Consider the following 144,179-nt stretch of genomic DNA (forward strand, 5'->3'; position numbering starts at 1 on the left):
TACGGACTTGTACCATCACGTTTTACCTCACCATTTCTAAGGAAAACTGACGTTTCCCTTGTGCCGTACTTGTGCCGAAACGTGTAATCAATATCAGCCTTGTCAGCACAGCCAGGAAGAACGCGCCTTGACGGGAACGTGGGTCAGCGTGGAATTGTTTAAAGCTCTGGACCTGTGATACCAACTGTAAGAAATGTACGAAATGTACCACTTTCCCAAGACACAAAAATACCACAAGGGCGACGAGATTCAGAAAGGCAATTTTGCAGACTACGTGGATGCCATTTTGAAACTGAAACAATGCACCAGTGGCTATCCTTCGTGGTGTCACACTCCAGAAGACTAATTGAAATTCAAAGAGAAATACTGGGAGCATGAAGGCATCACTTTAGACCATATCGAGAAAATCAAAGGAAGGCGATCGTTTGCCAATGCGATGTTAAATTGCTTGTGGGGTAAATGGCACAACAACCATGTTTCCCCAAGACAGAGTATTAGAATCTTCCCGGTACTTCCAGATGATTCACTACAAAACCAAATACATGAAACACGTGGACCTCGTTGGTGAGAACTTGATCTTAGTCAATTACGAAGAAGACCTGGACTTTGTACAAGCTGACGCATTTGGAAATGTCATCATTGCGGCTTACTTGACAGCCCATGCTCGCTTAAAATTGTACGAAGCTTTAGATCTGTTAGCTGATCGCGTCCTGTACTTTGACACGGACTGTTGCATCTACATCGATCGCCCGGGTCAAGGTCACCCTGACATCGAAGGAGACCGTTTAGGAGCCTGGTAAGACGAACACACAGACGAGAAGATTTTAAGTTTTGCTAGTGGCGGTCCTAAAAATTACGGCTACGAATATCGGGACCCACAAGGAGAAATGCACACGGAGTGTAAAATGAAGGGATTGATTCTCAATTATCGCAACAGTCGAGTGGTGAACTTTAGCGTATTGAAAGAAGCCTTGCAGTCTGAACAGGATGGATATATTAGAGTGACTACCTACGAACCACATAAGATTGTACGTTTACCCATTCACCAAATTGTCAGTCGACCTTTGGAAAAACTGTATCAAATCGCGTACCAGAAGCGAGTGCGGCTTCCCAACCACTTCAATTTACCGTACGGTCACGTCGATATTGGTCAGAATATAAAAAAGGAACAACGTCCAAGACCAGTAGTTCATTGTAACTATCAAAACCAAACGAGAAAGATGAATCCTTTTAAACAGACATCATTCAAGTTCTGTGATTCTCAAGTGGATTGCGATGCTGTGCCTTGCGATGAGAATGATGCCGTACGCTGTGACGTCAGCGATGCAGTCACGCATCATGAGAACTTTGCTATAACTACTACTACTACCACTACACCTACAATGGAATGTGATGCTGTGCGTGTCAAACCTGACGGATGCGAAAGCGATGACACTCGTTATCGTTGACTCTGTCATCCAAAACTGAGCAATCTCTTGTCGATTTCACCCTGCTCTCATTGAAATGAACATGTGAAAGATGAATATTCGTTCCCTGTACGTTTGCCTGAATACTGCGACTTTGAAATTCGTTTTCAAATGTTCCAAGGAAAATGGCCTAAATATCTGGAAGGACCTACCCCCAAAGAATTATCCAGAGCCGGATTTTTCTACTTGGGCGAAGGGGATAAAGCCAAGTGCTTCAGTTGCGGTGTGTCACTTCACTAGTGGGTGCAGAAAGATTCGGCTTACAAATCGTCGAACATGCCCTGACGGGCGAAATCGACGTAAATTTAACTCAGTCAGTCAGTCAGTCTGACCATCCACTGTTGACTCATCCTCCTATGAAGATGTGCTCAAGACTAGCCATGCTGAATGAAGCTTACTTCAATTTACATCGTATAAGGCAAAGTCTGATACCGAAGCCTGCAGAGATAAGGAATGTCAGAATGTTGAAAGTGACTGAAGACCTGATAGAAGATCTCTTCAGAGAGTAAATCAAAAATTAAATGGAAGAATTGACGGAGAATTACAGACTTCAGAAGCAGAGAGAGCGGACAGAACAGCAGCAACAGCAGCAGCAGGAACCAGACAGAGGTTTAGTCGACTGCCATGTAGACACGAATAAGTTCTCCTTCACTTTCCGAAGAAGCAGACCATATCCTGTGGGAAAGCCTGTCATCAGACAGGGACGCGATCTTAGACGATTAAAGATTGCCATAACTCCTCGTCCACAAAACACAGCCCTTTTCAGGGCTACCCAATACTCTAGAAAAAATGTACTAATTAAATTGCCAATGTTATGTTAGTAAGTTAAAAAAAATAGAAGTGTGCCTATAAGCACTTCGTTTCTTTAACTTTGTTAGAAGTGTGTCTATAAGCACTTCGTTCCCGTAGCTTGTCAAAATAGTCGGTAGGTTTGTGATTGTATTAGTGTTTGTAAGTGAAAAAGGGAGCGAGCGTTTTTTTTTTAGGTCCGCGCCTTCCATGTTTTGGGGAAATGATATGGACCTTGTAGGTTTTGGTGTCGAGGGTGTTTTCCTTCACGTCCGCGTTTGACAAATATAAATGGAGCACTCGTCAGTCTGGCTACCTCTTGTTGATTAGTGAACTAAGAAGAATGAGCAGCAGACTAACAAAGCTTCTGGAACTTCAGATGCATCTGGAGTACGCGCGGAGCCTGCTGGATGAGCTGGCCATGGAGGCCATAGAAGAAAGTGTCAGAGTTGAAAAAGAAGAGGAGGAGAAGAAAAAGAAAGAAGCGGAGGAAAAGAAAAGACTGATCTTACCTCACCTCATCATGACACAGACCAGCGAAATCAAGCCTATGGTGAGGACACCGCTCCTGCGACAAGCACCACAGCCACTACCACCACCAAGACCCGTGGTTCCCCAGATAGAAAACTGTGATGTGGAATTGGAGAGGTAAATATAAAAGTTGGAGCCTCAACGACCACAACATCCACGGATGTATAATAGACGAAGGAGACAAGAACAAGTTTTCAATATCTCTCAAACGGATGACTGGGATAGTGAAGCCACGTGTTTGTATGAGCTCGCTTACGTTTGTGTAGTTAAGTGTGTGCTTTATAAGTGTGCATAGGTTTTTGTGGGTAGTATATTCTGGGGTTTGTAAGAGTTCGCGTACGTTTGTGTGGATAGTAGATATTGTGGTTTTGATAGTATATTTTGGGTTTGTTGTTTCTCCTTCCCGTGTGTGGATAGTTTTTTGATGGAAATTATAAGTAAAACCATTTCATATGTTGCAAATAATGTTTTAGAACTATTAGAGTTAAAAAGAATGAATTGGAAAAAATAAGACACGAAAATGAATGCAGAAGGGGGGAAACCAACAAGACACTTGTCACTTAGAAAATAGAAATTATGTGACAAAAACTATGACAAAAGTAATTAAGAATGAAAATGAAATTATCACTTATGAATTTGATATTCTTAACGAAGTGGAGAACTTTTATGAAAAATAATGAGGACATTGAAATAAAGAACAGAAATTTAAATGATCTTTTTCAAAAATAATAACTTTCCTAATTTAGATCAAGATTAGTCTTCAAAATTAGAGGGGAAACTTACCCCAAAAGAAGCGTTAGATTATTTAAGAAATATGAACAGTAACAAAAGTCCTGGATCGGATGCTTTCACGGCATAATATTACAAAAGTTCTGCATTGATATTGGAGAATTTGCAGTCAAAGCAATTAACGAAACAGAAGACACTGAATCTTTTTCAACAGTTTTGCTACAGAGAATTATAACCTGTATAAATAAGGACGATAAATCAAAACAATATCTACAAAACTGACTCCCCATATCATTACTAAATGTGGTCTACAAATTAGCATCATGATGTATTGCCAACAGAATAGGTCAGTACTATACGTATCTGAGGACCAAACTGGTTTTATAAAAGGAAGATATATTGGTGAAAATACAAGGATGTAATGCGTATCACTGAAGAATTGCATCTGTTTGGTATCATACTACTAACTGATTATGAAAAAATCTTTTGATTCCATTCACGGAAATTCATCCATAATGTCCTAACCTATTGTAATTTTGGACCGATAATAGGACAGTGGGTAGAAACTTGTTTTTGTACTATCTCTTCGTGAGTGAGTCAGAATGGTTTCATATAAAAAATTCAATATTTTCAGAAGATGTAAACAGGGCGACCCACTAACTCCATATTTTTTTTAATATGTGCAGACATTTTATCGATACTATTAATAGATAATAAGAATATTAAAGGTATTAAACGGTTTAGGGATGAAAGATATTAAAACATTCATATTAGCTCTAAAAATAACCAGTAATCTAAGACTTCTTACAACAAAAAGGAAATTTGTTCACTTGTTTGACTATGAAACATGCGACATAAAAAACATTGCCATATTAGGAGATGAATATGCAAAAATTTTTTTTATCAAAACAGACAAAAAATATGTTTTGGCGTCATGTTTTATGGGCTTCTAAACTATTAATACAAAGATATATACCTCAAATAGATGAATGTCTTATGACCACGAACTTGTGGATGAACACATTGATAAGAGTAAACAAAGTACCCATTATGTACAAGAAATGGATTAAATATAATGTTATTGATAGATTCAGCAACTGAACAAACTCTGAGTCTATGTCTTCCATGCTTAGATTCTGTATGTTACTGGGCCACTCGAGTAATTAATCCGACAGGTCCATCTGTTGTCATGATGGGTCATTACAGCAATTACAATATTCCAACTTGCATTATCTTACATCTCAGTTCTCACTTTCGCTGACATGCATTGTTACTTTTACAGTGTTATGTATCTTTACCTTTATGGTGACCAATATGTTATCAAATAAAACTGCCACAACGAGGAGACTTAAAATTGAAATAATGCAACGTAGAATGTTGAGGTATCTAATATTGAAAATATGAACACGGAATATGAAGATATGAAATGGCAGTATTCTAATATCATGCATGTCAAATTTAGAAAGAACTATTGGCAAATATAAAAATGCCATGTTGAATGTTCATCTTACATAATTAGAAAAAGGAAATATAGAATAATGCAGAAAAAATATACATCATTTACTAATAGAAAATACACACACATAAATATGGCGATAAGTCCCCTCCATGCTGGAACCGTCCGTGTCAGTACAAACTGTGTCGTCTGCATCCAATATTTGCAATGTCTAATTGCAGTATTTCCAAACAAACAAAAACTTGCACAAATACAAAGCAGGAACTTTTGTAAACACGTGTTCAAAGAGATGTAACTCCAAAATTTATGCAATTCCTGAGATTATCAAGACCGTGAACTCATTAATATCTGTTGCTTGAAAACAAAGACTCATTTGATTCGAAACACCAAACAAGATACGGTGTATGAGATCCAATGGCGACAATCAGACTAGAAATCATAAAATGTTGAATGAAATGACCAAGTTTTGTCCATTTGTTTTAAATCCTTGATGTCTTTTATTTTTAAAATCGGTAAAGGGGTACAAATACACAGGAGGGCGTGCGAATACTGTCGGGAGTATCTGATTGACATTTGTTCTGCTTATATTGCTAAATATAGTTATCTGAAAAGGAATAAGAGATAGGATGTTTCTGGACATAAGTGTTCAAGTACGTCGGAACCAATGAAACCAGATTATTATGTGACAAATAAAGCTCGTTAGCACGAAATGCAAAGTTGTCATACAAAATGCTGCCCATTTTAAAGCAATTGTCCAATATGAGCATTCTGTGTATTACATTAATGTTTATTTTTCATAGTTCATATTTGCAGAATGTGCAATCAAAATTAAGTTTTCTTGAAAATGTGCGCTCGACCGTGCGCTTAAAACATCTTTTCGAGTAATAAAGACCACCATATCGCATTCGTTCTCTTGTCTGTGCACTCACATTTCAGCAAGAGAAAACGAAGTGAAGACAAGTCTGTCCTCCAGTGGATTTGCTCGTACCGGGATATGCGGGGATCGTCCTTAAAACACGACCCATGACATTGTCCGTGGTAGGAGCCACGACTTGAGAAGATCTAGGGTACCAGGCAGGTACCTGTCCAACTTATGTAGGGTACTAAAAACAGGCCGGGAACCAGGCTACGTCCTGACGAGGCCGTGGTACGAAAGATGGTCTGGTTCCCGGCCCCTAAACCTCCATCGCATGTAATGTTGCAATATATAGCAGTAAAATAGGGGACCAGTCTAGAACAAAAAAGAAACACACCTGACACAAACACACCGCACAGTCACACAAAACAAAACAAAAACACAAGCATGTCTAGTTGTTAAGAGTGGTCAGTATATGATGATATTAATTTGCAGATGAACTGTAGCACCTGGTTTATAAAAAAACAAGCATAATGACAGAAGGTATCTATTCTCTCTGTTGCTGCTCAGCTGTTGCGAATGTAAACAAACATCCTCTTCAATGCATGCATTAGTCAAAAATATGTATTTTGTCATTTGTGTTAAACAGCATTACAAGAAAACAGTGTTGTTGAAGTGTGAAGGATGCTGATTACCTGTTGTTGACAAATCTGATGCTGATTACACGTACTTTCTATACTGTATGTCAATGTGGTCATGTAGGAAGGAGCATTCATTCATATGAAATATTAACTGTTCCTCTTAACTTTCCACACATTATCGCGAATGATACCAGCATCTGTTTCTCATTTAATTTCCATGCTAGTGTCTCGAAATGTAGCTAAAAATACCGAATTCGGTTCCTGCACGAATTAATTAATTGAAATACAGTGCAACACCATTTGATACATGCTGAAAAATACCGTTCTGTCTGTAATCCGCCATGTTCGACCTCAGTTCTGGAAGAGTTCACATCTGATACTGCAGGACCCAGAACACAATTAATTTTACTTTATATTCTCCCCATTTGTTTCTCAATACTGAACTTGCCACTGTATGACAGTCAATACAAATTATATGTTAATCTAAAATACCTTCAATGATGACTTTGCAGTGAAGTTCTTATCATAGGTTCACTGGCATTTCTCTGAGAGGCTGGACTGCAAACAAACCAACGTTCATTGGAACACAGATTTCACTCCAGGAACATCACCAAGACCTTATTAGTCACTGTACTCTGTTGCCAAGACAAAGTCAACCACACCATGTGCAATGGAACACAGATTTTACATCTGGATCATCACCAAGGCCTGGCCGGAACAAACACAGACACCACACCATAAGCTCATATTCTGAAGAATAAGCAATTATCTTTATATCTATACCAAGAATGCCGAAATCTAACTCTTATATCACAACCAAAAGTTGACAGGAAAAAATGCTCTAAAATAGACTGGGACTGCATTCGTGGGTACTGAATTGGAACTATTAATTGTGATTTGATTCCTGCAAAGAAATGAAAAGGAGACAACTACATTTTGCCCAAATATAGGCAAATAGGAAAGTTGATTACTCCTTAATAAACAAATTGACTCTTCCACAGGTCATGGCAGCATAAAAAAAATTTGATGTAAATATACCACCCTGTTTTAGCATGGATTTCATGAGATGTGTTACACTCTGTTTTGATTTGAACAGTGTTGAAATACTTCATGCATGAAATGAATTAGTTACCTTTATCTACATTTAAAGGTGCTAACTTGAAAGTTCACTGAGCTGCAGATGCTTATATCATTTTTGATGCCGTGTGGAATGAACTATATTATAGTTTAACCAAGTCTATTCAGTCCTGATTATTGAAATCTCTGCACCTTAATTGTTATGAAGAGACTTCCAGATGAAACTTTGCTATGGACTTTTGCAGTCTTGGCCTTGTACTAAACTGGGACAAGAAAAGAGCATGTTGGGTCTAATCATCAACAGGCCTTTTGAAATTCATTGACTGTGTAAGAAAATTGTAGAAAATGTGTGGGGGGATCCAATATATACATATATATTGTTATGTATATCTATATATTTTATAACTCTTGGTACATGATTGTGTCTATATTATGTGTAGTTTTTATTCATGACTATGAATTGCAATGACTGTTTGTATACAGTATTCTTGATATTATTAGGTGATTTTTTAATATTGGATGTAAAGTTCACTTTTAAGATATAAGTTTAGATTGCACAGGAATATTAGATTGAGTTGTAAGATCTGTCATGTCGGGTATATTGCGACATACACGGTACTCATAATAGACTCATGAAGGTGTATATAAGTAGAGAACTAAGCAATTAATTCATTCCTATTTGGGATTCTTTTTTCACATGTTAAAATCAGTCTACAGATGTGTGTAATGTTGTGTTTAGATAATTTTGAGAGGATACTTTTCTTAGGATTATTCATTGGAGTTACAAAGTGATTATTGGACAAGAACATTATTCTGACACTATTGTGTATTATTCAGAGGAGTTCTAGACAATGCCATTGTGATATGTACATTTACTGTTCTGAAATTCATTCAGAACATTTGATTCTTTTGGACTTGAATAGAGCCTTGTAGGATTAATTTGGACTCACTTCATAATACTGTAAGTTCCTCTTACATTTTCATTTTACAACTTTGATAATTACATTATTTGTTAAGTTTTATAAAACTTGTTGGTTTTGCTATTTGCATCACTAAGTTTACAACTATAGAGTTGTAACAATATATATATATATATATATATATATATATATATATATATATATATATATATATATATATATATGCAAGGTTAGCAATGCTGTCTCTTTGTGGGTAGTGGTGCAGTATAAAAATTCATTAATTTTGTTAATGTCATTCAAAATATTTGTGCAAAGAATACCTTGCCTATAAGAATGAATGCTAATCATCCGTTTGCCATCACAGCATGACTGTAAGGTCAGTAGTTCCAAAGTTCTCCAATAAATCCAACATTTGACACAGTTTAAGTTGATTCCATTTCCAAATTAAAGATCAAGTTTCCTAACTCTGCTGCATTTTATTTGCAGCAGTAAATATCTGTGATATGATACTTGCAAACTGAATTATCTGGCTTTGCTATTTACTTGTGACCAAGTTTAAATCAATACATCAAAATAAGCAAAAAAGTTTTTATTTTATTTTCAACAATTAAATTTATAGATCAGTAAATACATATAGACTGCACTGTTTATCATTTAGAATTGATATATTAAGGGACAATCCAAATATGAATACAAATATTAAGGGAATTTCAAGACAGGATTCAGGAACACATTAAAGAAACATTGTAATTAACTTACCTTTCAATCCTTTTAGTATTAGACTGGATATTTAAATTGAAATACTGTGTATTATTCCATTTAAATTGCCATTATAAGTCTAAAGGTTAAAGGTCAAGGTTACTGCACATTAATTTGAAATCTCCAGCACCTACAGTTGCCAAACTTTGTGGAAGGTTTGTACTTGGGGGAAACAAGACTACTGTGAATTTCAATGATCAATAGATGAAAGATCAAGATCATTGTGACTAAATGAAGAAAAATGGTTTCACTTTCTCTTGGGGTAAAGGTAAAATCTAATTAGTTTTGGGGTCAAATGGTCAAAATTGTGACTGAAAAAAAATGGTTTCTGAACACATATTTCAGTGATATGCATAGAGGACTATTAAACATGGGATGGGTATGTAATGTACCATTGATGGTATTTTTGTGTCATGCTGGATTGAATTTCATTGATATTTGTTGCTTACAAAAAAGGTATTAAATCCTCCATGAATATGTTTTGTTATTTCCAGGCAAATTCAATCAAAGTGTTATTAGAATATTCCAGAAGAAGATGAAAGTGGTCCAGAAATATTAAAATAGTAGCATAATAATAATGTTACAAGCAAGGGGTCTTTACTTGGCTGAGCGGTTGTCAAACCTGCCGCGATTCCTGCTAGAAATTATAATTTACCCCAAATTTGCAAAGACTTCTATACAACTTCAGTTGTAAATTAGAAAGCCCAACGGGTCCATTTTATGCATAAATTTTACTCTGATTAATGCAAGACCACAGATAAAACAACCTGCCAAATATCTATCAACCGCACATATGCATGGTTTCTCTTCATCAGGTTTCTGTACCGCCAGTCGCTCACACCGAAGAAACCATACGTGTATCCCCTAACACTGGGAACTATTTTAACTCTGCCACCTTAGGCCAGTCAATGTATGCTTTCCAGGTACATTTCGCCAATATAACTGCACGACATTGGCCACCATGGCGACAAAATTGGTATATGCCGAGTCCCTTCTTATTTATTCCTTTGTGTAATTTACCAGTTTCCTACTGTAAATACTGCCACTGCAGTCACCACCAATGTACACCACTAGATCTTAATATGGACTATCTTACTCCAGGGACATTCATTCATTATTGGCCTGAATTCACTGCTAGTGAACCATTGCATCATGGAAACTCACTAACACTTCACTCTGTGATGTTTGCTCCAAGTAATTGGCTAATTATTTCGGGCTAAGGATATTTCCATTGCACCAAATTCCAGTAATCACACAAGTAATCACACAAATCTAAGAATTCCTTAAAATGGGGTGCTATAACCAAATGTGCATTCTCCAACTTTATTACAATAATAATAATAATAATAATAATAATAATAGAGTTTTTAAAAAATATATTTTCAGTCATCAAAGTAAATGAAATTGGTGCCATTATGACTTCCAACTTGTCATGGAAGCCAAATTGAATATATTGTTAATGCTACTTAACCTTAGTTGTCAGTGTATGCTTGCTTTGCCATTGTATTCATTTCCCTTTATTCCTCTGCTGATAATCCATCAAAAATAGATTACCATTAATTAATAGTACTCTACTGAGATTGTGGCAGTATCATCAATCAAAAACTGTTAGAAAACTAACTGGACTGCAACCGGGACTAACTTCACCCAAATGGAAAGACCAAATAAAAATTGTGCTTATTTTATATCTTACATCGCTGCCTTGATGCGCCCCTCGAAAATCGTGTTATTGCTTTTTGTCTGATCAGATGATCATATTCACATGGAAATTTTACTAATAGATTTCTTCAGAACAAATTTTCATCTAATATTGCATGCTAATATTTTTTTTTGCGGTCAAAGGTTTTTAGCTGTACTGGTTTTGAAACAAGTTCAGCGGTCTCTCGTATCCATGAAACCAGGTTTAAGGTCAAATGCCAAGATAAAGAGTTTTTTCACTGCACTTACAGCTACTTTGTGAATGTGTTAGCTGAAACATATAAAAAATACTTTTGCTAAAAAAATTGTATCGCGGTGTTTTTCAAGAATATATGAGATGGTTTCAGTATTCAGCAGGTCAAAAAAATAAGAAGGACAAAATAAATGCACTTATGGATTTCAATAAATTTCTTTTGAGCCTGTTAAATGTCAGTCCCTGCAAAGCACCAGAATTCTTTTTAAAGAAATAGAATATTAATTGAAGAAGAAAAGGTTTTAACAAAAACAATTTGAGAAAGGCTCCTTCCTCTCCATCACTCAGATATCATGCTTATCTGGCACTGCAAGTGAAATGTATAATTTTCAAACTTGATTCTAACTATTAATTGTATTCAAAGATAGTTAAAAACACTTCAACCACAACGAGAGTGTGTGTACTGAAAAATCATGATTGTGAAAATATCCTCTGCATAAGAAACTCAAATTTCTTTCTTTTTCTTTTTTCAGATCAATCTGTTGTTAGTAGAGTACTTCTAAAAAGCAAGAGTGGAGAGTTCGATCTGGAGAGCATTCACTCGATCAAGTTATCAGGCCTAGGTTAGAAAAGGGCTGATACTCAAACAAATAATGTTATTTATGGGATTGTTGTTTTTCTTGTGATTTAGAACTTTACATACCGTATTTCATGTATTTTTTGTATCCTTTAATTCTTTTTACACAGTCCAGTTATCAAACTAATAACAATTTAAATGTATCATAATTTTTCATGTATGTCACTTTGTATTTTTCGAAAAACTCCATTAAATTATTGGACCTAAAATTTCTACTAAGAAGATTTATGTTTTTTAAAAAATATAGAAAATACTGTATTGTAATTTTGTTTTTACAAAAATTAATAATTATTGTTGGTGAGAAAATACAATGATTGATGCATACCAGTTAGCATGGGCACTCACAGCATAGGTCAAGGGAGGGTCACATGACCCTCCTTCCAAAATCATACTATATATATATTCCAACAAGTTTAATCATGCAAATAAAGCTGAAAATCTCTCACAGGATTCAGTTCAAAATGCTTTGTAAATATCAGCTTTAGTTTCAGACTGCTTACTATACTAACTCTCCTGGCTGTGACTGACTGCCCCCCCCCCCCCTTTGCAAAAAATCCTGCAGGTGACTATGTGCATAGGCTCTCTGATTGTCATTACAGTATCTACTAGTGTTTATTAACAAATGAACAAAGGACTTCACAGACCATACCTTTAAGTATTATCATTAATTAGTTCTCCTTATTAAGTTCGTCACCATAACAAAACACCACATACATTTTAAAACGAGTTTGGAAGCCCTTTGATGTTTTTTTATCCAACAAAAATTACATCTCAGTACATGCTTAAGTGAAGACCACAGACCATTGGTTAACTAGTCTTATTGTTCATTATAGTCATATAAATATAAAACATAAAATCCATGTCATTTTCCATCGTAAATTTGAAAGACACGGACTCCGTTAAATGGATTCGTATATATACATATACTATCTTTTAAGTGCTTGTTCTGTTTTGACTTGGATATAATTAACATTTTATTGCAGACACATTCTACAATATACCCTACTATTATCTTTATTGGCGAGTTCGAATAACAAGTAATGCATATGAATGCTTGTCCTTATAACATCTGCTGTATAGACAGCGGTTTCAATAGCACATTGACAGATTTTCATTTCCCTAAAGAGAGCCTCATTTCCCTATTGGCAGCCTTGCTGATTTGACCTCTTCTGTCCATTCTTGCCCTCAATCTGGTTTCAACTGGATAACCAAAGCGCTAAGCATGTTTAATTACCATGTAAATAACACTGCATAGCCATGTGGTTGTTGTGACAATGTACATCATAATTAATACAAGAATGATTGTTGATTTAGCGATGTTTATAGATAATGGAATATAGTAGGGTCGTAATGCATGAGGATTATCACAATTGTCAGGTAACTGAAAATAATCTTTTTTTCTCTTTGCAAAAGCTATAAATAAAAATCACCCTGAGTGAATACGGTCTTGTCCGCTGACAAAATTTTGTTTCATCTCTTTCTCTCTCTCTTTCACACACACACACATGCATGCACAATTGCTCACGCGCATTTACTAAAACATGATTTCAGGTTCTTTATTTTTTAATGCAATTTGATAATGAGATTTCTGTTGCTGTAAAAATACAAGTTGCACTTAATTTCTTGGCAATGTGGACTCGTATCATTGTGTACAATTTAACAGTAAATTATACGCATAACTAATACATGTTCAAACCATCTTTTTGCCAACATTTCATGCATGAAAAATTACATGCAGTACGGTACACACCTATAAGCTGAGTCCAGCTGTAAACAAGAAAGATCCTGATCTGCTCTAACATAAATATAATGCAACTGCAGACCAGGCTCTATGTTGTTTGTTCTACTGATTACCCACAACAAACTGCACAGATCCAGATCTACCAGCGTATTATGCTGTGGTAGATCTGGGTCTGTGTGGTTTGCAGTTGGACTCATAAGCAAATATACATGTATATGGAAGATAGCTAGTCATTGTGTTATTGTCAACATCATCAACACTGTAAAGAGTCTGTGTAAAAAGAAAAATAATATACATATGGCATTGTTCAGAGCTAAGGCAAATTGTTCCTATTGTTGGATCCAGTGGATCAGTGGTTAACATGCAGAATTCCTGACTGAAAGGGTATGGGTTCAGACTCTACTGTCACATTAGTCCAGACTGGCTACTGTGGTTTGTTGTTAGATGGGGCACTTTCCTTAAGTTGTCTAGGCACTAAATAACCTGCTTGTTTTGCTGTGCTGCAGAACACCAAACCAAACCACTTTTTGGAATATGTGGATAATAATGTTGTAGGTCAAATGTATGTGATGATGGTTTCTAAAACTCTATTTTCTTTTCATTGAATGCATGCATGCATACACTGTCCTCTCCTATGTATGATTTGAAAATGATATGCAGCATGGCTTTTTATAAAATGAAAACTTTGCACTATTAAAATCCATTTGAGTTATCTCTCTGCTTTAATCTGGTAGGATCAGTGCAGTCATATTGATAAATTAATTGGTTTAGGATCATGCCTGTTTTTACATTCATTTATCTATATTGTAGGCTTCTTCTGAAAACAAAATACATTAATTCTCTTATGTAATTATTTTCAGCCGGTCATCTAAAGACTTATGATGACTAGTTGGTCCTTAATGAAAGTACCAGTCTGACATCCAATATGGCCACTACGTTATAGTCTGACTATACATCCCCGTTTGTTTGCACACCCCCACCGATCAATAACAAAAAGGTTTAATTTGATAAAAAGTGCACAGAACTAAGTCAATTGAATCATTGATTTATAATTTCTAACCTGACTGTTACAAGAATGGCCTAATACTGGCATCCCCTGCACCTTTCATGCTTGATGGACTTTCCATACTAACACGACACCATGTTGCGTACACTATGGGTTAGTTTATTTCCATCAGACAACATAATGACATAGTTCATCATATTTGGTAAATGCCAGATAATTCTGTAAATTGCCATAATGTTGAAAGTTTGGAATTACCCCGGTATATCCCTTTGCACACATGAACATAGAAATTAAACCGCTTATTAAATCCATGTGAAAGGCAAATTTGTTGTTGTCATTATTTTCCTTTGCTTGATTTGACATTGTAAATATCGGAAGCAGATGACATATGTATGTACATCTGTAGCCATGCACACAACCCTTTGCTGAAAGTGGACTTGTCCAAGAACTGGAAATGGATCTCGAGCACATCTATTATATTTAAAACTTCTGTTAAGCATGAAACACACAGATGATGATGGTGTTAGGGCCACTCTACTCACAGTCAAGTTAGATATTATAAATCATTGAATAAACTAAGTTGCTTGCACTTTTTATCACATTAAAGGTTTCCATTATTGAAATCGTTAGGGGGTACAAACAAACAGGTTGGTATAGTCAGACTATAGTTACCTTGAAAATCTTTTTATTGTTCTCCACCTAAGTGGAAAGTCACATCAGCATAGGTTTTTCAGAGGAAGATTTTTTTTTCAGACAAGTGTCATTAATAGTACTGACAACCTATACATTACACAGCATTTCAACAAGCCATCCTAGGATATTTGTTTTAAAATACATTGAGACTAAAATTGGTGCTGTTAGTAGAAGTATCTAAAATTCACACGATGGACAAGTTATTCTTAAACATTAGAAACAATTTCATCTGAATCAGATTTTAGAACAGGTGAAAAAAGGGGTGAGTATATTTTATGTGGGTCTTTTTCTGCTGGGTGTATTTGTTGCTATAGGGCACAGACAATTAATTCAATTCCTATTGACCATAATGTTAATTTTAGTTTTATTATACATTCTTTGTAAGTCTGACAAACAATGCTTACATCCTTTGTATGATCTGCATCAGAGTAAGCTTTAAATTGATGAAAACCATAATACGTTTTAGAAAAAAATTCTCAGGTGCCCAGTTTCACAGTCTGTCCCATGTGAAATCTCTCCGTTTCTGTACTGTATTACCTGTGTGGCAACATGAAAATGAAATTAATTGTACATACAAATCGACTACTGCATACAGTTTACCCATACTTAGGCTTCTTCTGGATTCATTATGTTAATTTTATTTGGTATTTCTTTTCAGCTAGTCACCGACCTTCAGTCCTTTAAATATGGTATCTAACATTGCACCATACATCTGCTGGTTCTGTAGGTCATAAAATAAATTGTTGTCTTTGAGTATTTACTTGTCATGAAAAGATAAATTTATACATGAAGCTGACATGACCATCCTTACTCCCTAAGGAGCTTCACCCCTGCATCATGGCTTGAAAATGATGGAGATCCCCACCCCATAACCATGTACATACTTGCTTGACATGAAGAAACAAATGCATTATTACTGGGGCAATTTTTACCCTTGGGGACTTACCCAATAGGTTCAAACTTCTGGGTGGAGGTAAAAACATAAAAGCATGGGGATACATGTCATACAAACATAGACTTCTAGTTACAAAATGACTGCATGAGGATATGCATGATATATATTTTCTATTGTTTCCAAAATATGGGAGAAATAAAAAATGCAAAATATAATGTTCAAAAAATATATTATTGTTCATGGTAATTAAAGTGAAACCAGAGCAAATTGGACTGAATAAAATTTGGTTAAGAAAACAGCTCTAAGGTCTAAGAAAATCTGAACTGATCTCAGTAAATGAAGAAATGAACAGGTAAGCTTTATTCTCATTTCAGTTTAATACAGTGCAGAGAAAAATAACTAAGCCCCAAGTCACAGGCAAGGTCAGGCAGGGATCCTATTTTTTTTTCCACTAGAAAATAACATCTAACTTGGCTCCTGTTTTTTGAACATAAATAAAATCATGATAAAATTGGTAAATAAAACCTTCATACTGTGTATTGCTAATTTTATTGTCGAAAACAGTGGTTCATACTTGGAAATTTGAATCAACATAATAAAATTCTCAACTTTTAATAAGACGTACATTTTGTTAAACATTCTCAGGACACTGTAAATAACAATATTCAACAAAATTTTCATAAATGAAAATTTCACTGATGCCTATTAGTGGTAACACTTTTGGTAACACTTTAATAAATAAATACCAATCAAAAGGTTTTGTCAAGTGAAATTCATTTTTTAGTTAAATCATTTAATTCTGTTTCAGTGTAATCATCATAAATGCAATATGCCATCTTGTATAAAAATGTGAAAAATGTCAATCTGCTATCACAGCTACATCTGCGAGTGTTTCTGTTGTTGTTGATTTGAATTTAATGCCATTTCTCAGCACAGTGTAGGCTATACATGGTTGTCAGTATAATTGTTGGAGGAAGAACTCCGGTAAACCCTGATGAGCACCACCGTTCCATGGGAAGTTACTTGCAGCTGTTTCACATATCCACATTAGACTCAGCCCGAGACTTGAACCCACATGGACAGAGGTGAAATTGCAGTACTGGTAAAGGCGAGTGCGTTTGATCACTTGGTCACCCAGGGCCCTGTAAGTGTTTCTATGAGAACCTGATTCAGTACTGATCATATTTTGATCTTTGACTTGGGGAAGTATATGTTGTGTTATCATATAAAATGAAAATCAGATCAAATTTGTTTTATCATGCTAAAAAAAGTGTTTTGTATAAAATCAAATAAAGGGAGAGGAATAAAAAGGTTAAAAGGCATCAAAATCGTACCTGCATAAGAGCCAACAGTCACGATCATGTATCAGCAACACTCATTTCATTTGATAAGTCTAACGCTGTTATAAATATTATTGAATTAAGAAAGTTACATGTTTAAACTACCTTAAATTAGCCTACTCATTCACAGATATGATCAAAGATGGCAAGGCAACAAAGTGTGATGAGTAGTTGGTGATAAAAAAGCTTTGTTCACATAACATATATGGTTCGTAGAAGAAGTAAGTTCCAGAATTTACAGTGAACTTAAAATTCCTGAATTGGCACTCAGAAATTCCCTCAAAAATGATAAGTTTCAATATGACTTTCAAAAGGCATAACAGCATCAGTAATTTAATACTAGAACAAGTGATATATTTTTAAAAAACAATTTTCAGTGTTTACATATGTTTCATGAAATAAATGTCCGAAGTTTAAAAAAAAAGTAATCTTGATTTGTTGTGAATCAACAGTAACAAAGAGCACTGGTTTTCATGTACATGTGATATTTGCTAAAATGCCTTGGAGTAATGTTGCTAATGATCTTACAGTGGTTGGGTATACTGGAAATAAAGGTAATGTTTAAAACAATTGAACAACTTCATTAGGAAAGAAAGGTCTTTATTGACAATTATTCCCTGTGCAATGAACATTCATCTGTTAAACAGCCTCATTATTACCACCTCATGGGGGAGCCTTGAGTGGCCAAGTCGTCTAAAGCACTCTCCATCACAGATCACTGCCATCTCACCTCTGTCTGCGTGGGTTCGAGTCTCGGACTCTGCAAATGTGGATATGTGAGAAAGCTTGCCGGTAGCTTCTCGTGGGTTGGTGGTTCTTTCCGGAGTTTTCCTGGGTTCTTCCTCCACCATTAATACTGGCCACCATGTATAGCCCATCTTGTGCTGAAAAATGGCGTTAAACCCTATAACAACAACAACAACAACCACCACCTCATGGGGTTTTCTCAATGTCCAGCATCTCAACAAGTGATATATTTTTAAAAAAACAATTTTCAATGTTTACATATGTTTCATGTAATAAATGTCCGAAGTTTAAAAAAAAAGTAATCTTGGTTTGTTGTGAATCAACAATAACAAAGAGCACTGATGTTAATACACATGGTTTTCATGTACATGTGATATTTGTTAAAATGTCTTGGAGTAATATTGCTAATGATCTTGCAGTGGTTTGGTATACTGGAAATAAAGGTAATGTTTAAAAAAAAATTAACAACTTCATTAGAAAAATTCTTTATTGACAATTATTCTCTAAACAATTATAAAATGAACATTCATCTGTTAAACAGCTCCATTATCACCACCTCGTGGGGTTTTCTTGATGTCCAGCATCGCCTTCCTATTTCATTTTAAAGGTTTCTCTGTAACTCATACCCTCACTTACAGTATGGTCCATGTTCTTGGACCTTGATGTGCATGAGTTAATGAGGGACAGGTATAAATTAACTATAACTAATCCCAAAATTAAAAAGAATGTAGATTATTGTGATTCTCAGTTAATACATTATTTGCAAAGTTAAACTGATATGAAGCTTGAAAAGTAATTGATTTTCTTTTTTCTTACAGAAATTGTAGATCTTGGTGCCCTTGGAGAGTGTACAGGGCTGGAGAGGCTGGATTTATCCAAAAATCAAATCTCCAAGCTGTATAAGCTGGCTGGTCTCTTAAACCTGACCTATCTCAACCTGTCAGCCAACCTGCTTACTTCCCTTGGTTTGTATTTAATTATTTGTATAAATTCCATGGCTACCAATATTTATGGCACCCAGTTCATCACATGTATGTTATTAACATTTTTAGCTCTACCTACATAGACCATAAGAATTTATGGGATGGTCTGTCATCTATTATCTGTTGTTCAACCACTCATTAGCATAAGTTTGTTACCGCTATTCCTCTTGAACTATTTGGAGGATTGTCCCATTCAGGCACGTAAATGTTTGCATAAAATGGAGCAAACTTCTTATCCATAGCTGTACCTTTCTTTAGAAAGAAAGAAAAAAAGAAAGAAAGAAAATAGGCAGTCAGATAGAGTTTTATAGAGTGGAATAGATGGAGTGACACAAGATGGGTAAGAAATATCATTGTTATTGCAATTAACCATGGATACAGCAAAAACTTGGAGTACTTGATATACATTTTGCCTTTTAATTTTACAAAAACAATTAGAAATGAACAATAAAATTAATTTTTCATGCTTTCATCCTCTTACATGCAATCAGAATCATGTATTCAAGATTCTTTAGATTGGGTACTTTTTCTTCCAAATTGTCCAGATGAGCAATTTTTTTAAATCTAATTGCCGATGTTACATTAGCTTTCATTAGGATGGAACATTTTTAAGACATTTGCCATTGTCATCATTAACAAATTCGTTTTTTTCCAAAATTTCATCACTGTAACATTATATGGACACTGGTTATTAATCACTGGCTGCTTTATGTTGTACATGATGATTCACAGGACTGGAATGTAGCAATCACTGGTATAATAATATTATCATACTTTCATGATATATTTATCATTTATCATATAAACCTTTTTTAGGATTGTAATGCATATTTAAGTACTTGGAAATGCTGCATGCATGAGGAGTATAAACATAACATAACATGTGCTGATTTTTAGAATTGTACAGCATACATAAATATTTGGAAATGCTGCATGTATCAGCAATATGAACATGAAAACATGTACTGATTTTTAGAATTGTACAGCATACATAAATATTTGGAAATGCGCATGTATCAGCAATATGAACATGAAAACATGTACTGATTTTTAGAATTGTACAGCATACATAAATATTTGGAAATGCTGCATGTATCAGCAATATGAACATGAAAACATGTACTGATTTTTAGAATTGTACAGCATACATAAATATTTTGGAAATGCATGTATCAGCAATATGAACACGAAAACATGTACTGATTTTTAGAATTGTACAGCATACATAAATATTTGGAAATGCTGCAGGTATCAGCAGTATGAGCATGAAAACGTGTACTGATTTTTAGGATTGTGCAGAATACATAACTATTTGGAAATGCTGCATGTATCGTCTGTGTAAACATGATAACATGTAATTTGTTTCTGTTTCAGTTGAATAAATACGATGGTTTATTTTTTCATTTCAGAGGGGCTTCAAGCTCTAGATAGCCTTCAGTACCTCAATGTGGCAGGCAATTTGCTTGGAAGGTATACAAATAAGTGTTACTATTAGCCTTCAGTACCTCAATGTGGCAGGCAGTTTGCTTGGAAGGTATACAAATAAGTGTTACTATTAGCCTTCAGTACCTCAATGTGGCAGGCAGTTTGCTTGGAAGGTATACAAATAAGTATTACTATTAGCCTTCAATACCTCAATGTGGCAGGCAATTTGCTTGGAAGGTATACAAATAAGTGTTACTATTAGCCTTCAGTACCTCAATGTGGCAGGCAGTTTGCTTGGAAGGTATACAAATAAGTATTACTATTAGCCTTCAATACCTCAATGTGGCAGGCAATTTGCTTGGAAGGTATACAAATAAGTGTTACTATTAGCCTTCAGTACCTCAATGTGGCAGGCAGTTTGCTTGGAAGGTATACAAATAAGTATTACTATTAGCCTTCAATACCTCAATGTGGCAGGCAATTTACTTGGAAGGTATACAAATAAGTATTACTATTAGCCTTCAGTACCTCAATGTGGCAGGCAATTTGCGTGGAAGGTATTAAAATAATTGTTACTATTAGCCTTCAGTATCTCAATGTGGCAGGCAATTTGCTTGGAAGGTATACAAATAAGTGTTACTTTTAGCTTTCAGTACCTCAATGTGGCAGGCAGTATGCTTGGAAGGTATACAGATAATTGTTACTATTAGCCTTCAATACCTCAATGTGGCAGGCAGTATGCTTGGAAGGTATATAAATAAGTGTTACTATTAGTCTTCAGTACCTCAATGTGGCAGGCAATTTGCTTGGAAGGTATACAAAATAAGTGTTACTATTAGCCTTCAGTATCTCAATGTGGCAGGCAATTTGCTTGGAAGGTATACAAATAAGTGTTACTATTAGCCTTCAGTACCTCAATGTGGCAGGCAGTATGCTTGGAAGGTATACAAATAAGTGTTACTATTAGTCTTCAGTACCTCAATGTGGCAGGCAATTTGCTTGGAAGGTATACAAATAAGTATTACTATTAGCCTTCAGTACCTCATTGTGGCAGGCAATTTGCTTGGAAGGTATACAGATAATTGTTACTATTAGCCTTCAATACCTCAATGTGGCAGGCAGTATGCTTGGAAGGTATACAAATAAGTGTTATTATTAGCCTTCAGTACCTCAATGTGGCAGGCAGTATGCTTGGAAGGTATACAAATAAGTTACTATTAGCCTTCAGTACCTCAATGTGGCAGGCAGTATGCTTGGAAGGTATACAAATAATTGTTACTATTAGTCTTCAGTACCTCAATGTGGCAGGCAATTTGCTTGGAAGGTATACAAAATAAGTGTTACTATTAGCCTTCAGTACCTCAATGTGGCAGGCAATTTGCTTGGAAGGTATACAGATAATTGTTACTATTCAAGATGCATATCGGGATGGTTATGCATGACGTATCTCTGTTTTTGCCTTCTGTAAAACTGTGTGTGTGTATGTGTGACTGGACTTTTAATATAGCTTTAGCAATTTTCCAGTCATATTACTATGATGTCTACAGTGTGGCAGTTTATAATGATATCTAGTACAGGGGCATCATGCTGCAGACATGTAGCATCATGTCCCATCCAGTCAACATTATCCTGACACCAGGCTGACCAGTCCTAACACTAACCTCTTAATGCTATGCACCAAGCGAGACAGCTGTTAGTACCATTTTTATAAGTCTTGGTATGACTTGGCCAGGGTTCGAACCTGCAACCTCCCTCATCCGAGGCAGATGCTTAACCACATAGTCCACTGGAGAAGTCCATAACAATTAGTTATACGAATCTAGAATAATTATCAAATAACGTTATGCGGCTGTTTTTCACTAAACTGTGTTACTAGTTATTGCTACTCCTGAATTGATGGTCATATAAACATGCATTTTCACTAAAAGACTTCTTATTATGTCTAGTTAATCCAATACGAAAATGCCAATCTGACGTCCAGAATCTGATATCTTGAAATCACTCAAGAATATCAGAGATAGTTTCATGGTTTAACATTCAGCTGTTAAAAAGTAGAAATGGTCTTATGACTGGTTTCTTGCAAATTCTATGAGACCAGTAGAGCATCAGTCCCTTTGAGGCACTCATGTTTGACTTTTTTAGTTCAATCCTTGTTAGTATGTTTATGCAAGAAACATTTAATATAAACAAGATAAATTTGATTGGCATGTGTTTAATCTTAAGTTGTTGTTGTTTTTGTAGGGTTTAACGCCATTTTTCAGCACATGATAGGCTATACATGGTGGCCAGTATTAATGGTGGAGGAAGAACCCGGGAAAACCCCGGAAAGAACCACCGACCCACGAGAAGCTACTGGCAAGCTTTCTCACATACCCACATTGGTTGAATCCAAGACTCGAACCCACGCAGACAGGCGAGATGGCAGTGATCCGTAATGGAGAGCGCTTTAGACCACTCGGCCACTCGGGGCCCGTTTAATCTTAAGTAGATCTTTTTCTGAATAATTATTTTTTCAAGTGTATATTGCTTTGATAATGTCCATTGCATGTCTGTTACCAATTTTGTTTATGCATCACAACTTAAGTTTTCCACCATCTACAGTTACCTAACTTTGTGCAAGCCTTGCACTTTGGGTATTGGAAAAATTATTGACTTTGGGGTTAAAAGGTCAAAGGTCTAGATCATTGTGACTGAAGGAATCTGTTTCTGCACAATACATCAAGTTCTCCACCATTAGGTGGAGTAAGGAAGAAGCTTATTGAGTTTGAGGTCATAAGATCAAAGGTCATGGTCACTCACTGGGAGTGCAAAAGAGAAATGGCTTCTGCACAATAACTTGAGTTTTCCACCATCTACAGTTACTAGACCTTTTGGATGGCTTGTTCTTTGGGGAAGGAAGATCACTGTTCATTTCTAATATAAAATTGCTCCTTTATTTTGCCTTTTATTATTGTCTTTTTGCCATGAAGAATGTTCCTTGGTTCTGATGAGACACAGGAAACAAATGATTGAAGTCTGAGTTGTTTATTAGTCTATCGTAAGAATCATATTTTAAATATGCTTTGTACTTTGAAAATTTGAACATGAACACTTGGAATTTGACGAAAGTATGTAGACTAAATCATAATTCTGTCCTAATTTTCAAAATATTAATTAATCTTAATTAATCATTTGAGTATTACATCACCCTCAACTGAGTTCACTCAAATTTGAGGAGACAATGTTCATGGATCATAAATCGAGTGGACACTCCAATGAGGGACAGACTTGGATAATTTCAGTTTAGTAGTTTTGTGAACATGGACTTTGATGTTTTACTTTGACCATCTAAAGTTATTTAGTTATTTATCTTGTATGCTATACACTAGTATTGCTTTTCTATGCATACATTTTTTGACTAAATGTATTATTTATTTGGAACTAAGTTTATTTTCTAACTTTTATTTTTAATCTTTGTTTCAGTGTGGACTGTTTGCATTGCCTGACTGGGCTAGAGAAACTTAAATTTCTGCAGATTCAAGACAAAAGCCTGGGTTTATCTAATCCAATGTGTATGAACAGGAGTTACCTGAAAGATGTTAGGACCATGTTTCCAAAACTCACTTCTCTTGATGGTAAGATAAATAAGAACAGATAGTCAATTAAATTTCTTCTTTATGTCTACCCTGGCATTGTAAGTGCTAGCATGGTCCTTTTTGTCTATCCTAGCAGTGCAGGTGCTGACATAGTTCTATTTGTCTATCATGACAGTACAGGTGCTAGTATATGCCTTTTTGTCTATCCTGGCAGTGCAGGTGCTAGCATAGGCCTTTTTGTCTATCATGGCAGTGCAGGTGCTAGCATAGGTCTTCTTGTCTATCACGACAGTGCAGGTGCTAGTACAAGTCCTTTTGTCTGTCATGACAGGGGCTTGAATAGGCCTTTTTGTCTATCATGGCAGTGCAGGTGCTGGCATAGGCCTTTCTGTCTATCATGGCAGTGCAGGTGCTAGAAATGGCCTTAGCAGTGCAGGTGCTAGTATAGGTCCTTTTGTCTATCATGACCAGTGCTAGCATAGGTCCTTTTATCTGTCATGACAGTGCAGATGCTAGAATAGGCCTTTTTGCCTATCATGGCAGTGCAGGTGCTTGTATAGGTCTTTTTTTGTCTCTCATGGCATTGCAGGTGCTAGCTTATGTCTTTTTGTCTATCATGGCAGTGCAGGTGCTAGTATAGGCCTTTTCAAATTTTCACCTTTAGAAAAAAATGGTTGGTTGTTGTTGTTGTTGTGGGGTTTAACGCCACTTTTCAGCACATGATAGGCTATGCATGGCGGCCAGTATTAATGGTGGAGGAAGAACCCGTGAAAACCCCGGGAAGAACCACTGACCCACAAGGTGTTGACTGTAGGGGATGGGGAAGACAGTGAGTGGAAAAAGATGTAGAGGGAATTGCTGCTTTGCTGTAGATTTTAAGTTTTTTTGGTTTAAAAAAAAAACAACAGAATTACATTACCCAGATATGGAAATAGAAAGTGGCTCCATTAACATTAACCCAGTATGTAAATTGAGTAAAAGAAAACTAATAGTAACAGTATATACAGAACTCAGTCTATGATAAATGCAATAAAAGCTAAAGGCTTTTGTGATTACATCTAGTTTGAAATGTCCCACTTAAGTAAAAAGTAGTAAACTAATTCCCACCCTGACCATGACCATGCTATGATCAAGCTCGTTTATTTTATTTTATATAAACTCAAAAAAGTAAGGAAAATGGTTCACCAACTCGGCAGCATATATATAAACCAGCTGTTTTCTTTGTTTGGAACATTTCCAGTTATTATTGTGTTAAGTTCCAATTGCATAATGAAAATTAGATGAAAAACATTTTGAAAATTTAAAATTCCTTATGTAAGTATTTCATCCTAACTGTCCTATCAGTTTTGGGGTAAGCTATTTCCCTGCCACCAGGCTATACACAGTGGCCAGTAAAACTGGTAGAGGAAGAACCTAGGAAAACCCCCAGGAAGAACCATCGACCCATGGAAGCTACTGGCAAACATTCTCACATTGGCCGAGTACAGGACTCAAACCCACATGGTCAGAGGTGAGATGGTAGTGATTGGTGAAGGCAAGTGCCTTGGACCACTCAGCCACCCAGGGCCACACCTTAGACCACTCAGCCACCCACTGCTGCAATTTTAAGCAAGATATTTCTTACTTAACTTAAAATCAGTGCTATAATGACTGTAATCTTCTCTTTAATATTTTACAGGTGAGAGAATGGCTGGAAGAGGCAGTGAAGTTTACAATATGTTTAGAGAAATTGATTGTGCTGTAGAAGGTGAGTATCATAGGGTCTTTGTTATTTCTAAGAGTTTAGAGTTAAATGACATACTGATTACCAGTTATTACCTCCAATGCTTGATTCTTCTGTTAATAATGATTACGTTTGGATAGTTCACTCTGAGCAAGGAATCTAATTCCACTTAGCATATTAATAGCTGTAGCTGAAGTAGATTTAGATGAGGAGGGGATGGGGAGGAGGATTTCAGAGATAGTGTATACCCCAACCTCCACCAACCCTTCCACTGAATTATCACTTTGTAAAGAATCCAGATGCAACAGTTGTCACATAATTTAAACAGTACTTGTCTTCAGAATTACTCATTATTTAGTGCCAGTAAACTGATTACTGGTATAATATAGAAATGGCATACAAATGACTATTGCTGTAATTATCAACATAACATACATTTGACTACTGGTATAATACAGACATAGCACAAACTTGACTACTGGTATAATAAAGACATACAATTGACTACTTGTAATAATACATATATAGCATTTACTTGACTACTGGATTAATATAGACACACAATTGACTACTGGTTTAATATGGACACAGCATACAATTGATTACTGATATAATACAGAAATGGCACACAACTAACTATTGGTATAATATAGACATAACATACATTTGACTACCAGTATAATATAGCCATATAATTGACTACTGGTATAATATAGACATACAGTTGACTACTGTTATACTATAGCCATGGCATACATTTGACTACCAGTATAATATAGACATAAAACTGACTACTGGTATAATATAGACATAGCATACAATTGATTACTGTTCATAATACTGACATGGCATTAAAAAAAATAGAACCTTTGAAATCTCTGAAGTGTCCTTCATTGTGGATAAAATAATCAACTAATTTAAGCTAAGGAATTAAAGCCAAACATCACCAGTATTAAAGGAGAAATTTGGGGTTTACTAATGTTCAGTTAAATGAAAGATTATACCTTGATATATGATTTTCCTGATTATTTCACAATCAGCTGTCAGATACAGAAGGTATTTTTATCTTAAAAATGTGAAGCTAGTGGTCAGCAAGGCATGTTGCATTAAGTTTCATGAGAAGTGACATTATCACTGTACTTATTGCTCTCATCTGCAACAGTCAGCTATAGATACATCGATAAAAAATAAGAGAGTTACAGCACCTGTCTTTTCATGGCTTGTGTATACTATATATATATATCAAGGTAGAAACTGTATATTCATGATATGGCATATTTGGAGGGAGAGAATGTGTATAAATTTGCACTCAAAACATACCATAGGCTTTTATTCCTAGTTAATGATTATTGTTAGGAATGCATGTATATTCGCTTGGCATTGTAATAATGTCAGCATTATCTGTGACAATGCTAAAAGAATCAAGCTAGAACTTTAAAATTAAATGTGAATAGGAAAAGACTTTATTAACAATCTCTGATCCAATAACATTTTCAGAATAAGTAGATAATAAATCCATAATTGAAGGATTGAGAACTTGTAGTTCAAATAATTTTTATTCCTGCAGTACTGGGCCACTCCTAGACAATTTGTTCATTTAAATCTCTCAATCTCAGTTTTTCCTCTATATATTTGGGCTCATACTTGTAGACCTTTTCTTTAGTGATCATGGAAAACTAATAACAAAATCATATTTGGAACTTAACATTAAACAAAGGTCTTATGTGCTTCATTATCCACAGCAGTGGATTACACATGTACCTGTTCAATGTTATGCATTGCAGCACCAGTCTGCTCCAGTGCTTACTAGCTACTGCATTTACAGGCAAGATGGTTTTGCACTGTAGTCATTTTTGAAAACTGATTTCTCTTTATTTGATGTAGCAAAACTTGTCAGTTTTAAAAATTGCAATAAGTAGGATTGCCAATTGAAACTTTAATATCAAGTCCCATTTTTCCCCATTAAGTCATTATTTTACATATTCTAATTAAATCTGGCATTTTCTTTAGCTGTTGCCTTTGGCAACCATTTCCATATACCTTTAGTCCTTGCTATATTGAAATATTTGGGTCTTCATGAGTCATTCATTTAAAGGAAGTGTTCATTTGTAATAATATATATGTATGAATATGCACACACATGTATGTATGTGTGTGTTTATTATAGGTTTAAGGTGCAAGTTTATTAAAGTTTACAAATTTTGAAAACAGAATTCATACTGAAGTCAATTATGGTGAGAGACCCAATCACTGCATTGTTATTATTCACCTTTCTTAACTTGGACCATGCTGTTTTTATGACATAATAACATAAATGCTGATCCATGCATCTAATTGTTGTCCTGCTTTTTTTTCTTTTCTCCAGCATCTTCAGACTACAGTGGATCTGAAACACAGCAACCCAAACAGTGGGTGCCAGAAAACTTTTGGGAAAAAAACAATAATTTTGAAAAATCTAGTCTGGGAGATGCATATCAACAGTTAAAGGGTAAGGATTGCTTACATGTATTATTTCTTTCTGAAGGTTAAGGCACAAAGTTTTATTTTAATGCTTTTTTATCTTCCAGAGTTGAATCATGCTTGATGTTGACATGACTAGAGCATGGTGCAGGATTGTTGAAAATGTTGTCGCATCTTTCAATAAACCAGTGTCTTTTTGGTCAGACTATCCAAATACAGTTAAACCAGTTATAATGACCATCAGAAATGGAGTGAAGTGCCATATGTACTTGTGTACAAGTTGGGTTCAACTGCAACAACATAAACCTGATCTGCCATCATATCATATGCTACCAGATCAAGGTCAGTGTTTGATTATTGTTAGACTGATTATTCTTAACAAACTGCAGACCCAGATATGCTAGCCTATCATGTGCTGAAAAATGGCATTAAACCCAACAAAGATACATCAAGTATATCAAGGTGTAGGGGATGATTGTATATGTTTGTATATAAAGCATCTTATATTTACTCTCCAAGTACTGTACATACTCACATATAAGTTAGGCCCAACTACAAACAACATAGACCCTGATCTGTCATTGCACAATGCCTGGTAGATCAAGGTTTATATTGTGTGTTTAACTGATTACATCTAACAAACTGCATGGACCCATATTTTCCAGCACATTATGTCTATCTGGGTCTATTATTTGCAGCTGTATCTGATTTATGAATGAGTATAGATGGTAGTTTACCAAGATGCAGTGATAGAACAATGTTATTCTGATCACATTTGTCCTTATATTCAGTATACTGAGGTGTATTATTGTAAGGACTACTGTAAATGTTTGTACTTAAAGAATCTTTTGTTTATTTTCAGATCTATTATCTTCCTGTAGTACATTAGTTGAAACAGCTGACAAAAAGCTGGAAGAATTAAGGTCAGGTTCTAAGGATGGTTCGTGACAGTCTGCTTGGATAGATAATGAGTCTAAATCTAGTACATAGGAATTTTGTGCAACTTGCAGTAGTATGGCAGTGTCATCATCGAACAAGGAATGTTGAACATCTTATTTGCAGTTGATTTTTAATAGACCATACAATCATAATTACTTTTGTAAAAGGAAAGATATTATTAAAATTGTTTGGTATAAACAGCATTAAGAATATTTATCGTCTGAAGGATTTTCCATCCATTTATATTCCTTATATTAATATTATGAATCATATATTTTTTATACATATTGACATAACATATATATTTGCTTATAAGACGATTCTAACTGCAAAATGACAAAGATCCTGATCTGCCATAGCATGATGTGCCTGCAGATAATAGTCCATGTTGTATGTTCTACTGATTACTCCTAACAAACTGCACAGACCCAGATCTACTGGCATATTATGAAATGGCATATCTGGGTCTCTGCAGTTTGCAGTTGGACTCATAAGCGAGTTCATACAGTATATCATTTACTTTTGATACTCATGGTAACCAGTTGCTTCATTCGTAGAGCATCAGACCTGTAATCCAAGTCATGAGGTTTATAATCCCCCCCCCCCCCGGCCATCCTGGGTCAGTTGCCTCAGTGTGTCTTTGGGAAAAACACTTAGCTCCTATTTTTTCTGCATGATAGTGCCAATAATGTGTTAAAAGTACTACTGAAGACCGACAACAACAAAAAATCAAACAAGATGACTGATTTATCGTGAATGAAATATAAAAAACATACTGTTAAAGTAAAACTTCATCAACATTTTATCCTTAATAATGTTTAATACATGCTTTGCGTCTCTTATTTCTTTGTACTTTACACAATGGCTCATGTATTATGTAATTTTATAAGTGATACAGTTATGCAGTATACAGAGAAACCTGCCTTAAAGGACACTAAAAGTTTATATCTTATGGACAGATTTCCTTTATATATAGGTGAAATAAACAAGTACTGGGTTATCAAGGAAAATACGTTTTTTTAGAATTTTACTTTCACAAAGTTTGGAGAAGTGATTTGGTTTGGCTAATGAGGTGAACAAAGTTTGGAGAAGTGATTTGGTTGGTTGATGAGGTGACACAAAGTTTGGAGAAGTGGTTTGGTTGGCTGATGAGGTGACACAAAGTTTGGAGAAGTGATTTGGTTGGCTGATGAGGTGACACAAAGTTTAGAGAAATGATTTGGTTGGCTGATGAGGTGACACAAAGTTTGGAGAAGTGATTTGATTGGTTGATGAGGTGACACAAAGTTTGGAGAAGTGATTTGGTTGGCTGATGAGGTGACAAAGTTTGGAGAAGTGATTTGGTTGGCTGATGAGGTGACACAAAGTTTGGAGAAGTGATTTGGTTGTTTGATGAGGTGACACAAAGTTTGGAGAAGTGATTTGGTTGGTTGATGAGGTGACACAATATGTTATGGTGAGGAAGAGATGAAGTTATGTTTTGTGTCAGCTTTGACAGTTTCACAGGCTGATTGCAGTACTCCTCATTCACCAATGTCTGTTCAAAAATGATGTTTAACGATAACCTTTTATGCTTGCACTACAGATATCAGTAAGCACTTTACTAGACTTGCGGCAGAGATATCACAGAGTCTGATGAGAGTTAACAAGACTTGTGAATTATGTTCATAAATTTAAGAAAAGGGATTCATTTACATCTTTTTGAACATATTGGTGTTCATTATGTAAGTGCATCCACTTTCTGTGTTTTATTTATATCAGTTATCAAACAAAGCAACCAAGATAAAGGGTAGCATGACCTTTAATAGCTCTATTAATACCCCTCACCATTTACCTACTTGCTTTTGATCAGAATGGTCAACTTTTTTATATTATAACTTTACCATTTTTGTCAAGCCCTTATTAGTGGGCAGCAAGACATAGCAGTTAGTTTTCTGGCATTGGCAGTATCAACAGTTTCTTAAGGTTTTGATTATCTTCCATAAACAATTTGATAGATTCTTATCATACATGAAAATTTACACAAATTCATCCCATGGTCTAGTTGGTCCTAAATAAAAATGGTCTTGAGCACATCCATTATGGCCACTCCTACAACCATCTTGAAAATATTGTTATTGCTACTCCTCCCGATTGGATGGTCATATCAACATAGGGTTTCACTAAAAGTCTTTTTATGATGTCTACAGCAGAGATCTTGAAAATCAAGTTATTACTACTCCTGAATGGAAAGCCATATTTTGAAACACACACACACACTTGGCAGGAGAAGGATGAGGCAACCAGGTATAATTTGCCCTTCTTGTTACTAAATTTTTATTATTTATAACTCGAGTTGTGCTGATGTACTGTCATACAAACATACATACATGCCATCTTTGTTAACCATGGTTTTAATATGTTAACCCTATCTATACCTGTCAAATCAGGCAGGTACTTTAATGCTTTGTCCTAGAGACATCTATTGGATTTCATGAGTTACCTCCATTAGTATGTAATGCCAACTATCCAGTAGCTTGTAACAGTGGTACATTGTATGTCATCCAAAACAGGTGGAGGCATCAAAGGATACTTTTTAAGTTTCACATCAAAAGTATGACTCCATACCAGAGAGAAGCCATTACAGGTGTATTTGAGTGAAAGGTATTTGTACAAACATGGGCGGGCAATGGAACATTGCTTATTGATGAGACTATTTTCAAGTTGTGTGCTCCCCTTGTCTTGATCATATAGGAAGAGTGTTCAGATTTGAACAAATTAATTTCACAACTGAAATTCACCGACCAGAAGCACAGAAATATCTGCTTGATCTGCCATGTGGTAAATAGGGTTAACGTACTGGAACCTTGGCTAGTGAACTTGGTATACATAAACAGTTGGCAGGAGAATGGGGAGATAACTAAGGATAATCTACCCTCATTGACATCAGATTGGATGAGAGGAATATATCCTGATATACTGATGCCCTAAGTCAAAAAATTTCACAAACTTGAAATTTCACAAATTAAGTGCTAAAGTGAATTTGCAAAAAAATATTAATTACTGTCAGGACTATGGTGCAACATGGTGTATGCTTTGTCAATCATTTGAAAATTTTATCTTCAACATAATATATGTGGTCAGATTTTTAATAAAATTATAGATGCAAACAAATTATGATTGTCATAAATCTCAATAATGGTTGCCTGTGTGAAAATAAGTTATATGTGCCTTGAGATTTTGGAATGAATGTGTATAAAATTTCAGGGCAATCTTTCCAAGGTTTAAGAATATCAATAACAAATTTGTGCTAACAGATGGCTGACAGACAAAAATGTTGTTGCAAAAGCTCTTCTTGTCTTGACCAGTAGAACTAGAAGACATCAATTTTGTTGCCATCTTTGTCCAACAATAATGTTTTCTTCAAATCAGCTTTAGATGATGTTATCATTGCCCCTGTTGATGTAAGATCAACATACTTCTATTCTCCTTGTGCCTTGCTCCAGATCACTACAATATTTTCTGAGATCTGTGTTGTTTTCTATTTATTCTGCTTTATTTTTCTATCAATTTAATGTTGGATAAATTTATGAAAGTATTTTTGTCTGTTTCTACTTCTAAAATGATTAAACAATATATTTCATTATTGACATACAGTTTTGTGTGTGCAAGAAAATGTCATTTGTTAAACCAATATGCCCTTTTCTTCTAACAAAAGTACTCCTCTTCCTCCCTTATGAAGGAATTCCTAGAGCTAGAACACTGCTATTACAATATGCAATGCATACCAAGTCATCAGTATGGAATAAAGCATTTATTCCTACTTCCAACTGTATTGGTCATGAAGATGTAAATAAAGCATGGAAAAACCTATGTAGTCATGAGCTAAACTGAGATACTTAAACAGTGTTAGTAAGGCATAAATGTAGGTTACAGTGGCCTTCTTTGGTTGTAAAGATGCAGTATGGAGTTGGAACCAATTATCAAGTTTAATGTTTTGAACACTAAGCAGCACCTAGTTAATGACCTATAAACAAACATTTGAAAGTTAAGTTTGAAAAATAGATCAGAGATTTCTTTATGCATAGTACTTATCAAGATGCATAATTCCACCAAGTTTCATGATTCTGGGAAGCATAATATTCTAATATAGCCTACCAACAACTTGCCATCATGAGCTAATGTAAAATATAACCAACAACAATACACGATAAAATATAGGTCACAATAAGCTTCTTTTCTTTCAAGGGTGTGCTACTAGCATAGATGCATATCATCATCAATTTCTTTATTCTAGGATGAACAGTGTCTGAGAAATGACATCAGATACAACTGTTAAACCAGGTCAGTGAAGTGGAAAATATGGGCTATAATGACTTTACTTCAGTGAGGAATTAGTGCTTCTTAAGTTGTGTCCCATCAATTTTCATGATTCAAGTTAGGAAGGATAGTATGCACATAACATGCAACAGTTAAAAAGCAATATGCAACCCAAGTCAGTGAGTTGCTGAAATATGGGTGTCATTAACCTACTTTTGTGATAAAGATGTAGACCTTATCAAGATGCATCTCACTAAGCCTCATGGTTCCAGCTATAACAGTATATACAGGATGCAAAGTAAACGATGTGGTCATAATTAAATGTAAATTTTATTTCTCCAGGAATACTTACCCAATCATATAAGCATTATGAAAATAAACTTTTCTACCTCAAAAATACAACCCACTTAAAAAGACTTGGCTTCATCTTTCCTATCTTGGTCTAAGTATGTGTATATATAATGTAGATAAACAAAAAGCTCTCAAGACTTCCTCCCCTGCTACCACTAGGTGGCAGTTCTAATACTGAATGTTCTCCAGTTTATTTTTGAGCAAAACAACAGGGATGCTCCAATTTGCTGCGATGGGTTGGTGGATTTAAATAGTAATGTGATGGGTAAAGATTCTTGGAGAAACATAATTTTCTATAAAAGTTTCCTTTTCCAGTCAAAAATACTACCTACCAAATTAACATTAGAACAGAGAAGAGATGAGAAAATGCAAGAGTATACAATCTCAACTATACTCGCCCTTCACAGGGCAGCAAGATTACATTTTAAACAAGAGAAAGTCAAATGTTCATGCCAGCCAACTGCCTCCATATTATCTCCGATTGAAAAATTGTTTGAAAGTGAGGTGCGAGACAAATTTATTATTGAGGATCTTCAAGAGGAATACCTGATTATGAGACGAGAATAATCTGGACCCATATCAATCATGAGGTCAGTAACTGAGAGGTTATGGGTCATGCAGCCTTCAGCAGTCCTGACACCAGTCTACCAGATGTGCCACTTTCCATCATATGCTTTCATGGCAGAGGATCTTCTAGCTGTCAAGATTCTCTCCATGATTGAATGTCTAAACTTTTTTCTGTGAAAGACTCCCGACAAGAGACAGGTATGAAGGAGCATATCCAGACACAGATGGAATACTTATGACCTCAAATGCTTGAGCAACATGGGGGAGAGTCACAGTTATCATGCTAGGAATGCCTGTTTTATGGGGTTGGATAGATTGTTGACCCAGGATTTGTCCCACTCGAGAAGGCTCATCAGACCTATTCTGCAGCTGTAACTTTTTGTCAACTACCTTTGGGCACAAGCCCAAATCCCCCCACCCCATCACCAGTTGATCAAATGGGAAGAGGAAAGTTGCAAACAGTCTATCATTAGGTGGTACCACATAGCTCAAAACCCAGTGAAAGACAGGTCAAGAGACCACACAGTGTAGCAGTTGGCCTCTCTTCGACAATAGGACAGGGCATTAAGCATGTGTGTGAACCAGTGGAATGACTCCAGTACCATAATGCACAGTTCGGACATTATCAAGATCACCCTTATGTGGACCAAATTTTTCCAAGTATCTCAATTAGCTGTTGAAATGAGAAGGCCAAGGAGATGAGAAAACTCTCACTGATATTAGTGGCATCCTAAGAAGTCGGTTGGGGAAAACCCCATGTTGAGAGAAGTCAAAAAGTTTCAGGATGGTCACTGTGGTGACCATATTGGACATCAGATTGGTACCATTTTATTTAGGACCAAGCAGACTTCATAAGAATTGTGGTGAAAACCCCATCTTGATAAAACCATCCATGTAGAAGTAGCGATAACATGATTTTCAAGATGGTCACTGTGGCAATCATTCTGGATGTCAGATCAGCATCATTTTAATTCAGGACTAACTAGACATCATAAAGTCTTTCAGTGAAAAACTCTTGTTAATATGACCATCCATTCAGGTGTAGTGACAAGATTTTCAAGATGGTGGCCATAATGGATGTCACAGTGGCACCATTTTCAATTTGGACCAAGAGACATCATACAGTCTTTTAGTGGAAAAAAAACCCCCATATTGATGGGATGATCCATTCTGGAGGAGTAGCAACAAGATTTTGAAGATTGCCACTGTGGTGGCCATATTGGATGCATGAGCAACAACATTTTAGGGACCAAGTAGACCATGGGATGAATGTGTATGTAAAGTTTCAAGACAATCCTCCAAGATGTTTACGAGTAGTAGAAACAAACCTATGCGAATGGATGGACAGATGATGGACCACAGACCATCTAGTAATCTCTGACCAGTAGAACTGAAAAAGCTTGAACATTGGAGATCAGCAACAGATCAAAGGAAGATCAATGAAGCAATCTTATTGATTTTCAGGAATCATGTGATCAAAAATAGTTGAAAATAATTTTACAGGGCACTAAAAGGATTTGTAAGGACTTTAAAGTGTCATGGGCATTGAATTTACAAAGCCAAAATTTCAAATTTTCAAGGAAGCATACCTATCCTGAACAGTTGTTTACAGTATGGAGTAAACATCATAAGAGTTTACTTCATTTGTTTATATGATATATTAAAAGAAAAGACGTTTTTCATCATTCTGGGAGGCTGGATTCAGAAGTTTGTGGTGTCTATTTTCCTAATGTTAATGTTGTAATAATGTGTTTTATGCAGAGTGTGAAATGTATTACTCTCTTTTGCTGTAAGGGTGTAGTGTCAAGATGCAATCATTCATTTTGGTTAATGATCCTGACATGAACAGGTATTGGGAAATAAAACACATTATGAACCCCAAGTCAGCGAAGAATGAAATATTGACTAATGTGACATACTTTTGTGATGAGTGTGTAGTTTTCGTCAAGATGCATCCCTTAACCAAGTTTCATAATTCTAAATAACACAATACACAGAGTGTAAAAACATTTGGTCATGACCTTAACACAGAAACTCAAGTTTGCAAGATATGACCTTTTGTTCCAAGGGTGTATGCATACAATCATCTAGTTGGATGATTTAAGCATGAACATTGCTCCAGGAAAAAACATTAAACACATTTAACCAATGTCAGTGAACCATGAAAAACAAGTCATCAGCTTTTGTAATGAGAATGCCGTATTAGTCAAGATGCATCCCCGTATGATTCTAGTTTTAACAGTATGTAAAGAGGGAAAAAAAAAAGGAGCTAAAATGCAAAATCTTAACCAACAGTAAAACTAATCTACATCTGAAATTTACACCCTCTTCCCATTAGGCAGGTGCTATGAAACTCATTCTAAACTAACGAGGAAGAAAACATCAAGTCTATATATGTATTACCTTCAAAGGTGTTTATCCATACACTGACAACAGCACAAAAACTCTTATTTTATAGAGGTGATGTAAAAATGATGCTTGCAAGAGTGTAAAAAATAAGAAAAATATATGACCTTCTGAGTTTTATTTCATATACTGCTGATGTCAATAAATCAAGCAATTCAAACAAGAACCTATTATTAATATTATGTACAAGTTGTTTCATCAATATAACAATCTTCATCCTTTTCTCAGCTGTGATAACTCATCTACTATCGAACACAGTGGATGGAACACTATATTCTCTGATTGTTTCTTACAATGCACATTTTGTATGGTACATATATTTTAGTGTACAATAGTTCTGGTTCACTAAATAGTAATCTTGCTTGAAAACACACCTCAACTCTTCCTAATTAGTTTTGAAGACACAAAAAAAACATCTGCCCTAAGTGACTTATTAAAAACTTTTACAACGCAATTAATTTATCAGGTGTCTTCACACTGAACATAAAGGCATTAGTTGCAATAGTTGCAAATATACATGGATAAAGACTTGTTTGTTTTCTAAAACTTTTTATAAAAAAAAGAATACAATATATATATATATATATATATATATATATATATATATATATATATATATATACACACACACACTTGCTTTGAAGTCATGTGACTGCATATCAGGTATCAGGGTCTATGACACTTGTTGTACTGATTTCTTCTAAGCAACTGCATAGACCTAGACTACCTGTGCAATATGCAGCAGATTTGGGTTTATGCAGCTTGTGCTGGGACTAAACAGCTTCATGGTATTTTCTTATTTAGCTAAACACTAATACTGATAAATATGCAAGCCATTTATATTCCTAATTACTTTTAATATGACCAGGTACTAAACATCTATGTTAAAACATAATGCAGATACATTAACAAAGTACAAAATGCATCAAATGAACCTAGGAGACCAGACAGTTTTATACATATTTTGGAAACACCGAACATAAAGTCCAATTCAAAATTCAGAACATCTGATATAGCATCAGGATCAGATGTCTGAAATTAGGTTTGGAAGAAAAGCTGCCAAAGTTTCAAAATCCTTAACAAACTGTCAATATTCCCCCAACTCTATTTTATATAAAAAGCTTCATGTCCATCCATCTGGCATACAATCTTGTTAATATAACTGCAATTTTTTTTAATGGATTGCCATGTAAGTTTCTAAAAGTTAGTTACTGCATACTGTCAAAATCACTATGCTTCCAAATTTTTTTAAAGTTTTTGCCCTCTCAAACTTGCAGCTGACTTGTTTACATCAAGTCCTTAGTGCATGTAGATTGAAGATTCTAACATGTGCTGAATGAAGTACATATCTTAGTTTTGAACCATTTGTATCACTGCACTAAACTTTCATGTCACAAAAATACAATAGTCATCAAAGAAATATTGCTTTGAAAATGACTGCAATAATAATGTAGTGGTAGTTTGCTTTGATGACCATTAAATAAGTACATGTTTACTCACCTAAGGTCATCTTGCTAACATTAAGTAGCAAAGTACCTTAAAAGGAATAATGTTTTAAAACCAATGGGTACCAGCACTGCCTTCAGAGAAAACTCCCCTTTATCCAAGCTAGTTTCAGGTTTAAATAATTAACTGACCTATTAAGATTATTAAGATATTGAGTTGATTCACAAAGGACAATAACTCTGTCAAAAATAGTTTTAACCACCAAAAACCATAAAAAAATACATCAATATATGGCAAACTATATTCACATAAGAATATATTGAAAAGTTTCAGTTAAAAATGGTGTAGAGGAGACAAAACACTTAAAAGGTACATTTTGATCTATGCGACAATGCTCTTACCAAATTTAATCAGAATATATTGAATGGTTCTTGAGCTATGCTGACTGAGGTAACATTCCTCATTTCCACATGGACTAGAATTTGCTCCATAAACGGCACAACTCAAAATGGAATATACGAGACTATAATCCAAAATTGCATACGGGTCTTTGAGATAATGTACAAACCGAATATATCAGAATATGCTGAATGGTTATTGAGCCGTGCTAGTTACAAGAAGCATTCCATGTGATGATGTGAAGTGAATTATCAGCTCTAACCAAAGTGGAGTTGACAAGACAAAACACATGAAAGGCACTGCAAATTTGGGAGAAAATGTACACACCAAATCCATGCTGGATAAAATCATCTGTTGTAGTGAAAATATTTAACTGATGGCTGATGGAAGAAGTCACCAACTCATCAAAATTGGACCTGAAATGATTCAAGTTTTAAAAGGCACATCTTGTAATGGGCTACTAGCTTAACCATATGGCACACAATATGTGTGTGGGTTGTAGAGATTTAGTGGCCAGATTGTATATGGGTGGATGAATGGACAAGATCCTTAGGTAATTGTCCCGTCATGAAATAGATTAAAAATCTGAATGCAGGTCAAACTAGAAATGTGTTCCTGCAACAGCTACTTCATAACTATTTGAAAAACGACCTGAACACAAAACTTCAACAAGGTATGACAGACATACACTCAAACATACACTATATGCCCTACCTCTGTTGTGGTGGGGGAATAAAAGTATAATTTGCTAAACAAAAGTTAACTCAAAAGAGTTTTAAATCAAGACTTTCATTATTATTTTTTTCATTCTTATTACTATTGAAAATGTTTAATTCTCAAATTCAGAATCAAACTTCACAAGATGTGCTAGAAAAGTATTGCAATAATAAACTATTGATTAGAAGACGATATTCAACGGATCCTGCAAGGGGAGTAGGAAGTGTTAGTACACAATAATTGGTTAACATGAACTTGAACTAAATGAACAGGAAGTGAAGAGACATAAAAGAACAACCAAGCCACAAGTATAATTAAACTCGATCTTGTATTTTGTGTGTATACAATCAATTGTGTGGTAAAATGTACATTGCAAGACAAAATACCAACTGTACATATAGATCATCTGAATAATTTCTTCAAGGTTTTACATCCAAAGCTGTCTTGTTGATTTGACAGAAACCTTTCCTAATAATGGCTATTCTACTTAAATCAACCCGATATAGGGGGAATGCATTTTTATAATTCTTTTCGGTCCCCTAAAAAATAAATGAGTGTTCAATCATTACAGTTAGATTTTAATAGAATAACCATTAGAATATCAGATGAATGCAGTTAATTGATTCAGTTTTAATTTCAACTAACTTTTAAATAAAGCATTTATATAAATGATATTGTAGAAAAGCAACCAGTGATTAACACAAGTCTGATTTACAAAACACTATGTTTGCCCAAACTCACAAGTTAGTGTAACAGAAAGGGTACTTACGTATCTTGTTATTTCCACAGGTCTATATAATCATTAGAGCTAAACAGTTTGCCTTAAATTCTGCAACTGCATTTTGAATCGAAAATACCAATTTTTATGTGACAAAGTTCTCTCACTTTTGCATAAAAAAAAACAAATGCATAACTACACATGATCTTCCTAATTAATATCATTTTAATTTGGACCAAGATATCTGAGTGCTTTGAACTGCAGATTTGACTCAATTCAATTGTGATGAATGTATGATTTGGCTGCAACAGAACTGTGCATTAATTTCAGCTAGTGGAGTCCGTTGCCAACTTGCTAGTGGTGATTGATGCTTTCCGTGGTGGTAAGACTTCTGGCGTAGGAATGGCATCTCCAATGGACTCCTGTAACAGCATTTTTTCTGATGGTGCAAGAGGCTTTTTGGGGTTGTTTAACTTGGCTTTAGCCATGTTGTAGTCACCAGAATCAAAGTATTTTTGCTGAAATTGAAAAATGACTGATAATTAATGTTTTAGATGTCAATAATAAATGTTTTCTACAAAATGCAATGTTGCAATGTGGCATGGTAGAAATTATTCTTCGAATGGTTCACTTTAAAAATCAATGACAATTATTTCCCAAATGTTTATTTTTGGGGTGTGTGTTTTATATCAAAGCAAAACTCTGAAGGTTATATCACACTATGGAAAGTAAAGTGTCTTGCTCAATGACACACCAAGATTACTAATCCTGGCTGATATCATGGTGGCAGTCAAACCTGCATGCTTTAACCAGAGCCACCATGACTCCCATTATCCAACTGATAAAAGGGCCAAAAATGGCAACAAAATGAATTGGTTAGAGAATTTTAATCAAGTTTCCTGTCCTCTGCTGTGTCTTGTTTTACCAGAACATTAATTATTTACATGATTTAGATGAAATTAAATAATGTCACTATTTTATTTTATAATTGCTAGTCACAGTTTGAGTTATTTGCAATGGAGTCACCACAAAAGCTCTGCTTAGGAAAGTCTGATCTGTGGGGCTGAATACATCATTACTGTAGTGTAACAATGAAAATGAATGTACTGGACAATCAGGGACAAAAATCAACCCAAAATGCTAACAACCAAACGAATCCAAGATTGTGATGAAACAAGGCTGCGTACCGAATCGGGCTTCAGCTGGATAATGCTTGGTTGAGTTATGCTGTGGAAACCGAAGTCACCAAGAATGGACTGGAGTATACAGCTACATGGAAAATTTGGTTGAAATTGATAATGTACTGAAATCAGCAAAAACCTAGGTGTAAATGGACAACATTCAAATTCAAGGAAGTTTTGAACCACACCTACCATCAAAGTCCATGATCATGATATTGGACTACAAACTTTAACACTGCTGTAAAATATGTGGGCAGACATCAGAAGTAACAAAGTTTCAATGCCCCATCTCAAAGAGTATTACATAAAAGTGCAAAAAAGTGGTAGAAATTAGAGCAATGACCTTTACCTCAGAGATCAAACTGACCGATACACAAAATACCACCATGTTGAAAAGCACAAGTGTACCATGATTCATCCCTGTACCTCACCTGGCTTGGATAATTTAAAGATGAGATGAAAGAAACCTTAACATATTCAGCCATGACCTTCACCTTGCAGATAAGACTTGAAACATGCAATATAACAACTTTAGCAACAATATAGGGGTATACCATGCTTCATCCCTTAATCTCAAAAGGTTTCAAAGCTAGTGAGCAGAAGGGAAAGAGTGACTGAAATATAAAATATTGAATACTGAGCAGTGATTCTGACCTTGAAAAATCTTTCCAATGTGGTATGTGACACACCTTCTAGTGATGACATGTAAGTTCATCAGATTTCATGCCCCAATCTCAAAATTACAGAGCAGAAGCAAAAGTATGTTGAAAATGTAAAATATTGAGATGTGACCTTGACCCTGAAAATGGGACCCCCACTGTGGTATATAAGGTACCTTTTCTAGTGATGATGGATATTTATTCAAAGGTTTATTCTGTAATCTCAAACAGCTTTAACCTTAAGGAATGGAAGAGAAAAGAGTGATGTCCTTTGCTCTTCTTCAAAACTACAGGGGTCAATAAGGGGTTATAAATATAACAAACCATGAAGAGTTGCCAATTAAACTTCTACAAGAGCAATGTACAAACATGTACATGGATGCCAAAGTGATTGCAATGTAGAACTTTTGCCAATGCATACTACAGAAAAATAGTAAGGCGGCCTCATAATAAACATTATGGCCTAAACTAAAATTCTGTGTCATGACTTTAAGAAACTTCACAGTTTAGGATCACCGCAGTAAGGAATGGATCAAATGTAATGACATAGATTAAAACCAAGCCAAAATCATGTCAGTCGAATCAACACACACAATTTCAAACCAAAAACTTAACAATGGCAACAAGGATAATCTAAAATTCGCTGATATTCTAAAGTACAGATATGTATACAGCATAATGGTTTTGAAGGTAAATGCCCTTTATTAGTGAATTTGAATCAGGCAATATGTAAAGAGATGGTTTAGAGTCTGCCAAATAATGAATTTAGTGACTGGTCCAAGGATTAGTGCCAAGTTTTGTCCAACAGGTCTAGATATACTATTAAAAACAACCTTGTGCTTTTTCATTAATTACTCTTTAATTTGCCTTCACTAAAACTTTCATTTTTTGTCACTTTCTACTATTAATTCCCTACTCAAATGACTTTTGCTCTTGATGTCTATGGTGCCCCAATTATCTGGGGTTGATGACCAACAATTTGAAATGACCAAAATTTCCAAGTAGGTACATTCTATGGTGTCCCAGCACACCTTTCCCTTTATAACTTGTGCACATTGGGAAGCAAAAGCATGGACTGCACTATAAGTGAAGGCATGAGTTACAAACTTGCTAGACATCAATAAAACCGGAGTGGGGGAGGTGGGGGGGAGGGGGTGGTGGAGGCAGCGGCGGCTGGGCTGGGCTGTTTAATGGCCGAATTCTCGTTTTATAATTGAGTAGAGAAAAATTATAAATAAAGCGTTTTTTTCTGATGATATCGTATGTTATTCTCCCTTAAATTACATTTATTTTCAATATGTCCAACATCTGAAAAATATGTAACTAACATGATAATAGAAAAGAAAGCCCGTTTTTAATTAGTGCAACAATACAACAAATGCTTCCGCTAGCTGATATAAAAACAAGGTGGGCACTTAATTAGGTTCTCAGAGAAATGCTAGCAGACATAGCTGTTACAGTAAATTGACATATTTTATGTTTAATTATAAGAAGACAGAATGCACAATTACACTTCAAAGGAACTAAAAGATAGAACTAGAACACAAATATCAACTGATAATTTTTTAAAATTTAATTGGTATTTATTTAAGTACTGCCTCCACTAGGCATAAGTGATATTTTCATTGATCAAAATGTCCTTGAATATTGTTAATTGCAGTATATGAAGAATGTTGTTTGAAAAGAAAATGTAACAAATTATACGACTTCTTATTAAAAGGTGACATAAAAGTTTCCGTTGCCAATTTTGATCACGATTTTCTTCAAGTTCAACAAATAAGGATAATTTTTTTTGTATTATCTGGTTTGAAAAATGGAATCCATGCCTGACCCTACATTATAAGCGGGTTCACGAGTTATCAGTGCACAAGTTATCAAGGACGTGGTGTACATGGACCACTGTGAAAACGCGTCTCTTAAGCACTGGTGTGCCTTTCTTTGGACATGCTATACTTAGGCAATTCAAAAGAATGCTGGCATTATTCTGGCACTCTTCTACTATATATGGCTTGTAACGGCATATGGCTAAATTGCAATCATTATGTTGGACACTAATTGGGGTCTACCTGACCAAGTCGTAGACTACCATGTGCATTTATTCACTCATTTTGCAAAAGGCACATCTCAACCAGTCTTACAACCCCCCGGCATGGCATGGTTCAATAAATTTTGTACCCTAAGCCCATACATGCCAACTCCTGGCGAGGAAAAAGTGTAATCCAAGTGGACAAAAAGAATAATCCGTGCAGAAAAAGAGTAATCCATGTATAACACGATAAAAATTCAATGAGCATATTTACAAAAATGATTTATTTATCCCTCTGAACTTTTAACATCAATTACTGCTTCAAGTTTTCGTATACAACACTTTGAGCTCTAAAAAGCAACAGACTCTCATCTTGCATTTCAAAACACTTTGTACCAGCTGAGACCATAAATGTTTTGCACACCAGCAGAGCACTAAGTGCTGGGTTATCACAGAGCCTGGATCTAAATTCAGTTTTACTTTTGTTAACAATGCCGAACAATCTTTCACAGTCAGCATTAGAATCATAAAGAACTAAAATTCATTTCATAACCTGACAAAGAAGAGAAAATTTATATCTTACAGTTATTGGGTCTTTTAGCTGGCAAATAAAATGAAAAAATCAACTCTGTCCCCATTAAGTACATTGTCAGGTAGACTGCCAACTTGATACTTCAGGAATTCTCCTTCTAATTTATCAGCAGCCTTTCCTGCAGCATGGTGCATCATATGACAGAGACAACCTGATATGTACAATGATGGAGGCATTTTTCAAAATACAGAATGCAACTCCTTTATGAATTCCAGTCATCACTGATGTAGCATCAACTGAAAACCCCATACAGTTCTGCCAACTTATATTTATTCAAAGCATTATCAAGCAAATAAAAAATTGTTTTCTCCAGTGGAATCTACTGTTGATTCTGGTAATGAAAGAGGAGCACTCCGACTTTGCTCTTTTTGTTGTCAAAGTCTTTTACACAGACTGGGTACAACTTTTTGTTATCATAATCACTACTCCTGTCTGTTGCAATACTAAATGGCCCAATTTTCATGGCTTCTGCAATTTTAAGTGAAGTATCTTCTGCTAAACACCTAACAATATTAGATGATTTTGTTATTGTATATTCATATTTTCTGCAACTTTGGAATCAGGAAACATCCGTTTGAACAAAGGACCAATGTAGTCTTCTACTGCTAGGGGTAGTCCATGTTCTTTTAAGAACTCGGTACATAATGCCTCTGCATTTATAAAATTAGTGTCCGCAATTTAGTTCTGCTGTAAAAGAAGTTACTTTAGTACTGGAGTTAGTAAAACGAGCTAATTCAAGGTTTCTTTATTTTACCACCAAGACCAATATTAAAATCCTTTCCACACAGCCTGCAATGGGCATTAAGCTGCCCTAGAATGGAACGCTGTAATATGTAGTTAATGTATTATCTCTGAATCGATTTTGCATCTTTTCTAACCCATCTGTGAAATTATTTGAAAAACATTTTGCTCTAACACATGCATCAATTAGAATAAATCTGACTTGACTTTTAGTGCCAAATACCTACAGACTTGTTCTGTACCAGTTATCAATTTGACCAAAGAATCTGCGAGCAAAGATTACAATTTAGAAAACCAGTCTTTTCTCTTCTAACTAAGCCATACAGCTGCTATAAATAGAAACAGAGATCACAAGTCTGAAAGTAGAACCAGCCTACTTCTTGAAAATAGGGCATCTACTATAAATAGAACATAATGCTGTTAGGAAAGTGCATGTAAGTCTAAGGACAAGCATACTCTTATGTCGTAGTTGCATAGAAACCGTCTTTTCTAGAATACGGTCTGTGGGATTAATGGGATGTTAATAAAAATGAGAAAACAAATTATTCATTTATTTGGAAGGAGATATATCAAAAACGCGCAATCTGAATATATTTACGTATAAGGCATAATTTAGTGGAAAAAAGCGTACCGATTATGCCAAGGGCTATCACAGAATAAATTTTAGTCATCCCATCGAATATTACACGGAAGTATGATTTGGTTTTTCACATTTCCTTATAAAATATTATTAAAACATGTTTTCTAGTGGAGAATAATTATTAGAGACTCTTAACAAATGATAATGTAATTCATAAAAGCAAACAGCGACTTGTATGTGTTACTGAAATTAACCTGGTCCACCCGATTCTTTTTTCCTAGTCTGTGGGAAACCATCTAATGTTTAAACTTGTCAGACCCTGCACAGTGTTGCATGACCCAACTATATGTGTGGTCAGTGCTAAGAGGTTTATTTAGTGCCAGAACTGCTGGTCCAGTGGTAGGATGGAACCTGCAGCCTTTCAGGTATGAGTCTAGTGTGCCAACCACTGTACCACCATAGCTCCCGTCTCCCTTAGTCATCATTTACAACATACAGTAAAGTGCACTGGGTCAATTTTCATCCCCGAGTCCAAAGAAGGTGAAAAATGGTCAAAACACAATATGTAACATATAATATTAGATGGTGATGATTGATATCATATAGAAAAACGCATGGCAAAAAACACATACTCCTTTCTGTAACCGCTTGTTTAACAATGCAGATCCACCACCCATCTTTTTCAAATTAGGATATTTTGCTTTCAGTTTTTCCTCTTCTTGCTTTTCAACATCCTGCAAAGAAAAATATCAAAATTTAAATTCACACACAAGAAATTTTTTTTTATCTAAGTAAAAGAAGATTGTTAAAGTCAACTGTTTCTAATGAAACAATGCAGGAGAAAGCGGAATCAGCAAATTAGTACGAGGACCAAGTGATCACATATGCCTGCCCACTTTCAATAGAATTCTATCTATGCCCTAGTATGGCTAGGTTGACTGGAGATTAATGACCAATTCCAATGATATGGACCTTTGGTAAAGCTATGTGGTCTTGAATTTAATTTACTCTGCAGAAAGTATTATTTTCCTATAAGACCTACCGTGACATGACCTCTGACCTTTAAACTTCAGATTCAGGGTCTTAAACAACGTTAAGTGAAAAAGCTGGAAAAAATGTAAGACTCTTTTAGCAGAACTTTTTTCAGGAATAAAATGACTGCCCCCTGAACAATCATGAATATAAATTCCAAGTTTGATAAAAATTATATTAGAAATATCCAGTGTGGTACAAGCTAAGCCGATCAAATGCAAGATTGCCTCATTAGTGTATGTGAAATTTGTCTAAGATTTTGATCATATATTCCAAATTTGATCAAATGGTCTCCAGTTTTGGGAACAAGTTCACAGAGCACTCTATTATGTACTTTTGAGAGAGTGATGTGTAAGGTGAATCTATCTGCATTTGTAACATGCACAATTGAGAGAATGTTAGCATACATCTGTTACTTTCATGTACTGTGGCTGAAAATTCTTCGTTCATTTTACTTACTGAAATTGTACATAATCTCAACACACAGCTAACCAACATGAACACCCCCAAGCATTTAAAAAATAAATCAGCTTGAATAAATCACACTATCTTTAGCAGTTATTAAAATGGAAAACAAATTTTTGCCATACTAGAAAATACCAGTTTCTGAAAGTGCAATGAATGAACTACAAACTCTATAAAATAAAAGAAAGTTAATGGCTCTTTTTTTAACAATTTATCTTTAGTCAAAGAAGTGCAAAGGACCAAGTGGAAGAAGCAGTTTTTGACAGGTGCATATATGATGGAAGGCCAAGCTGCATACTCTATAATCAAAATTATAATCATACACCAAAATAACAGGAATTCAAAGTTCCTTTAACAATACCTATGATATACAAGGTCTTTTTAAAAAATCTAGGATAAAACCTTTGAGGACAACCTTGGAAATTATTTAGCTTTAAAAATTTAGCCAAATGCAAAATACAAAACTGTAGAGTGCCACCTCAATCACATGCAGATGACCTCATTACTATGCATTGATCCTGATGTATTGGAACTCATCTGAGATAATTAAGATATAAAGAGGATATTTTCATATACATTAATACTGGTTATAATTCATCCTGTGGTACAAACAGATGTGACATTTTAATGAGAGGGGAAGCCATCAATTTAAATGCATCTAATTTGTTTTACAAGATGAAATGTGTGTGTGTGTGTGTGATTGGATTTTTAACATAGCTTTAAAAACTTTTCAGTCATATTGCTATGATACAAGATGAAATATGTCCAATATCTACGCAGGAAAAGAAAATTGCCTTAAGGTATACCAAAATTAAGCCTGAATCAAAGAGCTTAGAATATTAAACTCACTCTTTAGCACACTACTCCAACCCCCTTGTTGTAACTTCACCCAGCTTTTAACTACTAATAATATATATAAGTGATTTAAGAGAGAGGTAGACTTGGAATGACCTATATTGAAAGTCATACAGGCCATGTAGGCATTCAATACTGTTTTAGTAATGCATGTCATTTTGGAGAATTTGACGACATACCTTTATGAAGATCCTAACAATACTTAGGAATGTCATTATTTACATGCCCCCAAATAGTACATACAGCTACATCAATGTTAAGGTATGTGGACATTATTGAATGAGATCAGATAAAGGTGTGATCAAGCACAATTCAGACTGAATGTCACAATGAAAGCTACGCATATTGATAAACAGATTTGTACTACCCTATATTGTAATAATCAGACTGAACATGCTCTTTTCTTGACCCAGTTTAGTAGCTTGTCATCACTGTACAAGTTCATACTGCTCAACAATTTTCATCTGGAAGTTTTTTGGCAGTTATGGTGCAAAAATAAGAATCCAAGTCTTTAGTTAAACAGAATTAGTTTTAAATTGGAAAACAACCGTTTGTTTCATCTAAGATGAGTAAATAAATGACCTGAATGACTTTTACTCTAGTCTACTGCACAAAATTCTATTTGTAACTATTTATGAACAGTTTTACATTTGATCGCAAAGCAAGTCCGAATCTGCAAACGCATTGCACCAGTTTCGCTTTGGTTAAAAACCCTCCAAACAATACAATTATATATATATATATATATATATATATATATATATATATATATATATAAACCCACACGATTTCCCCAATTTCACTCAAGCATTCGACTGATGTTGACCGTTTGAGACGACTTTGAAACAAGGATAATCTGCGACGCAGTGTACGCATTGTTTTATTTGTTTAGTCGTCAAACCACTAAATATATTTTCAATGCTTTTTATCAAATTTAAAGATTTGGCTGTCATAATGTAATTGTATTAAAGGACATAATATCAAATTAATTTATTTGACAATTAATAACACTCAAGGCCATTTTGTTTACAATCTGAAGCAGACATGTTGCAATTCAACATCATCACCTTAGGAGGAGGTGGTGGACCCATCTTCGCGCTTTCAGTTTCTACTTCATCTGGTGCAGAAGATATTTGTCGTGTATCTTCTTCTCTTGACATCTTGTAAAACAAAGTAATGGAACAATATACGATTGTGTTAATCTTTCAATCCCCGATTTTCAAGCCATCCGCTGAAAATGGCTCCAAATCCATATGTTGTTAATTTTAAGCCAATGAAATACTTTCTACTAATTTTGTGCATTGAGCAGACTGCTTCTTAAGTTCATTTATGCAAAACTTACATTTAAGACCTTAAGGTAACCCGACTACCAGCTGACGGGTAATAAAGCTGTATTATTCCATTGCGAAAATTGATAGTATTGACGAAAAACCTTCAGAGAAAGAAGAAAATGGCTGGCCGTGTAGTGCGGCGTCTGCTTCAAAGCATTTCATCGGAGGTTATTTGCTTTTTTGAAGTTTATACTGCAAGAAATTACTCTAATTTCAAAGAGAAATAATATTTAGTTCTACTGCATGAATTAAATTTAGTTTTGTTTGGTTTTAGTTCGTGATAACAACCTTCACCCTCAGTTATAACAACTTATAACAAGGTCACACGTGCCCGATCTCCGACTATACTAACTTACCCTCCCGTTTGTTTGTACCGCCCTACCGATTTTAAGAACGAAAAATACCGAGGATATAGAAAATAAACAAAACGTAGTTTTTTAATTCATTAGTTCAGAATTTCATACTTGATTGTCGCCAGCTGGCCCCTAACATTGCTATCTTGTTCGCGTTTCAAACCAAATGGAAGCTGTCGATGTAAACAACCAGTCTGAGACAAGACTGCTTACTGTCCTTGTCCAGTTCTAGAACAGTCTAGTTTTAATATTTATTAAAAAATATGAACAAACTGTAAAGATGTAACTCTTGTATGTATATGTTCAAAGGAATGTAAGACCAAAGTTAGGAAAGTGTTAAGAACTTCAGCGTCTCTGGCATAATCATCTTTGTGCTTGCTGTCCATAACAAATTTAAATAGTGCCTATATTTAAATGTCGAAATATCAGAAATGAAGTGGGAAGGGTCAGAGGCAGGTCTGACGAGTAAAGCAAATGTCATTGTCACTTACAATCAATTTGGGGTGTGGGGTTGGAGCCAATTGCCTATTGAAAAGTTTGAACATTTTGCTGCCACCATAGAGTGGCACCATAGAGTAGCTGCTTACTTGTGGGTCTAGCAAGCTTGAATGACCTTACAGTGAACCATACCAGCATGAAATTGAATGGAAGATTATTTATTTAATTAGAAATTACAAGTACAATATTCACTATGCGTTTAATCCACTGACAGATGAGATGAAACTCATTGTTTCCTTTACCCTCATTTATGCATATTTTTAAAAAAAATTGGCCCCCAGTTCTGACACTGGAAGTATTTTTGACATGCAGTCTTGCAACCCTTAAAGGAAACATTGAAAGTACAGTGTTGATGAAATTTGACTTCATTCTCGCAATTTGTGTTGCTAGTCACATGACAACCTAAATTTTACAACCTACATGTCCGTAGCTAGAGGTTCAATACTTGTGTGATATCAACAATAATCCCATTTCCAATGTTGTGTAGAAAACATTTTAAATATTAAATGAAAGTAATGTAATGTTGGTAGAAAAATGAAATGATATATAATTCTTAACATTCTTACTCTGAGAACAAGACCAGAAACCTGTTGCTGCTGTAGCACCCTGTAGAAAGCTAGATTCATCAAGCAGAGAGTGCATGTCAATGTGATAGTTATGTGATATGAACAAAAATGTTATTAACATACTCTGAGAAACAACTTGCCAATGATGAATTGTCTGACTCACAGACTCCAAAGAAATGCAAAGTTTATGTCAGCTCTGAGAAGGAGAGTAAATCTCCAAATGTTGCTTGAAAATTGTATGCCAGGTGGAAAAGTCAGTTTTTCTGTGGGTCGAAAATGCTTTAAAATTTTGAAATGGAGTGATGATGTGTGAATGACACAAGAATGCTGGAAAATCAAACCTGTTTGCAACTGAGATCCATTCCAATCATCAAAAAAGTGCTTTAAACTTTGAGGCAGAAAGGGTTGTTGCCATGTTTGTTGTGCAAGAACTTTTGCAAAGAAGTTCAAAATCATGCATTTGAAAATATACTATGTGCAGTGTGTAATTTTTATTGAATCATTCAGCTTTACAGTGATTGTCGTTACATAAGTCCTTTTACTTGAGTCATCGTAGCTCTTGTTGTGACATCCGTCTTTTTTCTGGTAGGCATCTGTTTAAACATCTGGGTTCTTCAGCTTGACATCAGTCATTGTTCAACAGAATATGATTAACACATTGGGCCTTGGAATAGCATTATTTTTGTAATTTGAACCTTGCATCAAAGAAGTTTTACAGATATGTGTTTAAAACAAAGGCTACATAGAAATCTCCAAATGGCTGATGATAGAGATGATGACATAGATTTTTAAAGTTATGAAGCATATCCAAAATAATTATATGGGAAAGTGTTAATGGAGATAATAGTGAGTGATTTTGATCCTGAAAATGGTGTAAAATATGAGTGTGATATAGAATCTGGAAGGACATAAATAGATGGCATGGCAGTCACACACACCCTCCTTTAGAAGTATTTTGCATTTAAAGATAGAAAATGCAGAATACCAAACCTAATCAAATACAGGTTATTTAAAAGTAGACTGTAATTTTCATTTCTTTGCTCAAACAATTTAGCAATGTGGGATCTTGTGCTAACAAGCTATATTGTCCTAATAGGGTTAAGATAAACTGAATAAATAAGGATAAAAAAATGAAATTAAGAAGTGAATATATCTATATGCAAAATACATCTGTCTGAACAAGCAGACTCTGGCATTTATGGACTTGAAATGCTAATACAGCATTTTGGAACAGATAAGAAATCTGCATTGTAGTCAAGAACTGATTCAAGAAAGTGAAACTTTTGTACAGCTTATATTAGTGAAACATTTTATTTTGGAGCAGAAGTATCCCTTTCAGACAGCAGACTGTGAAGTGGAGGGCAGGCAGGATTTCAGCACTGAGCATTATTTACACACAGATAAGGAACTGATTAAGTTTATAAGCAATCAACAGATAAATGCTTATACAACTAATGCAACATCTTTTGATTTCATTAGTGCATCAACAGAGGATAGCAGAAAGAAAGACAGATATGGAAGTGTTAGTTAAATATTAAACTTTGGACATTTTCTTCTCCCCCTCCTGTTTTGGCTACTCCCCATTTATTTTGTTGACAAGGGTGGAGCTCCTCTGTTTAGATAAAATCCTGGCAGCATCTTTGCAGTCATACATAATAGGAAAGAAAAAGGCTTGTGAAAAAATCAGTAATAACCATGTCAGTTTTATTGTCGTCTTGTTTGTCTTGTTGTTGTATAGTTTAATGCCATTTTTCAGCACAAGATAGGCTTTATATGGCAGCCAATATAAATGGTGGAGGATGAACCCAGGAAAACCCTGTAAAGAACCACCGACCCATGAGAAGCTACTGGCAAGCTTTCTCACATATCCAAATTTGCTGAACGAGAGACTTGAACCCAGACAGGTGAAATGGCAATGATCCATAACGGTGAGCGCTTTATACCACTTGGCCACTCAGGGCTCCATCTTGTTTGTCTCTTATCATGCCAAGTGTATCTCTAAAAAAATTAGTTTTCTCCACAAGCAGTGAACAATCCCAGTTGTGAGCTCATGACATTAGAAAAACAAATGACTCTTGAGATTTTGGGGTAAAAGTTAAATGACTTCCTATTTGAAATCTTTTGAGAACCCAGTCTTCCTACAAAACTGTATGCATTACATTACATGGAACTTATAGTCATATGGGCTTGGAAGACAGGATTCTCAGTGAAACTGGAGAGCAATTATTTCTTTTGCTAAAAATACTGAGATGAAAAACAGAAGCCTCTCAATCATTGGTGAGTAAAAATCCCACCAATTGTTAAACCTCTACATGACATTGAAAAAAAAGTAGGGTATTGTAGGGCCATTTTGGAAAAATTAGGTACTTTGATAAAAAGTAGGAAAAACTAGGGACGAGGGAAAGACTGTTTATGTCATAATTCTTTCCAGAGTTTATTTGACAAGAATAATGTGGCATCATATATTTAAATCCAAAAGAGGTGCACAAGTTACGCTTCAGAAAGGTTCTTCTGTAGCTGCCTTGAGCCTTAAAATGAGAAAATAACATTTTTTATCAACAAATTTGTAAATTTTTTAATTTGGAATTGTGTGCACTATATTGACTGATGCATTCTGTCACTGGCCATTGAAGTCATCAACACAGTGATTTTAGTGAAAAAATTTACTTTCCATTGTCACTTTTTCACAAATCTACATGCATCACTAGGTACTGAATGAAGAGAGACACTTTTACTTGGAAGTCAGATGCTACACCTGCTACTTAACCTTCCTGACTGGAGTCAACAACAGTCAGTAAGGACAGTTCCTACCAGTTGCTGTACAGTGTCTTGCTTCATTGTTTCAAAATGTACAAAAACACTTTTGAATGAAAATGTAACAAAACCACACACCTTAAAACTAAAAGATACTAACTTTTGAACAGATTTTGACAGAAAGATGTTAAGTTTCTCATGTTAATACAATATATGAAAAACTAAAAATAATTTTTATTTTTTCCAATTAGAGGTTGACTATTTCAATTAAATGTAGAAATAGTACATTGGTCCTGTATCATGTTTAAATTTATTCATTCTTTTCCATAAAAAAATGGTTTTTGTTTTAAGCCATATCCTCTCCCAGTCCACCCCAACCCCCCATTCTGTAGCATAATAAGAATAGAAGACTTAAATAGCTTAACTATGGCAGTTTCTAGCAGCTAATGGTCAGTGTTGTGTTTCAGTGTTTGAAAGTAAACACCTTGTGGAATGAAAATGTTTCTTCTTGTCAACAAAACCAAACTATAAAACATGAAAGATATTAGTTTGTGAACAATAAATTTGGAGAAATGCATATCGGTTCAGTTCTGATTTTATTGAGAAACTTTTTAATTGTGATATATAAAGCAAACCGTATCTAATAATTATGTATTTTCCCAATTAGGGACCAAACATTTAAATGTAACAAGTTGAAATGGTCATGATGTACATCTAAATTGATTGTTTTATTTAATTAAATTCACAACAAGTGTATTTTTTGAAAAGCTATTTCCTATCACACACCCTTTCCAGTAGCGCATTTGAGTAGAAGTTAAATTAACTCATTAACCCAAGGTGCCATGTTTATGTGTCAGGAGGTAGCACCCTACTTCCAAGCTTTATAGCATCTAGGTCATTTAAGATACACCAAAATGGGTGGAATTGTGGAAAAGTAAAGAAACATAACTCTACAATGATGCCAGATAGTTTGGACTTTCTACTCACATTACAAAATACAGCGGGACAAACATTTTTTGAGACCCATTTTTTTTTTTACACCAAAAAATTGTCCATTGTCAGAATTGGATTTTAGACTTTTTGGTCTGCGATCTAAGGCAGACCAGTCTGAACTGCCCACATACAGTTTAACCTTTGCAAGAAGTAGGGTAACTTGGGGATTTGGAGTAAAATGTGGCCATGACACAAAAATGATGGATCCAATAAGCAAAAAAAAAAAAAGTACCATTCTGCTCATGAGTGAGGCAAAAGCCAATGAAAAAGATGTTTCTAGCACTACTAGGCTTAAGGTTAAATGAACATCTCTTGGAAGCAGATGTATTTGGATGTATTCAGAAGCAACTCCCAGAATGCTTTTCCTACTCCCATTTCAGGTGAAAATGACAAAAATCTCCAGGGATTAATGATTTAATGGGTGAATTTTGATGATGTCACCAAATTTGAATATTCCTTGCGTATTTGATCATTTGTGCATCAATATTTCACATAAATTACAAAATTATTCATTCCTTGACAATTTGTAAGAAATTTCCAAAACCCTTGTTAAATTATGGACTTGAAATATGGATTGAGAAAACACAATGACGTTATGACAGTTTCATGCAAAATTGGTTTCTAGCGGTGAATAAAACAAACCTGATAACATTTTATTCTCCCGATTATTCTTTTGGCGCAGTGCATATCGCAGCATCACATAGCTATAAGCTTGGACATGCTTACAGGCATCTTTCTATGTAAGAAGCAAAATGCAAAAATGATAGAGAAATATGCAAAAATGATAGAGAGCCATAACTATTGATCCGCATTATACATAACTTATATCGCCAGATCAGAAACAGGCATTGATCATTGGAGAATATGCATTTTTGAAATTGCTGCAGTTTGCCTTGATTTTAGAATTCAACTACTGAAAAAAAATAGAGAAATAAAATTTTGGGACCACTCTTTATTCAGAATAATTAAATAAGTAAATTGCTGTTTGCAATTAAGTTTATATTTAAAAAAAATTTATATAATTGGGTTATTAACCTGCTGTTCATGTGCTTTTCTTATTTTTTTATTATTATTGTTTGGTTCTATAATTGACTGTTGTCCTAATTTATATGTTTGCTTAAAGCTTCTGAAATTTGAATAGATTGAACATCGAATAAGCCATCATTACTGCAGTAATTAAACTTAACACAGTGGCATTATTCATGGGGACTTTGGAATAAATGTGAAAAGTTCACAATAAGCTGGAAATAATTGGGATTTATAACCTTTGAAACTGAAACCTCTTCCACCTCCACCTTGGAGTAGGTAAAGAAACTCAGCAAGGGATATATGTTTAAAGTCATTGAAAATATGAAGCCATCTGCTAATAGCAGTCTGTACAATTAGAGATAGATTGTATACCCTAGGCAGACGTGGATTAGCAATTTCGGGTGATAATATACAAGGCATTGTCACATCATTTTTAATGTGTTCAGCATATGCATAATATAGTACAAGTTAAATAAGGAAAAAAGTATGAACAAGAAGAAATTCCACTTATAAAAAGCTCAACCTAAACTGACATACAGAACTTGAGGTTGTTTACTGTTCAGTAAATACAATTGTCTACATATATACTCATTTCATAACTAAGTTTGCATAATAGTAGGTATTTTGGTTCAATTACAAAAGGCAAAGATGGATATCCAGGAAATATTAACTGATACTGCAGTATAGAAGCAACCCCCCATTCCACGCTTATTAACCGGGCCCACACTTTTTTCTGTGTTGTGTGCATGTATGTCCTCAAGTATTTAACAAGTTTGTCCTTGTGACTTTAGGCTTTGGTTTGGTTCCCAAAGGTTCACTGCCATTTGGATGATTACAGACATAATTTCAGTAATTTCACATTGCTGGCCCTAATTACTAAACCCTGTATAAATTTACATTTTTTCCATGATCTTTGGTGACAAAATATTTTATTTGTATTCACATCAACTTCTTGAAAAGGATAATTGAGTCCAGTTGTAACAGATTGGTAACTAAACTGATGAACAATATTTGCTTGACATTCCAGAACAGTTTTGCAGTATTTGTAATGTGGATTGAAAGAATGTGCTGTACCAAACTAACTGATTAACTGATAATAATACCAGTGGTACAAGTAGATTTTAATTCTTGTCAGTATAGTACTGACCTCCAACACCATCTTTCTAAACTGATTTTATTTAATAGCGTGTACCGTTAACTCATTCTTTCTGTTAATTGACTTTGACTCATTTATTTTTAATTTTAAATATTTTTCTATTTTCCATTTCAGTTGAATTGTAAATGTTATACATCATCAAGAAAGTATTCTGGCGGTGTAAGTTAACTAATCTTTTTTTACAAACTAGTTGTGAAATAGACTTTTTTCAAGACAGTAACACTGTACTAAATAGAGGAATGTTATGGGGAGGTCTTAAGACATCTGTCCAAAATACAGTTTTTTATAGTACTGTAATTCTTACTCATGTCTTGCATGTGATGTCTGTTGTGAATTTCATGAACACTAATCGATTTTTGAAGGGTTTCATGGACTGAAGCCAAATTTATTATAGAAATTTACATTAGGAAGACTGAGTTCAGTTTTGATCTTCACTGTTTTCAGGCATAATTTTACAGATATAGTACTACCCATGCACACAGATTTGTGGCTTCATCTTTTCTTCAGGACAGAGAGAAATTCAGTATGAGAATGAACTTGTCTTCATTCATCTTTATATTTTTGGAACAGTACATGGTCAGTTACTGTACAACTCACATGATTTTTGAAAACCTCATGCTTTGTGATGGGGAACTTATCTCCTTCACTTTCACTCCACTGTGGGGAGTGATAAATACCTACAATTCACCAATGCACCTTGGTAGGCATGCCAATGAGAACTCCATTGTGAAGGGGCTGATTGACATTTGAACATACAGTGAATGAAGACCACCCATGGATGTACTGAGACATCAAGAGTGATTTACATCTAGATACCATTTGAAGAATGGGTCATCTTATTTCTGTCATATATTTGGAGAATAAAAAAATAATTTCAAAAGTCTTGTGTACTCAGTACATGAATATCTGAAAAAGGTTGATTCACTTTTGCAATGATTTTACGCTGTTACTTTATTCAGAGAAATGTGAACAAACTTGTGTACTAACTTGATGAGAGGCACACATTGTTGAGCTTCATTTGATCAGCATAAATTTATCACACTGTTCCAAAGAAAAAGTAATGCTCTGAGATATAGACAATTATATTACAAATTGACAACTGCTCCTAAAAAGTTGTCGCCCAAAAAATTGCCAACCTTAATATTTTGTCGCCAATTTTCAAAAAATGTTGCCAGAACAAGTAACGAATATTTTTCCAAGTCTATTAATGTTGTTGTTGTTATAGGGTTTAACGCCATTTTTCAGCACAAGAGATAGTCTATACATGGTGGCCAGTATTAATAGTGGAGGAAGAACCCGGGGAAAACCCCAGAAAGAACCACCGACCCACGAGAAGCTACTGGCAAGCTTTCTCGCATACCCACATTGGGTGAGTCCGAGTCTATTAATGCAATAGGCAATGAAAATTGAAAAAGATGGGACAGTTATTACTTTATTGACAACAAGCAATACAGCCATAATATTACAAAATAAATCATAACATGACTGTTTTGCACTACTTCCATGATCTTTGCATCCCAAATCGCTGCTGTTAGTGGATATGTATGATTGTTGTCACCTGAAATATATGCATTCTCAAATGTAAAATATGTACTTTCCTGACCTCTAGAGTCTCTCTCTCTCCCGCTCTGTCATTTTTTTAAATAGAAACATCAGGTATTAAGCAAATCTATGTTATGTATATTATTTTCCAAATAATAGTTTTGTAAGGAACTTTAGTTAATGACATTTTAATACTAAAACCCTATGATCGTACTTTGCAATATAAGATAAGTGATGTATAATGTGACCGTTGATTTCAAGCCTTCAGGAATTAAATGCCTTCTCCCCCCATTTTAAGGCTAGCTTCACAAAGTACATCTCTGTCAACAAGGCAGGGATGTCATTTCAGCTTTTTTCGGGGTGGGGGGCTTGACAGGCTTGTTAATTTTTGTATATAGGTTATAGCAATTTTACAACACATGAAAATTTGGTGGGAGGAAATTGCCTTTCCCCCCACCATGATGTCCCTGCAACCAGGAGTTTAGACATTTACTTTTGCCACGCCTTACATGCTTTGCTTGTAGTGAATTGCTTCCTAAATCCCACAAATGATCACTGAATGCTGTAGATTTTTTTCTCGACAAGCAAACTAGTATCTCAATTCCCACAAATGAATCTTAAATGATTAAACACCTGCCATTAATGTGCCATATATATAAGCATTAATTACCATCATTAAATTAAAAGAAGGAATATCACAGAGCATGTGTGCCCCCCAAAAACTAATTCAGAATAAATGTTATTTAGTAAGCAGTGTTATATGCATATATAAGTTAACAATAAGGAACTAAGGTGGGATATAAAATGTGGGAAATAGTTATCACATGTAGCTTGAGACTAAATTTGAAGTGCTAACAGAATTTCCCACCCATTTAAGGCATTGGTAGTTATAACAAAAAAGGGCATTGTTTATTTGTCAGTCAATAGCTAGTGCTTTCACTCACTGTAGAACAGGCGGTTTCTTTGAAGTATGTCAAAGAGGCTTGAGTCTAACCTTCAGCTATTGTGCAGTTTGGGCATAGCTGACCAGAATATGAAATGGGGGCACAGTGGGGGGGGGGGAGGTAACACACTCCCCAGGGAGAAATGGCGTGTCCTTTGAGAATTTCACATGTATTGGATCCCAAAAATCGGTGAATATTTAGTGAAAACAATGCTTAAATATGTTGCAAAAAACTTCCCGATGGTAGGTCCCAATCTGCGTGTTTTCATATTCAATGTCCCAGCTTGTTTTTTGCTAGAATAACTGTACAGTATTAAGTAAATTTATTCAACGACTATTTTAATTCTTTGGAAATGTTTCTGTACATTTTAAACTTAAGCACAGAAGGGGCATTTTTCGTTAGAATGTATTGTGATTTCTTGAAACTATTGGAATTGAAAGGACTTTTAGGAAATAGGAATTCATTCACCATTCTGTAAGTTAATATAATTCTTTCACTCCTGTATTTTGAAAATTAAATTATTTTCATTTATGCAAAACTTGTTTGTTTTGCTATTTCTTGTTGTAGTTTAAGTCCCTGGAGTCCTAACGGGATTGATGGCAAAAGTAAAAGATCACTGAAAAAAATTAACATATACATGTATTACTTACCCCTCCTGGATTCATGTTGGGTGTCACACCATCGTCAAATTATCACAAACAGTTGTAAATCAGTTGATGACTTGTGCCATGATACATATGTCATGGAACATCTGCTCACATATATACATATATCACGGAACATATGCTTTAACTTTTTATCACATCTCAGCCACAGATGCTTAAGTTTCCAGCTGTTGAGAAATTTCAGGGAACTTTTGACCCATTCATAATGCACTTAAAGCATTACTACCATTACTACATGTAGATGATGTTGGACTGTCAGGTATAACATCAAGTTCAGTGTTGTCTGATGAAGCTCTAATTCCTTCCCCCAGGATCAATTAAATAGTCTGCTTATGGACATTAACCAGACGTACTTGCCCGTATGGGCGAAAACGTCAATAATTTAAATTATGATGATGATGTGTTGTCTGATGAATTTGCACTAAATCAAAATGCTGTTAATTTTGTTAACTTACTCTTAGGGCGAGATGATGAATACGCAATGTCTAACTTACGTTTACCCATGATAAAGTTGCACTCTTGACAGTATATAATTCTGATTGAGATTTTTTCCATTTGCTTTGTATTTATACACAGCAATCGGTACTTCAAAGATAATCAGTTTTCTCTAAAGTTTCAGCAAACTATTTTATTGGTACATTTTATATTTTAAAAAAATATAAGGATTAGCCAGTTCAATTAATTTTTAACCGTTTCTGTTCGCTTCTTAAGAGGTTGGTCGATTGTAGGTATAGTTCGGTAGCATGACTGAGTATATCACAACATACAGTACTCAGGCCAGATGTCAACATAAGCGTATTATGATGTAACAATGCACTGAAGAGATGGGTTTGTCAATACAAAGAAAGGATTTGTTTATATAAGATAGATTCCAGTGCATTGTGTATACAAGTTTGTGGCTTCCTTTCGTGGTCTCTTTGAATTTCACCACTCCAAATTCATGATTGCATGTAAAAATTAAATGGCTAAAATGGCTGTCACCCAAAAAAATTGCCACATGGTATATTTTGTTGCCAATAAGGGGAAAAAAATCTCAATTTGCGACATTTTTTAAGCCCAGGATGATCCCTGCTCATCCCTTATTCTTATGTGGTAGTGGCACAGTCACAAGGCTGAATAGACACAACTTTTAACTAGTTCAATTCTGTCTGCATGTGTAATATAAGGAACTGACCATTTTATTTATTGGATTAGAATGTTTTTTCCAACTAGGATATTTTTACTTTCATCATAAGATACCTTTTATTTCAAGAAAAATAAGGAATGGAATAATGTCATTTGATCGAATTATATCTTTGTAAGAAGTGCAGACCAATACCATTGTCTTGTTTTAAATAACTAATTTTGGCAACGCAAGGAATTTGAAGATTAACTGAATTGATTAGTTCGCATTTTTCTATCACTGATTTTTCTTTTACAAGAATCAAATAATGGAATAGCCTATGATTATGCAGTATGATTCACTTAACCATGAGTACATTGTTTATTGTCAACATAATGGCAGAGAAAACAAACCTGCAGAGGAGCTGCTTTTGTGCTTTTGGGTTATCAGTTCGCACAAGAAATTAACATGTTAATAGCAAAGAAAACAAGCCGTGTTGATGGCTTCTGTTTTGCTAGATTATTTGTATGTGAGCATTTATCTTCAAATAATGTATGTCAAGCTACATAAATTCTTGGAAAACTTTTTGCAAGCATTTGTGATTTAAAAAAACTATCATACGTTATCTTTGTTACAGTTAAGAAATGTTTACAAGGTGTTACAGTTAGGAGATGTTTATAAGGGCAAGAAAAAATGTGTTTCTGGTCAGCTGACCATATTTGTTTCTTATAGCTGACCCTAGCACATTTTTCCCCATGGTAAAAAGCAAAATAATCACATGAAATATATATAATGTTTTTTAAAAAAATGACCTGCCTTCCCTATTTGTAAAAACAGTTTGTAATATACATATTTTTTCTCTTGGCCTGATTAACTGAATGGTCATATTTTTTCAGTATGAAAAAGTGATTGAATTGCTCCCAAAAGAGAGAAAAATGTAGATAAATTAGTGCCTCTCTCTCTCTCTCTCTCTCTCTCAACCTCTTTACAGCATTCTGGCAGGGGTCATAAACAGTAAACTATGCCAATATTATCAAGATCACATTATTTCAACATTGGATTGTCTTTGCAAGAAAGCGTGATGTGCAGAGATAATCTCCACAAGAGTTGCTATGGCAACTTTGTCAGATGTGCTGAGAATTGGTAGAGGGTTTATTCCTTATCTTTTCCACTCTTTCTCAAACCCAACTGTGATGCATAGGGTTTTAAAAAATTGCATGAACTGTACTGCAGCTTGTACCAGTAATTTTGACTTTGTTATGTTCATGCAGCAACCACCAGAACTATGCTTTCTCCAGTTAATTATGCCTCTATAATGCTGTCATTGGATGTCAGAAGCCATCGTGCATTTTAGAACTAGGAAATGTTTATTATTAATTGAATATCAAACAGTAAACAAATTGCTCCAGAAAGAGGTAATGATATGAATAAAACAATGCCTCACTCTTGCTCAACCTTTTTAGAGCATGCTTGCAAAATTCATAAATAGTAAACCACACCTATTTTATCATGACTATGTCCACATTGAGGTTTTTGTGGCTTATGTCTCTATAAAAAAAATTGTGCAGAGCTATTCCCATGAGATAAAGTGGAATTTTTTTCTTAATCCTCTTTCTCTCATGAGCCATACTGTAATTAAATGTGTTATAAACAATGATATTGATTATAACAATAATTAAAAGTCTTGTTTTGTAGAGACAACTTGTAACCCTGATACCAGGAGATGGAATTGGGCCAGAAATTTCTGCTGCTGTTCAAAAGATTTGTGATGCAGCTGGGGTAAGAAGTTCCTTACAGTGTTTGGTTGTTATACAAAATGTTTGGAGAGAACATTTATATTTATAGAATTGACCTTGATGACTACTGAAATAATTCAAGAGTAGTACATTCACACATTTGCACTATGACGTGTAGCCAATTGCCAATGAAGTTTTGGTATGGACATGTGTCTTTTATCCATATGTTGGCACTTGATTTTGAACATTTTAGTGGCTTCAGAATTGCTGTCAGGGTGCAGGATTGTGAACAAAACAGAGATTGCAAGAATTTGCACACTTGAAAAGCAATGTTGGACAAGAACTTCTGCAAATTAGTTTAAATTCATGCATATAAAAATTATAATTGGCATATTACACAATCTTTTCTTTACTGTTAACCCTTAAAGTGCTCATCATGACATAAGTTGCACTGTGAGTAAACAACTATTTACACATCAGGATACTTCAGCTTGACATAAATGGTTTTAAAACAATATTTGATTGGCAGATTAGTCCCTGGAACAAGCATTTTTTCATTGTTTGAACCTTGCATTTAGCAAGAAGTTTACAGATGCTTGTTTGAAATATGGGGCTGCCTAGAAAACCCAAAATGGCTGACTCTCAACATGGAGGATTTCATTTGGCAATTACAGGCTGATGGTGACAATGATTTTTAAAGTTTTGAAGTATATCAGCTTAGTGAAATGGGGAAAGTGTTACTAGAAATGCCAAGGCAAGTGATTTTGAACCTAAATATTTGTCTGCTGTACATGCTACATAGACAAAAACAGATGGCATTCCAGTCAACACGCTTTTCATCAGTATTTTGAAATTTAAATGTAGATAAGGCAGAATACCAAGCCTAATTAAAATACAGGCAATTTAAAAATGTTGTGCAACTTTCGTTTCTTTCCTCAAACAATTTAGCTCTGACATATCTTTTTCATCAAAACTGAATAACACTCTGAGGCTAAGATCAATTGAATAAATAAGAATCAAAAAGAAAATTAAAAAGGAAGGATATTTATTTGACCAAAATACCTGTCAGGACAAGCAGCCAGGTATTATGAACATGAGACTACTATTCCTTATGCCTTTATCTTTAGAAAAATATTTTTTCAGGATATAGTGGAATAGCAAAACAAATCAGTATGATATAAAGTTTGGAAGATTGTTTACATAGGATATGTTCTTACACTACTCATAAGCTTGGTTAGTGAAACGGTCACCAGTGAAGTTATGTTAACAAAGTTTGCAATATCAGGCCTACTTGGGCCTCTTGTTTTTATCTTTGTGTAGCAAATCAGTCTCAGTAGATTTTATCGAATATAATTTGTAGATGTATATGAAAAATACATTGAATGATGTCACTTAAAAAGCTGGGTTTTATATATCCACTAAAAGATAATGGTGCATTAGATGCTGTTCATCAGTTTATTAGCAATTTCATTTCTGCATAATAACCAAAGTTGTACACATTTTACAGTTACCAAACTTTGTGGGTGACTTGCATTTGGGGTATTGAAGACCTTAATGATTTCAGGATAAAAAAGTTTAAAGGTCAGGGTCACTGACTGAAAGAAGAAAAATGGTTTCTGCACAATAACTCAAGTTCCCCATCTATGGTTACTCAGTTTAGTGGGTAAGGAAGAATCCTGTTGATTCAGGGTTTAAAGGTTAGTGGGAAAGGTCACTTTAACTGAAAGAAGAAAAATGGTTTCTGCACAATAATTAAAGTCCTTCACTGTCTACAGTAAGCCAATTTTGTTGATGGTTTGAACTTAGGGTAAGGAAGTACTTTATTGATTTTCAGGATGAAAATTTTGAAAGCCAGGGTCACTGACAGAGAGAAGAAAATATTTTTTTGCACAATAAATTTAGTTAGCAAAGAAGATGCCTATCACTGTGGGATTGAAAAGACAAGGTAACTTACGAGAAAATGGATTCTGCCAAATAACATTATTTGTGCATTAGAGAACTTGACCTATATTTATGGATGGCTTCCCATATGAGTGAGGAAAAAGCCTGTTGATTTTTGGGATAAAACGTTCAAAGGTCACAGTTGCACAAAAATTTCAGTTCTTGACTATATGCATTGGATATGAAAGAAACCATTTGACTTTGGAGTTAAAAGGTAATTTGCTAAAGCCCCAATTCTGCTGTTACAAGCAAATAGTCATATATGCCAAATCATTTGAATAATGTTGAATCTTGAAAGATATTGGTCCTGTTATCATTGGGTTCCATTAAAACCAGATAACATCAAGGTGTCGTCGCATTATGAGCTATGTAATTTGTCCTTTGAAATGAGAAACCCTACCATTTTTTAAATTTTTTACAAATTAGTCCGATGTTGATCAGTGACATCCTTGGATCAGTTGATTTCAGTCAAAAGCTGGAACACAAGATAAGATTTAATGACATTTGTGAACATAAGTCAACACCATGCTTTATCTGATTGTCTTTAGCCCAAGTTTGCTCTTCAAAGCATTCCAGCACCCCTGCTGAATACCAGTATTCACCCAAGTATTATGTTTATCTAATGCACACTTCGTCATCCCCAGATTCACTTAAAAAAGTGGATTTATCTTTCTTCTTTCCCTCTTGAATCAGTTTGTGCACCATATGCAGATATTGTTATTAGATTAGTAACTAACAGAATTTGTTGAATGTATCTCATCACTACTTTTCGAGCACTCCCAAAAAGATCCAAATTACAAGAGACTTCATTGACTGAATTAAGGGGTTGCATCTCTTAATTCTAAATTAAATATTTGATCGCCATTTAAAACTTACATTTTGATTATTTCAAAGAATGGTTTATTATCCTCCCAAATGCAAGTTAGATTGATAGAATGATGAAATTTATGATAAATGGCTGCATTGGACTTGAAGGTTGCTAATTGAAAGTGGACAAATGGCATTTTGGGTTAAAACATAAATGTTAACTGGTTGTTGACTGAAATTTTACAAATAGTATTTGCATAACAACTTTAGATTTAGACCATATACCTTGACCAATATTTTCAAAAGGTTTATATTGAAGGAATGGAAAGTATATTGATTTTGAGTCAAAAGGTCAAAAATTAGGGTCATAGCTCAAAGAAAAGATGGGTCTAGACAAGTAACTTTTATTCTAGAGTAAGTTCCTTGACCAGGCTTTGGTTGGTTTTCAGGGTAATACAGAAAACCTGTAGTTGGTTCTTAAGATCAGAGATCATGAGTTATTGTAAGTAAAATAAGGAAATAAGGATTCCTTCACATTAAATTTACTTCAAGACCATACACTTTTATTAAAGGTATAGGTCATTGAGACCCATTAGTTAATAATCTCCAATCAACCATACCAACCTAGTGCCATCACAGAGCATTATTAAACACAGCACAAACATATAATATGCCATTCATGGTACTCTTGTTTATAAAACTTGTTTAAAAAAGTAATAATTATCGATTTAACCAGACTTGACTTGTGGATGTATCTTGACATGGTCTGTTTCAAGTTCAGTGATCCCCTGTCTGGTACATGATATCAGGTTTAAGGTCAAGGCCAAGACAACATTTTTTTATGTAAGCAGATTTTGTATGTTGGAGTTTCTCAGGAATGTTGTGATGACTTAAGTATTCAGCAGTTTAAAATGAGGGAAGAACCAGTCTTATTGTGAATTCCTGCAAATTCTTGTTGATCTGTGGAGTGCCTACAATGGACTCATGTTGGATGAGCCATCATAGTACGATTTCCAAAAGGTCATAATATTGCACTTTGACTTTTACGTGACAGTTTAGCTGCTTTATTGTAGCACATGCAGCTAAAGGGTATTAAATATTCTGAAACAAGTTTACATTCAAAGATATGCACTCAGTCATGTTATAAAACAATTATAGACTTTTGTTTTAGTGACTGAAATTCTGCTTTGAATTGGTTAACATGATGTTTCTGGTTCATAAAACTTCATATTTAGCTCAGTGATCAAAAGTCTGACATTTCAGATTTATCTGAATCTGAGGATGAAACGCTTGACGATCAGATCTGGTGAGAACATGTGAGACTGGTAAACGTAGATGACTTTACAGCAGTTTCAGGGCCGACATTTATTTTTAGAAGAAAATGCAAGGGAGATAGATTTCTTTTTTTTTATTTTAGCAGTATCATAAAAACTTACCAAATCTGCAGTAAAAAAAGTGGACACATTGTTATGCAAAATAGTGGTGAGAAAAGTAATCTAATATACATTATAAACACAAACAGCTATATTGAGGTATATTTTTTATTATAAATATGTGAATATAAACATTGATTTATGTGGATTATATGTATTTGTTGGTGGAAATGAGTGGCACAAAACGTTGGTAAGTGTTTAAAATATTTTTTTCTTCATTAAATTACATAGATTGCATGGGACAAGGTTGATATAGAAAATGTAGACAGCATGTGCACTAACTCGAGAAGCTCTCACTCAGGCAGCCATTATGATGCTCTGGGGTTCAGCCTACAAACAGCTGCTAGAAGGCAGGCTGCTAATCAGGCTTAGTGGGCAGGGCAGCAAGTACTTGCAGAAGGTAAAGAGTTAATTCACCCCTTCCTCCAAACCCCACACCTTTCTGTACACCAAGTCATCATATGCAGGATGGGATGCTCACCTGAAGCCAGAGGGTGTAGTCTTTCAGGGATTTTGGTTCCAGGAAGAAGCAACTCATTACATAAACAACTTGGAAATGTGGGCATTGTTTGTAGCTATGTAGTGTGTCAATCTCATTTTGACATCATTGCACCATGATCACCTCTGACAACTCAGCAATAGTAGTGTACGTTAGGCATCAGAGAGTTAGACTTGCTCCTTCTTTTTGTGTGCAAGTCTGGAACCTTCTTAGATAGGCAACTCAGAGGAGATCACTTTTGAAGTCCTTCATATTCCAGGCAAGTGGAATCTCATGGTGGACTGTCTCTCTAGAGCGGGTTGTGTGGTTCTCATTTAATGATCTCTGCTTCAGTAGGTACCAGTCACTATTCCAACTTTTGGGTGGACTTGTTTGCTACAAGACTGCACAACAAACGCCCCTTTTATGTCTTTCCAGTACAAGATCAGGGGACTTGGCCAGTGGATGCTTTCAGTCTAATGTGGGACTATCTGAATGTATACACCTTCCACCTTTCAAAATAATTCCACAGGTGCTCCACTAAGTTGGGCTCTCCACTGCTCAGCTCATCCTTGCAGACCCCCGGTGGCTCCATATGTCATGGTTTAATGACCTACTTGACCTGTTGATAGATGAACCCAGCAAATCAACACTTAGAAAGGATCTGTTGCAGCACTGGGGATCTCTCTTCAACAATAGTCTGAAGATTCTATGCCTTCACACTAGACTCATATTAAGCAGTAAATCCGCCAGGACCAGTTTTTTTTACCAAGATAGTCGGCCGCATCATCCAGGCAAGGAGGCAATCTGCTTCAGTGTTTAAGATGCATAGTAGAGAATCTTTTGTGTTTGTTGCAATAGAAAACATGTTGATCCTAGTTGCCCCCCATTGATCTCAGTTGTAGATTTCTTCTCATTCTTTTTGTGGAAAGAGAATGTCTAGTGTTCACTTTTAACTCTTTAACTACTTGCTGCTTTAGTGACTCACCCCTCTGTCTAGCTGCTGAGGTCATTAGTGCAGCTGGTTTGGAGGCTGGCTACCAAAGCCTTATGTTGCTGCAGCCAAATGATAACATTTTAGTTGATAATTTGGGAGATCTCGCTCTCACTCAACTTTTGTGTTCATTCATTATCCACCAGCAGTTACTATAAGAAATATCCATTATTTCTGACAGAATTTTCTTTGTAGTAAATAATTGATCTAATGACAAATTGTGAATTTTTGCCTAAATTTAGTCTCAGTTTTCATTATTTCAATCTAAAATTACTTTTGCTTCTGACGAAACTACATTATAGTATATTCATAGTTATATCAAAATTAATTTGCTGTAAATAGAAATATGCTAAAAATGTTAGTTGTGAAGAGGTTTCAAGGTATTTATAAGCTGCAGAAACCGTGAACCACACAAGTAAGCTAGGAATGTTTAAAAAAATCTTTTGTCTCCAAGTACTGATATCAGAAAGGCTTGTTGAATTTTTCTCTATAAAAGTTATCTGAAACTATATGAATATTGAATTATCTTTAAGAGAATCATATGTTAAAAATTAATATGCAGTAATCTACAAGACTATTTTTGTGTATATTTTAAGGCTCCAGTAGATTGGGATCCTGTGGATGTGACTCCTGTGAAAGGACCTGATGGAAAGTTTAGATTGCCGCAGAAAATATTTGATTCTATGAAAAAAACAAAAGTTGGGCTGAAAGGTCCCCTTGAAACCCCTGTTGGAAAAGGTCATCAGTCACTGAACCTTGCCCTGAGAAAGTGAGTACAGTCTATCTAGTTTTACCCTATGGAAGGTAGACTTAATGTTTGTGTGTTGTTTGCATTATAGTCTCTGATAATGTATCAATAATCGCATGAAATGATTGGTGTATAATATGGCCTTGCAGTTGTTAACACCATATGGCCTAGGTTGTCCCATTATTGATCTACCATTATTCATGTATGTATAGGTTCATTTTATCTCGGTAAAATCAAAGCAATTTCTCCACATGTTAGCCCTGGCTTCACTACCAAGAGATATGGGCTAGGCATAGCTGCCAACCCTCACGAATTTGGCGTGAATTTATGACTTTTTCAGCAATTCACGCCGCAAGCCAAAAATTCTCGAATTCTCCAATTCTCAATTATTCTAAATCTTTAATAAAATAACCATTCCCTGTTAAGCACTAGTCGTGATATTGGCAGTTGCCGAAACGGTCCGGTACTGCTGGTCGCGATATTAGTAGAACTACAGCCGATTGGTACAGTTGGACCGGTAGCAAGCTTTTTAGCCTATTTTAATCAATATGTATAAGAGTAGTTTTTCAAATGCTTTTGAGAGAAACTGGGGCCTAACTGGAATTTTGCTCCGCGCATGCATCACCAACACTGATTTGAGTTACCATTCTGCATCGCATGTAAGATCTTGAAAATGTCTTCACCACCAAGGAAAAAGAAATGTATTGCTCAAAAAGTGAAGTTTATTTTGGAATATATCAAAAGTTGGCCGTGCATTCTGCCATTAAACATTGATATACATCATGCTTTTTTCACACAGTGTGCCACAAATTTTAGTTTTGGGCATGGTGACAGAGATGATGTGAGGAAGCACATCGGTTGCAGAAAACACGTAGAACTTGGGGAAGATTAAGAATTTGCAGATTTCACCTCTGGAATATTTTAAGCCATCAGCGGAAGACCTGCAAGCTACCAATGCTGAAGCATTATTTGTGAGTTTTGTTACACACAGTCTACATTTATCAGCTGGAGACCATGCTAAACATTTGTTCTGACAAATGTTCCTGGACTCGAAGATCGGTTCCAAATTTTCCTGTGGAAGAACCAAAAGTGCTGCAGTTCCTGTGCATTCCTCACAGCAACAGTGACAGTGTAAGAGTATTTTCTCTAGTGAGGAAAAATAAGACAGACTTAGCTGCAGAAAATTTGTCAGCAATTTTAGTCCCCAAGATCAACCAGCAGGCAAGAAGTCTGAACTGTTTAGAAAACAAATTTACTATCAAGCAGTTGAGGAAGTTCAAGTCTGCCACTGTATCTTGTCTTGATAAATAACCAAAAGAACAAGTGAAGTTTATGAATACTGTAATAAATAGAAACGCAGATATATTTTTGCATATATGTAGTGTTTTAGTTTTATATTGCGATCTTGATATAGTGTAGTATTGACGGTCAGAGTGGATGGAGTTATTGTCATGGTATTTTTCACTAATTCATGTCCAGATTCACTAATTTTTATCCCTATTTTCACTAATTGCGAGCCTGAAAGGTTGGCAGCTATGGCTAGGTGTGTTTTATGTGGTCTTTGTTTCAGTCATTAGGCTTCGATTGAAACAAGAGTCCACTAATGCACATGCATTATCTCTAGCACTAAATTTGATTCATTGGGTATATATAATGTCAGAGGCGTAACATTTAGTCTGACATAGTTTTCTTTTTCAATGTCCATTGTGATGATATCTATTTTTGTAAGTTGTACTGCTAGGTGGTGAATAAAAAGATCAAGCAGTCTTTATTGTTCATTGTTACATGCTGCTTTGTTGCTATACTGTATATAGTTGAAGTAGCATGTTAATGAAGATAAATTATATCATTAACCATTTAAGATGGTGTATTAATAAAGTAAGGTCATAAAATATAAATCTTGTAATTTTTTTCTTTGGTAATAAATATGTCAGTATTATATATAAAGTAGAGTAATTTAAGTTAGATGTTATTATGTATAAGTAATGAAAAAATTGCATTGCTTAAGTAAGAATTGTAAGGCAATGGCTTGAAAGAATTAAAGTTTCATCACTCACATCACCATAGATGGTAATTGGCAAGCAGTGTTCCAGTTAATAAGGTACATAATCTGACGCTGCAGAAAAATGACCTTTTTGGCCAATCATCTTCGTCTGCCAAGGTTTTGATGTGCTAACCCTATCTACACTTTGGTGGATCGATCAGATATTTCATTGCTTTGTCATTGTGACACCTTTTGGATTTCATAGTTGCCTTCTTTAGTATGTCATGCCAACTAAGCAATAGTATTTAACAGTGGTGCTTTGTACAATGGCCAAAATATTTGAGCCAATTGACTTCAAAATGATTCTTTGTAAGTTTAACATCAAAAGCAGGACTACATACCAGAGAGAAGCCATTACAGGTGTATTTGAGGGAAAGAATTTATTTGTACAAACACTGACCAGCAGTGAAAAATTGATTATTTATGAGTCCATTCCATTTGTTTCTCCCTTTCTCTCAATCAAGTAGGAACAGTGTTCATATTTGAACAAGTTGTTTTGATTGGATGAGGTGGCTTGTTGAATTTTATTTTGATTAGAGTTGGGCATAGAAAAACAAATTCTGGAGATACAGAAATATAAATTATTTTAACAGATTTATAAAAAGAAGTTATGGATGGGCCCCAGGTGAGTGAGTGATTTAAGGTGCTTGCTTTACAGATCAATGACATCTCACATTTGTCTGCCTGGGTTTGAGTCATGGGCTCATCCAGTATGTGTATGCAAGAAAGCTTGCCATTAGCTTCCTTTGTGTTAGTAGTTATTCCCAGGATTTTTCTGGGTTCTTCCTTCACCAGATATATTGGCTGATTGTATAGCCTATTATGTGTTGAAAAATGGCATTAAAAACCAAAACAACAACAGTTCTTGAACCATCATGGTGAATTTTCAAACTTCATGGACAGTACTATTTATTTTTCAGAGCTTTCAACTTGTATGCAAATGTTCGACCATGCAAGTCCATAGAGGGTTATCAAACACCATATGCAAATGTTGATCTAGTTACCATAAGAGAAAATACAGAGGGTGAATACAGTGGTATTGAACATTTGGTGAGTCTCAGCTTATGAAGAGTCAGAATTTCATGCATAGTGTGCAACTTTTCTTAAAAGCAAAGTTTGTGTGTGTTTGCATGTGTGTATGATTTGGACTTCTAATGTAGCTTTAACAATTTTTCAGTCATATTGCTATGATGTCTGCAGTGTGGCAGTTCATAGTAATATCTAGCACTGGGGCATCGTGCCGCAGACATGTAGCATCATGTCTCGCCCAGTCACATGCTGTCACCAAGCCAACCAGTCCTAACACTAACCTCTTAATGCTGAGTGCCTAGTGAGGCAGCTGTTCATACCATTTTTTGAAATCTTTGGTAAGACTCTGCTGGGGTTTGAACCTGCGATTTCCCACATCTGAGGTGAAACAAGTTGATAAATTTGGTGACGGGAGCTCTGATGAAACAGACAGGTTTGAAGAGTATTACTAATCTGCAAACCCTACAGAAGAGTAGGAGTAAACTTAAACAAAATGTCTTGTTGAAGCCTCTTTTAGCCATTCATAGGCTTCCTGATCTACTTTTTATTGTTTTATCCTAAAAGCAGGAGTATCATGACAGATGGAACAGCTGTCATGAGAAAAACAGTTAACTGCTTACTGATGTTGCCTATTTTATCGAAGTATGCTGATTTTAATATAAATTGACATTGTTGGGTTGTGAATTGATACAAAACATTTCTGAGATGTTTTATTGCAGATGGTCATTATATCTTGTACGTATCTTAAATATCGTTTCTGCAGATTGCACAAGTGCTGTCTATCATCTTTGGATAAATTGCCACATATAGTCTTATTGTTCCACATCAAGGCATGGATTATGTTATGTATATTTGATTTTATTGAATTGTCTGTTTGTTAGTTTAAATTTTGTTATATTCCTGTACATGCTATCATAATGTAACTTTATTAACTGGATTTGACATTTTCCAGAAATTCAGTTTGACCTGACACTTTTTTTGTAAACACCTATTAATGGTAACTTAGCATCTATATCTGACCTAGTTCCTGACCTCGATTCAAAATCAGTAAAAGTTGAAGTAAACAGCTTTTATTTAAATTATTTAAATTCTTTCTCAGAGTAAAATCATTGGTTTTAGTCAAGGCCATACTGGGAGTACATGATGTTAGGCATGTACAAAGCTTCTATGTTCTAGAAACGTGATCTTGTGACCCTCATACGGGAATCTATTTTACATCTTAAATTAGTGTATAACTGTTTTCTGTAGAGAATTTAGTCAGTTGGACTTTAACATTGACACCTAAAGGTGTTTTGTTGTGACCAGTTTGAGTTGAATTTTTAATTTTTATTTAGATTATTTGGATTCCAAGAGATTATTTTTCCCAGGAAATGCTTGTGCGCTAAATTAATTCTTATACAAGGACAGTTACCAAATTTACACAGAATTCAAACACTGGAATATTATTTTCTGTGATTCAACAAAGAACTGTTGACACATCAGTACGACACTGGCCACAGCATATGTCATCACCTTCAATTTTGGATTTCATCAGGATTCAAACTCAGTTTCATTAGGACATTTCATTCACTAGGACTTCTATTTTTTTATTCTTGGATAATTTATTCTTGGATTATTTTTGGATTTGATTCATAGACTTGTAAGTTCTTTTTCTCATTTTTATCTTTTTTTTCTGGAGAAATAAATTATTTGTTAAATTTATTAAGCTTGTTGTCTTCACTCTTGTTGCATTTTGTAAGAGCCTAAATGTAACAATTATATATAATTTTGGAAATTATTTCAGCCATTTTTTATTTAAATGTACCCTAATCCCATGTAAGACAGCACACCTGATTAGCCAAATTGCCAGACTGACATGGTTAAATACTTACAAATTATTGTCATCTGTCAGTGCAGCTTTGTCTACAGCAATTTCATTTGGTTAAGAGTGTTCTAGTTGCAGTCTGGTGCAAAATTAAATGTTTTTTGCACATAGCACTAAATAATATTACTTAGATGCATATTTTGGAGTCTGTATGATGTCAGCCTGTGTTTCACTTTACAATTTTAAAATGTATTGATTAGCATAAGTCATGGAGGGATTAAATTCATGTGATTGGTATTGGGAAAATATTTATTAGGCAGTTAAGATTTACTTGAATCAAATAGGTGATACAACTAAGCTGTCCAGTCATTGCATGTAGCATGAAGTTTAGGTTACATTCACCTCTTGTTGATGGTAGTAAGTAGTCTTAATGCTTTCAGCACTACAAACTGCTGAAGTGGTCCAGATACTACAACGAATGCTCAGTGCTTCAGGCTGGTATTCTGGTCTCCTTTCATGTCATGTTCTTATGATTTATTCCCAGATTAGTCAGTTTGGGGGATACTCCATTTGTAAATAATTATGTTGTTGTATGATGCATTTGAATACATTAAGACTTTAAGGTTGATTATTAAGAAGTAAGGGTGTTTTCTGATCTCTATGTGTAAATTTTTATGGCCACCTGAAGTAGATTCGCAATGTTGGATTCTCATGATTATGATTCATAATAGTCTGAGGTCAAAATAATTGAAAACATTTGCAGTTTTGTTCTTGTAAAAATAAATTGAAAAGAGTTGCAATGTTTATATAAAGAATGGAGGAATATTGTTGGCAATGTCAATAATGATAAGTAGCTTGTAGTTTTAGATAACATGAAACATGAATTTTGTCCAACAGTAACCTAGGATCTGGAACACCTCTGGAATATTTTCAGTTATTTCATAGAGATAATATATTTTATGAACTATAATGAATTATGAATATGAATGCACATCTGAAGTGAGAGACTGACCCAAGCCAACACAGACTTGTTTGGACTGATGTCACATTTTTGAAATAAAACATTTTATGGCCATTTGGTATTCATTATTGGAGGTTATGAGATGTGACAAACTTTGTTTCTTAAAGTAAGAAGTTTTGGCTTGTTGGATCCAGATTGGGTGATATTTTGTCACTACATGTACTACAAAAATTCTGGCAATGATTTTCACACCTTTATAGGTGTACAGTAGTCCCCCTCTTATAAGGCCACCCCTAATGCAGCAGGGAAGTGGCCTTATAATGCGGGTGGCCTTTCTAGAGGGGGATGACAAATGCAAATAGTAAATACATATGAAAAAAGTCACAAGTACGTTTAATTTAAAATATTTAATATTTTAATTAAAAAATCACATGCATGATGTGAAATAAATGTAAAACAAACTTTGTCATCATTTGCAAAAGAATGCTATGAATAACCATTGATACAGTTTTAAAACTGTCTTTATAAGTATGTTACAGTTCACATCACGTCACTTTGTTGGTAACAGTCTAAAAAACAAACCAGTCTCATCACATTAAAAATATCCTTGCTGTCATATCCCCTGCATATATCGTTTAGTCTTTTGTTCCAATCTTCGACAACTTCATTATTAACATCAGCTGATTCGCCGCCAATGACAGAACACTTGATATTGTGTCGTACTTGAAATATGTGCAACCATCCGTTACTTGCGGTTAAGTCGTCATATCCCAGTTCAACTGACAAAATTTTTGCTTCTTTTTGTCTTTCAAATCAGGATACAAACATCTCCTGGCTCCAACAATCTTCCTTTCTCCATCCATTTCACCTTTCCACTTCTGCAGAATTGTTTCATTATCTTTCACGATATTGTTTATCTGAGTCTTCCCGACGTTAGTTTTCTGCAAGAATCCTCGACGACACTCCCCTCCCCCCCCCCCCCGCCGTCAGTTGAATTACTTTCACGTTCTCCTCTAAACTGAGAATTTTTATTTTCCTCGATGACATATTGATCTTTTTGCAGTAAGTTATTCATGTTGCCAACTACAATACTGATAAAACAATTTTGTATGCATCTAAACAAATTGCCGTGTTTTTAAAGGAAGTGATCTTGTCACGTGATTCGTTAGTCGCAGTCTGGTACCCTATTGTTTTTATACATTTCTTGAAACTAGGTGAGAGAAGCCAAAACGGCTTCGATAGGTACCATTAACATCACGCAGATTTGACCTTGCGGCCGCTAGGATTCATAATTTTGACAATTATTGTCAGTAGTAATAGCCACTGATTACCAAAGTGAACAAGCTCAACATCTTACTAAGGGAAGCCACAGAGGCTATTAAACCATTTTCCTGCTGACTTGGGTATTGTACATCGATACAGCCACTTCACAGCTACTACTGTTCGATAATTGTATTCTTAACAATTATCAGAGTGACCAAACCGGACATCTTATGATAACACAGCAGTAAGGCTAATTGGATTACATGTACGTACCCTTTTGTATGGCTTAAAATTTGAGTCTTTCTCGGTTTTTATGGAATAAATTTGGCTTCTCGTGAGGCGTAAATGATATAATATTAACCTTAGTGGTAAATGTACTTTACTCAACACTTCTTTCAGTAACGAAAACCTGACATCGGGAAACAGAAATCGGATTACTTAACACACGTTATGAATACAATACTGGTTCTGGATACATATTCAAATAAAATGCGGCCGCTTGTGAGGGGTAAATTTTATGATTTTGCACTAATATGCTGGTCGCGTTAGGCAGGTGGCCTTTCGCGAGGGGTACTTTTGAACACAAACTCGTCGGTGCCAATGGATTCTGGCTGTAAGGAGTGGGTGGCCGCTGGTCAGGGGGGCCGTTCAAGAGGGGGACTACTGTACGGGTAAATGATGTGCTTGCCAAAGAACTGCCTTGGATTTGTGTGAAATTAAGTCTATAAACACAGTCACAATGCCTGTTTTAATTGATATTTATTTCCATAAAAATGAACGTCAGAATATGCATGTTTCATTATTTTAACAACTGTTGAAATGTCATTTACATACCTGCGGCTGTCACTTAAATGCTTGATAACATTACATTTATTGAAGTCTCTATCTGTAAGAACATCATAGTGGATCATACAAAAACCACATATTGCTTTTAGATAGAATACAATGAAATTTACATTTAGCTTGCTTTTGATTTACCTGATAAACTTTTTCCAGAGACCTGAATTTGTCTACTAAACAATGTCGCCAAATATATATTTACAAGTTATTGAAAATATATTGCCAGTATTTATTAAACATCTTGAAAGTTACATAGTTCTTAATGGTGGTTTTTCCATTTAGTTGCTTAGTTTTTGTATAAGTTAAAACAGTATTGCACAGCTACTCAGTTACAAGAATAATCCAGCTTTAGAGTACCTTGCCATCTTTTCCAGCCCACTGCCTCTTGACTTTGTAAACAAACCCATCAGTGAAATAAACATAGCAGTCTTCAGGTGTTTTGGAAAGCTAATACATGTGTAACTTCTTATGTTTTAAGATGCATATACATACAACACACACCAGAGGAGATCGTGTTAATACTCTAGGTCTTAAGCTATGTAACAGAAAGAAAGGGAGATGCAACAAATTTATTAAATGCAATAAATAATCTATTTTCCTAGAATACAAGTGAAAATTCATAAGACACAGAAATAGGAATTAAATTCAAAATGATCCTAAATGACATATCATAAATTGTTTAAGTATAGAATGCTCAGAATGATTTCCAGTTGTCTTGAATGAATTGGTGTATCACAATGATTATCTGGAATGCCTTCGAGTTCTCAATAATCCCAAAGTAGTGTCCAAAAAGTATATCAGCACTTTGTTATTCTGATGAATATTTTAAATAATTCCTCTCAGATTATATCTTAACACAACTATAAGTGATTCCACAGACTGATCATAAAACAGGAATGAATAATTCTTCACCAAACCTCATTATATTCAAACTTCACTTAACCTGTGACACAAAATTACACATGATAGTAAATAAGTTTGCTTCCATATCTTTCTTAGTTTGAAACAATGTTAGGCTCTGAACTCTTAATTTAAATAAACATCATCTTTACTTCTTAGAATCATGACAAAAATCGGGCAGGCACAACCATTCATCATGGACAAAAATTAAGCACATAATATATATATATATATATATATATATATATATATATATATATATATATATATATATATATATATATATATATATATATATATATATATGCTACAACTCTGTGGTCTTAAACTATGGAACAGAAAGGAGCTAAACCAAGGAGGAAGATTCAGCAAATTTATTTATTTTCCTAGAATACAAAGTGAAAATCTAAAAGGAACTTACTGTATTGTGAATTAATTCCATGAAGTCATATCACAAGTCTAACTATATAAAGTGTTCTGAATGAATTTCAGTGGTTATCTGAATAAAATTCCTATCTTGAATGTAATGATGTGACAATAGTCCATTGATGTGTCAGCAGTCCTGATGTATGATGCTGATATAATCCAAAATGTCTTTAAGTGAATTCACAGGAATCCAAAATTAGTGATTTGGTCTGAAAAGAACTTCATAATTTCAGTGAATAATTTAAACAAATAAATCCTCTGAAACTGAACACAACTAAAACACTAATTCCACTACAGATGTTTAGAAAGGATTAAATTAGTCTGTTGGTCACTGCCTTTATATCAACCCTAGGACACAATAAAAGTACCAGGATGAGAGTCTAAAGCCCATTTCCAGAACATTTTAAAATATAAACAAGGTCAGGTCTTTTACTTAAATTTTAGTAAAGAATATGACAACGATAAGGTTTACCAGGAATTTCCCAGGGGAACACCAATGCCTTGAACTCAATGCAAGTAAATATGTTTACCAACAATTTCATTAGTCAGTTAGGCCCAATCTTCTATCCTCAGTTATGGACAAAGTCAATCACACAGTACATATTAAATGTACATATCAGTAACATTAGAAAGAGAGAAAAATATCTTGAAGTAATGATACTTTAGGCTGTTTCAAAGTAATAAAATTTGAGTTACAGTTCCAATCGTCTTTGATTTTGGGGATTAGATTAAATAAAATTTTCATCATACATTGCTTTGCATTCAAGTATCTCTTCAAATTTAAGTAATGAAGTTAAAGTAGGTAATTAGTTATTAGTGTATAAAATTATTGTTTTACATGTGCATCTTGTTATGTATAATATGGATTTTCTCCATGACAGATTGTAGATGGTGTTGTGCAGAGCATTAAGCTGATCACAGAGCCAGCATCATTGAGAGTGGCAGAGTATGCCTTTCAGTATGCCAGGGATAATAAAAGAAGCACTGTTACTGCAGTCCACAAGGCCAATATAATGTTAGTAATACTGATAATTTAGATATTTTATTTTAATTTTAAAAATTGATAGGTTTGGGTTTACTGTGGCATTTATAAATTCTGTGTGCATCTCAAAATAACATTTATATTTCTTTTGTTGTGCCTGATTTATTTATCTGAGTGTTATTGTGGAAAATTTTAATTTTTACAAAATCAACAAAATGTGTTAGTAAAACATTGACACTGGACATGAGAAATGTGAAATAAAATATATTTCTGTTTAAATTTTTTTGATCATCTGGTTTTAAAAACAAGAATTTTTTTGTGCTGTACCAAAACACAGCATTATCTTATAGCTGCTCCCTTATATAACGGGTGATAGCATTTAATTTTAAGTTGCAACATAGCTTTATTGTAATTTCAGCATTATTTTCTTTAAAACCAGGAAATGAAATTTTCGGGATGACTTTGCTTGATATATTTATTAGCCTGCTGTGTTATACATTTGGACATAGATGTCATTATGTCCATCTGCCTGTCAGTCAGTGTTCATCTGTAAACATTTTTTGATCCCAGAACACAAATATTGAACATTTCTAAGTATCACTATGAAACTTAATGTACATATTGGACTAGTAGTCCAGATGTGCATTTTGCCATTTACATTTCATCTGTTTACATATTTCTGTACACTGTTCATAAGGTATCATGTTATGATCCTGTTCATCTATCTGTCTCTTACCAATTTTGTTCCTTACCATTACTAAACTTGTGCATCATCTACAGTTACCAAACTTTGGTGATGGCTTGCACTTAGGATACGACAAGCCTATTAATTGGGGTGGGTGGGTGGAAGTCAAAAGTTCAAGTTGAATGAAAGAAGTTAAATGATTTCTGCACAATAGCTTTAGTTATCTGCCATCTTCAGACACCAAATATTGTGGATGGCTTGCAGATAGGGCAAAGAACAACTCTTGCATTATGAATGGCTTACATTGATGTAAGCAAGAAAACTAGATTTTAAAGCAAAAGGCCAAGGTCATAGATAGAAAGAAGAAAAAAATAGTTTCTGAATTTTAACTTTGTCATGTACCAAATCTTGTGGATGGCTTGCACATGGGGTTAAGAAAACCCTATCAGTATTGGGCTCAAAACATCAAAGGTTATGGTCATAGTAACTGAAAGAAGAAAAGTGGTTTCCAGACAATGACATTGGTTCTATTTCATTTACCTAGACCAAATTCTGTGGATGGCTTGGGGCTAAAAAGAAGCCTATTAACCTTGGAGTCTAAAGAACAAAGGTCAGGGTCATTGTTAATAAAGGAAGAAAAATGACAATTTTGTGAATGGCTTGCATTTAGGGTAAGGAAGATGTCTATTATTTTGCAGTCAAAAGGTCAAGGTTATTGATCTCAGCACAAAAATTTAAGTTATCTACATAGAGGGCTAATATACTCTGGGCATATATTTTATTTTCTGTTCACAGTTCTCGTTTATTGTTTTCCATTTTTCTATCTATTCATCAACTCATCCATTAACCACTTTTGTTTCCAGTGCAGAACTGCAGGACTGCATAAAATTTCTCTGAAACATGGTATATTAATATTAGACTGTTAGTTATTTGCTATTCACAATTCTTTAGTTCTAGCTTTCCTGGCCATAATGCCACTGGAATTTATGGTTTGTTGCTATGTCATACATTATCCATCATGTGTCCATTAACAACTGATATTTTAAAATATTTGATGAAAACTTCAGGACCAGTTTTGACCAAATTTGCATAGAGCATTCTGACATGAAGAGCTTTCAAATGTATACAAATGCAAAGATGCTGTCAGGGCACATGAGTGAAAATAATGTGTATGAATTCATGCATATGAAGAGCAGTGATGTGCAAGAACTATAGCAAATTAGTTTCGAGTCACACATAAAAATGAGATCACTCTGGTGGCCTAGTGGTTAGAGCGTCTGCCTCGGATGCAAGAGGTCGTGGGTTCGATCCCTGGCCGAGTCATACCAAAGACTTACAAAAATGGTACTAACAGCTGCTTTGCATGGCTCTCAGCATTAAGAGGTTAGTGTTAGGACTGGTCGGCCTGGTGTCAGGATAATGTGACTGTGTGGAATATCATGCTACATGACTGCGGCATGATGCCCCAGTGCTAGACATCACTATAAACTGCAGACATTGTAGCGATATGACTAAAAAATTGTTAAAGCTACGTTAAAAATCCAAACCACACACACACATATAAAAATGTTCTTTGCACAGTGTACAATTTTTATTTAACTAAAGTGCTTGTTGTGACATATGTCTTACTTTTCATATGTTTACACTTCTGGGTACTTTGGCTTGACATAAGTGGCTGTTAAAGTATATCTGATTGGCACATTGGGCCCTGGGACAAGCATTCTGTCATAGTTTTAACTTACAATATGGGCTACCTAGAAAACCCCAAATGGCGGACTCCAACATGAGATGATCTTCAGATGATTTCATTCGTGAATAACTGTCACTGACAGCAATGAAGACAATGATTTTTGAAGTGTTAAAATATGTCACATTATTGGAGCTGGAAAAGTGTTATTAGAATTATCAGTGAGTGATTTTAAACCTGAAAATGATGTTTAAAAATGCTAGTCTGATGGACAAAAACAATTGGTGTGCCAGTCAAACCTCTGTTTGGCAGTGTTTTTGAAATAAAAAAGTAGAAAGAGTAAAATATTAAGTTCAATTAAAATAAATTAAATTGAATATGTAAGAATCGTAAAGAGAGATTAAAAGGCAAGGATATTTATTTAATCAAAATAGCTCAGTCTAAGCATGCAGACTATGGCAATGATGGCTGTAGAACCCCAACACAGCATTATGAAACAGATGAAAAATCTGGCATAGTAGTCATCAAAGCAGCAATTCATGAAAGTGAAACTTTGGCAATGCTTATGTTAGTAAAAAAAAAATCTTACTTTGGAGCAGAGATATTGAAGAGAGTATATATGAGTTGTGGAAGGTCATGGGTTCTAACCCTGGCCGAGTGATACCAAAAGCCTGTAAAAATGGTACAATAACTGCCTCGCTTGTCACTCATCATTAAGAGGTTAGTGTTAGGACTGGTCGGCCTGGTGTCAGGATAATGTGACTGGGAGGGAATTGATGCTACTTGTCAGCAGCATGATGCCCCAGTGCTAGACATCACTATAAACTGCCAAAGTGCTGACATTGAAGCGATATGACTGGAAACTTATTAAAAATACATTAAAAATCCACTTCACACACACACTGTTCAAGCTGGCTAAGCTGGCTATGCTTATGCCCCTTTAGACAACAGACTGTGAATGGGATTCTCGGCTCAGAAAAAGTATTAATATACACTGGTGTCGGGCATTTCTGAGCATCTAAGGTTTTCATTTCCAGTATTGAAGCAAAACGCATACCGAATTCGAGCGATTGACAAAAATAAAATACACCAATGCTTATCATTTGAAAAGATGCAATTGTCACCAGAATTTTTTGTTCAAAATAATATTAATTTTGGACACGTGGGATACCAGCCCTCTGTTTTCCTGACTCGCAATATGTCGGCCTATTCTGCGCATAGCTTTGAAAAGATGTAATGTTTATCCATCGTGTTATAGAAATGAAATATATTACTTTGGACTGTTTCTGTCAGCAGTTCAGTCGAGTAATTAGGTCAGGTTTATAGCTAGTTTTACAAAATTCAACGTAAAAATGCCACAAAATGGCAAGAGATATTAAGCAAACTAAACCAATCTTATAAAAAAGTTAGTAAAGTTCAACATTTTATGAAAAATAAGCTATTACATGGAAGAGAAACAACAATGAAGGATGTAATGTGTTTACAACATCTTGTTGATGGGGAAACATTACTAAAGAATTTAGAAACAGACTATACGCCAGGGAGGTTGTTGAGAATTTATGTTCTAGCGGCAAGTAGACACGCTGGGTAGCAGACGATTTTGTACATGTGGGACAACTTCTTGCAAAATTGGAAACTTGGATTAAAATACAGTTTTGTTTTAAGGTACACATTTCCATCTTTTATATAATGTATTTATTTGTATGATTCTAAAAGATGCATAGTAAATCAGATTTTCTGGGTTACAGGTTTAAGAAGGTCATGAAGTTGGTCTTCACGTTGCCATTTAGAAATCACATTTTTTGTGCATTTTGAGTCAAAATGTGGGATATTTTTGTACACTTTATGAATATCACTTTTCTTAATGTATGATTCTTCTTTCTGGATACAAAATGGATTTTTGACCCAAAATAGATCGTGATCAAATATTTACAGAAATGACGTATCGTTGCGCAGAATTACCCGACGTGCAGAATAGGCCAACATGGCAGTATAGATAATGAATAGATTAATCTCAGAAACCATCATTAGTCTAATGTTTATACAGCTCAAGGAGGCAGTTTTTGAGTATTTCGATTTAAATAGAGCTTTAACAGAAAGGAGCAGGCAGAATGACAGATTTTTGAGTGTTAAGTAAATATTGAGGTAGTAAGTTAATTGCCAATCTTAGGATGAGGAAATAAAGGAAAAATATTTGGATGAGCAAATTTAAAAGAAAGCTTGAACATGATAATATAAAAGGAGTATACAAACTTTGGCATCATCTCCGCAAATGATGCTGATGAGCCAAATATGATTACCACTGCTGATAATAGAAAAGCTGTTGTTGCATAATAGAAAAACATTTAAAATAAAATTGAACAAACTTGACAAAATGTATCCTGGCATAAAGACCTTTCTAGTTTGTACAAATGATACTGATCTGTATTTAAATATGACTACTATGATTAATGAAGAAACCTTTACTGACATTTTTCCAAAAACACTAGGTGGAATTTGCACAAATGCCAACCATTATGCTTTTGGCGTAATCATTACACTATATTTTCTCTCACTAAATTATGCCTTACGCGTAACTGTATTCAGGTTTGCGTTTTCGATATATCCCCCTCCAAAAAAATTTATAATTTGTATTCTCATTTTTATTAACATCCCATTAATCCCACAGACTGTTTTCTAGAAAAGACGGCATCTATGTAACTACGATATAAGAGTATGCTTGTCCGAAGACTTGCATGCACTTTCCTAACAGTATTGTGTTCTATTTATAGCAGTTACCCTATTTCCGAGAAACATGCTGGATTCTACTTTTGACCTCTGTTTCTATTTATAGCAGATGTATGTTTAGTTAGGAGAGAACAGACTGGTTTTCTAACTTTTAATCTTTGCTCGCAGACTCTTTGTTCTAATTCATATCTGGTACAGAACCAGTCTGTAGATATTTGGTGCTAAAAGTAAAGTCAGATTTATTTTAGTTGATGCGTGTGTTAGAGCAAAAATATGTTTAAAATAATTTCACAGATGGATTAGGAAAAGACAAAAAACTGATTCAGAGATGAATACATAAATTATACAATACAGAGTTCCATTCTAGGGCAGCTTCACGCCCCTTGTAGGCTACTTAGAAAGGATTTTAATATTGGTCATGGTGGTAAAACAAAGAAACCTTGAATTAGCTCGTTTTACTAACTCCAGTACCAAGGTAACTTCTTTTTCACAGCAGAACTTAATTGTGGACATGAATTTTATAAATGCAGAGGCGTTAACTACTGAGTTCTTAATAGAACATGGACTACCCATAGCGGTAGAAGATTACATTGGTCCTTTGTTCAGATGGATGTTTCCCGATTCCAGAATTGCAGAAAATATGCATGTGCAAGAACAAAATCATCTAATATTGTTAGGTGATTAGCCGAAGATACTTCACTTAAAATTGCATAAGCCATAAAAATTGGGCTGTTTAGTATTGCAACAACCAGGAGTAGTGATTATGACAAAAAGTTGTACCCAGTCTCTGTAAAAGACTTTGACAACGAAAAGGGCAAAGCCAGAGTGCTTTTCTTTCATCATCAGAATTAACAGTAGATTCCATTGGAGAAAACAATTTTTTTTTATTTGCTTGATAATTCTTTGGATAAACATAAGTTGACAGAACTGTATGGGGTTTTCAGCTGATACTACATCATTGATGACTGGAATTCATAAAGGATTTGCATTCTGTATTTTGAAAAAAGTCTCCATCATTGTACATATCAGGTTGTCTCTGTCATATGATGCACCATGCTGCAGGAAAGGCTGCTGATAAATTAGAAGGAGAACTCTTGAAGTATCAAGTTAGCACTCTACCTGACAATGTACTTCATGTGGACAGAGTTGATTTTTTTTCATCTTATTTGCCAGCTAAAAGACCCAATAACTGTAAGATATAAATTTCTTTTTTGCAAGGTTATGAAAGGAATATTGGTTCTTTACCATTCTAATGCTGACTGTGAGAGATTGTTCAGTATTGTTAACAAAAGTAAAACTGAATTCAGATCCAGGCTCTGTAACTCTACTGGTGTGCAAAACATAGCGAAAGCTTGAAGCAGTAATTGATGTTAACAGTCCAGAGGGTTAAATAAATCATTTTGTACATATGCTCATTGAATTTTTATCATGTTATATGTGGATTGCACTTTTTCTGCTCGGATTACTCTTTTTGTCCACTTGGATTACACTTTTTCCTCGCCAGGGGTTGGCATGTATGAATTTGACCAAACTTGACCAAATGCATCCTAGTATGAAGACCTTTCGAACATATACAAATGATGCCAATCCATATTTAAATATGGCCATTACTGCTAAAAATAGAAAATCTATAAGTGACTTCTCAAATACTGCTGGGCATTATTGAACCAAATTTGACAGAAAGTGTCTTGGCATTGCAGGCTTTGAGATTTGTACAAATGATGCTGATCTACTGTTATAAATGGCCACCATTGCTAAAAATCCTGTACTTGCCACTTTGCCAATGAAAGCAATGGAATTTACCTGTAATGAGAACTCTTAAGAATCACATTTGCAGTTGTGCTCAGTTCTCCCTTTGTGGGAAAAATTGTTAACAGATTTAAAAAAGATAATTTTATAATACACTACATGTATATATAAGCTAATAAAGTAATAAATTGTTTCCATGAGGACACTAATAAGAGCTTAAGGATTAAATTAAAAAATATGTAATTTGAAGCCGAAAAGAAAAACAAAAAGTTCAACAAGTAATCTTTGGAATGAATGTGCTACAGTGTGACCCTGCTATAATATGGTAGTTGGGAGCCATAGAACCCAACCGTGTTATAGACCAAACCATGTTATAAGCAACCAGGTCAGTTAGCTGAAAAAAGTATACATGTACCCCTCCCCAAAAAAATTGCCTCATCCAGTTGATCTCCGTTACCAGAAATGTCAACAAAAAATTAGCAGATATCTCACAACATACAGTACTCATGCTAAATGTCAAGATTATGATATAACACTGCACTATTTGGATCGTTTGTCAATATGGACAAAGAATTTGATTATGTAACAATAGACAAATTTCAGTGCATTTTATATCCAGTTTGCAGCTTCCTTTCATGGGGCCTCTGAATTTCTCCACTCCAAACCAATGGTTGTATAAACAAGTTTTAACAGCCAACAATGTCACCAAGAAAAAAAATTACCAGATGGTATATTTTGCCGCAAATAAGGAAAAAAAATCCATGTTTGCGATATTGGTGAAGCCCTACGCAATCCCAGAATAAACTTTTTACACATTATTTTCTTATTTTTTATGAAGAAAAAACAACTTTTTCATGTATGAGAAAAATGCATATAAAATTTCAGGAGCCACGCCATGATTGTCTTGTATTATTCATACGCTGTCTGTTCCCCAAAATGATAATAAACTTTTTACTTTTTTTCCCCGTACTTTTAAGAAAGATTTTTTTGTGTATGAGAAAAATACATGAATATGAATTTTCGGGAGCCACACCATGACTGTGCTATATCCGAATTCGTGTTATAATGGAGCGTGCTATAGCAGGGTCACACTGTATATTGTATCCTTTTGCAAGACCTCAACAAAAACTAAACAAAGGCTGTAAATACCTACAAATGGTACTGCCATATTAAAATGCCTTTATTATTTGTTGTTTTTATGTTATAACATGTAGTTTGCATTTTATGGCATTTCTGTATTAAATGCCATTAACCACAAACTATTTTAAATTTTTCTTTTGAATTTTAAATATTTTGTAAAATATGCATTATGCATTTTGCTTGAAACACTTAAATTTGACCATTATTTTTAATCAAAATATGTGGTCCCTGCAATTTTCCTTATCCTCATGTGATACAAATTTCATCCATCTAAAAAAAAGGAATTGAATGAAAAACAAGAACAAAATATTGAATTTCAGATTTTCTTAATGTCATGACCAAATTTAGTTTGTTTAAAAAGTCACACCATAAGACCTCACACGCATTAATAATTGTACTATTTCTTCGAGTATCTTTTAGTGTCAACTGGAGTAGAAAGTAATGGCTACTTTTGAATACATTTTGCTCATTATGTTCAGATAAAATTAGAGCAGGTTAGAAAATAATGAATTTGATTGCATATATATATCATACCAGATTATGGTGCTGATTAATTTAATGATAAGTTCCTATTGCAAAGAAATAACATTAGGTCATTCAACTGACCAACCCCATTTTTTTTTCTTCATGATGAAATTGGAAACATGTATATTATTTTTGCCTAGTTGACAGTGTGGCAACTAAGTGTTCCAAACTTTATTTCCATTTTTTTAGTACCTTATGTTTTAGTTTTAATAACTTACGAAGTTTGCTTTCACTAGCTTATGTTAAAATCAGTTACCCAGGTGAATGGCATTGGGCCCATTTGGACCTCTTGTTCTTCAAAGTTTGGTCTGTCTATGCATCAATTTTCCACACTTTCATTTCTGCAGTATCTTTTGAGTCTTAGAATTTTCCACATTCAGTATGGTTTTGTTACCATGGATACAGTATATGAAAAGTGGTATATAAGTTGAGATAGTGCTGAATCGTATGGTACTCTCAGTCAAAGTCTTGTCATAAGCAACTGACTGGGGAAAATATCATCTCTAAATGACTCTTGTCATGGTTAGAAATGCAGATGTGAAATAATGTTGATATTTTTCAGGAGGATGTCCGATGGATTGTTTTTGAAATGCTGTCGACAAGTTGCTGAGAAAAACAAAGACATCCGATTCAGGGAAATGTATTTAGATACACTCTGCTTGAATGTAAGAGAACACTTACGCATTATCAATTATTCCTATAAATAAGAATGGTTGATTGATTAGTTTAACAGTATTAGTAACATGTTATTGGCTTTATCATGCCAAGGAAATGGATGCTAAGTGCCCTTCCCCCAAGGACAACCAAAGCAACCAACACAGGCTGGATTATAAGTGATATTTTTACCAGCTAAGCTATTTTCAGCTCAGAATGGGGAAAGAAAAGTGTTTGCAGCGAATATGGCAAATTGCATGTTTAGTGAAACCCACAATTGTGCATGCTAGAACAGAACCTGAGTACCAGAAGGTTCAAGATTTGTGAAATATACCATCTTTATTTGCTTAAGAGTAGAGTCCTGCTGCAAAAAGTGTAGATTCTGATCTGGCATCACATAGATCAGGGTCTCTGTTGTCTGTTCTTCTAATTGCTCCTTACAAACTGCATAAACCCAGATCTGCAAGGGCAATATGCAATTGCAGATCTGGGTCTGTGAAGTTTGCAGTTGGACTATACAGCTGTTGTATATGGTATCATTCTTTAGGTATTAAAACCTCCCATTTTAAGTTTTACTCTACAATTTGCAAAACTTACAATTGATTTTTTTTATAATTTCATTTCCCACATTTTACACGTTAGAATTTTCTCTAAAACAGATAATCTTATATTACTGTATTATGTGTTAGATGTGACCTGCAAATAGGGGTGAAATGATTCGTCAGTACTTTTGTTTTAATGATACACATACCAATACAAGTGGCAAAAAATTGATACAACACTATACTTACCAAATGCAGGTTAGATTAAAATTTAGCAGTTGTCAGAAATTGTATTAGTCATTTGCCTTGTTGCCTTATTATTCTTTAAATTGAGAATTCATCTGAGACAGCTGGCACATGGACCCATTTTTGTTAATTAAAATGAAAGGATGTGACAGCACTCACTTAGCATCTACAAATTAACAAGTGACATCTGTAATATTGCCACGACTCCCAGTTCCATGGTAAATATTTTATTACAACAGCTTGTTCAGCATAAAATAGTCCTATGACCCTTCCCACCCCAATTTTGATATTTGGACATTTATGTTGGGGTGCACATCATAACCAATTGCAAATCAAAAGTTGGAATTCACCAACACCATGCACTGTCAGCATAGGTAGCTTCATGCTAGCTGGATTAGCAAACTTGAACTCCCTTACATACCTGCATGAAATCAATATTATTTGATTTATTTTTTCAGAAATTGCATGTATAACATTCTGTATGTCTTCAGTCTGTTGACAGACAGGGCAAAACTAGTGTTGATGAGATTTGACCTTGAACTTGCCATTTATGTCACATGACATAAATGGTTGTTAAACTACATTTGATTGGCACATTTTGCCCTGGAACAAGCTTTATGTTGTAACTTGAACTTACATCAAGGAAGTTTTACAAATGTGTGTTTGAGATATGGGCTACCTAGAAAACCCAAAATGGTTGATTCCCAGCATGGTTCATCTTTAGATGAGGACATTGTTTGGCAAATATTGGCTGATGATAGTTAGGATGCCAGTAATTTTTAAAGTTATAAAGTATATCAGATTAATGGAGCTGGGAAAAATGTTAATGGAGGTACCAGTGGTGTTTTTTGGCCCGAAAATGGTGTTATTTATCCAGTCTAGTGTGTACATGCTGGATGAACAAAAATAGATGCTATGCCAGTCAGTCACCCTTACATCAAATTAGAAACGGCCAAATACCAAACCAAATTAAAATAAATTCAATTTAAAAGTAGAATGCAAGTTTCGCTTATTTTCTCAAACAATTTAGCCTTAGTGCTACAAACTACATTTCCCTTTTGATGTTAAGATAAACTGAATAATAAGAATGAAAAAATGAAATTGAGAAGTAAAGATATTTTGAACAAAATACATCTCTCTGGTGGCAATAGTGAGTCCTGCATCTGATCAGATGGAACAGCCTTGTATGGCATAACACCCTGAATACAAATCTCTGACAACAGATAGTTTGTGAAAATATTTTTGTTGTCATGGATTAGAATGGCAGGTAAATAGGTACTAAGTATGTGTCGGTCTGTAATCTGCATACTATAAATACACCAATAAATCGTGTAAAAGGGTACCTCTTACCACTGACAAACCTTCTAAAGATGGAAAGACCAAGTAAATATGTATCTCAATAATGTGTCATATCATAGGCTGTGTATCATGAATCATATTGATATGTGGCACAGGTGTATCATTTCACTCCTATGCTCAAATCATGTTTTTCAGATGGTGTTAGATCCAACAGAATTTGATGTGCTGGTAATGCCCAACTTGTATGGTGACATTCTTAGGTATGATGTACACATTTTTTAATGCTAAAGACGTAACATAGATATTTTGCTTGCATGAGAGTTGCCAGGAATAGTACTTGATTGGCTCACTATTGTAAGTTCCTATACTGTTACATTTTGCCTGATTTGCAACCATAATATATTAAAATAAAATTAATCCTCCTGCCACACTCAGCCAGGAAGTGACCATGGAGTCAATCTAAAATCAGAAACATATTTCCTACTGTGATTGCATATTAAAAGTTTCATTAAAATATATTTACAATATATTTACAAATGTCACATAAATTTTAAATTTGGTCCATTGGACATTTGAACCTTGTCCTAGATGCTCTTGAGAGCAGTGGGGTGAGGTGGAGCTGAAAATAATTTCCCACTTGCAAGTTGTTACTAAATGAATATGTAAAACATCATAAAGAAATAATATAACAGATAAAGCAGATTGTAGCACAATATTCCTTATGTTGTTTAGGAAAGCCTTAAGTTGTTGATCACAATGGTGCTATAAATATCCTCAGAAGCATTGTGGAAATCTAAATATTCCCTTCACAGTAATAGTCTTTACACTGAGATAAAATTGATATAATTGTGACCAAAGTTTGTACCTACATTTATCTTGTTATGCTATAATGGATAAAATATTAAGTTGAATTGCTGTTCAACAGGCATTGTTAAATAAGGTACAAAATTTGATGTCTTGAAATAGGATTTATATGTGTAGAAAATGTTAATACTTAAGCAATAAACAAAACTTTTAAGTGTTGTGCTTCAGTCATTTACAATTAACAGAGATAATATTATCTTTTTACTTGTTCATATGTATATTAAATTTAAAAACTAAATTGTCAAGCAGAATTTTATGGACATTCCAAAATTTTATCATGCCAAAAATGAGGTTTTCTTGATTAATTGCCATAATAATGCCCAGTTTTTCATCAAGAGAGTGATCATTAGTGTTCATGTTACTGAGAAAGCAAAACAATAAACATTTAAAATCATGCTGAGATCTTCAGAATCAAACAAATAATATCAAATTAGTTTTTCACCATGTATGGGTTGTAATTGTTCATGTCATAAGTGTTACATCCCTTAATCAGATAATGTAATGTTAATTTTGTAAGTTCCAGCTGTGTTTGGTCTTGACCTTTGCTGACCTGATTGATGATACATGTCATACAAAGAAACACCAATAGAATTTCTGGCACAGTTTATAAAAATTTGGTGAGTCAGTTCATGTCATAATGTTGGGTCTTGAAATCTGTTGAGATAATAGTAGCAGTTGGAAAAAAAATGACATTGTCATCTTCAGGCTTTTTTATTTTATGACATCTATATGATAGCTATTTAGAATAGCCAAGCATAATTGAAAGTACATGGTTTTTTTCTTGATTGGCAGACTGATTGATTGGTATGTCTGCTTTCTCACCATGGTGGTCTGTGTAAACAACCATATGGATATGGAATTTGTTTGTCATATAAGGATGGAGAGTAGTTTAAATAATTTAAAATTGGTGCATTGTGTCAGTTTACATGGTGTTTTGCTTGAAATACTTGTGGAAACAATTTGAGTATTACTAATGATTTTCAGGAACCTGAGATTTCACAGCCTCTGTTTATGCAGGATTATCAGTTTCTATCCATGTCCATTGATACATGAGAGATTTCAAGTTTAAACAACTCTCTGGATGTTGGATTGAGGATAATTTGTTTTGAGTACATTAGATAGCGATCATGAATGTACCTGCATTTTCCCCTGTCCATGGAGTGATCCATTTTACTTATTTTCCTGCAGTGTTTTTAAAGAAAAAATGTAAAAGACAAGAACATATACAATGCTCTTCACTTCTGTGTTGGAAGTAACAATTTTTTTTGTATCATAGATGGTGTATGACATTTAAATGCACATTATAGCTGCAATTATTTATAACAATAGTAGCAAGGAGCTGCATGCACAGTTGAAATATAAATGGTTTTAATGAAATTCATTCAACAGGTTCAAGATGATGTTTGGTAGAATCAAGTTTGATCATATGATGTAAATTGTGTACTGATATTCTTAAATCTTTAACTAAAATAGCTTGATTGTATTAGAAGTCGGAGAAAGAATATTGTTGTTGCTGCCATTAGAGCAAAACCTGCTTTGAAAGACCCCAATTTTGAAAGACTACCTATCATGAAAGACCATATTTTACATGCATTGATCAATTGTGTAAGATAATGAGATGATTTCAATAAAAGAGCACATCTTGATAAACTGTTCTATATTACAGTGTCGTTAATAGTTGTGTCAGTTTACATGGTGTTTTGCTTGAAACAATTTGAGTATTACTAATTATTTTCAGGAACTTGAGATTTCACAGCCTCTGTTTATGCAGGATTATCAATAGCTACTGTATGGTGGAGTGGGGAGTAGGAGGAGCGAGATTGTTTTTACAGTTCTATTTATTGCTACACAACCTTACATGACATACCACCTGTCATAAAAGATCACATTCTGGCTCCATTGAGTTTCGTAATGTGATGACTAATGGGGGACCACTTAAGTGAGCAATTTTGGTTGCAGGAAGGGATGATCTCTTAAGACATGTTCAACATTATTATAATTATTATTATTATTATTATTATTATTATTATTATTATTGCTTTTCTTTCTCTAGTGATTTGTGTGCAGGACTTGTTGGAGGTCTTGGTGTGACTCCAAGTGGTAACATTGGAGAGGATGGTGCAATCTTTGAGTCTGTAAGTTTTACCTAATTATTGACTGCAAAATTCAAAGTGCATGAAAAATGAATCAGTTATTAACATGAAAAACTAGTGATTCTCAGTGAAATTTGTTTCCTTCCATCCATCGTGCTTTTCTTCCACTCTAACTGTACAATTGTTTAAGATTCAGGGATGTAACTTGATATAATTGTACATCATCATTCAAAGGTGTGTTGTGTATCACAAAATGAGGGTTCTGTTGTCAATGTCATCATAGCCAAATATTTTCTATTACTCTCCTTACCACATTACAATTTTCAAGCCATTTTAGATTAAGGGATGAAACTTGATATGCTTATGCATCATTAGAAGTGTGTGATGCATACCACATTGGGGGGGGTGTCTTTTTTTCAGAGTCAGGGTCATGGTTCAGTATTTCAAATTTTCCATTACACTTTCCTGTCTACAGTTTTTTGCTCTTTGAGATTATTATACTTGTACATCATCCTGGGAAGGTGTGCTGCATACTACATTGGAGATCTTGGCTTCGAGGAGAAAGTCGTGACTTAGTATTTTATGTTCTCTGTCACACTTCCCATTTAGGTCAATAACTTTAGAGCTGTTAGAGGTTAAGGAATTAATCTTCATGCACATTTATGTCACAGAGATTTACAAATTTTATGAAAGTCAACCTCTCAGGGCAAGCTGACTGCAAAATTGAACTTGCACTTGGAAAATATGAGCTTGCCCTAAACATGATATCCCATTAGGGTTTCTGAAAAACAGTCATTTTTTAAAAACAGCTGTTTACTGTTTTCAATTTTAAAAAATCAGCTGTTAACAGCTGTTTTTACTGTTTTTTCCATATTTTCACTAATTTTACAGTCAATAGCTTATTTTTGTGATGAACACCGTTTTATTATATATCTTTCGTGATAAGTTCTAAATCAATACATTTTTACTTCTTATAATAATATTTCAAGAATACAAGTGCATTAAGCGAGACGCGATCTTAATTTTGTACAGAAATTTGTACAGACCGAAAAAACTCTTTCATTGTCCGTTGATGTTGGTTTAATGGATAGAATTGCGTTGTACAATTTCTGGAGATTTTCAGTGCGCTGGCCAGAGTTCCTGAAGAGCGTGAATTCGGACTTGAGCCATTTGAAACTGTCTTGCCCTCCGACTGCAATTGATGATCCATCTTTTTGAAGCAACAAATTCAATTCATCTTGAAGAGACAAGTTCACACTTTCAGCATCATCTGACGACTGTTCGACGACATCTTTTACATCGTTGACTTCAAATAGATGAGACGCTAGGTTTCCTGCGAAATTTAGCGTAGTTTTTGACAGGGCGACAGATGGATCTTTGAGACTGTGCAGGAGGTTCATGACATTGTTCAATCGCTCTTCAACGCGACACTTCAAATTTTCCATGAGCTTGGTACTAATGTCATTATTCAGATTAGAGAGCTTGTTGAACATGAATTCTAAAATTGTGTCAGCACTCATCAACGTCGCGTCTTCTCGACTTAGATTCTCAACAGCAAGTTTCACAGGTTCCATTGCCTTCAGAAGAGTTTTGAGAGCGTCAAAATCCAATGTCTCAATGTCTGTTAGAAACAGTAAAACAGTTAGAAAAAAAACAGCTGTTTACTGTTTTTTGATTTTGGACAAAAAACAGCTGTTTTACTGTTACTGTTAAACGGTTACCAGAAACCCTATATCCCATCATGACTAAAAAAGAATGATATAAAGTATGTCATGTTTTAAGGAAATCATGTTATATTTATTTTAATTTTTGTTTTCTTTTTATCTTTCTTGGCACATTAAAACTATATGCAGATAATTATATATATATATATATATATATATATATATATATATATATAATACATGTAGATAAATATGTAGATTAGAAAGAGTTGAAATGCATATATAATTTGAAGTGCAAAAACATGTACCTATTTATAGACAGAGAAATGGGTTCGTAGAAAAGGGTTTGGAAAGAGCCAGATTTTTAAGCTAGAGAGACCCTGAATTGAAAAATTAAATAATAACAGAACTGTTAATATAATTTTAATCATGCTTTAGTACCTAACATTTCCTTTTATCAACCTTTCCACTTAAGATCAAATGATCATACAGATTTAAGTATCCATCCAGAAAGCAAAACAAGATAAAAATGTATCCATAACTAAATTATTCCATAAGTATCGATGATTTCACACTGCTTTTTATCTAGGGTGTGTTGTGTCCCCTCACATCTGCTTCTGCTTCCACATTACCAATTAGCATCTAGTCATCTTGAAATTGGTGACACGTATCAAAATATTTGACCAGCAGACTTTTGAGAATGATTTGAAAACACATTTCTATCCATTTCATTGTTTGCCAAGTAGTAATTATGCATTGGTTCCCTGTAATTATCATGTAAACAACACCTCATAAACACTGTTTATGGATGCTACATTTTCATAACGGCAAACATGCTTTGAACGAATTCTCCCATCTTTAGTCATTAGAGATAGGTGTCTTTTATTTCCAAACACACCTGTTAAAGAAATCGGCAACATGCATCAAAACAATCTTTGAAAGCTGATTGTTTAGAACCGGTAAGCTTCTTAAACTGCCTGAAGTTAACCTTCATTTATGGGCATGAAAGTCTGTGAATTCCAGATATGTACAGAAAAAAAGATTAAAATGTAACTAATATGTTACAAATAAATATTTATTCCTTATCTTTCAAAACTTGCTTTGAATTGTAAATAATCACATTATCACATATGCATGAGAATATGCAAGACTGTATCAACAGTTAGTCTAGTTCCCTGCTCTGTGGACTCCTGATTTGGCAGGATAATATTAAATACCACTATGGGAACCAGACTCATAAAGACAACAAAAAAGCAGTGTGACATAATACACAGATTTTTTTCGTGTACATGTGATGGTTGTTGAAACCAGTTGGAACGATCTTTCGTATGTTGGACATTTTGACAATAAATGTTATTTAAACAGAATAATAACAACTTCATTAGAGAAAGCGTGTTATTAAAAATTGTTATCGACGTGATTGTAAAACGAGGATCTAGTCAATAAACAGCCCAATTCCCTAATGCTTCCCCCCCTCCAGTTTTCTCAATGTCAGCGCGATTTTTAAAATATTTTAAAGGTCTCTCAGTAACTCGCACCTCGCGTATAGTGCGGTCTATGTTTGTGGACCCCGTTGTGTGTGAGTTATCGAGGGAGTGGTGTATTTTGATTTTAGCAGAACCGTTCCTATTTTTGTCATCAACTTGCACTATTACAGTAATTTCTATTAGATTAAAATTTTCTGGTCAAATTAACTTCTACATAGATAAACTGCAGCTTAAAAACTAGCATATCTGCATCTCAGAAATGCTTGTAATGTGTGATTGTAATTAATTTTTAAATTGATCCTAGCTACCTATATAAAGCAAACTGAATACTGACCAGTGGAAAATCACATCGCTTAGTGCACTGATTCACCTGTCAGATTTGAGAAAGATCATGAAACACAAGTTCAGCAGTAAGGATTGTACCTTGATTAAAAAATTTGTCCTTCAAAAATTCAAAATTGTATACACACTGGATTATTACTGGTTTAATAGGATGTCTTCAAATTCTTTAGCTAATGTACTAAGTATGGCAAATTGTCAGAAAAAAGGCTAGGGAACACATGTACTCAATGTGGCAGATTGTAGGAAAAAAGATTAGAGAACACATTTCATTTAAATTTCACCGTAAATAAAGTATCCTATTTTTATGTTCATATTTTTATTTTTAAATGCCCGTTGTGATGCACCCATCACTGATAGCTTTTTTTGCAGTCAGTGTCCCAAAACTTATACTGTAGTGTTATTTATGTGACTTAATTTTGATGGCCTGGGTATAATTTTAAAAAAGAGACATTTTCTTGGGTACTTAAATTTCTGGTTTTGCCTGTCAAAGTATGTATATTAGTTGGTATTTAATTTCATGGTTTAACCTTTACAAATACCCAAAATAAAGAATACAAAAGAACAAAACTATGCTGATGGAAAATGACAGTCACTTGAATGTTTAACACATACTAACACATGTATGAACACAAATCAAAGACTTGTCAAGTTCAGTACTTACTTTTATCTGAATGAATAACATCATTTGGAAGTTGATGCAGCCACCAGACACTACAACAATACTATCACTTCTATGAGCACAAAAAAACACCTGTCAAGATGAATCACTTAAGCTCAACATCAGAGGAAGCTGACACTAAAATGGAAGGATGCTAACTAAATTAAAAGATATCGGAATCACTCCGTTGTGCCTGCCTCATGTACAGACCACCTTCAACCACTAGACTTGATAATAAATAAAAAGGACAAAGAAGAATTAAAATCATGCTTCTGCAACTGGTATGCTAAAAAGGTTATGGAGGCCATCATGTAAAAGAAACTGGTAAGGACAAGTGCACATTATTAGTGAACCTTGCAGCCTTGTTGATTAAGCCAATTCATGCTGAATGGATAATTGCAGCTCGCATGACAAGGAGTGAAAGCTGGAATTGTTTATGTATTTTGGGAATTATTTACCTGACAAGCAGTTGTGTGAATTATGAGATTTGAATGACAAAATGTTGAAATTCAGGCTTTGTCAGTGAAGTGTGAGCTTTAATGCTCTGCTGTAATTGGAGTGTATAAATAGTGTTTTATTTACAATAGTGCTTCAAGCAATAGTTCTAGTATATTACAGACTTGTTCATATGGAATAAAAATCTTGGAATAAAATGATATGTGGTTTCAGGAGGATTTACAATTTTTAAACAAGAGTTGTACTCGAGTAAAGAATAGATTTGAATAAGTATTAAATTTAAGTTCCATATACTAGTATTTTGTATTCTTTCGTTCATTTTCAGTATTAATAGTGTTTGGATAGCTTATATGCTTTTTCTCATTCTCTCTAATCTTACTTACCTCATATATGGATTTAAGGCAGTGAGTGGAAATTACAATTACAGGATACCTTATATGTGCATTGAAACAATCCATATACTTTATAATTCTCTTTTTTTCGATGGGTTAAAGTAAAAGAACTTGTGTAATAGCTAATATTTAATTACCAGATTACAGTATTGAAATTTATTAAATACTAGTTGCTTTGTTAATCTGTATGAACAAAACACAATAAGACATTTTGCAGGGGGTCATCTCATCATCATTTGTGACTAATTTTTCATTGGGTCTTTAAATTTGTTGTTCGGGGCAACAAGAAAAACATGAGAGTTGGTGCACATTAAAAATATATGATACTACATTAATTTACATTTATTCAATGACACAAAACTTATATAAAAGAACTGAAAAGGTATGTTATAAAAATATGATTTGAAAAGATTCACATTATCATTTTGTAGTAAGGTCAGATGTTTTTTATATTCAAGAAGTGGACACCTGAGACAAGAAGCTGTGTCTTCTGCTGGAAACAATATTAGAAAGAACTCCTTTATATGGAGGACATTTATTTGAGGATTTTCATTACTCAGTTTATATGGATACACATCTTAGGAGTACATGTCCTTTACATAAAAATATATTTTAAGAAATGTTCTGCTGTATTAGAGATCAGGGGATCACGTCATCTGTGTGTATTTACATCTGATTCTTATTTACACCTAATTCTTAGGTTCATGGTACTGCCCCAGACATAGCTGGCCTAGACAAGGCTAATCCTACAGCCCTGTTACTGAGTGCTGTGATGATGTTAAGATACATGGGCCTTGGGGACCATGCAAGGAGAATAGAGACAGCTGCCTTGCAGACTATTAAGGAAGGAAAGGTAGTGTTAGAAACAAACATACACCTTTTGTAATTAATCTCGGGTATACTATATTTTCTTATAATATTTATGAGACAATGTTATTGATGCCTGGTCCATAGAAATCATTACATCCATCCATCCTTCTGTTCATGCTCAGTCTTATGTCACAGTTTATATATGCCTGGAATTTGGCAGAATGTATACTCTCTGTCAGTCCATTAACTATTCCTTTCAACTCAGCTTAAGTTCTTCATCATTTGAGGGTTACTAAACATTGTGGATGACTTCCACTTGGAGTAAGGAAGAATCACTTTTGGGGTCAAAAGGTCAGAGATCAAAGTCATTGACAGTAAACAGCAAAATGGTTTCTCCAGGATAACACAAATTCTGTGTCATTTTCTTTGATTAAGCTCTTTGTATAACTTGCATATGTGGTGAGACTGCTTCAGATGCGGGAGGTCGTGGGTTTGAACCCCGGCTGAGTCATACCAAAGACTTAAAAAATGGTACCAACAGCTACCTCGCTTGGTGCTCAACATTAAGAGGTTAGTGTTAGGACTGGTCGGACTGGTGTCAGGATAATGTGACTGGGTGGAACATCATGCTATGTGTCTGCAGTATGATGCCCCAGTGCTAGACTCACTATAAACTGCCACACTACAGACACTGTAGCAATATGACTGAAAATTTGTTAAAGCTACGTTAAAAATCGAGATCACTCACACATGCACACACATAGAGAGGCATACGTGGTAAGGAAAAAGCCAATCCATTTTGGGGTTCAAAAGGCCAAAGGTCAAGGTCTCTGTTGGAAAGTAGGTTAATGGTTTCAACACAATAAAATTAGTTCTGAATTACATGCCTGGACTCTTTGTATAGGTTGCACTTGGGCAAAGGAAGAAGCATATACATTTCAAGGTCAGAGGACAAGATTCATGGACTGGAAGAAAGGAAAAAAAATGGTTCATGGTCAATAACACTAGTTCCAAATCACATAGACATCAAACCTTTTTGATGACTTGCATGTGGGGTAAGGAAGAAACCTATCTGTTTGGGAATCAAAAGGTCAAAAATCGAGGCAACTGTTTCTAAAAGAAAGAAGAAACAAAGCGGTTTCTGCATAAAAATTTAAGTTCTTAATCATAAACCTTCACCAAAGTTTGTGGCTTTGTGTAAGAAAGGAGCCCATTAACTATGGTTTCAAGGTCTCTGTGACTGAAAGAAGAAAATAGGCTTGTGGAGAGCTTGCACTTGAGGTATGGATGAGGTCTATTTGTTTTTGGGCTCAAAAGGTGAAAGGTCATCATCATTGTGGCTCAGAGAAATGGGTTTTGCTGAATAACTTGTGCTCTAGATGGCTTTAATTAAGAGTAATAAAGAACTTATAGATTCTGGGGTCTTAAGGTCGGAAGTCACAATTATCATAGTTAATCAAACTGAAAATAATGGTTTCACACATTAAGTTTAGGTCATGACTGCAAACCATTACCGAAGATTGAGGTAATTGAGACTCATGGGTCAATAATATCCAGTTCATCATATGCTACTAGTGCCAACATAGAATACTATTACACACAGGCTGGGTGTATAATGAACCATTCATCATCCTCTTGATTTGACTTGCTCTTTGGGTTTGCAGTGGGAAAATGCATATTTCACAGACACAAATGTAGAGTTTTTTTTCTTTCTAAGATTCTGTATTCATTGGTGACTATGAATTTTGAGTTGGCATGGTCTACTTATCATTTAAACAAGATATTTAGATTTTCACACCTAATTACAGTGAACCAGCCTATGCAGACACATCCATATAAAAGGCAGCTAATGTTTAAGGACATTTCTCCTTTTATCTGTGATCTTTTAAGCTAAAATGTTTATCTAGGACAAAGAGTGCTTCCTTGTGCATCCTTTGTAAACCAGTTTCACTGTTAATAATATCACTTCTGATGACATTTATCGACATAAAAAGATGAATCGTTTGTTGTAAGTTCATTCACCTTGATCAGTTTTTTTTGGTCCTTCTGTCAGGTACCATGTTATAGAACGACAGTAATGGGGATAGGGGGAAGACATATTTGCTTTCAAAAACAAATCCATGCTAGTTCTCTTTGACGTGTATTATCATGGTGGACAAAAAGTCTTGTCCAGGAGAGTGAATCAGTCGAGTGTGATCTAGTGTCATACAAAGTTTATTTCATGTCAAAGTCCATGTCACTGATGTTAAGTTTACCTCCTAATATACCATGTTGCATATGCTGAATTTTGGGGTCCTAATGCCAATTTTTTCAGACTCATGCCCCTGCAATCAGTGTTTTGATTGACCATCCATTTGCTTCTGTTAGATTACATTGTCACATACCACAATAGGAATCACACTCTTTGTGTGTGATTACTTTTTTGGCTGTAATTTAGAGCAAGAAAACGAAGTTGCAACAGCTAATCTAGCATCAGAATATGCAAGTGTTTTCTACAGTAGTTGAATCATAACAAGACAGTGTATAAGTACTTACAAGCAGCTCTTGGGGGCCCCGAGTGGCCTAAAGCGCTCACCATTATGGATCACTGCCATCTCACATCTGTTTGTGTTGGTTATAGTCTCAGATTCGGCCAATATGAGAAAGCTTGCCGGTAGCTTCTCATGGGTCTGTGTTTCTTTCCGGGGTTTTTCCCAGATTCTTCCTCCACTATTTTAATGCTGACCAACATGTACAGCCTATCGTGCTAAAAAATGGCATTAAACCTACAACAACTTACAAGCAGCTCAACAGAGACAATACATAGAATATATCATTATATAGTTTGGTTATTACAGTGTTTTAGATTTTTACTTTTTTTCCAGGTTCTAACTGGAGATTTAGGTGGAAAAGCAAAGTGTTCAGAGTTTACCCAGGAAATCTGCAGAAAAGTTAAGGAGCTGGACTAGACTGCAGCAACTTTGTGTAGAATAATATTACAGAACAATATATTCATTCTCTATCTGGATATTTCAGAATTCATTCTTTAGGCAAACATACTTATTAAAATACATTCTGTCCGAAGCTTGGAAAATGCAGCATAACTTATTAACCCAATTCTGTGGTAAGGATATATATATTTTTGAAACTATTTCAGTACTAACCTAAAACTCGTGCTTGTTATCACCAAGTTAGATACGATATTTGACTTCAGTTTCTGCCAGTGATACTTAACAAGCAAGGAGAGGAAACCAGATTAAGCAAATTTTAAAATTGTGTGTTTATGAGACTTGTTGTCAAATGCAGCAATGGGTGATTTAAGGACTTCTAGAATTAATTATCGTTTGTGCTTGTGTTCAAAGAATTACTTGCTGTTTTAGTTCAGTTTCCAAACCTTAAAAATTTGCACACTTTTGTATCATTTGAACTTGTGATTGTGTCCCATTACAGAACTTTATCAAAAAACAGAATCACATATTTGTAAAAATTCTTTGCAAATTACCCAAGTGCATAAGCTTTGTAAAATAAACATGATCATAATATAGGACAGTATTTTGGGTCTACAGAAAAAATAAAATTTCAGCAAAGTATATTTCTCAAGTGGGATTTATATTCCAGTCATATTTGTTATGTTGTTGATGAAGTGTTATAGTTAAAAGTCTGGTGGTCATAGACCAGGAGAGTTTATGGAATGGTCTGTTGTCCTTTGTCCATCTTTTTATTAGTGCATATTTGTTATCACTACTATTTCTAAACTTCTTGGGAGGATTGGCATGAAACATTACAAATGCATTCATTACATGGTATAGTTGGTCCAGTATTAAAATGGTTTTTTTCTAGTTGGTCAAAATGAAATTAAACTGGTCTTTTGTCCCATATGGCTGCCACTGGCTTTCTTAAGAATCTTGTCACTACTAATAGATGGTCATATCAGCTAGGATTTCCATGTAAAGATGTGATGTTTAGTTTGTCCTCTATGAAAATGGTGCCAGTTTGGCATCCAAGATGGCCATCTTGAAAATTTTGTTATCACTATTCAAATAAACAAAAAGTAATATTGCCATGGGGTTTTCACCAGGAGAATTATCATGTCTACCTGTCGGTTGTTTCTAAATGAAAATGGTGCTGCTTTCACATCCAGTATGGCCATCTTGAAAATCTACTTCTCCTGAGTGAATGGTCATATCCACATGGTTTTATTTACTAACAAATTATTATGTCTAGTTTGATGTAAATTAAAATAGTGCCAGTCTGACTTCCAATATGGCCACCACAACAGCCATCTTGAAATTATTTTTACTTCTTCTAGATGGCTGGTCATATTGATAGATGCTTTCAGCAAAAGATTTATCATGTCTGGTTTGTCCAAAATGAAAATGTGCCAATCTAATTTCATTATGGCCACCATGGTAGCCATCTTCAAAATCTTAATATCGTTACTTTTCCAAAATGGAAAGCCATATCAGCACGGAGGTTTCACCTGAAGATTTCTCATGAAAATGGTGCCAATCTCGTATCCAATATGTTCATTACAGTAGTTGAATTGAGAAGCTCATTATTGCTGAAGAATATCAGAGATGGTTTCAACACTCCACAGTTAAAAAGGTTGAAATTGTTACGTCTTTAATTCCTGGAAATGCTTTTTGGCCAGTATAGTGTCTGTCCTTTTGAGGCACTCCTGTTTTCTATTTTCATATATCAGATCTGATCATCAAACATTGCTTGTAAACGTAATGGTACTTGAAGCATGTTTACATGTCTGTCTTAGCTAAATAAAAAGCTGTGTAAAATATTTTGTCATCTAATATGATACAGAATTCCGACACTACCCAAAAATTTGGAAAAGGTTGGAAGAAAATAGGTTTGTTCCCTATGTGAAAGACCTTTCTCTTTACAAATATTGGTCAGTGCTGTGAAACATTATCAAATTTTGAGCCACTACGTGATCACAGAAAATGTGATTGAATTACAGCTGGTTACAAGTTTAATATTTTTCTCTGGATGTTTCATACTTTTCATTCACTGGTTTCAATTGCTGTATTGATCATTTGGGTGCTTGCCCTAAATATATTTGCATAGTCAGTACAAGCTTCTGGCGATTGGATTGGTCACATATCCTAGTTAGCCTGTAGTTCCATATCAGTATCCTATACTGTAAACGTTTTTAAAAAATGGATCATTATAAATCTTTGCTTATTATTTGGCATCTTTGTTACCCCCAGCATGTTTTTGTAGTGAATTTTACTATCAAACCTTACTAAATACAATGAAATCTGGACTGCTGGGGTAATTTTCACAGCAGAATCCCATGCTCTGGGTGCCCTTGGCATCAACTGCATTCGCTATTTGGATCATAATTTGATTACATTGAAAGTAGGTTTTAGGGCACCTACCAGACATCAGGTGATTAAAAAAAATCAGTCTAACTGTTTTATACAGAAGTTAACAATTTTTAAGGGTTTCTTGTCAAAATCTAAAATGACCCCTTTCTGAAAGAAAAAAAATTCTTCACAAACACATGCAGAAAAACAGCAAAGTTGACATTTTTATTCTGTACATTTAAATGTAGTACATGGAAATTTATCTGAATTTTTGAATAGTTATAATATTTGTAGTGATAAATTGTGTGGTTTAGTACATGATCATATAACTGATTCAGATGTTACGGTCGAGCTGCAAAATAGAAACAGTGTACATTTTCTAAGCCTAAATGTTTTCAATTCCATTCAGTAAGAGTCATAAGTTTACCTTGAAAAAAAATCAGTTTCATTCAGGAAGAAACCTGGAAATTTTAAAATCAGATGTATATGTTACTGTATGAAATTCTAATTGTTACCAATGTGTCTGTTATTGTATGCTGCCATAAAGTGAAGCTGGCCGTTCTTTGATATTGGTATGTCAATCCATCTGTCCATTTTTGGTTTCTTACAAATAAATGCCTTAGTTCAAGACCAGTGAATTTGGACAGAACTTTGTGAATAGCTTGTGCTTGGGTATAAAGAAAAGAACCTATTTATTTTGGGTTGAAAGATCAAAGAACAAGTAAACAGTAACTGGAACAAAAACAAAAAAGGTTTCTACATAACAATTTTACATTTAGACCATATAGCTTGACCAAAGTTTTTGAATGACTTGTACTTGAATAAGGAAACCTATAGGTATTTGGGTCAGAGGATCAGTGGTATAAGTTACAGTGACTCAAGAAAATGCATGATAATTTTGGTTTTAGACTACACACCATTCCAAACTTTGTGGGAAGAAAGAAGTCTAAATGTTCAAGGCATTGTGACAAAAATCTCTGTATAGTAACCTCAAAGAACATAATAGGTCCATATTTGGGGATGGCTTATTATTATAAGGAAAAAATGGTTTTCCTTTTGGACAAGGAGAAAAATGTTGCTGTTAGGGTAAAAAATATATGATTAGGGCTACTAATCAATTTGACAATGCTTTCACAAGTCAGGCATGCTCTGCTAGTGCTGCATACAGAATTATTAAACGGGTGGGTATATAATATTTATGGCACACTTTTCAGTGTAGATAAGAAATTGTGCAATTCTTATATGTTGTTTTACATAATATATAATGCCTTTGTTATGTGGTCTGATTTATAGTTTTCTTTATAAATGCAGTTATCTATGTAAATCGGTCATATTTAAAAGTTCCACAAAGCTATCATTAAACAAATCAATATTAACAACCACTAATCTTCAATTATTCATTCCCTCTCTGTATTCTTTCAGGTCATTACAAAGGACATTCATAGTCTATTTGCATGTATGAATGAACTACTGATTGAATTTGAAAGATTTGTTTAGATACCACTGTTTCTTGCAACTCTGCATGACCAGTAATACTTTGCTGGGTTGAATGTTGGCAAGGTTTCATAGTCAGAATAATGACAGCAGATTTTCTTACCATGCTTATATATTTCACATGAGTTTAATAGATCACCTGTGGGAACCCCCAAAAGGCCCCTGAAGACAGTTGGTCCTTTAATGCAGGTTTTTTTAAGCATAAATATAGAATCAGATTTTGTGGTCTTCGATGACAAGTGGTTCAATAATGAAGATATGGTCTTGCCATTCATCTTTGTTCAACATTTTGATGCACCTAAATGATCCTCAGTCAACTGGCTTTTGAACTTGTACATTTTATCAGAGTATGTAAATGTACATAAAATCACCAGTGCATGTGTTGAAGCAAAATTACTGTAAACACCTAACAGTATAAATAGCAACAGAAGCAAGATTATATTAATCAATTTGTCAGATAGGCACAAATCAATATGCACGTTGTTATAACTGCACTATATAATTGATTGTATCTCACTGAAGGCGAAATTTTAAAACCTCATTCCACAGAAAATCCTTCAAAACCAAAACTTTTACTTGGTCTCCTGGTATTTGTTGTCTTGAGATTCCACTGTATATATGTATATATGTATATATATATATACTCATTTATGGCCAAATATGTTCTCATGTAATAATACCTTAAGTAAACTTTGTGTATGTGCTAATGCACAAAATGAACTATTTTATTCAAGTCTTCACCTTGGATAGATGCAGCATTTAAGTAGAATCTTTCACACTTAACCATAATTTCATGTTTTTCAGTCATTAACTTAAATATTTGATAACACGCATTTGCTTGTACCCAAGTATCCTGAAAAGCTTTAGTGCCCAGATACTTGAACATTATTTACTTTTTTATACTACATTTGATAATTTTTATGTATTTGCATTGTTTTAGTACTTTATGTTAAAAATACTGTCATTGATAGTTGCTGCTGGTCAAGGTTAGAATGAGTAAATTGTTAGATGTGTATTTAACTTTATTATTGACTGTGTATTTATTTGCTTCAGAGCCAAGTCACATATCAGTACTCAACATGTCCACCAAAAGAATAGTTTCCATAGCTCTGCCAAAGTGACATGGCAATTAGACATCCCATCATAATATTTATTAGGGCCTAGTTCACTGCAGAAATAGGTCCCATGCATACAATGTACATGCTTTATATGAACAAGATAATTCTTGTGCACTATGCATATTTGATACATGCACATCGATATCTTTTTTTTTAATGTTAAACTGGCAGATCACTTTGGTCATCCTGTAGATTATGAGAAACATTTTACTGAAATGTTCTGTAGTGTTTTAAAATTTTGTTTTATTAATTGAAACCGATGAAATAATTTATTCAGTTACTGAATTTTGTTTTGCTCTTTTCCTTAAATAATAAACCTGGCAGCATCACGAGTGACACAAGGTATCTTTTCATTTTTTTTTTATCATCAGTCACATGGTCTAAACAGTTATTGATGGTTATTGAACAGTTTATCATAGTTTTTTGAAGCACTTTAAATAGTTTAAGATACATAGAAACAGAACACATCTCTGCCAATAACTCCTGAAATGAGTCAAAATTTGCCAAGCCAGCATGTTAGTGGCATCCTGAAAGCATGTACTTACCAGTTATTGTTCCTATGTACATATTACAGGCAGTGTTAGAATTGATTGCAATTCATCACTGACAAGGTATTTACTTGCTGTATCATGCATCCCTCCTCACATGGCTAGAATGCCAGAAAGTAAACTTATGACCAAGTGTCTGTCAACATTTGCTTCCTACAACACTGACCAGATGTTTTTCATCAGATTTAAATGAGAACTGGACAATAGGTTTATATCTTAAGTATCTCTGACAAGTTCGAATATGAGCAAGATCTGTTCATGTTACTGTCAAGATCTGTCTGACCGGCTGAACCTGTTGCAACTCTGGAGGCCAAATTTATAATCATTTGAAATGTATGCTTACATCATCAAGATCTCGGACAAGTTCAGAAATTAGTGGGACCTGTGATACTTGTGAGGTGATCTTTATTTGATGGCTGAGCTATATATCATTCTGGAAGCTATTATTTTTATCTGACTTAACAAACTTGGAAAAGTGGAGAAGTGTCCAATACTGTAAGATGGTATCTTCTTGGGCCATGACAATGGACTGTAGAGAAAACAATTTCTTTGCTTTGGTGTGCCAAAAAGCAGATATAGGAGGATAAGGTAGCAAGAGATCAATTTCAACACATCCTCCAAAGACAAATTACATGTTCAGTGTAGTTAGATAAGCCCATGAGGTAGGAACAGGCTCGAACCTCATTGGCTTTAATCTTCATGAATGAAAGGTTGCTATTGATTGTCATAACAACCCACTTCAAAATAGTGAAAGCTGAAATATCATCCAAGTCTTTCAGGAAAGGAAAAGACTCTCCCTACCATTTCTTCTCCATTCAGAGGCTGACAAACAGAAATGTAAAGCCTCCACTTGACATAAAAGCTAATTATCTCTGGCTCAGATATGGCTGAGATGGGTGATCTGTATAGGGAATGGGCATCCTGACTAAAGTTGAATGTTGGCCAAAAACCTAGTTGGCAAGGGAGAAAAACCAGTTCATAACTGTCATTGAACTAAAGATGGCCTGTTTGTATGGATAGGGCATGAAGCTTGCATCTGCCCCGTAGCTGCTAAGGACAGCAAAAAAGGTCTTGAGAGTAAGATTCTTGAAAGAAGCATCACCCCAAGACTCGAAAGGTTTTTTTTTGTCAAGAACCACAGGAGGCAAAAAAGATTCTGTCTAGGCATTAGAGCAAGATGGCAGTCTTCTGCAGCTTGAAAATACCTGATCGGATCAGCATTGAGAATCTGAACAGATTGCTGGGACTTTTGTGAATTTGTGTTGGAAAGGGATGCCCTATAGTCCCAATAGTAGAAACTGAGCATTGTTTATCTTCATAAAGGAAGAGAACATCAGTCACTGTGTTCATAGAGGGGCAGCTAGGATTAACATGTTCCTACTGCATCCACATACCAACTTTGCTCAAAAACTTCACAGTGGATAGACTTTAAAATTAGCCAAGCATGAAGGTGAAAGATTTGTGGGCTATTGTGTAGGAGACATCCCTTGTATTGTGACAAAAGGTTCCTCCTTTGGGGCATTGTCCTAAACTGTTCAGTAGGTCAAGAAGATCATTGAACAGCAATCACTGGAGCCACAGAGGGAGCAGCAGGGAAGTCGTACAGACCAGGTGGCTCAGATAAATTTAACCCTCCCACCAAACATTTCTCCGTAGAAGCCTCAGATTTCAAAAATAAACCTTCCTGCGCAAATTAATCCGCAAAATTCCGACCCAAAGTGCATTTTCAGACATAAAAAAAAAACAGCATTTTTTGGGGGGGATATTGTAAAATTTGTTTGTTATTGCAAATTCCGACTGCAATTTTATGAGTAAATTTGATCAAGACCGATTCGATACCTACTACGTGGATCATGAAGATTAATCGTGATAAAACCGTGTGGTGTTGCCTGAGCGTTACTGAAGAAATTTTTAAACTTATTTATATCCATGTCGCCGTTGCACCAAGTTTGATGAATATTTCTCAGCGTGTGAGTATCAACGCCATTAAATACCGATAAAATATTACAATTGTCTCTAATAACCTTCGGAATTTGCGTATATCGCTGCGTCACGTAAATCACATCGGTGTTCTTGTGTCGGCCACGCGAGAATATCCTAGCTGGGTTAGTTTGTTTATCTAGCATTACATCATCGAAAACAACAAGATTATTAGCATCACCGTCTAAACTTTCCACTGATGGAGCCTCATTGATATCCGTTATAAATTCTATTGTGCCATCCTCAATATTATCACTAAATTCTTTTAATACCTGATAACATCGCTGATCATCAACAGACGGCGCAACCAAATACAATTTATCCCATTTCAACCATCGCATAATCAAATTTAGCAACAATTGCGTTTTTCCAGAACCAGATGGTCCAATGATTATCATTCTAATCGAATTTGGTAATGCCTCGGTGTGTTTTACTTGCTCGCGTTTCTTTGTGGCTGAAAAATCAATTACATTCATGTTATTAGAATATTATGGATTCATATTGTGTTAAGTGTCGCACTCGAACTGCTACGCTAAATCCAATCGAAGTCGTTACGCGCAACAACAGGAATGCAATCAAAGGTGAATGTGAAGTTTGTAAGACAATTAAGTTTAGATTTGTAAAAAAAAAAGTAGAACCGGAGGAGACATCGCTGCCTCCTTAACAAATCTGCCTGGAGCTCCTTGGGCGAAATATCCCGGAGAGAAACATTTACCAGGATATAATTACTGCGGACCTGGTACAAGGCTAGATATAAGACTTAACGATAATAATCAACCAAATCCTGGCGAGGATCCAGTAAACGCTATCGATAACGCATGCTACTATCACGATCTTGCATATCGCAGCGGAGATTTACAACAAAGACATCTCGCTGATATTAAATTAATTCACGCAATAGATGCTATTCCTGATAAAAATTTCAAAGAGAAATTGGCAACTTGGTTGATAAAAGGAGCAATGAAAGGTAAATTAGTACTAGGTGCTGGTAATTTATAATGGAGCAAATATATTATTCTCCGCGAGGATTTTGGCGAGGAAAATCAGCAATAGACAAACTTGCTAAGGCAGCAAAAGTAAAGCAATCTGTCGCTGAATCGTGGCTATCGAGGCAAGCAGTTTGGCAAATTTATCTTCCTCCGCCTAAGAAAATATCATATGCGAGTTTCTCTGTCAGTGTCCCTAATGAAGTCCATCAGGCTGATCTTATGTTTCTTCCTTACGATACCGTTGACGGAGTTACATATAAATACGTGTTGACGGTTGTTGATATTGCTAGCAGATACAAGGAAGCGGAACCGTTATCGAATAAAACAGCAACAGATATTGCTAAGGCGTTTAGCGAAATTTATTCACGATCTCCATTAACATGGCCGAAGCTTCTCCAGGTTGATCCAGGACGAGAATTCCTCGGTGCGGTTACTTCACTGATGAAAAAGAATAATGTTAAAATCCGTCGCGGTATTGTAGGTGTTCATCACAATCAAGCTATCGTTGAGAGATTCAATAAAACTCTTGCAGAACGATTATTCGGATATCAGTACGCGAGAGAATTTATCCAAGATAAACGATCTCACGATTGGGTAACAAGATTACCTCACGTGATTAACGCACTAAATAATGAAGTAACACGAACGATATCAATGAAACCCGCAATTGCAATTACAAAAACAAAAATACCACTAAAGCGAGATTCTACTATTCCATCTGTGCTAGGTAGCGTTATTGTAAGGTATTTATATAAAGAAGGAGAAGCCGAAGGTGGCAGAAAAAGAGCAACTGATCCAAATTGGAGCGTTACAACGCATAAAATATCGGCCGTAACAAGATCATCAGGAAGACCAGCAATTTATTTTCTAGATTCATTAGCACCACAACGCGGATTTACTAAAGAAGAATTACAAGTAATTCCAAAAGATACTCAATTACCGCCATCTTCGTTAATGTGAAATTTAATCCTACCTAACTGAGATAATTTTCTTACTCGAGAAACAGCTAGATAAACTAAATTTGACCAGGAAATTCTATCATCGACAATCCAGATTTGACCATCTACTGTTAATCCTTGTGATGAATGTATCGTTGCTGCGTATCCGAGTTTCCATGGTGATTTTTCGGCATTTATCGCATCATTGACAAGATTAATATCAACGAAAATAATATCATTTAAAACCATTATTTTTTCTTCTCCACATGGCAAAGTAACATTAATATTTTGTTTCCTAGTATCAGCTGGCCTGTAGCATAACGGAACCTTCAACGTTGGAAATTTCTCACAGTGAAGCTTAAATAGTATTTCCTGAATAGCATCGCGAATAATTTTTCTGCTAGCAACGATCAAATGATCCGGACGCCACAAATTTAGAAAATTATCCATCGAAGTCTCGTCTATTATTTTTCTCATCACATAACATTGAAACTTATTAGGTTGCAACCGAATCATTTTTTTAAACTCAGTTAGTAAATTATCATTAGATCTATAATCAGCGTCAATCTCTTCATAATAATCTACAAAGTTTCTAAGCCACCCGTGTGGAGATTCACCATCAATAGGATCAGGCTGTCCATGATCGCCGCACATTATTACTGCGGTGTTTTTTTCTTCCAGCCAACTCAGGAATGATTTTAACAAAACTAAATTTACTGTGCAAATTTCATCAAATATTATAATCTTGTTGATATATTTGTTTCCCATTCGAGCTGGATCCCACAATCCACCACTATATTTGAAATAACTGTGATAAGTACAAGAATTAACACCACGCTGCTTTATTTCTCTTGCTAGTCTGTGAGTTGGAGTTAACACGATCATATCAGAATTTGAAAATAAGTTTATTGCTCGTGTAGTTTTACCACTACCGCCAGGACCATTCATGTAAACAAATTTATTTCGTGAAATCGGATCGAATGCGGATGCTGCTGTTGATATTTCATCATATTGGTTTTTATGAAACTTATTGCAATCTTCCACATCAGCGTCTTCACAATAATCCAGAATATCCTCATTCTTTATTCTCCAGGTTCCCCATGAACCATCGGCGATTAAATTCTCCAACCTACATTGGAATTTTTTATCGATATAAAACGAATCCGTTGCAACCCTTACCGCGATATCAGCAAATTTATTTATCATCGACAGTAAATTAATACTGACATAAGCTAGCATTGACGATCTCAAATGCGTATATTGTGCTGACTCTCCATCAAGATAACTAATCACGGTACCTAACTTCGTTCCATCAATAATAATATTTTCTCTGTTGCAGAATATTCCGCGCGATACTGTATCGGCAATAATAAAATCCACCTCGGCATCATTGATAAATAACCTAGCATGGCGATGTTTATGATCAACTGATCCTCCTTGAGTAAATTTACCAATTATTTTTCTTCCAATATCTTTCGCGTTTTCACAGTCCGTGGGTAACCACACTTCAGTTTGTTTCCTATACGATATAATTGCTTCACTTACCGTCAATGATATTAACATCGACGAATCCAACATATATCTCAACAATACCGTAGGGACCCATCTTCGCTGAGATAAATGCCGACCAAACCAAATATAGCAAATCTTATGTAAATTCTCAGCAAGTTCGAATGAAGTAACATGAGCGAATCCGGTCATAACAAAATCGGGTAATGGTCCGTTGATTGCAACTCTCGTCATCTCGTTGGTAGGATGGCCGAATTTAGCAAAGTAATCTGCACAATCACCATACCCAAGAAAACTTCCAGGATAGCAAGCGCTCATATCAACAGAAATCATATCTTCGAAATAATATTTGGTATTCCACAATCCTCCATGGCCATATTCGATACAACTAAGTTGAATATCATTAAGAAACTCATTCCTCGTAGGTTTCCACGAATTTCTTTCTCTAGCAGCGTGAGCCGCAACAGACGGAACAGTAAAGCAGTTTGTTAATAATCGATCTGGATCTGACGAATATTTCTCCGCGATATTTTTCATCGATTCGTGTAATATTTCATCTCGGTAAATATCTCCGCGTGGCAATATAAATTGATCATATCTTTCTTCGCTAGAAAATAACCAAACCGATATTGGATCGGACTTGGTTAATAATTTGATATACCTGAACATTGCATCAGAATTGTCTTTGGATTCTTCCACGGGATAAAATTTAACAACACGATCTCGTGGAAATATCATCACTGACTGAGTCCACGCATGTGAATTATGATCAACAATTTCGATTGGTGTTCCTCGAGAATTATACGGCGACGAATATAATATTTCACCCGATAACGTTTTTACTGTGATAGGAAATTTAAGTTTCTTGCTCAGCGCAGCAACATCGTCAATTGATGCGCCATCAGTAACCGTCCTTGCCCATAAATTAATTTTATCCAGTCTTAATTGAGTCAGACCAGATCCACGACGAGCGTTTTTCATATGCTCGATAACGCGTTCAGCCACGCAATTTATCATCGGAGATTCTTTCATCGCAGGTAAATTTTTCGCATCAGGATTATTATTCAGCCGATAAATTCCATACACTACAGCACTAGAAGGATAAGCTCTAACGTAATAAGGACCATCAATCCCCAGTAACAATCCCGGATTCGAATTTTTATCAAGAACAACATTTTTCTTACCGCCGCGTACTGGATCTCTTTTATCGCGAATAATCCAAGTGTCATCGGGCATTTGTGCGATAAATTTTATTCCAAAGATAAATCGCTCCTCTTTGTGTTCAGATTTTATATGTTCGATTATCTTCTTTGCTCGCTCCAGATTCATCGTAGCATCAACAAAATTAGTTTTCCATGTCGACCAGGTATGAATCGCTCCATCATCGAAAAATTCTTTCTTTGCACGATCTACTTCAGGAATGATATATTCTGCCTCATCAAGATCAAATAAATCCATTATTATATTTTAGACAAATGTTTAAATTATAATATGCAATGCAAATGGATAATAGTCGGATCAACAAAGTCATGTGACAAATCCTGCAGAGGTGAATATTGCGGCGCTCACATATACGAAATTCGACGAGGTAACAAAGGACCACAGCGATGCTTAGTTTGCCAAGTTGGCATTCGAGGAAAGACTCGATTGTGTTTTTCTTGTGGTGGAAAGAAATATCGTGAGTTACGAAGATATTATGAAAAGAAATCTTTATCAGTAATTTCTTGTGAAGAAGATTATATTAATCGTTTCAAAGCAAATTATGATTTAGACTTATAAAATATTATATATGGAAATGAAATCAACGATTCCCATGAGTGAATATAAATCACATCCCATCATTGATGGTTACGAAGCATCCAAGGATGGAAATGTCAGACACATCAGAACAAAGAATCTTGTTGGTTTTGTTGATATGAATGGATATCTCAGATTTACAATCAATAAAAATAATATACGAAGAAGCACACATTACTTCGTTCATCGATTTACATTCGAATGTTTTCATGGACTCATCAATGATAATTTGGTTATAGATCATATCGATGGAAATAAACTCAACAACAAACTTTCCAATCTTCGAGCTGTGACTCAAAGTGAAAATTGTTCCTCAGGTAATTCTGGAAGGCATCCGAAATATGCCAAATCAGTTGAGTCGATAAATCTAGAAACAAATGAAAAAATTATATTTGAGTCGATAAATACTGCTGCAAAGTATTATGAAATTAATGTAATATCGGTGTGGCGAGCAGCGGAGGGAATAATTCACAGAACATTTTCCTACAATCTCGGCGAGTGGATCAGATTCTCTTATGTACCAATAATATTCAATGATGACGAAGATCATGATGATGACGACGACGAAGAATAATTAAATACTACAAAATTAATATAATGGACGAAGAAATAATAAACGACATCATTGCAGCGATTGATGATCTGAAGAAAAAGATAAATCTTCCATCGGAGTTAGACACAAATAAAATTCGATCTGAATTTGAAATGATTGTTCAAGGAAAACTTGAATATAAATATACGCTGCCGTCGGAATATAAATTAATAAAGAAAATCCAAATCGCGATATATCAATCACTTGCGACAGTCAGCGATGATCGTATCGAGGATTTTGTTAAATTATCGATGCTAGTAGAAAATGCTAGATTGATTTTATCAGACGCTTATGAATCACGAAAAATTACAAGTTCGCGTGTCAGGCAACTGAAAAAACTTGTCGATGAAAGTAAAATTAGGGAATCATCTATATCCTGAATAATTTCTGCAAAACAAAAAAAAAAGATTAATTTTGAATATTCCCCTGGTTTTTATTTATTTTTTTCGCCTATTTTTCCCACGGATACAGATTTGAAAAATCTCACTTGCGATTTAAAAATCAAGAATCAGAGATTCTCACGATTTCACCAAAAGATTGATACTTACAGTTTCTCCTCGTATATCAAGTAAATTTCCTTTCTGATCCGTTAGTTTGAAATTTATTCTTGTCAATAATCGATTATGACATCGCAGGTAAAACGGATTCATTGGCTCCTTGATTATCAAATAACCGGGAGATGCGCTAGGTGAAAATGAATACAATACAAATCCCTGATTCGCTTGATTCGACATTGACGAATCAACATTATAGCTACCCTCGACAACATCCGCGTGAAGATAAATCGCGATAACTTCCGTTATATTAACGATACCCGGCGATATATGTCGTCCAAGTTTGGAAGGATCATTATTGTGTTTAAGAATCAATTCTGAATATATTTTTTTGGTCCATGAGGCATGTAATTTCGGAAATAAATCATCAATGGTATCAGTGACGGATTTTCTCATCGCATCAAAATCAGAATTGGGAAATTTGAAATTTGGCAGTGTTTCCTCGGTTAATTCAAATACTCTCATGAATTTTTGTTTCTCACCCGAGTTCTTGATCAACTCGAATTTGCTAATAGGAAGAACATAGTCGGCAATTGATATATCGTCGACTATCGCCCGAATAAACATATCATGATAATATTCAATATCATTCGCGAGTTGATTTAAAATCTTCACGTGCTTTATAATTTCGCTACATGAACCAGATTTATTTAGGATGCATTCATGAAATGATCCTCGCAATAAATTTAATTGTAATTCGTGTTCTTGAATAAACTCGTCGAGGGTTCTTCTTACCAAGATACCGTCTATGGGGGCTATTATCCTGTTAATGTGGGTAGCGTCGAAGATTTTCACATCTGGGGGGATTTTAGGAAGAGGCAGCCATGAGAGAATTCTTTCGTTAATAAAAGTGAAAGCGAATATTACTAGGTTAATTTTGTGGTTATTCATGAGATTGATGGCGTTGTGGATCAGAGGCTTGTGTTTGATATCTCCATACCATCCTTCGTCGGTTGTAAAATCTTCCTTTTTTGGTTCCGGTATTTCTGGAAGGGTTTCATCATACCAACCTGGAATAATAACATCCGATTTCTTTGGTTCTGCTAGAGGTGCAACCTCGGGCCAACCTAATACGGTTCTAATCGACGATTGGTAAATATCAACAATATACGGCGATTTTACTTCGATGATCGATGACAATGTTGGATCATGTGAAGATATCTTTATTCCCGGAGTAGCATCGCCGGTTAAATTTGATATTCTAGTGGTAAACTCATTATTCAGCTGATCAATTTCATAACTGCCCGTTGGTATACCAACAACGATCCAATCCGGTGTTCCATCGGGTTTATTCTTATTTGCAAAAACTAGTGAATTATTTGACATCAAATTACCGAATGATTTTGATCTAACATTAGGCCAGCTGTTGTAGACACGCAACTGTGTTAATGCAATTTCGTTGACGCTGATTGGTGTTGAGAAATTAATGCTAAACTCGGGTTTCGTTGAACTTAGCGATATTAACGTTGTTGTTGGTGGTGTCGTGTTTGTCACGATCTTGGCTAACTCGGACATTATTAATATTCATTTGTTCAATCTCCGAGTAAATACTAATCATTGAAGAAAATTCTAGATCGGATATAATACCATCGTTGAGGCTCTCAGAAAGTAACAATGATAATTTCGAGTATGCGTCATTGATTTTAGTTAGTTTACTTTTGTACAGGGATAATTTCTCGTTCGTGCAAGAGGATATCTTTTTCGCGATGATATTAAGAACACCCGCGATTGCTGTTGTTGACGATATTATTATTGTTGCTACGATTGGCGCAATTGTTGTTATCGCGGATAGAATTATTCCTGCGCCGACGACCACGGCCGATACCGCGTACACTGCAACATCAATGATAACTAATTTGCGCTGGTATTTCTTTATTTTTATCTGATAATCGTCAAGTTGTTTTCGCAACGAATCCTGCCATGATCGCGCCTGATTGTAACGGTAATCAGATGCGGTCATTATTAGTTATTTATTTAATCAATTGTGACAATTCCAGATAAATATTCGAAAATTACTTGATAATCAGCCAACATAATAGTTCTAGCTTGCGGTTCTAGCCTAAAGATTTTTATTTGATTTTCAAATATAGTAGTAATAAAAAAACCAGGACTATATTCATGAAAATCCATATAATCTTCGTCAATTATTACATTGAATTTTTGCGATATGATAATATATCCTCGATATATGCCAGTAATTGGCGCGGTGAATTTAAATGTGTTATTCTCAGGTGTCCATTTATCATAATATATTTTTACCACAAATGGTACATGGCATTGTAGATTTTTTGTTTCTACCCCATCCGGTATCGAAATTCGCGATAATTTTCCAAGTTTCATTGACGATATTTTTGTGTTGATATCGTCAATTTCTTTACCTAATTGCTTTACGTCAGTGGCGTGACCAGTTTTATCGGCGGATTGATCAATTTTTGTTGTTGCAGCAAGAAGTTTCGTGTTTAAATCTTGAATTTTTTCGTCGTACGTTGATGTATCGACTTTTTGACGCGCTAATTCACGTACCACGTTAATTTCATCGTTGATGGATTTTATTTGTCCTTGCATCACGTTAATCCCCTTGGTAAATTCAGGAATAACAACATTACCGAGTTTAATAATTTCCTCGCTGACTTTTTTGTTGAGCTCGTCGATGGATGGTTTCTGACCCATCGAGATATTTACTTCGTTAATTTTGGCAAGAATATTAGTAATTTCCTCGTTGATTTTTTTTATTTTTTTGTTGAGATCGTCGATTGATGTTTTATCGATTTTCTGACTCATCGAGATATTTACTTCGTTAATTTCGGCAAGAATATTAGTAATTTCCTCGTTGATTTTTTTTATTTTCTCGCTAAGATCGTCATGTGATGCTTGATCGGCTTTTTTATCTGATGCGGAGGAAGTATCACTGGATGTTTTTATATTCTCGTCAAATTTTTTGCTAAATTTATCTAAAGCATCGTCAAGTTTTTTAAGGTCGTTATTTAGCCTGTTAAGTCTTTTTGTCATTCTATCCTGAAGATCGTCGTGTAATGTTTTATCGGCCTTCAGGGGTAACTTTGCTATAATATCGGCGATATCAGCAATAGATTTTAATACCATCTCCGATTGACGAGTAAATTGATTAATGTGATCGCGGTATTCGTCTCGCTTGATTATATCAGTTATTTTGACGTTGCTAGTTTGTAATCGCCCTTCTGCATTTTGAAATACAGCAACTTCGCCAGGATCCACCTCTGACAGCGATAAAAGATTGTTAATATCGCTCTTGGTTGCAAACTTTGATGTATCGATGTCGACTGCTCCCTTTTTTTCTTTTCTGAAGAGAGATCTACCGTAAATGTCAACCATGATATTTATCTACGGTATATTCAAATAAAATTTTGCGATAAGGATTGGATGATTTTGAAATTGCATCAAGGACATTAATTGTCTCCCGGCCGCATATTGGTGGATCTGCTAATGTTTGTGTTGGAAGTGTTGAATACCAAACCGGAAGTTTTAGTTTTGACACATATTTGATAAATTCATTTGGCGGTGCTAATCCGTATGAGTCGAAGTAAATAACTTCGCGAGGATTAATCGCGTAAGCAACCCAGTGAGTGCCAGGGCCGGAATTTTTATCGAGGTTTATTATTCCTGTCTCGGTAGGATTTGGTTTGTCCGGTAGTTGATCTCGCATAAATACGCCTCTGAAAAATTTTATTTTCTTTTTTTTTGCTTCACTTATTAAATCTAAATTTGAAGCTGGTAGGCTCGACTTAGACCGGATCCGTACGGGGGTCGTCTTAGGTAAAGGCCTGATCCTTGTTGCGGCTGCAATAATTTTGTGAGAAGGGGGAGAAGAGGGAATATCCCTCCCTTTTTTTGCGATATCTTCCTCCGACGATCTTTTTTCCTAATGCGGTACTTATCCCACCGAGTGCACCTAATCCTATTGTTTTTGCAATCATGGGGGCCGCCGCAGCTATTAATCCTGGAATAGCGGCGAATAAAGGAAAAATACCACCTACTTTGATCATATCTCTGATTGCACCTATTGAGAGATTCAGGCGAATACCAGTATTTGCTGATCTGGCTCTGGTGAAATGTCCGTGTTGATTTTTAGTTAACGATAGTTTGTTAGGTCCACCGTGAAGTTGATTACTTTTTAAGGTTAAACTTAAACCGTGTCGCGCTGTTGTTGCTGCATGAAGTTTTTTCACCTGACCCGGGGTCAGAGTTACGCTGACGTGATCGTATGGCATATTAATAATCACTTAATCTAAATTTGGAATTTATTACATGTTCTCTACGGGAGCGTCGATAACTCTCATTCTACCGCTGATGCCTTCCAGGAACATTGTTCTATCACTGAGAATTACTGCGAATACCTTATATAAATTATTTCCTGTTCGAATTCTAGCTTTGAAATGAATATCGACGACGGATTGCTTTATCAAATCGAGATGTTCCAAGGAAAAGTAATAAATAGGATAAAGTTTATTAAAATCTAGTTGTGATATTTGCAATCCAGTATCGATATTTTGATCGCGACCCATGAAACTTAACAATCGATGATATGCGCGAGCTGTCGAATAATTTTCAAAATTGATGGATATTTCCTCGGATGGCTCCTGTTGGCCATTTACTCTCAGTGACACGTTTGTTGCGCTGATATTATCGAATATCATGTGGCTATATAATTGATGATATCTTCGTGTATGCAAAAAAGCGACAAAGATATGACGTGGCGCAGAGGTACCTTGCTGCGATGCAATGCGCCAAGTAAAATCACCATCAATATCAGTAGTTGTGGAATCTGTTGTTGTTGTTAGCCATGACATGATAGATTTACCACCTTGATTCATAAATGATAATAATTTTTCTTCCACGATTAATGATGGAGTCATCGCTGGCATCCACAAGGTAAATTTTAGTAATCTTACCCTACCTCCATGATTCGTGGTATCATTTGCACCTACCACGTTCGTTTGGTAATTGATATCACCTTCTCGCCAAATAGCATCATTACTATCTGCTTTTCTAATAAATGTTACGGTATGCTTTGCTCCGTAAATAACTTTTCTAAAATGCCTGCAAAATCCAAATATATGAGATAACGGAATAGCACAAGAGAATTTTCTACGTATATCCCACAACATGGATTTTCTCGTGGCAAATCCAAGATTATAATCAGGATTAGTGCCAACTGGAATATCCTGAATAGCTGCGAGACCTGGATTGGGAGCGGTGCGATCGTTGGGTTGTCTAATATCAAGCTGTCTACTATCGGGACGATCAGAATTATCTTTGGCAAACATCATACCCGGACCAGCTGATCTGGTAAAATCATCCGAGTATCTCGCTAGACCTATTATCGTTGTTGCTAAATCAACATCATTGGTAATTGACTCAATCTCTTTTCCATCAATCATGTAAGTGGCGCTCTTGAATAATGCCATAATACCGTTATTAACAAATCCGACTCTAAAATCTGCTCCATAGAGAGTAACGCCGTCATCTCTAGTAATTTCACCGGTAACTTCGATATATGCCTCAGATGGAAGAAAATATCTTGTTGTATCGTGAACTTGAATTTCCAGGCGATTATCAGTATTTGGTGTAACTGTGTCGTACGAGAAATACTGGAAATCTCGCACTGATGTATCCCTACCTACTGATTCATCCATGTCAAATACTTCATTTGACACTTGTGAGAACATTTATTATTAATAATATCGTCTAAAACGAAGACCATCGCCTGAAACAAAACTTGTATTTGCTAGATTTGTCCTAGCAACATCCTGCGCTAGATTTGTCTTAGCAACTTCCTGTGCTAGATTTGTTATAGCAGCTTCCTGTGCTAGATCATTTATTTTTTTATTTGCCGCATCATTTATGGCCTTACTGACTTCGGGTGGCATTTCGCTGGTAATGGGTAATTTGACGGGTTGCTTTTTACGTACTAAACTTAATATTTTATCTTTGATAGCGTTGAAGCCTTTACTGGCCAAATTACCGATACCAGAAACAGCAGTCTCACCTATCTTTCCTATTGCTTTTAATCCTAGTTGTTTTACCATTGGTCCAATTTTAGGTATTACTCGCGTGACAAGACTTCCAATGATATCGCCAAATCCATTACCGTGAATATATTTGTATACTGGCAATCGAGAGTTTACTATGCGGACCTGATTAGGTCTGCGTTGATGTTTATGAACAATCATATTATTTCAATTGTGTTGATTTAATCGATGAGTTCATCGACAAACTCTTTATAAATGTGAGAATTAATGATACCACCACGGAATAATCGCTGACAAATATCTGATGCTTCGTTGACTATCTCACGGGAGTTATTTCCGGCTCGTTTTCCTCCGATTAATACTTCGAGGCGAGATACATCATTGACAACACTGTCAGGGCAAACTGAATATCCGCTTCCATATCCTTTTCCTGATTTTTTTTCTGGATCCTCAAATACTTCTCCTGACGAACTAGACGACGACGTCAGTGGTAAATATATTTCTGGTGGAGGTGAAGGTGAACCGCCCCTAAGTGTTTTACCCTCCCCGGGGTCGATTCCCCATCTTGTTGGTTTTTCAGTGGGACCCCTGTAGTTTGACGCTGTTGGTTCCACAGGTGGGGGTCGCCAAGAGGGGAATGCAGAAGGTTCCCTTGGATATAATGTAGGAGAGAGAAGAGGGTGATGAAGATCAAAGGAAAATGATTCAGGACTATCACTTTTAGGTGGTGAACCTTTATCTTTAGGTGACGAACTTTTACTTTTAGGTGGCGAAATTGTCTTTCTCGCACCCGCAAGTCTGTATTTAATAACATCTGATGAAAATTTTCTAAAATTTTCATCATCATATTTTACTGGTTTTTCTATACTACCAAAATACATCATTGCTAGCCAATCAATTTCCTCAATTTTATCAGCATCAATATCTTTTCGCAAAAGTAATTTTTTATTTTCCGGAGAATTATCCGCAGCCATTTGAACTGTTGAATCATAGTTGCGAGTTAAATGCAACATGTTTTCATCCAAATAATTTTTAGCAGATATTATAGGACTAAGAACAAACGAACTACTAGCCGGTGATGGTACATATTCGGGAACAATTATTGGTTTATCACTCTGATCTTTTTTCTTTCTTGATTTTCTTTCTTTTTTCTGTGGTGGAATATCTTCCTTTGGTCTAGCTCCTAATTCCTCTGGTTGAAATATTGGCTCCTGTAGTTGAATATCTTCCTGTGGTGCTGCTTTTCTTCCTCGTGTTTTAGTTTTTTCTTTTCTTTCTTGTTGTTTTCTTTCTTTCTCTTGCTGTTTTCTTTCTTTCTCTTGCTGTTTTCTTTCTTCCGCCATTTGTTTATTATGATCATATCTATCGTCTGCTGCTGCCATAAATCTTCTAAAAGATGGATCCCTTTCACTCGCTTGCGTTTTTCCATCATAAATTCTAAATAACATACTAAACCAACTTTTACGAGTTGGATATCTTTCTCTTCCTATATCAGACAAATAATCATTTCGAATACTGAACATATCTTCAGCAAGTTGACCAAATTGATCTAAACTATATATCGTAGATAGCGGTTGTGATATTATATTCCATCCCTCATCGGTGAAATTTTCTCTTAAATCATCGATATCAAATTTCCTTTTTTTTACTCCAGGTTTTCTCCCTCTAGGTCTTGCTTCAGTTTTTCCTTTACGACCTACTTTAAAGGCAATTGCAGGTTGTCCACCCTGTTGCGCTGCCGCTGCTGCTATTGCTAATCGATCGGGTAATGTTCGTGATTGCTCCTCAATACCTTTCAACGCACGAAAAATTCCACGTTTTCTGGCTTCCTCATCTTCCTTATCTTTTTCGTCACCATATACAGTTTGTTCAATTGTTTTAGTAACTGGCTTCAACCATTTTGCCGAAGTTTCTAAAATTCCATGTTGCATATCTTCGTAACCACGAACATTTTTCTTAAATAATTGTTTTGTCGGAATAAACTTCTTTAATGCCGCTAATTGCTCTCGCGCTAATCTGGCAGAATGAGGTTCTCCAACTGTGCTAGTTTTCCGGCTCATCTTATTTTCAAAGATATTGTTTTATTGTGAAATAAAATTAATATCCGCAGCCCAAATTTGCAATAACAAACAAATTTTACAATATCCCCCCCAAAAAATGCTGTTTTTTTTTTATGTCTGAAAATGCACTTTGGGTCGGAATTTTGCGGATTAATTTGCGCAGGAAGGTTTATTTTTGAAATCTGAGGCTTCTACGGAGAAATGTTTGGTGGGAGGGTTAAATTTATCTGAGCCACCTGGTCTGTACGACTTCCCTGCTGCTCAGAGGGTAAATCAAAATGAGCTGAGCACTGGAGGTCGTTACTTTTTTGAAAAACTTTGGGGATCTTCCTGAAGAGTATGAAGGTTTAAGTGAACAGACAACCCCACTTCAGGCAAAAGTATTCACTGCTCAGGCTCTCTAGTGTGGGACTGGGGAAAGGTAAAAGGGGAGTTTATTGTTTACCATTGTTGCAAACAAGTCCACCAAGGGTCTCCCCCAAATTCTGAGCAGGGAATCTGCTACAGACTGGACTGCAGGGACCATTTCATGAGGACTATCTTGCCTCTTCTGGACAGACTTCACAAAAATATTCTTTTTGCCACAAATGTCCATGCAGAGAGAAGAGCATTTGTGCTTCCTTGTTGTCTGGGGTACATTGTTGCTGGAGACCAGCATGTAGCAACTTCTATTTAGTAATTGCACCCCTGAAGGGATAAAAACAATGCCTCATTGTGAAATTGTTGATGTTGGGGCAGATTCTTCCCATAACCATGTACCTGGAAGAATTAGCTTCTGGTTTCAGATTATTTTATTTGAGTTTATGGGTTTAACTCCTTTTTTCAGCACACATGATAGCCAGTATATTTGGTGGAGGAAAAACCTGGAAAGAACTACTTAGAGGAAGCTACTGGCAAGCTTTCTTGCACACCCACACTGGTCAAGCCTAAAGGTGAACTCATGTGGAGAGAGGCGATAGTGAGTGATCTGTAAAGCCACCTGGTACCAGAAGAAGAAACTGGAAGGAGTACACATGCAATCCTCCTAGGTGAACTATGTCTGCCGTGGAGTTTAAGTTTCCCAGAAAGGATAGATATAGATGTACTGATGAGGTGTTGGCACTCGGTGCCTACAACAGGGCTGGGATTCCATCTACCCTGTCCTATGGGTCTCAGACTAAACCTTTATTCATGAGGAAATCCATTTCCATGTATATGAAATCTTGAGAATGAACCTGGCAGACTGATTTCGCTAGGTGGGTAAATGACCCAGTCTGGTCACAATGGACCAACAGTGAGCCAGATCTTGTCATGGGGGCTCTAACTGGACAGGAGGAAGGATGGAGAGGGGAAAGTATGCATCCTGAAGCTTGATGGATACCACCCAGTTACTGGGTCTCATGGCATTCGTCACCAAGGTTGTGTTTCCAAACTTCTTGGCCATGAAGAAAATCCATCAGTAGAAAACTGGGGACTGGACACTGAACACCCTCTCTACTGCACCTTTTTGCAGAAGGTAGTGTACCTCTCCCTTTAAATGCACCATATTTAACTGGTGGAACTACAGGTTGTCCTTACCAGAGAAGGAACTCATTAAACTTAAGCAGGTATCTGCTGTATATAACTGTGAGGACCCACCCATTGCCAATTATGCTGGACCAAGCCTCTGAAAAGAGGATTAGTCTGGCACACAGGATTCAGAGGACCTCTGACACTACAGGAGAGAGGGAATGGCTTAGTCCATCAGTAGGCTGTAGGAGGCAGGCAAAAACTGGTACAAGAGACTGGGGATCAGAGACCTAACATTTAACTTGATGGCCTCCATAGTCTTGACTGGAAGACAGGTGCAGGTCCCTGTGTAAAAAACTGCCTCTCTAAGCTCCAGCATCCAAAGTGGGACATTTAACTCTAACCATCAGTGTCAAATAGTGACCCATTGCTCTGCCCAGCTGTTGAGATCATTAATGCAGCTGCTTTTGGTGCCAACTACCAGATCCTAAAGCTGATTGAGTCAAATATTAAGTTTTTAGCTTATGATTTGGGGGATACAGGCCACATTTGTTTTGTGGTGTTTTCCTTATAACTGACCTATTTACAAAACATAAACCTTGCAGATTTAAAAGTTCTATCATTTATGTGTGTTTTATCTTTCTGACAACTACAAGAAGAAAAATATTGTAATTTTGTTATACAAAGACAGGTCAAACATGTACACTTGTAATGTTTAACTGGTCACAATGTTCTACTATATCATAAAGAATGCTTGGTGGATTTGTGAAAGCATTTGTGCTTTACACACAGACTTACATCATACTGCTTGAACATTGGACATCTCATGTCACCTTTTTTGTTTTGTACACTGTTTGCACTGCCTTGGTTTTTCAGCTTGTTTGGGCCAATGTGCCTCCTCACATTTATCAATTACAGATGGTGCCCTCCTTTTTCTTGATTCTCTGAATGTTCCTATTATCTGCTGTGCAAGTGCAATTCAAAAGGCAAGTTGTCTCAATCCGTTATCTTTATTAATGTTTTGTAAAAAGTAAATGGTTTGGCTACTCCTGCATAGTTATGAATACATAACAGAAGCTATATCAAAGCAGAACCAAAAAGAGAGATTTCCACTATTATGTAACTCTCTGGCAAGTGGAGTAGTGCAACCTTTTCTGGTCTGCTAGATTAACTCCAGATGTGTATTTATTGTACAGTTCAGAGATAACTGGAGCTGGAACTTCTGATAGGTATAGTTTTTTTTTGTCCTTACAGCAAAGAGATTGCCTTTTGTTGTCAGCACACTGTCAACCCTGTTCTTTAGTTCTGCTGACTTTTCTGGACTCATGGCTCTTAAAAAAAACCTTTGATCTCATTGGTGATGGCCAAGTGGGGGAGGGGGCAGACAAGTTATATGCTTGAGGCAGCCTCAGCAAGTGTCAAAACTTGAGAATATTTTGGTGTCCTCTGAGCTTGAAGGGCTCAAATCTGTGAGTAGAAGACAGTAAACTTCATTGAACAATTTGTCAAAAGACCAACTCTCATCCTTTTCCACTGCTTGGGATGGCAGTTGAAAGGAGGAAGGAGACCTGAATGGTTGATTTAGCATTTTCAGACACGATTTTGGTCTTCCATAAAAAAACTGAAAATCAGAAAGTGGGGCTTTGGCGGTCCTCCCCCAACGGGGTTTCGAGGGGCAGTGCCCCCAATCATTTTACACTCATGAAAAGCTGCTCCTGGTGCAACTTATGATCATAATATATAACAAAATAATCATCTGAAAAACTAACAAACTTGCCAAAAATTTTCAACTTAAATAATTTCACAATATTTATTGTCAAATGAATTTGTTCTCCAATTATATTGGTGCTCAAGTTATTTCACGTGCATGTCAGTGTTCACATCGTAATTAAATCAATAATTAGGCATTTTTTTGCTGCCAACATATTACACTTCTCTCTTTTCATAATAAATCTGTAAAATAAATACCCAAGTACATCACCTATATACAAATAATCCCATATATTCACTTGTCTTTTTGTCCATTGGACAAAACCTGTTGATATGCCAGTCGAGCTCTCTTTGTGGCTTTATCAAAGATTTCTTTAGCCTTCCTTTTTGTCACCAGTGATTTTGTTGGCTTAATTTGCAGTCATTTCTTTTCCTTCTCAATGAGAGCCTTTTTCGTTTCAAGCTCCATCTTGTATTGGCGACATGCTGTGCACATATTCTGACAGAGGGCTACATTAGACCAACAAGTTGTTCTCCACCTTTTCTTTTGTTTGACTGGCCGTTCAAACAAAAAAAAAAAGGTGGAGAACAACTTGTTGGTCTAAGGGCTACATCTGTTCCAGACTCTTCCAACCACGACTTCCATAATTTATATCTTTATTGCAGAGGTCACAAAATGCCAGTCCTCGCGTGTTCAGTTTTCTTATAAACTGACCAACTAAATTTCCGTCTACTTTTCGCCCATTTCCATACATTTTTAAAACCTTTATCTAAATTTCTCGTGTCATGGTCTCTCTCAACAACTCGGGACGCCATTTTTTTTAAGCACGCTGCTTCTTTCCATTGCCATCAGTTTCATTTACACGAAGATTCATTGGATGAATTTAGACTTTTGACCAATCAGAATACTCTTTACAAGAGTCGTAGGCTAACTAATATATGGAGCGAATACGTTTCAAGGGGCGTTGCGGAATGGGACCAAACAGACTATTTAAAAACCTTAATAAAACCGGATCAGACATAATATATATATTATAAAAAAAAAACGTACTATATCAATAAAAATCGGATTCAAGTCGGGAGAAAAGCGAAATTCCGCTTTAAAACGGAGAAAAATCATGTCTGCATTTTACAGCATAGCAACACAAGTAGGTTATTTAATGCCAAGGCAATTTTAGACTAGAGCCTTGCCCAAGGACATGCCATGGTAGCTGACACAGGCTTTCTGATGCAGGATTCAAACCTGCACCCCATTTAGTGGGGTGCCACCTCCACCTGTTCTGTATCATGAGGACTAACAAGAGGTCATCTTGTTCTCACTTGTGGTAGGCAGGACTTGCTGGACCAGTATAATTCTGTTTTGATGAAGACCTGGGAATCAACTCTCAGGGTGGGTGTGCTTCTTAACCTTCCTGGGTTGTTTGAAAAAGGGCCCGACTCCTTCCAATCTCTACTATGTAAAAGAGTGATACTGGTCCATGGACCACAACATCAACCTCTCCTGTTTGAGGTCAAGAGTCTGAAATCCATTTCTTTATAGAAAGGAAGGAACAATCCAAGCATGTTGGAACTCTTGACTCCCAGTCCCTACCAGGATTCAGTGGTAGTGTTGGAGAGGGGGAGGAGGATCCTTGACAAGAGGGATCCATAGACTGGTAACTTGCACTCAGTCACTAGTACCAGGTCACTGTGACCAGTCAGGTGATGATCTGTAGCAAGACTTTTCCTCAGATCTTAAACAACTGAATTGCAACTCTCTCCATGCAGAAAATGATTGTAAAAGAAAAACTCGACAATAAGAATAATTATTGTACACAACATATATAATATATGAAACATTGCTTGGAACAATGAAAATAAAAATAGCAATACTTTATCTGCCTGGTGTGTTTCAATTTAATATGAACTAATGAGAAAATTAGCGTTTCAATCACAATGACATCAACAATACTAAATTTATTGTACTGGAAAACAAGAATAGCACAAAAAAAATAAAAACACCAACAAGGTAATATGCTTCAAATAAAAAGAAGCATACAAATAAATATGAGTGCTTGTGTGAGACTCACCCATCTGTGAGTTCCATATAGTTTGTTCAGTGGAATTGTCAACTGTTAGGCTATAAAAGTCAGGTGAGAGATATAGGCCTCTTATTTCTACATGTGCAGCTAAAGAATCATTTACCGAGACATTTCACACAAAAGTGAATCAAAATGATATGTACGACTATAGCAATGAATTTGTGGTATACAGATTTGATTATTACGCCCCCACAATGTGAGCAAAATACTCTTTAACCATCATTTGTCTCATTTTTAGCAACATTAAAAATTATTTATCTTAATGTCCAGATATGTGTGCAGATGAAAATTATCTTTCCTGGACATCCTATCTGAAGAAAAAAATTAGTATCTCAATTGTATACTAAAGTGCCTGGCACATGAATGCCAGAAGTGGGCCAGGCAAACTAGGCTGCATCACAATCTGATTAAAAGCAGATCTCCAATGTTTTACATGATCTGACAGTGACAACTTAGGGGTCATGCTCTGGTAACCTATGTTATTATCATAAGCACTAATTTTATCAGCCAATCTGATAAAGTCATATCTTTGTGCTTGGAGACTGAGCAGTGTGAATGAAGAGCAGGAATATGTACTAAATGATTTGGTTCATTTCAGGATTTTTTAAAAGCTGCATTCCATTGGCTAATTTAAAGGTCACCAAACATTTACAAATTAAGAATACTTACAGTTCATTCATTTGTTGGGTTTTTTTTCTTGTTAATAAAGATACTCTGACAATGGAGATAAGTATGCACTAAGGTATAATTGTGTTAAATGTGCTTCTCCAACTGAATAATATTTTTCAGTGAGAGTGATATATCCCTTTTTGTACATGCATCTGCACAGCAGAAATGATGATGATAGTAAACAGAACTAACAGGCTTAAGTCCTGAAAATTTTATGGCTGCTAAATAGGGGAAAAAAGTAAAGCCGAGTCATCATATTTGGCAAGAGTGATATCACCTTTCTGGTATATGTGCTTGTGGAATAAAAACAATGGTGATTCTAAACAGACCAGATGGACAATCTGATTCCAATTTTATAGGAAAAGAAGTATAGATAATATAGTTATGTACTGAAAGTAAAATTGTTTAGATAAGGCAACAAAGTGGCATGAATACATTGGTCCCTTGGAGAAATAAAAAGCTTCAGATCTCGTTCCCTGCCAGTCTGTGGCCTGCATTACAAGTGAAATGAAAAAAAAAAATCAGGGAGGGCTCAAGGAACCTGAGCTATAATTTAGGGCCTAACTGGAAATCGCTTCAGATGAATATCCCGTTTTTCGGTACTATTCGCCTCGGCAAATAATACGCGCACAAATGGTTACAAGTAAAATAATTCAATAAATATCGAACTTTAAAAAAAGTTTTTAATACATAATAATTTAGTTAAAAATAAATTTTAATTACACAAACAGTTAACATTCCATTGGACTTAATGAATCATGATTGATGATAATTTATTTAACTCAATTTCCTTTAGTATTTTCACTAGCATTCCCCAGGTGGCGTAACTTTTCTGCCTCCGGTAAATATTTGAGTGTAGAGACGCTATTTGTAAAAAAATCTTAACAAAATTTAATTATTACGTATTCAAAATAAAATTTATAAATAATAAATATATATATATATATTAAAATACTCATCGAAAAATGTCTACTCCGAAATTAAGTAGCAAGATTTGGAACTTTTTCACTATAAATGCTGTGGACAAATCTAAGCAAATTGTGATGTCTGCAATGAAAGGCTAACACGAGGCGGCAAAAATGCTCGTTCGTATGGAACTTCAGCTCTAATAAATCACCTTCGATCCTTCCATCACTGAGTATGACGAATACACCAGATCCACAGAGAGCCACAAAAGAAAGAGAGGTGATGAAGAAGATTTAAAGAGGAAACACTCAAAGCAAGGTAACCTCGATTACTTTATAGAGAAAATGACGCCATTGTTGTGCAATGTGTTACTTACGTTTATAATGAGTCATGTTGTTGATCGAACTTTACTGTAGGTCGGTCTTGATGGATTTCTAAAATTCTAAATGGATTTGCCTCGTATATAAGGCAACCCCCAGACTTTCCCCATGGTTTCAGACTAAAATTTTTCGTCTTATAGACGATATATATGGTACACGAAAAGTTTAAGCTTCGCATACGATAATGAAAGAAACGATACTCTCCGGAGTTGCACCTACTACTCGGTTCGTGCCTGGATCTGGCAAATAGTACATCCAAATACTCTGATTCGGTACTCGGTGAAAATTACCTACTCGGTAAGGCCCTACTATAATTAGTGTAGCTAAAATGGTTGCATGGTCTGACAGTCATCTATTCTATCACCTGTTATTGAATAGGGGTAAAACATTCCTTAGTTTAGGTTCCCACTTGGATTTGGTCTGTAAGCTGGAAAAATATAATTGTATCCAGTAATTGTAAACACTATTGAAAATTTTAATGGACTTGAGAATATTGTCTGGAAAATTGGACAGTCAATATAATACAATTAATGACAGTAATTAATTTGCGAATTGTCTGCTTTTATCATTCAAGAGAGTTAAACAAACCTGGTAACAAGCTGATCTCTTCATCAATTTATCCATTTAATAATATTACCCTAGGATGAATTTTTTTACATAAAGTATATAAACAATTTGCTTTGATTATTTCATAATGTCGAGCCCCTGTGTTTTCATTTCAAACAGTTAAATATAAATTTCTGTGTCAAAGAGGCTCAATGCATGTTCATACAGATGGACTGCAAACAATAACAATAAAGAATTTGATCACAAGAATGGTTTTGGCATATATACTGTAAATCATCAATTTCATTAATTCAGCAAAGAACAACAAAAAAATTTTGAACAATTTTTTATTCACTTATTAAATTGATGAATCACTATAAACATTGTGTTGTCATTTTATATATGCATAATTTTACTGAAAGAATAATATGCAAATTATATTTTACAAACCTAAAGCATATTATATTGATGTACATCTGTCCCTTCAGTCACAAAAAGGGTTAATGGTTGTATGTATTCACAATAGCCTATCTTCTGTTGCTGAAAAGTATCGTTTACATGAAAGCTGGTATGGGAAAATGTTAAAAACTTTGTACAAATGTTTTACACAATACATAGTCCAAATGGAAAATTCTCCCTCTGATATCTAAATTATATATATAAACATGTTTCAACTCGATATTTATATGTGGAAAACGTAGAAATAGCACATAAAAGCAACTCATTCTCATAGATGTTGTATTTGTCCTGTAAATCCTCATTTCCCAAGTGGTAAATCATTTTGGTCACTCATGCTTCATACGGTAGGAACTGACTTTCAGACTGCATACAGACTTACTGATATTATGCTTGGTCTTCTCCAACAAGGTTTATTTTTAACTGTATCATATTCTCCTCTTCTGTGTGCTGATATATAATACTGAAATATACAAATACCAGAATGAATATAGGTGTTATTCCACAAGCATGAGATACTGTAGTTCCTCTCTTTAGTAAGCAGGCTGAGATCTGGATGAACTGCCATATATATATATATATATATATATATATATATATATATATATATATATATATACACACACACACATACACACACACACAAATATACATACATATATATATATATATATATATATATATATATATATATATATATATATATATATATATATATATATATATATATACATACATACATATACATACACATACATACATACATACACGCACACACACACACATATATATATATTACAGCTTGCATGAATTTTCTCCATGTGTCATGTTGGGGTAGTCGATCCCCTCTGTTGCTCTAAGATGAACCTCTGTGGCAGAGGGGTAAATGCATACAAATCACCACCCTGACTTAGCAACTCGACAGGCGCATCTTGTGCTTCTCCACCACAAAGGGGGCTGATCAACGGTACCAACTGACATATTAACTGCTAATTCATGAAAGACTGAAACATCAGTGAATTACAAATGGATACCATTTGAAGAATGGTTCATCTCCATGTTGATTATATAGTAGACAATAAAAAAATCATTTCAAGAGTCTTTTATATTCAATACATGTTTTTAGAAAAGGTTGATCAGCTTCTGTATAATATACTTTTGTCCTAGAAATTTGAATCATGATCAGTGGACCGTAGATCACCGACGCTTCTAGGAATTTTTATACTTTTACATTATTCAAGAAGAAATCTCAAACTAACAAGAGGGACACATTTCACTTCCCTTACATATTTATCCTTCTGTAACAAAGGAAAAATAATCCTCTGAGATATGAATCAGGTAATTCCAAATCACAACCACTGTTATTTAAAATAAAGAAAATAACAGACAATACTGGATTTACAATGAAATGCGAACCACATGATTAGACCTCATGTATTTGCAGTACACACTGAACAAAAGCACATGTTCACAAGGCTGAATACACACATATCTGAGCTAAATGGATTCTAATGCAATAGGGCCTACTGCATGAGAATGACAAGATATCAACCATTTAATTTTTGAGGGTGGAAAGACTGTGATCTTCATTCTTACTACATGTTTTTTAAAATAGTAAATTACTCCTCCAAAAATACATACCCAATCACATTAATTTTAGAAATTACTTCTGCTACCTCCAGAATCCAGCCCTTCCATACATTTGAAAAATCTCGCTTTCTTTACTTTGTTTACAAAAGGGAAGTAATTCTTACAGATGACCCCTGCATCCTGCCAGGTGAATCCATATATCTGATATTGCCAGTTTTAACTTAAGTAATGCGTAAGACAGGATACTCACATGTGGGAAGACATTTATAATAATGTGATTGGGAAAGAATTTTCAGAGAAACATAATTTACTTTAAAATTTCCTTTCCCCATCAAATACATTACAGGGTTCCCCCTCATGAATGGACCCCCCCACCCTTGACCAGCAGCCACCCACTCGTTACAGCCAGAATCTCTTGGCACCGATAAGTTTGTGTTCAAAAGTACCCCTCAAGAAAGGCTACCCTGCTAATGCAACCAGCGGCCACCATATTAGTGCACAAATGTAAAATGTACCCCTTATAAGCGGCCACATTTTATTATTAATTTGTCCAGAATATATATTTAATTACAGTGAGGTAAGTAATCCAATTATCTTTCCTGAAGTATGTTTGCGGACACCAGGTTTTCGTTACTGAACTAAGTGTTGGCTAAAGTACATGCACAATTAAGGTTATTATTATATCACAAATGCCGATGTTTGCAGGCAATGGGGTTAGCAGTGTTTTGAAAGAGCACTGGGCTTCATATAGCGGATTTTGTTTTAAACTGACGATTATGACCAGATGTTTTTAATTGTGAAGAACATGACATGGTCAGATGAAAGGCACTCGTGTCGTTGCTTACAATTGACCTGTCATACATGTACTAAATAATAACTATCCTGCTGAATGGAATCCTGTCCTCTCATTGGTTAAAAGAAAATGACGTACTGCATTTATTTATAAATTATTTTCATTTGGCCAATGAGAAGATAGTATTCCATTCAGTGCATTGTTCTTGCATATAAGGCGGGTGCAATCATGGCCATGTAGAGCAGTATCATGGGAAAATGGTCTGGCATTCCTTAAAGGTATGATAGTAAGCCAAACTTTGGATATGCATACAAAGTCAAATGCCTGAGCTAAACATCTGTACCAAATTTATTACGCTATGTGAAATGTAGCTTGCAATAACAGCATTTATTCTTAAATTGGTAGCGCGAGATGGAGAGAAGTATCCTCTCTTGTAGATATTATATAGTACATGTATGACAGGTCAATTGTAAGCAACAATATGAGCCCCTGTGGGTCAGATAGGCTAAAAATAAATTTTGTGGATTAACACACACACAGGAACAATATTAAACAAAACAGGGTACCAGACAAAGACCGAAAAATCGTGACAGTCCATGTATCACTTCCTCTATAATAAGGCATTTCCTTTACAAATGTTTTGTTGGCAAAATTTAATTGCAGTATTGTATGATTAGCCACATATGAATAAATCATTACAAAAATTTAACATGTCATCACGTAAACGAAGAAATAACACTTTAGAAAAATAAAAGTTATTCAACTTGATGACAATGGGGCGAGTTCACATACCAAAAAATGTATGTTGGGAGGACTCAAATAAACAAGAGCATAAAAAATAAGGAGAACATTCTGTAGCAGTGGGAAAATGGAGTAAATGGAAAGAGAATTATTTTAAATATGAAACAGTGTATGTACCAAGACTCAAATAACGTTTCTGAATGGTTTTCTAATGCTCATGCCAACGATACCTCATTCACATTTCATGCCCAAGAATACGAACTATTAATTATATTGCATTGAAATAAATGTTTTTAAGACAAGATCATTTTAATAATTAATGCTTCTTTTAAATGAAGATAATATCTGCTTTAAGTTGTATGTAGCTTTCCTACTATACATACACATCTCACAAATATAGCCCCCCTCTGGAAAGGCCATCTGTCTTATAAGGCCACTTTCCTGGTGCAGAAGGGGTGTCCGTGTATGAGGGGACCACTGTACACAATCATATTAATATTAGGAGGATAGATAAAAGGATGATGAAATGCTGAGCATCCAGCTTCAACCTAAATGCACCCAGTAGGGTCATAAGTACCTTACTTTAAGGGTAAAACTTTCTAATGATACTAAATGCAACTGAACATGTGTATATACATATGCAAGGAACTACCCTGTGGACTACTGTACTTGATATATAACTACAAAAAATGTTTTTTCTTGCACAAATACTGTGAAAGTTTACAGGTCCTACTTGAGGATGTGGTTGTCTCGAGAGTGGTGTGGTCTAGCTACTGTTTAGATAGCAGCCACAGGACCAACTAGAGTCAACTCTGTTTTTTTGTGAGAAAAGGTTGTGTCAATTAAAAGTGGACTGGGCATGTTAACCAACTGATTACATTACAGTAAAACCTGTTATGAGAGACCGCCCCTTCTGCCAACCAAAAGCGGTCTCTCAAGACAGGTGGTCTCTCATAAGAGGTGTGTGAAAATGGACTGGTTTTCAGGGTCAATAGTTAGCACTGTTAAAAAATAAATAATACCCATACTCACTGTACATGTATCATATCCTTTATTCATGAATCTTTTTAAATAATGCATGCATTCCTCTCAAAATATCTTTATATAATAAAGATATACATCTATCAAACAACGAGAATAAAATTTATATTTCAACATCACATTAATATGTACAAAAAATGAACAGTTAGATATGATGTATATATCTTATTTTATACACTTATTCACTGTTTTTTTTTTAAAGAAATCCATTATACTTCTTTGTTGACATGTTTTACTCAGCTATTTGGTCTGAAGATGTATCTCAATTATTGCCTTTTCCTGAATCAACTTTCCACTTACTGGTATGTTTTTACTCCTTGCAACACAAAACCACTCCCATACTCGCTCGTTCGGATCTCCGTAAACTGTCCGTCGTGCCGTGGCATATTTCCTCTGTGCTTGTGCACCTTTCTGCCATTCGTTTCCAATGGACTTCCTGTCTTTGATTACATTTTGAACTTGCGTTTTACCGACGCTTAAGCTGACTGCTATTTTGCGAGTGGTCTCACCTTTTTCATTTCTTTCAATGACATTAATCCTTTCTTCCAGTGTTAAAATTTTTCTTTTTTTCAGCGGAGATTCTGCCGTTGTTATTAGTGTTGACGTTATAAAGACTATATGTTTTGATCAGGTTTTGGGGAATTCTGGAATAAATATATATTATGTACCAATGAATGAAACCAAAAGACATAATTAACTCATCAGGAAACAATACTGTACATTTATTTAAATCAACAGCGTTATAGCTCGATAAACAAATGTTCCGACCATCTGCACCCACGTAAACAGACTGTGGCTTGGTGAAACACTAACAAAAGAAATAAAAAATAATTTTTAAAAAATCCGGAAATGATTCTCACTTACTAGTATTAAAGACAATGAGCTCATTCACCCTCCAGGCATTATGGATTAACTGGAAAGCAAACGACGTACTCAAACCAACACTGAAGCCCTTTCAAACGATTTCTCACTTGGACATAAGGACTACCGGCGTTTTGTGAGTTTTCATACAGATAAAGAAAAAATACAAACCTCTAAATTGACTGCGTATATCCATCATTACTCCCTTTGATGTTACTCTTACTGGCTATTCACATGACTTCGGCACTACAATGGCGGTTAGTGACATGTACTTTAGTCTGGTTTACTGCAGTTTACAAATGACACTGTACGCTGGAGTTGTAAATTTCACAAAACTGGTACTGTAGCAAGACAAATTATTTTTAAATACTTTATTAGAGCAATCTTTGCTATTTATGCCGTCTTTGTTACAAAGGATTAAATGATGGTTAGAGGTGTTTATCCCGATATATGGTTGTTCAACTATAGTGTTATTTAATGTGCACTTTGTTTGCATACTACATTTATCCCGAGCTCTAATGTTTACAAAGGATTAAGTTAAGGTCAGTGGTGTCAATCTGTTTTGATTTTTTGGCGATGCGGTCGTTCATAGCAGTGTCAAAATGCATATTTTGCCAAGAAATGGCGGTCGCTGGTCGCGTTCAGCAGGTGGTCGTTCATAACAGAGCGTTTATATAGTAAAATCGATCCGTGCATTACGATTGTGGTCGGACATGACAGGTGGTCGCTCATAGCAGAGGTCGCTCATGACAGGTTTTACTGTACATCTTTAATTGAGACATTGCATTAACAGGCAAGGCTCATAGAAATACAGGGATGGCGCTGGCATTAATAAAGTTGTCGCCAAATAATTGCCAGCCTCAATATTTTGTTACCAAGTTTAAAACAATGTTACCATTTTCAAAAGACAGTACTACCCGTTTACCTTAATATCCCTTTTACAAGATAATATTGTCAACTTAAGTAGGCATATAGATAAGTGGGGAAGGGCTACACAAATCAAATTATGCATACAAGTGAAATTTGTAAGAGGTGGCCTGACATCCAAGAGTATGATTTACACTGAGAGAAAAGAAACAATTGATATTTTGATTAACTGAAGACAAAACTAATCTGAAATACACGTGTTTTTGACAACTTACAATTGTGTAGAAGAACCCATAATGTATAAAGTACTGTATATGTATATGAAAAATCTATAAATTCTAGTATGGATCACATGTTAGAAAATTTAAATACCATTCACATCACACTAGAAAGAACAAATAATTTGTATGTCAAAAGAGAAAAGAAAATGGTAGTCCTTGTTCAGTCTATTATACTGTCAACAAACAGGTCACTAAATAATTCAATGAGATATTCATTGTTGCCAGTAGAATGTGGCTTCATAGTTGTTTACATGCCACATGTACACAGCCTAGATTGTGGTCAGCTGAAAACAGCTAACATGTTGACCAGCTACCAAGGGAACGAGGCTGTTAATAGAGATGTAAAAATTTGACAAAATTTCTACCAGGTACCTGTCAATCATAACTATTGGTTATCCTGATACCCTATCTAAGGGAAATTGTATTAAAGGTGAACCTAAACTTTGTTGTAAGTTCACATGTGCCAACCGCAAAGAGTGGTAGAAGCATAATTTATTACTAATATAAGTGGAAGAAAAGCATAATCTGAACATAGGAAGAGCAATCTATATATTACATGCAAAAAGTTATGGAACAGAAGGAGTCTGGCACCCACTTGAGGGTTGCCAGGGGGCAGTAGAGTCAATATCCTTGTTTGGAGTTGGAAGACCTAAAGGAGTAGAAACAGTTTTCTATTTTGACCTCCCAGCCTATATGACAAAACATGTCCAATATCTTTGAACAGGTGCCCTTAGCAGTAATCGGAGAAACTTTTTCGCCTTAAACAGCAAAGAAAAAAATACATACTTGTGGGACAGAATCACTCAAAGGACAATGTTTTGATATTGCGCCAGTCCCTAAAAATGCACCACTTCCCTTCATAGGCCTTTAACGTGGAGAGCCTTACAGCTCATGCAATTCTTTCCACAACTGAAGGATTAAATTGTTTTTGATGCAAGGATGTCCTGAGAAGAGCCATGTATGAAGGAGGTGTTCCAGGCAAGGATGGAACACATAGGTCCAAGGCTGCTTGACAAGATTTGACCTGGTTGGAATCTTCCTGGGTAGACATATTGCTAGATCTTCCAATACAAATACACTGGAAGTGAATTTTTAAGTACTAGGGGGCACTGGTATAACTAAGAATTGCTCAAAATGGGGACATCATTATTTCATTTTGTTTGTTAATTTGTCTAACTTGATTTTTCACCATGCAGGAAAACAATATTGATTACATGCATGTGCAAACCAATTATCTGGATTTATTGCTTCATTCACAACAATTTTTTTTATTTCTGTTCTTTATATTATCAGGATGCAAGGTTTAGTAAATCCTTACAGTGGAACTTAAAACGACATGATCATTACACACTGATATGATTGATAAGACATCATTTGTTACCTATGAGTATTCAAGCACTTTCAGAAACAAAGTTGAAACAATATTTTACCTAAATCATTGAAGTGAGAAATGTGGATTACAGTGACCTATTTTGTGATGTGGTTGCAGTACTCATATAGATGCACACTTTATTTATTTTCATGATTCCAGGCAAAACACAGTATGCATACTAGCTACCAAAAAAATAAACTCAACACAAAAAAACATACAACTAAGACGGGAAAAGCTAAAACTAGATACCAGGAAGGGAACTCCAAGCCCATCTTTGTTCTATTTTTGATTGAAATCACTTACCATTATTTCCTCTAATAAATGCATCTCCATATTTGTTCTTCAATTGTCCATTCACATACTCCTCAGTCTGTTCCAGTGCTATGTTCATGTAGCCATCCAAAGTGGCAAGTACACCTGTCAATACATTAGTAATAATTTGTAAAAAAAAATTAAAAAAGAACACTATAGGGATCATTAGGCAAACAGTTCTTAAAAAGTCAACATTGTTCTTGTGAAAATTCTCCCTAATAAATAAAAACCTGGTTCTTACACATTGTTTTGGGGCCGAAAACTCACAGCACCTCTAAAGTATGAGTGACGAGCAGAAAGTGGTGGAGCATGCTGAGTGTCATGTTCAAGGTTTTGTTGTTCTGAGATAAACTAATTATGCATTTTCAAAACAAGTGGTACAAGAGGACCTGATATCACTCACCTAGAAGGGATGGTCCTGGCTTTTAAAATGTTGATGCCGAAAAAATTGCTACCTCAATATTTTGTCACCAATTTGCAAAAAATTGCACCAGAACAAGTAGTGAACATTTTTCCAAGTCTATTAATGTAATAGGCAATGAAAATTTAAAAAGATGGGATAGTTATTACTTTACTGACAACAAGTAATACAGCCATAATGTTACCAAAAAAATCATTACATGAATGTTTTGCACTACTTCCATGGTCTTTGCATCCTGCATCATAGTTAGTGCATAGGTCTAACTGTTGTCACCTGAAATAAATGCATTATCAAATCTAAAATATCTACTTTCCTGACATCTACAGTCTATCTCTCTCTCTTGTTTTTTCAATCACTCACCTAGCTTACACAACCTAACAAATTACCATTTCAAACTTAGGTAGTATTGTAACAACACAACCAAACTTAAAGTTTACATCATGTTGATTTTACCTATTTTAATATAGTTTATCCAGAGATAAAGGTATAATTACAATTGTCCATAATCCAACTCATCCAAGATCATTACAAGAAAAGTTTACAAATCAAGCTTTAATTTGTGATCTCAGCCAATTAGATTCAAGATAGCCTCATTAGTAGTTCAAGCTCATTATCAATCTTGATATCAGTATATATTCGAAGTAATCGACATCAGATCAGAAATATGACCCGAGTGGTAAATAGCTCAGCCAATCAAAAGCAAGATCACCTATTAATATGCATAGATCTCACTCATATTTGAAAACTTATGCCATATTGATGACATAAACCTATATTCCAAGTTTCATCAAAATCAGATCCAAAACATGGCCTCTAGAGAGATAACAAGCAAAATGTTGACAGACTGACACTGGGTAAATGGACATAAAATAAGCTCATTAGACCTTATGGATGACGGAGTTAAAGTTGATTATCTAACTTCATAACCTTGTTATTAACAAGGAGGAGGTTGATGGCCAAGCCAAATGTTAGCAGGACAACTGCTGTAAAACAAACTAACACAAAGCTCATAAAGATGCTTTTTAAAGATGGTTTTTAACTTCACTTTAAACACATTATAGCTATGTCGTGAGGTTGCAATATGATTTAAATGCCTTTCCCAAGCATAAACAAAGGCAGCTGACAAGTAAGTAAGTAATGAACTTGCAATCCTTGGTCTACAAGTCCAACACTCTACGAATGAGAGACTATTATTCCTCATGAAGACAGAGTGGTCAGCTATTCAAGATGCATGCACTTAGTCTTTAACAATGCTTCATTACATAGTTTTCAATCAATATTTTGGTGACTTTTGTTCAAGATGATTGCTCTTTCAAGACTAATTCATTATAACATTGAAGTGAATCTGACTACTGGCACATCTCATTACCCTCGGTAGTTATTTAGCCGTTGATATTACTACAAAGTAAATTATCCGAAGTGTTATCTTGTACCGTCTTCTATCATACTGCCAAAAAATAAAAATTCCCAACTGACTGAAAATCTCTTAACCCCAAGAAGACTGATTTTCCTGTCTTTTCTCTTGGGTCTGGATAGCAGTCTTACCGTGTAGTAAACCGATTCTGCTGTTAGACATGAAATAAAAGCTGGTGGGATGATAATGAAATTTTCTATAAAATGTTGTCGTAACTGACCTCTATAGTCCACACCAGAGTTGAGTTTTACCACCACAGGTCTGCCAATGATCTGCTTCAAGAACTCACTGGGAGTCTGTTTTCGGCTCATGGTCACTTGGTTCTATTTTGTTATTTCCTGCAAAGGTAGTTAAACATGTGATCAAATGAATCAGCATGAAGAACCCATTGTTTTCATTTCAAAATTGTATATATTACTGGTTGCCATCTTACTATCTGAAAATCATTACTTACTATTAGGCACTGATTCACATTTTTTATCATGGGAAATTTATATTCCGATGTTAGAAACTTGTCCAATGTTTCTTAAAACTGAGTTTCTAATTTGATACAATGATTTTGTATTATAAGACATTTTTTTACACAACATGCCACAGACTCACCTAGACTCTGTGTACAGTACATTACCCTTGAATAGGAAAGTTTGTGAAATTCAGAAAGTACTGTGTGCAAATAGGGTAATATATATATATATATATATATATATATATATATATATATATATATATATATATGAATGACAGAAGTTATTGAAAAATTTTGTTTACTTCAATATCTGGGTCAGATGCTGTAATATACTGGGCAGTAGAGAAATTGGCTGGGCAACTGCCTTTTTAAGGCTGGTGGTTGGGGGACAAGCATGGATTTTCAAACTTTTTGTCAAGTACACAAAAAGCATGGTATTCTACTGTGAAAATTTCCTCTGCAGTCAATAGATTTTTACATTTTAAGCAAAGTCTAAAAGTAAAGTTCACTACAAAGGTGACTTGGGGGTGGGGGTGGTGCTGAAGGTTACTACTGATAATGTTCGATACCTAGTTCAAGGTGTGAACAACCATAAAATCAGCAAAGATTTATCACTGTACAATTTCCTTATCTTAGAGAAGTTAAGCTTTTTTATTTTGTCTCAAACTGGATTTTTCCAACATAATTTTTAGTAATGAGTTGAAAGTTACAAGGTACATTAATCCTACGTTGTAAGTTCTCGACTCTAATATTTATGTTCTGGGCATAAAGGTCTTACTGCTTAAATAACGGCACTGTGTAGTGTGTTTTGATGTCTACTGGTATAGTAACAAAAGTCAAATTTTCAGGACTATCCCACATACTTGGCAGCCCATAATGACACTTTTCTACAAATTAAAGTTATAATGCTTTAGTCAGACTTTACTTACCCTGATGTATTTTTTCTAATAAATTCAAAATTTTCACACAAGCAAATGGGCCTCTTTACAAGTTTCATTGGCCTACATTTCAGATGGCAGGAAAGCAATGGAAGCTGGGAATGCCAAAATTGGGTACAGCTGAATTATATTTCTTTAACAAAATGAAAAAATATATTAATATTGAAGAAAGTGTTTAGATAGCTTTGTTTTGTTCAAGATTCTTATCAGTCTTTTAACCAATTTCGGTATTCCCCGCTTCCATCACATTCCAGCCAACTGAAATGTAGGCCAAACATAACCTGAAAACAGGTCCATTTGATTGTGT

At 35.1% G+C, this 144,179-nt stretch overlaps 4 protein-coding genes across 8 annotated transcripts in view; 2 read left to right on the forward strand and 2 right to left on the reverse strand.

Annotated features, from left to right (window-relative positions):
* The first annotated feature begins 6,206 nt into the window (after positions 1–6,206).
* LOC149801434 (leucine-rich repeat-containing protein 61-like) lies at positions 6,207–29,491 on the forward strand. The gene is made up of 8 exons (XM_089955563.1): positions 6,207–6,370; positions 11,649–11,738; positions 18,993–19,139; positions 20,567–20,627; positions 24,045–24,196; positions 25,836–25,904; positions 28,246–28,368; positions 29,203–29,491. Exons 1-8 carry the CDS (start codon positions 6,361–6,363, stop codon positions 29,286–29,288), a joined length of 738 nt encoding a protein of 245 aa, XP_089811689.1. The 5' UTR covers positions 6,207–6,360; the 3' UTR covers positions 29,289–29,491.
* Positions 29,492–37,005: 7,514 nt separating this feature from the next.
* Positions 37,006–49,596, reverse strand: LOC149801435 (cAMP-regulated phosphoprotein 19-like). The gene is made up of 3 exons (XM_089955564.1): positions 49,381–49,596; positions 46,594–46,695; positions 37,006–40,700 (listed from the first exon to the last, which is right to left on the reverse strand). Exons 1-3 carry the CDS (start codon positions 49,471–49,473, stop codon positions 40,509–40,511), a joined length of 387 nt encoding a protein of 128 aa, XP_089811690.1. The 5' UTR covers positions 49,474–49,596; the 3' UTR covers positions 37,006–40,508.
* A 90-nt stretch (positions 49,597–49,686) lies between these two features.
* Positions 49,687–106,334, forward strand: LOC149801436 (isocitrate dehydrogenase [NAD] subunit alpha, mitochondrial-like). 2 transcript variants are annotated; one of them, XM_089955561.1, is made up of 11 exons: positions 49,687–49,811; positions 57,108–57,152; positions 62,942–63,025; positions 69,232–69,404; positions 72,348–72,477; positions 79,532–79,665; positions 88,708–88,810; positions 91,082–91,146; positions 93,804–93,885; positions 99,543–99,695; positions 102,517–106,334. In XM_089955561.1, the coding sequence occupies exons 1-11, from the start codon at positions 49,764–49,766 to the stop codon at positions 102,598–102,600; spliced, it is 1,101 nt and encodes a 366-aa protein (XP_089811687.1). In that variant the 5' UTR covers positions 49,687–49,763; the 3' UTR covers positions 102,601–106,334. The 2 variants fall into 2 exon arrangements, with proteins under 2 accessions (XP_089811687.1, XP_089811688.1); XM_089955562.1 differs by lacking the exon at positions 57,108–57,152 and having other exon boundaries at positions 49,700–49,811.
* A 26,318-nt stretch (positions 106,335–132,652) lies between these two features.
* Positions 132,653–144,179, reverse strand: part of LOC149801437 (U6 snRNA-associated Sm-like protein LSm6) — a 13,243-nt gene continuing 1,716 nt past the window's right edge. For 3 of the 4 annotated variants that reach the window (XM_089955567.1, XM_089955568.1, XM_089955569.1), the window contains exons 2-4: positions 142,689–142,806; positions 140,625–140,738; positions 132,653–133,238 (exon numbers count right to left, since the gene is read on the reverse strand). In XM_089955567.1, the coding sequence (XP_089811693.1) occupies positions 133,204–133,238; positions 140,625–140,738; positions 142,689–142,779 (240 nt within the window). In that variant the 5' untranslated portion in view covers positions 142,780–142,806 and the 3' untranslated portion in view covers positions 132,653–133,203. Of the gene's footprint in view, positions 133,239–140,624; positions 140,739–142,688; positions 142,807–143,863; positions 143,885–144,179 lie in introns of those variants that run through there. The other variant, XM_089955570.1, reaches the window with a different exon arrangement.

This window comes from Sinohyriopsis cumingii, chromosome 4, assembly GCF_028554795.1.
Source record: "Sinohyriopsis cumingii isolate HCF-2022 chromosome 4, ASM2855479v2, whole genome shotgun sequence".
NCBI lineage: Eukaryota > Metazoa > Mollusca > Bivalvia > Unionida > Unionidae > Sinohyriopsis > Sinohyriopsis cumingii.

Coding starts and splice junctions, on each gene's coding strand:
- LOC149801436 (XM_089955561.1), top strand. CDS start 49,764: ATGGCTGGCCGTGTAGTGCGGCGTCTGCTTCAAAGCATTTCATCGGAG. Junction 49,812..57,107: donor TTCAAAGCATTTCATCGGAG/GTTATTTGCTTT, acceptor TTTCCATTTCAG/TTGAATTGTAAATGTTATAC. Junction 91,147..93,803: donor TTGTATGGTGACATTCTTAG/GTATGATGTACA, acceptor TTCTTTCTCTAG/TGATTTGTGTGCAGGACTTG.
- LOC149801434 (XM_089955563.1), top strand. Junction 20,628..24,044: donor GCAGGCAATTTGCTTGGAAG/GTATACAAATAA, acceptor TCTTTGTTTCAG/TGTGGACTGTTTGCATTGCC. Junction 25,905..28,245: donor AATTGATTGTGCTGTAGAAG/GTGAGTATCATA, acceptor TCTTTTCTCCAG/CATCTTCAGACTACAGTGGA.
- LOC149801435 (XM_089955564.1), bottom strand. CDS start 49,473: ATGTCAAGAGAAGAAGATACACGACAAATATCTTCTGCACCAGATGAA. Junction 46,696..49,380: donor GTCCACCACCTCCTCCTAAG/GTGATGATGTTG, acceptor TTTTCTTTGCAG/GATGTTGAAAAGCAAGAAGA. Junction 40,701..46,593: donor ACAAGCGGTTACAGAAAGGA/GTATGTGTTTTT, acceptor TTTCAATTTCAG/CAAAAATACTTTGATTCTGG.